This window comes from Leptonotus elevatus, chromosome 3 (assembly GCF_054856555.1).
Source record: "Leptonotus elevatus isolate MCC_2025b chromosome 3, RoL_Lele_1.0, whole genome shotgun sequence".
NCBI classification, from domain to species: Eukaryota; Metazoa; Chordata; class Actinopteri; order Syngnathiformes; family Syngnathidae; genus Leptonotus; species Leptonotus elevatus.
The window spans coordinates 14,513,515-14,657,693 of record NC_141241.1 but is presented as its reverse complement, the minus strand read 5'-3'; the positions used below and the strand labels follow the sequence as shown (position 1 = coordinate 14,657,693).

The window sequence follows — 144,179 nt, the reverse complement described above, 5'->3', positions numbered from 1 at the left end:
TCAGAAGTATCTTGCTATAATACCATTAATAATTATTGGCATTTAAGAGGATGAGCAAGGCTGGTAAGTGTACGCAGGGACATGCTTTTCACTGTACTATGCACTCAGTTTTACAAAGAGGCTCTGCCTCCCGCCCTGCAGTGGCTCACAGTGACAAATTTAGATGAGTTAAACAGAAGGAAAAAAATAACCCCTTAGGATACTTTTGTGATAGTGAATACATTGGCTGTGCGTAAGCTTCTGCTTTCTAATTTCCATCCCTATTTACAGTGTGAAAGCATGACAACACTGGATGTTCATAAAAGTACAGTCATTAGGTTGGATTCAATTAAAAAGGACTACTCTATGTTCATTTTCCCCCTTCATTGTCATTTCCCGGGAAATGATAAAGACTTAATCCAATTAGCCCAACACTGTTTCACCACAATGCAGAAGCAATATACGCTAATTGGACTTGAGACAATTAACTGAATTAATTCCATGACAAGTGGGAGAACATTGTCAGATTTTAACTATTTTCTCTTTTCCAATGTTGTCAAGATGTTACATTTTTAATTCAAATAAGATAGCACGTTAGGCAGAAACCTGACAGTGTTTCATCCTTTGTTGCTCTTCTACATAGACCGGTATATTTGTATTTAGGGCCTATTTGAATAATCCATTAATCTGTTGATGATCATTTCAATTCATCAATGGATTGGATAAATACTTCTTCTTCTTTTTACTTCCATCCCTTTGTGCAGAAAACATAATTTCAAACTGCATAAAATGTACAAACATAAATTGGTTATAAATCAGTCACTGGTTTGGTCCATAACATCTGTCAAAAAAATTGTCAAAAATGTTGATCGTTGTTTACCAAAGTAAAAGTAGATGTTTGCAAATGTCTTAGTTTAGTTAAACATAACGTGAATCACTCTGCTTTCATCGAGGACTACAGAGATCTGATCATATAATTAATGTTGAGAGGCTGAATTTCCAATGATTTGTACAGTTTTATAATTTAAAAAAATGTATATAAACTCTCAATTATCAAAATAGTTGTCGATTAATTTGATCATTGATTGATTGTCGAGCAATGGAGTAGGTGTTGCACCTCTATTTGTATACATGCATTTTCACATTCATGACACAGATTTGTTGGACTGTTAGAAGCGACTGGGATGTAATCACAAATTTCATGAAACATTTTGCTAATTTATTTTCAACTAAGTCTCTTCACACTCACACTGGTTTGATTCGGTTTTAAAGAGCTGGTGCGATTGCTATGATCGTGTGGTTTTTGGTTAAGTGTGTGAGTAATCGCCCAAACCCTTGTATGCATTGAACAGGTGAACCCGGGAGAGCTTAAAGTAAAGCAGTGGTCTGCTTCTCTTGCAAGTAAACTCTTGTGTCGTAATGTTAAACTGAAGGCAAAAGCGTGGTGAAATCCCCAAAATGCAATATACGCTGTAAAAAATCTGCATCATATTTGCACAAACTGCCTCTGTATGTATGTGTGTGTCTCTGTACAACAGCTGTTTTCAATATTCCATATTGAAGCCTTTTGACACACCTAATCTGATGCAAATAGCAAAATTAATAAATAATGAGCATTTAACAGCATTTTGCTGCAGTCCGTCGCATATACTGTCCAAATAGGTGGGAAAATTATGCATATGCTTTGAATGTGACCAGAAATTGACTGCAAATATGAAGTGAACTGGGCCAAGTGTCTTTTTAATGTACTTTGATCTTGACCAGAGTACCAAACTGCAAGTGTGAACAGTTGTACATAATTTTAATCATTAGGCTGAATTTCTGTACTATTTACGTCACTCCTAGTGATGTCCCAGGAATAAGGCAAATTTACCCTGGCGGTAGAAAAGAGTACTTTATTAGCCATTTTGTAGAACCTGACTTTTATTTTTGTAGAATGGATAGAAAATAGATAGTGGGAAGAATCAAGCTTGGCTCAAAGTTCAATCGACAGGGACAGGTGAATGGATTCCCCCAAGCAGTCAGGTATACCCCTGCATTTTCTCTTCTAAACAAATGGATTTCAAACCAACTCAGGGAGCACCCCGCTAACAATGACAAACGACGGCACGTGGAGTTTTCTCTCTCTCTATTAACATAAAGTAGTATAAACTGAAGGACACTAGTGTATAGAGAGAGTTGGGGGCTAATGTTCCATATCAGATATGGACAATGTCAGGACTGAATACAGATTAGGCTGTGTCCTTCTCTCCCCAGGGGAATTAAGGGGTTGACACCATCCTAGCTGCCAAGTGTATTATTATAACATGCTGGTGCCAGGTATGTCCTCTGTGGACTATTAACCCCACTGTCCCCAAGGCTCTTCCTTACTGGCCCCCAAAACCATAACGCCAGATCGCACTCCAGCTTCACCTTACTGTATTCTACCTCTCTGTAGTCTGCTGTAAAGTTACTGAGAAGACTCTCTCTGGGTCTTGGACCATTCAGTTTATTATATGGGGGCAAAGTGAACTGTGTTTATTTAATGTCACTCTCACAAAGATGAAATGCCACTTTTCCGTCAATAGGGCCGAGAGCTTGAAGTTAACACACCGACATTACAGTAGGTGTGTAGTGCTTTCAACTTGATCTGTTTGCTGATGACAGATTGCTGTTCATTTTCAGTATTGGTAATGCTCATTGTTCAGGAGGTGGCAAGTGGGCGCTTGATTATCGGAATGGCAACACTTTGAAGGAAGAGAAAGTTGAATGTGCTCGGTTGCAGGTTTGTGGGAGGGTGCTTTATGAAATCTTGACAGACTCAAATGATTCTGTTGTTGTTATTAGGAATGACTCCAGTACATGATTATTTTGATGAATATTCATGAAGTCAGTATAGATTAAACAAAAGTAGGTGAGACAAAGGGAAACCAAATTCAATGCAGACGCTTGCTTGACGCTAAACAGAGGTGGGTGCTTAAAAAAACAAACAAAAAACACGTTTTACGCGACTAAGAAGAAAAACACCTTTTACTCAGTTACATTGAGAAAAATTCTGCATCTTTTTATTATTCAAGATGTATTTTTGTTTGTGTAAGAAACTTGGGTCGCATAACTCCGTTTCACCAAAGCAATGTAACTTTTGACTCCATTCCCCCATTAAAACTGAGGCAAGCAGTCATATGACAGACAGGACACAGCCTCCTTGAGATCACACCATCACCTGTGATGCCGGACCTCTTCCTTTTACCTGATCACTCCTACAAGGCTAAAGGAAGGGACTGAGAACACATCCCCGAGGTGTCCCATTTTTTAGGTTGAGAGTGGAGGAGTTGTTTAGAAACTTGACATTTTGGGGTCTGTTGCTGAGGAAAAGCAAGAATCCAGGTGCATAATGAGCTGCCAATGTCCATGTTGTAACCAGCTCATTGGGTGACGTACAAAGATTAAATCCACAAACAGCATCCTCACATACGGTAGGTCTTAGCATTATCTACAGACATGGATAAAATTGATTCCTCGTGTTAATGGTAAAGTATACTATAGTTAGGCTACATAACTTGAATCTAACAAAAGTAATACATAATAATAATGCGCTTTTCTAGACACTCTACAATGGAATGAATACATTATTCATGCACTCACACATTCACACTGTAGTGGCGGTAAGCTACTTAAGTAGCCACAGCTGCCCTGGGGCAGGGAGACAGAAGCGTGGCTGCCTGTGTGCGCCTACAGCCCCTCCGACCACCACCAAATATTTGCACCTTCAATACACCACTGTGATTAGCACTGGAGGCAATATGTATGAAGTGCCTTGCCCAAGGGCACAACAACACATGACTTGGGGAGAGCGGGGATCAAACAGCCGACCTTCTGGTTACTGAACGACTGTCTCTATATCCTGAGCCACGGCCACCACAAAGTAATCGCAGTTTAATGCAAATTAACTGATGAAAATCAGACAATGCTTTTTAATTCTGGTTTAACAGAGTTTAAAATAAAAATCAGGATGAAGGCCTGGACAAAAATGATGGTACACCTAGAAAAGATTGGAAATAACTTGACCATAGGGACATGTTCAGCCAAGTTATCCTCTAATTAGTATCAAGGGTGTCATCAAACTTGTTATCAGTCAGTCGGCCTATTTAAAGGGTGACAAGTAACCAAAGTGGTGTTTAGTGACATGGTGTGTACTTCATTAAACTTGGACCAGAGGAAAGGAAGTAAAGAGTTTAGAAAACAAACAATAGACAAGCAGAAGTCCATTTCCAATTCTAACAATACCACTCGGTTCTAATATCTTCCTGTTTCCCGTCCATTAGCTGACTCTGACACATCTTTAAAAGGTGATTAGTTGTATTTATTATTTTACTAGAATTGTATTTAAAAATAAATAAATAAAGAAACTTGAGCGAGAGTTAGTACAAAATAACATTAATGAACAGTTCATATTTTCTGATGACAACACTTTGACTCCGGAACAAATCAATGAACTTTTCATTATTCATTTTTGAAAACTGGTTTTGTTTTAACTTGGATTTAAACCACTGACTCAGACCAGATTGTGTTCGACTTTGGGGGTTTCCATGTCACATTTTTCCTCCAACTCTGTTAGTAGGGTTGTGAAGTCTTCAACTTGGAGAGACGTGGTGGCCTCTGCACACAGGAGCAAGTGGAGCTTCTGTTACTTTTTCTTGGGTTAGGGCGCTTTAATTGCCACCACACATGGAAACATGCAGTATTATGTTGGGTGATGAGATGCTGGTGCTGGAAAATTCCATGCAATAATGCCTGCGGGTGTCTGTGCCATGTAAGCGATAATGTGTGGGCAGAGGCTTATTTTCACTTTAATATGGGCATGCCCACACTGGCACACGCGGAGCCACCCCCCTACCCCCCTTTTGAGCTCTGTAATGAAAGGAACACGCCGTCATGGAGGCTGGGGTTTGAGGTGTTGTTAAAGTCTTTGAGGTTTTCTCCCCGTGGGCTTCTGTCTGCTGTCCTGAATAAGAGGAGCTTTGTTCGAGAGGCGACAGAGGCTTTGGTGAGGCGTGTTGGCCCGATCTTTCTCTGCTAGATTCTACATAGATCTCAATCCAGCCTTTAACAAGCCCACTTCACCTCTTGACTGACACTGACAGAAACAGACAGTGAGGTCTCTTTGTGATGTTATCACGTTAATGTTACCGTGATTAACAGCAGTGGTGTCACAGGTCATGGGGTTGGTGCACAAAACAAAAGGGTTTTCTGTCACACGCTTGTTCAGTCTGAAAGTCAAAATGTTGCTTAAAATTGGGTCTGCGCTGATGATAAAGATTTTTACTCAAAAAGGAGCTCAGAAGAAATAAGAGACATGCAATACAAGCCTGCAGCTGGACACGCTGCAGCACGGGACATCCGTTTTGTAGAGCATGATTCGTAGTCATTGATAGATTAGTTAGTGATATGATCCTGTAACCCGTGACCGTAATAAGGACAAGCGGTTTTGAAAATGAATGGATGGATAGATGGAGCTATAGAAATGGTCTTGGGTATGTTTTCTGTACAATAATGAGAAGGAAAAAAATCATTGCTCGCTGATTTCTGTATTCCCTCCCCACCAATCAAATGTGCTGGTGAGCAGCAAACAGGAAGACATCAGCATTCCTTTCCTCTCCTGGCAGGAAGTCTCCTTAATGGCCTGCTGGGAAACGTTTTCCTTCTTTCCATCTTTTTTTTTTTGTCTTCTCTCAGACAAATGATCATAATAAACTGTCATTAATATGGCCGCCGTTCTGCCAAATAAAACTGTCTTTGTTATCCGAGTCCCCCGTGGAAGCGAGCTCATCCAGGACATGTCATTCTTCACACCTTCCCCTGTCTGAAGCTTCCCATCCTGACCTTTCAGTGACGATGCCCATTCAGCCATATGTCTCATTCTGTATTTTCACCCACACTCTTGAGTTAATTCCTATTTATTTAGGCGGGTAAAATCATTCTCAATCTAAAATAATTAGAAAATAACCAAGCCTTTTTCCAAGATGAATCAACTATTTCAATGGTTGAAGCAAAGCTAATGAAGGATCTGTAACAATGTAGTGTTATTTTTAAAGGGGAGGTCAATCCCCCCTCACACCCACCCAAATTGTGACAATAATGTGTTCTATGCAGTCTCAATAGTCTAAACACGGTATTCTGGTTAATATTGTGCACAGGTGTCTGAATTCGGTCCTCAAGGGCCCGAGTCGTGCATGTTTTCGAGGTTTCTCTACTCCAACACACCCGATTCAATGATCAGGATTATTATCAGGCTCCTGCAGAGCTTGCTGATTATCTTAAATATGAATCAGCTCTAAAACATGCAGGACTTAGGCCCTTGAGTGCCGGACTTTGATACCACTGTGTGTGGAATATGAGTTAAGCAGCAAAATCCAGCTTTTTTTTTTATCAGTATTAGAAGGCTGCCATTTTGCCATTTGCTGTCATCTTCAGTTGACAGCAAGTGGCAGATTGGATGAAAACTGTTGGATTTTGCTGCATAACTCATACTCCACAAATGTAATATTAATCAGAATGTTATAGACTAGTGAGGTCACGTATAACATATTATTGTCAAGAAATGTATAAGGTTGACTTCCCCTTTAAAACGGTTATAGTCAGTGTAGTTTAAATTTCTTAAACATAATACGGTGTCACTTCCGACTGGTTAAAGTCAACAGAAGGATTAAAGTGACTCCAACCTTAAAGAGTAAAATTACAGTGTTGCTCAGCAGTTCTGAGCAGTGAATGGTGCTGGTTGAAAGACGATGCTTTATGAGAAGCAGTGGGGATTGCTAAGCATTGAATTTGATGGTCAGCTATAAATGTTGATTGGGTGCCCGTGGAGGTATTTAAGTCTGAGTGTGTGTGATTGCTTAGTGGGCAATAGAGGGGCTTGGGGGCAGTGCCATGCCCCCTGCAGTAGTTTATCTTAGGCTTGTACATGCCCCCCTTGGCAGGGTCAATTCTCAGGGTGCCCTGCCCCAGCACGGCTCCATTAACGTGTGTGCTAACCTTGCAACAATGCTGTGACACCCTCGTTTTTCATCTGGCCTTGCCTTCAGCCCTTTTACTCCACTCAGCCTAACCTCGGGGCTTCTCAGTTGAGACAAAGGTGAGATGGACTTGCTATTCGGACCGCGAGAGACTTTATGCTGCCTTGCCAATCAAAAAATCATCAGCTGAGTATTTTTGGCAAATGGTTTCATCAATCGGATACAGCAAGCATTTAGTTGTTTAAGTGAAACGGCAGAAATAATAAAACCTTAACCCTTTTGACTAATGTGTGTTGCCCTGAAAATAAATAAATAAATGAAAATGTCACGTGATAATACAAACCCTGGTCTGCATCAAACAAAGACAACTTAAAGCTGCAGTTGTTTTAGGTCTGCTTGCAAAAACAAAATTTGCGTGGAATTGACTTCCATTGCCATGCTTTGGGGGAAAATAACAACAATTGAACCTTTAAAAAATCTTCCAAAAACACTGATTAACATTCAATCTACAGAATATTTTTTTTATTTACCATCATCTGGATGTGACTTCAGCCTTTGAGTCATTTAGCAAGTGTAGCGCCTCACTCTATAAATGAAGCGCTGATACCATGTCCTGTAAAATCGATTTAAGATCTCAAATCATCATCAATCACATCATGTGACATCTACAGCAACGGTGTCGTGCTGCTAGTTAGTAATTCATGAATATATTTTAACAGGATGACCTTAATGAAAATGTTTCACTTCACATGGATGTAAAAAAAAAGAGCTGTTGAGTTTTTGCATTCGGAAGTTCAATTAGACTTAATAATGAGATGTGAAATCGAGTGAAAACCTTATCGGCTTTTCATGTTTTGTTATGCCTTCCTGATGACCTCCTTCCTCTTAGGTAGTAACTAACTCAGCTGTGAAAACTGTGATATCCTGTGACACATCACCTTAATTCTCTGACAGACCTTTGCTTCCAGTGTCTCCTCAAAAGCAATCCAATTGTCAAGGCTGCACTTATTTTTAATCGACCAAACATCAACAAGTGGCAGGTACACAAATGTGACTTTTGTACCGCTGTGCTGGGAAGTCAGATTTGCATCTGCATACTCCAAGCTATTTATCTACTACTTCAACCGCACTCATCCATTCTGCCTTTTCTCATTGTCTCCTTGCACGCTTTTTGTGTATGAATGAAAAAGCTTTGGGTCTCCTCTTCTTGGCAGGTGCTTTACAGCTATGCTCAGTGTGTCTTTGTACATAATCAATCTGTGCAAAGCTTTTGAAGGCAGCAGGAATATAGAAAAGCTCGGCCTGCCCGCCCCCCTAACATGTGCGGATGATTAAATGGCTGTAATGTATATTCCTGCCTGATTTGGTCACTGTATTTTGTGTTGCGTGTCTATTCATGCCCAACACCACCGCGATCCATCATATGCGCTGCTGATGGATATCCGTGCCCTTCCGAAGCTGCTCCGGACACATACTTATTGTATCCTTTTACTGAGGTGGAGCGATGAACCCAGACGGCCCTGCGACGGCACAGGCAGATACTCAATAGCTGAATGAGCATAAGGTGAAATAACCACCACACTGTGAAGCCAACAGCCAGAAGAAGAGCCAGGGTTGAAAGGCATGAATAACATGACAAATCAAAGTGCTCTGAAATGGCGTATTCCCAGAGGAATGACATGGTTGTTACTGTTCTTTACTTGAGCAGGAGAAATGAATTAGTTTCTTTTTTTACACCACTCAGGATTGTCTGTGATAAAACATTCAATCAGAGGGAGCCCTGGGTGATACTATTTTAGTGTCCTCCTACATTCTTCTTTCTAGGGAATTTAGCGTGATTTATGGTGAAGTCCAAGCAGCGAGATGAGGCTTTTCCTGCTGATATGATATGTGCACGTGCGGCTATAAACAAATTCGTTGGCACACCATTCAGAATTGGTCACTGACATGATAAAGGAACTAATTAGAGCTACGCACATATGGAGTTTTGTGATTTGTAAAAATGCACCTCTGTCCATTAGTCTTCATCATGGTATAATATATTAAGCACCTTTATAGGAGAAATACAAAAGTGTTTAGTTGTTCTTCATGCTGAAGATAAATGTAAAAACTTGAAATGACCCACGCTGAGAGGAAAGATTTGCTCAAGGGGGATGAATCACAGCTAAGCCCCTTATCCGATAGACCTGCCATCCAACTCGCTGTCATCAATAAAATAATCAGATGGAGATGAAACACTCTGATCCCTCTACGTTTCACATATAGACCATTTAAATCTTTTAGGAGTTGGATTAAGTGTGTGTGGCTCTATTTTCCTCAACTATTATAAATAGTTGAAATGTGGTGGTCAAATCTTGCCGTCTTTATCTGGTTTGCACTGTTTGAGTTTGAGTGGAGAAGCTTCCTCATCAGCTGAAAATGTAGATGTAAGCCCGCCTAATAAGGGGGCTTAGCAGGCAATGAAAGAGAGCCACACAACGAATTAGCTCCTGATTATATGCTATCATGGTAGCCTAATCTTTTGTAAGCCGCCTTTTTGCCTCACCGGTTGCCGAACCTTTGCTTTACTAGCACTGATGGGATGACCTGAGTCACTACTCTCTTTCTTTGACGCACCGGCTGAACTGATAAGAACAACGTACATGAAAGCAGTTCAAAGTAAAAAATAAAAAATTTTTATAATAATAAAAAATCAAACTTCCCTGATGACTTTGTGTGTGTATTGTAATTTCTTCAATCAGTTGCCCTTGACAGACCGCCTATTCACAGCAGATATACTGAGTGATGCTCCATCTGGGGTCTTTGCACAAGGACTTGAGGAGGGGGAGGGACAGGTTTGCCCGGCGTGGTTCTCAGGTGACCTCGGCGTGCCCTGGAGAGTGTGAAACCCACGCGGGCACAGGTGTGGTTGGCACCGAGTTGCTGTGTAACAGCGTGTCCCATGCAGTCTTACCAGCCGGTGCGCCCTGGCATGGAGCCGCGTCCTTCGCCTCTCCTGCCTGCCTTTGTGGCCACATAAAGTGTGATGACTTAATTCTTGCCGTCTGTGTGTAATTAAATATGATCTCATAATGTTATTGATCTGGGTAGGGGGGTGGGGGGGACGGTCTTGAAAAGTGTACCACATATTGATAAGTGGTGTGAGTGTTAAAGTGAAGAATGTGAAGCCGTGTGACGATGTTAAAGAAGCAGTTAACAGTTCAATTCAAGGTGGCACATTACAGTAGGATTCATAATAATCAATTAAGTGATTTTGCAGGGTTTGGACGATCATGTAAACGTGAGCGCCAGTTGAAGCACTGTTAATTCAGCAATTACAGTAACAGGGAGATTGTGAATGTGGCATGAATGTGGGAATTGATCACAGCAAAATATTTAAATTTAAACCACTGGGTAATTCCACCTCTAATCACCCAGAAAAATGGCATTTTGAAACCTCACCCCTTCCAATTTTAGAGAAATTTGATGTAGGAGTAAGATATAGCATTGAAAGCCAAAATTTCAAATCTCACCTTGATCAGATAAACGTTGGCTGAGATATTGAAGTTTGATTTATTTATTTGTTTTTAAAGAAGAAAATAAATCATAAGGAACACCTCCACTTTTTGTTTAACTGCTTTAATATATGGTGTAGTTTATGGCTGCATTTTTGTATTTGTACGGTTGAGTTTGTGTGTTTCCCTTATTGCAAATTTTAAGATCAAAGTATAGGTCAAAAGATAATTTGGGTAAAAAGTACTCAGATGCAAAAACAAATGCCAGATTTTTATTCCTTATGATTTCTTCTTTCCAGAGATACTCTGCTATGCCATTTGAAATTTGGTGGCCATGGCCATTCTTGCCAAAAAGTGAAAGCATCTAACTGCAATATCTCAGAAACCGTTTATCCGATCAAGTTGAAATTTGGAAATTTGGCTTTCCATGCTATTGTATACCGACGCAGCCAAATCTGAAAAAGTAGGGTTTCCGCCATTAGATGAAAACTGAGATTGAATTATCCCCACTGTCTAGCAGTAACCATTTTTTCTACATTACTTAATTTTTGCCCATTTATGAATGACAGTATCACAGTGGAAAGCCATTATTTAATGGCCGTTCATTATTGTACATCAGCCATCTAAAATGTTAACGGGATTGATCCCACGGCAGTTGTATGAAACTCAAATATTTAAGCTATTAACCCCTTTTTTTGCATGTTACTTAATTTTCCCCAACTTACGAATGACAATATGACGGTAGAAAGTCATACAATGACCATTGATGCATCATAAATCAGCCATCTAAAAAGTCAACAGGGGATTGTGTCTTACTAAAAAGATGCCTTGCATCTAAAATTTAAAGGGTGCCCTTTAATTTAAAGATCTAATATGAATGATTAATTAACCTCTGATTGAATATTTAATGTTGAATGATCACATATGTGAGCACTACCAGTATCTGCATGCGCGTGATCATTTGCGCACATGCGTCTTCCCTTTGGGTGTGTGTGGACACCTCATGTTGTGTGTGGGTGTGCATTTGCACCATGGGAATTGTCTTGCTCCACTTGTATTTTGACATTTGATTTATGTTTGTGTGAAACCATTTTCATGCAAGCCGTTATGCAATCTATAAAAGCGAGCATGTGGTTTTCAGTGAGCGCTGGGACCGGCTGCGGCGTCGCTAGCATACCAAGTGGCCCGTCTTTGTAAATTTCATTACTATATAGACACTCCTGCAGCTCTGACCACAAGCTAAAGGTGCCATTGGCTAATGAAGGAGAAGGCGTCGTGTAGATGGATGCTGGCATCACCGGTGCAGCATGCTATAAATATGTGAGCATATTTTGAAGACACATGCGAAAAGAGTGACACTCACTTTTTCTGCAAGATGGGCTGCACTTTACTGATTTGTACATAAAACAGTTTCTTTCTGAATAAATACAATGGGAATAAAATCAATATGTAAAATAGAGGAATACTTTATGGATAATCTTTAGTCTGGTTTAAGAGGAAGTAAAAATGTAAGCGCTTTTCAAACGTGAAAGCCAGTATAGTGCGGTAGTACTACTACGGGAGGTACTAAACACCACCAGTTTCCTATGCACATTCACTGAACCCTTCTTTATTGTAAAATAAAATAGGATTCAAGACAGTTATAGGGTTTACTGGCGAACAAAATGAACAGGGGGAGGGCCTTTTCATCGAATCTGGCTCTCTTCACCTTGAATTCAGAAAGTGTTCTTTTTTTGTTCTCTCCATCTCCACGCAGCTTAAAGGGATACTTGACTCTTTGAGCCATTTTCAGAAGTAAACAGTTAATATTTTGTTCAGAATAAATTTGATAACTTCGTTTTTTTCATATACAATTAATACCTTTAAAAACACATTTTCCACTTGCTGCCGACTGACGATGACATCACCTGTGCTGAGGAAATAGGTAACGACCAATCACGGCTCACCTGTTTTTTGGGTTTGGTCAGAAAACTATGCTATGATTGGTTGTCACCTGTTTCCTTGACACAGATGATGTCATCTTAAGTCATCATCAAGTGACAAAATTAGTTTTATAGGTATTAATTGTACATGAAAAATAACAAAGTTATCACATTAATTATGGACAAAATATATTTTTACTGTTGAAAATGCCTAAATGAATCAAGTATCTCTTTTTAAGAAAGTATTTTGTTACTTTTGCTAGATAGCTAGTTGTGCTGGATTGCTCAACTTCGACACTCAACTGTTTAGAACACTTTAAAACAACCACTGTTGTTTCCTGAAGGTGCAGCAAATACAATGAAAACAGCAGAGCCCCCAGAACGGAACTCTGTGGAACACCATACGGTCAAACGTATTTTCAAGTGTGTTTGAATATATTAGCAAGTAGGCCTACGTTTATGCATTTGCAAATACATTTGAACATATTTGATTGCCAAAAAATGCTTATTCCAAATTGGCAGTTCCACACTTTCTGCACATATATGATGGTGATTGAAAGCTATCATAGCCTGAACACATAGCCTGCAGTGCAGACTGCAGACCCATTATTGAGGCGTGCAAAGAGAAAGTGCTACTGCATTTTTTTAAATCAAATAAAATTACCGGTATGAGCATTTTATGAAATACGTTTTGCCAAATAAAAACATCCCTTGCTGTAATGCCTTAATACCCATTACCATCTGCGATTTAGGAAATACAGTAAACATCTCTGAAAATTATACATGCATTTAAATTAAACTGCCAGTAGAGTGTAAAAAGACTGTCCGGCCTTAGTTATGTGCATTGACAAATGGATAATTGGAAACATTTTAAAGATGGAAATAAAATGGACCCGTCTTTCCCTCCAAATGTCATTGAATCATGACTTAGTGTTCCAAATTGTAGTTCATTGAACATATCCTAATTTGGTCTTCTTCCTCCCTTCTTCTCACAGCTTTCACATTAATTGCATTGCCCCCTTCCTCCTCCTTTAATAGCGTCTACTTTTCTTTAGTATACACGTTGTATTTTAAAAGGATCTATTTATACTTCTCATCATATTCTTCGCACCATATTAGCTTGATTCCATTGTATTGGAATTAGATGATGCTAGACTTTGATCACTGTGGTGCGTCATAACAGCATTCTATTGTGAAGCCTGAATAACACCACTACTCCAAAGTGCGTCTTAATACTATCCAAGACTGCTTTAAATCAGTTTAGAGTTGCCTACACAAGCCCCAGACCTATTCATCTACACTCCACTCCTTTCACAATACTGAAAAGAGATGCCTTTTACATTGCAAGGCAATCCAATGACAATTAGATTACGCTGACTGCACTTTGGTCATCCATGCGACTCTTGTGACCCAAATGATTGGTTAAGATCTGGCAGCGCGGCTCAGCTGGGAGACAGAGGTGGTGCTCATGGCAGCCTCATTGTTCAGCGGAGAACTTGATGTGCAGCTGGTGTTGCCTCTGATGTGATTTGGCCTTTCTCCCATCCTCACTTTGGCTGATAAAAAGGTTTCCGTGCGGGGCGGCAGCAAGTGGCTCATAAGTCCGTTGAGAGATTTAGGGCAAAGATTGCGGTCAGAAGACTTGGGGTGGTTGCTCAAGTCGACGCATATTGTGGAGTCTGATGCAATGTTGTTTACGGCAACTGTGATCTCGACTGATGCAAAACTTGTCATGTTGGTTTGTGCTTTCAGTTGACAGAACAGATGTCATGCCTGACTTTACTTTTGTTTTGTCTCTTCTGGGTCTAATCTAGAGTTGTTCCGGCTGTGTGGTGTAGAGTTTGAAATGGGTTGGGCCGATAATGCTAAATATTAAATGTCCTTCCTACATATAAAGCAAAAGTGTAAGAGAGCACACTTGAAACTACCGCCTTCAGTTTGGTTAACATTTCTCTGTGACTTACTATGTCACTGTTTTTGGGAAGCCAGAAAAAGACCTGTAACCACACCACATATAACCAACCGTCCCTCATCAGTTGGAAAATTCAGTTTCTTGCTCAACCCATGAGGCTTTGGCTCAGCATCTGCCCGTAGTGCTGTTTTTTTGTATCCGCCGCAGTCTGTTCTTCCTCTCCTGTCAAACATACAGCAGAACACATCGGCCTGCTGTCAGACAGCATTTTCCCCACAGCCTGAAGGTTTTTACGGAAGAGAGACAGAAGCCTCCCAGCGTTCAGCCCGTTCATTCCTCACCTCTCGGAGTGCCGCGGTTATGTGGGAGAAGAGCTGTCTGACGAGACCACCTCTCCTGCCAGACTTGGAGTAGAAGGTGGGAGAGGATGAAAGCTTCAGAGAAAGAGAGAGCGAGAGGGAGAGGAGCCTGGAGACTATTTCCCTAATCTTTATGTATTAACAAAAACAACATATTCTCTCAAGCTTGCCAACGCTTTCACAACCTCCTGAAGGAGGAGAGTTTTGGACAGGATTTGTTTATCTATCCACTTGTGCGTGTCCTCTGTGTGCGTGCGCGGGGGTTTGGGTGTGGGTTTGAGAATTCACCACAGCCTTTATTAGTGTGTCTGGAGTTCATATTGATCTGAATGCATGTATGTATTTTAACCACACAGTCGATGTAAACTTTGACCCCACAGTAATAGGTTTATGTTTGTTTTTCAACAATCTGAATGGTGTGTAGGTAACAGTGTATGAATTTTTAATCGCAGGGAGCAGCTCTGGCTTCGCTCGAGCTTCGCTCTACTTTCTGGGCAGATTTGTGTTTGTCTAAACTTAACTTGAGATGACATGGCATCTGCGTCTGAGTGTCAACATGTGTGTGAATGTTTGGAGGTTCATTACCACCCAAACTCTCATCCTGACTGCATCAACTTTGGATACTTGATGCAGCCCGAGTTTGTATAAACAGAAGCTCAGACCTTGCTGTTACTCTAAATAGCTGGTGTTCTTTCCCCAATGAGAACATTTTACTCATATGAAAAAAGTACAGTGAAACCTCAAAAGTCTGTTGCCCCTCGGCTTGGACAATTTTGATGAATACGCTTTTAAAGTCACACAAATCTTTGAGGTTCAAACTGTCATTATGTGTGGCGATAACAGTTCTGTTAGCAACAAATGATTAACACTTGCTGTGTTGTATTAGAGATTTAGAGTAATTACAATTTATTGTAGCTGATGGACTAGCCCCAACAATGGCTGTTACGTTAAGAAGAATATTAGAATAGAAGAACAATTTATAGAATTTGTGATGCTGAAGATGCATTAAAATTATTTCAGATAGTCAGTGAGTGAGTAGTCACCGATACCAATTACCAATACCACCAGTGCATTTGTTACATACACAAATTCCATGAAACCAATGACAGATCATTTTAAGGAAAGACCTATAAATCCCAATGTAGTATTTTCCCTTAAAATTGCATTAAATGAATGGCTATTCCTTCTTTTATTAGCTTGTTTTGTACAGAACAGTACAGTACAATAAATAAATAAATAAATTATATGAAACAAACAATCCAGTGGCCAGAGAACATCCCAATCAAAATGTGGTTGTATATTCTTTTTTCAACCGATACTGTTATTGCGCACCATTGCAAGTAGGTTGAAAATATGTTAAATACATTGAAATTAGACTTCACACAATCAGGATTTTTCAGCCAATCCCAGATTAGAGGTCAACGAGTTTCGGGGGGAAAAACGATAGCCATTCATCGATTTGTTCAGAAGTTGGAGCAATATATCAATTGAAACGGCTTTTATATTTATCCTACAGTCCACCGCTGCTATTACTGGCCACAAATAGCAAAAACCCACACATAATTAACACCAATTGAAATGCATGGGAAAAAAAACCTGCAGAAAATTCTTCAAAAAAACCCTCTAAGAACAATTAAATCTAACATGTAATGTCTCCTTTTGCCGAGCCGATTGATGACATCATTGATTATGCGGGCAAGTAAAAAAAAGTACGACGTTGCAGCCGATCACCGATTTTGCATAAAATGCTAAATATCGTTTGATCCCTACCTAGCCAATCAGATCGGTGTAAGGTCTCGTATTACCCTAATACAGTACCTGGTATTGGTACTCGCCCATCCCTAGTTTCTTATCAATTAACTTAAAAATGTGAAAAAGATGAACAAACCTGGTCAACCCTGGAACTACAGTACCAAGAAGATATAAATAGTATTTTGGCATGTTCTCTACATCTTTAGTTTGATTTGCTCAAATCTCCAAATAGAAATACAGCACCTATTTTGTCCTACTCTGCCTTTAAAGGTTATCCTGGTCCCTTCAAAATGTTTGTCTGTGTGTATACCTCTTGTGATTGAATCATCAAACAAAAAGAAAGAGGCCCCAGATGTGCCCCCGGCCCGACACCAGCTCCAAGCCACCGGGTTTTGTCATACACTGCGCCTAACTCCCACACGCATCACGTATGCTTCACACCACCTACGTATATTAATCAAAGACAATATGATTACCTCCTGAATGGCTGCATGCATTATTTAAAGCAACGTCCCTTGGCTTACTTTGTGTCAACCTTTATTTCAAACTCTGAGTCAATAATTAATGTTGAGATTAACTGCGCACACCTTCTGAGGGCAGTGTCGAGAGCACATGTATGTGATACGAGGAGAGCTTTTGACACAGCCATGTGAATATATTACTGATATGGAAGCAGTCATGTGGAGTGGAGTGATGGAGTGGAGTAATCTTGGCAATGCCTCCTGAATGATGGTCTTGGAGCCACCGGCTGAAATTGTAAACTTCTCCCACTTGAGTACCTCGATGTTTAGAAAGGCACTCCTCTCGCCCCCTCCTCTCTCTCCCAGACTTTTTGGATGATACCAACAGAAGCCGCGAAGATGTTGAGTTTTTGTTTTTCTCACGGTGACATGGGCTGAAGAGTTATTTCCTTCTCTCTGAGGCGAGGGGGTCATACAGTCTGAGCGAGAGCCTGCGCTTTCTCACACGTGGTTGGACTCTCTGCATCCTTCAAGGCCCCCTGAAATCTGTCTGGGTGATAAGCTGCCAGCGCAGATGGGAACAACAGCAGATAGGGCTTTTAAAGCAGTTCAGCGTGACTGGAAGGCTTCTGTCTGCCTGCCAACAGTCTGATTACTCAATCCAGCTTTTCGGCTGCTCACAATCTGCCCTAACAGCTCCCAGGACTGGGCCTCATGGATACCTGTCAATACTTGATACTACGGCATTAGTACTGCCTCACCACAAAGAAGGTGAATGGCATATTTTGGGGAGGACACATTTGTAGCACAAGTTCAGTTTAGTAGAAATGGTGACTTTTTTTTTTTTTACCTCAGTCAAATTCCAGGATTACAATTTAGATCTTTTACACTGCCTGTAAAACACAAAATGTTAAGTTAGTTTGACTTCAGAGGTAGTGGGTCATTCCACTTTCAGTTTACTAAATGAGTGAAACCCTACTTTTTCAGGTTTTGCAGGAAATTTGTGTGTAATTTTATCATAGCATGGAAACTGGAAAGACAAATTCCCGAATTTCATCTTGATCAGATTATTGGTTTCCGAAATATTGCAGTTTGATTATTTTTTTCCACTTCACAAAAATGGCTATGGCCGCCGAATTTCAAATGGCATTTTCTCCAAAAACTGGAAGAATGTTCTTTTTCATTTGTAAGGAAAATTGAATATCTCAAAATCCCTCGTCAATTCTGTATAGGAGAAAAAGTGCAGGTTGGTTTAAAAACAAACATTTCCACTAACAACATGGCTTAGAACAGAGATGAGCTAGTTTTCAAAAAGTAGTGAGTGTTGCCAAGTTAGCAACTTTTCTGACCCTTGTAGGGAAATTTTTTTTTTTTTCAAAAAGCAACTCACATTTGGTTCCTGCTAAGAAACAGAAAACATGAGCAAACCATTTTCACATTGTTTTCAGTATAACAAAAAAGGCCACTGGAAGGCAATCACAGTATGATTTGCACTGAGCATTTCCAAAGAGATGCTGCCCATTGTAGCAAAAGTAGTGATTTGTCAACATGTTTGCAAACCTTTGACCTGAGGGTTATGCTTCCAAACTGCAAATATTTTGCCACAAGGTTGCTTTACTTCATCAGTGCAACACAATATGGGCAAATACCATAAAGAGTGCATGAGAATTGATTTTGACAACTGTATATTCGACTGTGCTTCTGATACAGTTTTGTTTGCAGGATTTGTGTGTAAAAGAGGCTACATATATATTTCTAGACCTCCACTGATTGCAGACAGGACAACAAATGTTATGACCATAATATGACCATGTTTGGATTTTGCCTTCATAACTTTAAAAAAAGAATGCATGTGATATTATTATCATTATTAATCACTATTTGTTCTGAAATCGTTTGTCTTACATTCATGCTCATTTGCAACATCAGCTCAATATACAAAGCAGGATTCCATGAAATTGATTGTCCGTCAACTTTGAGATGCGAGGTTTCATTTATGAGAAGAGATATGAAAGAGCCTCAAGAATAGAAGCTCTTTTATAGTAGTTAGATATATCATGTCCCACGATTGCATTGCATGTCATCCTTAGCAACTGCATACAATTTTTGGAGCATAGGGGAGGTATGAACATACTAGCAAAAAGTAGAATACAACCGCAATGAAAATTAGATAAAAGGCCTAACATTCACAAACGGTTTCTAAACAGTTTTTGCGAATAAACAATGATAGGTCCAGATACCATGACACTCGTTTTGACCAGTTATTACGGCACACGTACATATTGTAGACAAAAAAATGGCGGTGGATGATAAAGTATGGTATGTTTGAGGGGTGGAAAAAAATTGAAATATTTCTAGAATTAATAAAAGAAGCGAACATTAATGCCATTCTCAATGGAAAACAGCAAAGACATCCGTAGTTGGGCATCTTCAAGAAGACTATGCATGAGGGTAATACTCAGTGAGAAAGCGAACATCAAAATAAACCATAGCGTTCTAAAAAATACCTGAACATCAAAACCTTGGTTCACTTTTATTTTGAAGTTGAAGTAGTTGGGGACAGTTTATATCGTCGTCACAAACTGTTGCCACCAATATCAACACAACGCCATCCCCAAATCATGTTCAATTGCTAATTCAGGATGCTAAAAAGAAACAAATAACTAATTAATTATGCTGATAGTCAGTGTGGAGAGATGCTCTCATACAAGTGCTCGTCAAAACTTAAGTCTCACAACTTAAGTGATTTCAAGTATTAATTTGTTTATTTTTACATTATTTGGTCTTCCAGCTCATAAAACCCATGAAAACAGGATGTCAAAAAAAATTAGTAATGTGAAAAAATCACTATGCATACTTCTCAGTGTTTTGCATGGGGGAGAAAAAGATGGATGGAGGGTATTTTCAAAATGATATGTCAATCTTCAATAGTTGGTTGGATTCCCTTTGCCTTAACTACTGCCTCGATGAGCCGTGGCATGGCGTGGGGGTCCTGGAAGGCCAGGCTTTCTTCATGCTTGCTGTCAGCTCTTTGTTTTGGGGTCTGGTGGCCCTCATTTTCCTCTTGATAGTACTGTATTACGAGAGGAAAACAAGGGCCACAATACAGTACTATCAAAAAGAAATGAGGGCCACCAGACCCCAAAACAAAGAGCTAACAGCAAGCATCAATAAAGCCTGGCCTTCCAGGACCCCCAGGCAATGCCACGGCGCATCGAGGAATCAGTGATAAACTGTTTAACAAAGGGTTACTTATTCATGTATTTCATCAGAAACATTATAGTCTCTCGTAGATGTGAAGTAGATCAATGGAAATATAATTCATCTAGCGCTCGCACACTTGCAGTGGTTATAAGACCTAGCGGAAATCCTTAGTGGTTGAAAATTGTGTACAGAAGCACTGTACGCAATATGCACATTCCAACGTGTGTCCTGTTAACCTATTTCGCAGATTGCAGGTACACTTGTGGTTGCCCAACAGACAAACTGCACGTCAACTTTTGACTAATACGGTAACAACCGGCCCATTTATTAGTGGTTGTGAAACATTTTTCAGCTGCGAAACAATACCAGGCACCAACTGCTTAATAATACTTTTCCGCTATTTATTTTAGTTTCGACGTTCACGCTGTAGTCACTGACTGCAATCAATACAATTAAGAGGCATTAAAACAACTTCGAAACTCACTTGTTAAGTCATCTCTGGCATTGCGACAGGGTTTTATTGCCATGCATCAACATTGAGACCGGGCTGATCCCAGGGCATTGCAGACCCTTCCCCTGTAATTACCCTCCCCTCACATTGTTCTGGAGGAGTTGAGGTGAACCTCCTCCTGCTCCTCCTGCACACTTTGGGGCATTATCATAAATACAGCACATTAACACTTGTTCCTGCCTTGTCAGGATATAAATTAAGTCTGCAGGTGTCCCACCGAGGTTTACCCCTGATGCTAATTAAAGCACGATAATTAGGTTTGTTAAATTCGGTCCTTTCAGCCCCAGTGCCCCCCTCGGAATACAACAATCGCAGATTGCAGACAAGAGAAGGGCTTAGAGGAGGCTTCTCTCGCTAACACATAAGAAGCGACCATCGGGTGGATAAAGTAATTCCACAGTACTGGAGGGAATATTTGTGCTTGTAATTATGATTTTACGTGTGACAATTCTCATTCTTCTAACTTGGGCTGCTTTTCTTTTGTGAAGGGAAGAGACAACATTTTGATGAGCTTCTTCCTCATCATCAGAGAGCGTACTATTCATTTACACCTGAGAAAAACCCCGACCCCCCCTTTCTTCTCCTCTCCCCATGTCTCTATGACCTTGGCGTCTGGCATGCCTTATCAAGCAAAAGACAAGAACAAAGAACGGGGAGAATAACAGAAGGTTATGGCAGCTCTTTAAAGCATTTCACAGGCTCAAGCATAAGTTCTGTCTTCTTATAAGAGTGAATACAAAGTCAGTGTATCCAGTGATGCTGAGCTCATTAGGTGATGCCAAGATGTAGGCTGAGGATTGTGCACCTTTATAGAGAGGTCACTAAAGGACACAGATCTGAATATCATTAATCACTCCCGTGCTCCCTCAGAAGGTCTCCGTGCTTTAATGTAGCTCTCGAGTTCAGCTGGGGGAGTGTGCTCATTTTCATATGAGACGGGACTGCTCGCAGCAGAAGGGGTGAATGAAAACACTATTTTTGAAGGGAATGGCTGATGCTTTTATTATGTCATCCAGCTATTTAGTTTTCTTTACATACCGCTTAACCTGTTCAGGGTCACAGGAGGGGCTGAAGCGTTTACCAGATGACCTGAGGCGAAAATAGAAGTACTGCACAGCCTGTCAGTCACACTAGGATTTTTAAATAGACGTTGAGAGGTTCAGCTGCACAGAAAATCAGCTATGAATCGAATTGGCTGCTTTTATTGTGTCCTCTTTGGGTTTACACCCAAAAACTTGGTAAGCTTGGGGTTTAGGGACAAACTGGGTACAAAATTTGGCCTGGGAAAATGTTTGTCAATGTAGGGGGATTCGATGTTTGGGGGGTTTACGAGATTACTGTTTGTTGTTCGTCGACTGAGGAAGGGAGTGCGCGCGGCGGCCGGCGACATGCGGCGATAGGCCTGTCACGATAACAAATTTTTACGGATGATACATTTTCCCAGAAGTACCCTTTTAAGTGCATTTCCATCCATTCTCAATGATATTGAACATTTGTATTGGAATGTAGAATAAAATCGATTAGATTAAAAAAATCGAAATTACTCAGGCTTTTTTTTATTTAGATAAATGCACTTTTCAACAAACAACCACATTACTATAAATGTAAAATGAGATGTCTTATCGACTATGTCCTCTTTCACCTGGTTGTACAAGGCTGGAATGGCTGTTTGGGAAATCCACATTTTTAAGGCAAGTGTAATGTTTATCTAATCTGCAGTTAGATTAAAAGAAAAATAATGAAATATGTTAATATGTAAGTAAATATGTTTACAGCATTACCATCATCATCCTTAATATTATTGTTGACTGTATTCCTAAAATAAAATAGTCATCAGAAATACTTGTATCTCTTAATATAGGGAGAAAAATCATGTCCCCCTGCAAATATATCAGCTTTGTATTAAATTCAACAAATTCAGATTTCACAGCAAGTACATTTTGGAACTAGATTGGACAGGATCATTGTTTTGGTATTCATACTTTTTTCTTCTTTTTTTTTTAAGTGTGACACTTAGCTTGGCTGGGGAACACGAAAAGCATGGCGGACTGCCAGGCCTATAAAGCACTGGAGGAAACCCTGCAATTACTTCAAAAACCTAGAACAGGTTCGGACTAGGCTATGAGGATGTGTCACTCTACCTCATTTGGTGGCCCTGCCAATCCACAAACGTTGAAAAATTAAGTGTGGAGGAAAAAAACAGCCAAGGCGAATAAAAACGGGGACTGGAGGGAGCAAGGGGACAGTCCTATTGCTAAAGAGTCATCTGGCTTAGTCGTCAAGCCGTTCATCATCCTCTCCCATGTGACTGCAACTTTTAGACTCTTCAGCGGAGTAAAAAAGAGAGGGAAACCTAGACAGAGATAGAGTGAGAATTATTATTTTTTTTAATCATAATGGGACTGATCCCTCTCGCCCGTGCAGTCCAGATGTCAGACTGCGTGCAGGCCTCCCAGTCCAGGCCTCTGGGACCAGCCTAGCCTGGTGAAGCCTACTGACAGCACAGGGAGAACAGCTGTGCACAGGTCCTCTGCTCTCCTGCTCACAGCTCGAATTTGGGACAAACACATACCGCTCTTTGTTTACACATTGTTTTTGTGTATGTGCTGCACTTGTTTACAACCTCTTTTGTTGTCCCTTTTTTTTGTGTGCCATTGTTCTGCATCATCATCACTTTTTGAAGTTTTAGTGTCGAGCAGCTGATGGCTCTCCAGAGGTGTCACGGATGTATGCCACAATAAAAAATAAAAAACATTTTAAGAGAAAGTTCCATTTTAGGTCTTCTGTTGAGCAGGAACACACCTGATGTCTGGGTAATCTCACATTGGATCACGTATGAGATGATGATGGGTCACTGAGTTGCTCGGGCTTCTTTGTCAGCACTTTCCGGGTTCTTCAAACGTTCAGAGAATATTTTCAGTCAAAACAAAATGCACCATGATGCATTGTCTTCCAACAACTGTACACAATTTCAACTTTTGTGCTTTCAACTTTCATGGGGTCGAGTGGGTAATCTGAAGTTGACCGACCCCAAGGGGTCAGTGATTGATCTTTAGTTTAATTAAATAACACTTGCATGTAAAATAAAATATGAGTTTTTTGCCCACAATATTTAACTGATATTTGTAACAATTTCATTGACATGTTGCTGCTGTATCCACACCTAATTTCCCGGCTCAGGTTACACTTTTAAAGCTCTGCTATACTTTTAAAAAGTTGATTAGACATCGGTGAAGGCCTCACTCTGGTCTCTCTCTCTCTCTCTCTCTCTCTCTCGCCCTCAAGTCCACTGTCCTTTTCAGCGGCTGATTTATGGCCCAGCCCCATACAAGTGTTGCGATTCCAGAGGAAGTCATAAATAGAACAAAACCTACGAAGACAGGAGGGAAGAGGAAACAGACTGAAAGGGTGGTGGGGAAATGCAAAGTGAGAGTGTGAGAGAGGTAGAGAGAGAGAGAGAGAGCATTCTTTTGACTGATTATTTAAAAGTCATTTTTTTCTATAGGGGGAAGGCCTTCTGCTGCACTTCTAGTGTACTTGCTTCCTCTTTATCTTCCTTCCTGTCAGCTGACCTTTGAACTGCTGATAGTGGTTATGCCTCCCCGTGGTTTGTTCTCCTAATTGGAGTCAGTGTGCAGATGCCCCTGTAGCTTGAGGGTCCACGTATTGTATGCACACTTTGTTGTTGAACTGGTAACAACACGGTGAGGAACTAAGGGAGGTCAGTTGAAGTAAAAGAAAAAGTCAACGAAAAATTAAGTACAATAATCAACTGAATGGAAAGGTGTTTATCGCTCATATTTCTAATCCAGGGGTGTCAAACTCATTTTAGTTCAGGGTCCACATTCCCCCGAATTTGAAGTCAAGTGGACCAGACTAGTATATTAATGCCAGTACTGTACTATACCAGGGAGTTGTTCAGGAGGCATTCGAACCAGATGCCCGAGCCACCTCAACTGGCTCCTCTCCACGCAGAGCTCTTCAATCCTAATTTGGATCAACTCAAAATTCTCCACATTTATTCCTTAATCCGCAGAGTGCCTTAAATCTTTCAGCAGAATTTATGTTATTCCCTGTGAAATGCACCAAAATATGAGGGGTTCTTGTGTAACTCCTCCACAAAAGCTAGTGGAATGTGTTTAAGTAGTTTTTGCGTAATCTTTCCCTCAAACTGTCCTGAGGGAAGAGGCAATTTTGTATCTCAGAAAAAAATGGTAAAATGAGTGCATTGCTAGAAGAGCAAATAAGTTGTTGCATGAGATACAAATTATTTTGTTTATCACCGTTTTGGTGTGTGTGTGTTTTTAATGCACAGGCGGTCCATCCATCACGTCCTCTTTACAGTGTTTCCATGAGTCATTTGCATGTCATTACAGCTTTGTTTTATAAGTGAGTGGCTATTAAGGAAGCTGCTCCATAAAATGCTTGTTAAAATGGAGGAAGGCAGCAATACGGATCTTAAAAATCCAAGAGCACCTAGCGTGGTGATGAAAAAGTATGTGTAACCCAGATGTTTTTCCTCTGGGATTCACACATCTGTTGAGTTTTTAATAGCAGCAAAATTCATGCTCTCGCATCCCTCTCTTTCTCTACGCTCCCTCTGTTCTTTGGAACATCACACATCTGGAACTGACTCGGGGAGCCCTGGTGTTGTCCCCATCTGTGGGGGACACAAATGTTGGCACAATTCATTCCAGCCCTGTGAAAGCACATATGCACAGTGTTCCTTCTTGACTGTTGTGTGTCAATACAGCATGTAACTGTACATGTACAGAACTCCAGCTATGTAAAGTTGTGTAATGATAACATAGTTGCTTCGTTTTTATTCCCTGTGAAAATTGAAACCACCTCAATAACGATGCACCACTGACTAGAGTGCGTGACCTGATTCCACCAGTTAAGAACGGGGTGTTTTGGGGTGTTGTATGCAGGAACACGACCTGAAATTAGTAGCATGTAGCTCCACATCTGGTTCTGCTTACAATGTCAAGGCGGGTGCGTTCGTGACAGCCAGGCACGTGGCAACAACAAAAAACCTGCAGAGAAAATATCTTTTGTAACTCAATCGTGAAAGAAATGTTAGTCTGGAAAGTAATTTTGACAAGCACATAATTGTATAGAAAGCATAAAAGTGAAAGAGAGGTTGTGCAAGGTTCAACTATGATACAAAGGCAACATGAATCAAACTTGAATATAAAAATGTTTTTAAATACCTACCTGACAGCAGTAAAATGAAAATTTCACCATTTCATCAGTTAAGCTCGAATGCTTTATTGTAATGATGCTTTACTTTTAACAGTACAGTAACTATTAAGTTCTTCTGTCACCTGTGATGAAAAATAATCTTAGCTTTTTTGTTTTTATTATAAACCGTGTTGAACTTTGGCATGTTCTTCATGACCCTTAGTAATGTTAAAATATGACTTGAAACATTGCATGTCCAGTTAATGTTTGTTTCGGGCCATATTTTGCACTTTCTTGGCTTTGCGGATTTACCTGTCCACTTAAGTCTGTCATTTACGCAACTTCATGCCAGATACGCACTCTTGGCGGAACAACCCTATAATGTGGACAGCACAAATCTGGCCTTGTGCACATTCTGTTGTCAACTTAAACACATTTGCTCTAAAGCGCTCCAGAGGTTGCAGAAAGTCTAGTGTACCAGGAAGTCGATTCATCATGTTTTACGGAAGTGTGGAGCTCCCAATGTTGAGTAAACATTTTTGACTGCCATGCAAACATACTTGCAAATACATTTTTCCCATAACACCATGGGGTATTGACTTGCTATTTTTTATTTTTTTATTTTTTTATTTTGCATTTGGCCTTCACATTACACCAGTATGTTCGAAAATTAAGTGAACATTGTGAAGTTTTACAATATAGCCACTGCACAATATAAGACACTTCTACTGTAAGACATATTTGTAGAGAGACTAAAAACAATATTCTTAACCTTATTCACTTTTTTTTATTATTATTTTTCTTTTCTTTTTTTTATTATTTTGTTATTTTTTTTAATTAATCTTTTATTATATTATATTTTATTTTTTCCCCAACTTTTTTCTTAACGCTTTTAAAAGGCCCCATGAGTTGGCTGTTACAGCATATTTGCAGTAATACTGTTTATTGGTGGAGAATATCTCTGATATATTTTTCACCTACAATTGCGAGAAGTAATTCTGATTGAACTACATTTTGATTGAATTTCTTTTATTGGATTTATCTCATATAGAATTTAAAACAAAATGCTCTCATTCAATGTGTGCGTAGCTTACACTGCATCTGCTGCAAAAGGCAGTTTCAAATTTAAAGTTTGCTCAATCATTTCCTGAATTGAAATTACATTCACATGTCAAAAAAAAAAAAAACTCCATGCTCCATGATTTACAGCCAGCAACAGAATTCAATGAATCGTGTCTCTTTTTTGTTTGTGCGCGGGTTTGTCAGAAGTCTGGATGGGAGAATACACATAGATGAAACGTGCGCAAACCCAGGCAAGTAAAAAATTAATTTAAAAAATACTGTAGTTACACACAAATGGGTGAATATAGTCCTTAATGTGTGTTTTACTTTAAAAGAGGTTATTTGATATGAATTTATTAATATTTTTATTATTATTATTACTATTATTATCTGTATTATTATTAATTTTGAAGTGAAATCAAGAAGGTAATTGTGAAGCTCTGGAAAAACATTTTTTTAAAGTGATGTGTGCAACCAACCTTTGTATCAACAGTATTTCACTTTCAACATTGTTTTTGACTGGAATGGTTAACTTTTACTTTTACTTTCCCCACCCCTTAATTCCTGTCTTGTCAAACATTAAGTGGGTGCACTGTGGTCAGAAACAACTGTTTCTCATTTGTAGCACAATGACTGCTCTGTTTTCAAGGGATACATTTTGTGTGATTACATTCCTTTCCATCTTTGCGTACAGTGAATTGAATGACTGTTTTTAGGGTTTAAAAAAACAAACAAGAAACAAACAATGGCCGCCATTTGTTCAGTCTGTTATAGTGGTACACGACTGTGTGTACGACATCATACATGCTTTTCATGTCTACTTTGGACTGCATCCACTCACAACTGTTCTCCACCAGCACATTCTGTTTCTACATGACCTCCCACAAAGTCCTCTTGCCTTCTCACCGTCCAGTCTCTCCAAACACTGTTTCTCACAGCTATTTCTTTCCCTCCCCCTCTAGTCCGCTCGCTCTCATGGACATGACAGTGCGGGGGGATAAGGGAAGAGTAATTATGGTTCAGTGAGGCTGCCAGGTGTGATAAATGACTAATAAGGGGAGCAGAGCCCTGGGTCCTCTAAGGAGGACTATTACAGTCTTATCAGCACAAGGCTGCAGCTCACAGCCTGGCCCGGGACAGAGGCCCTTGTTGCTCTGCTCGTTCCCCTCCTAACCCTTTCACCTCAACCAACATCGCTCCAGCCCACCCCAGAGACGAGCTCTACCTTTTAACATCTTAGCGTCTGGCACCGAAAATGCTTCTTAAATTGGACATTAATGTGTTGGCACCATGGCTTTTAAAATCATGACATTTAAAATAACTACTGGGATATTTGTATTGCTGTTGAACATACAGTACATCCAATAATATTTACATTTCCTGCCAAGGTCAGCAAAAATTTGCAATGATTTGTAAAGCACATTGTTCAAATACAAACTGTTTGATATTTGGCTTGTTTATATTTCAAATCGATTTTTTTCCTCCATGAAAAAATATTGTAAATTGAGGGTCCAGGGTCAAATTGTCATTATTGAGTTTGTTGTATTCACAAGGTAATGCATTCAAGCAGATGATACATACATAAACATTGGAGTTCCTCCAGACATCCATCCAAGTGAGTCACATTTTTTTGTCAGCAGCAGAACAAGATATGTTTTCTCGAAGTCTCCAATGCAAGATGTTTATGACGCGACCACTGCTCAGGACACACAATGAGTTCATTCTTAAGCAGCTGAATGATATCACGTCTGGTCCAAATTGCCAAATCTGATGCTGGGATCATTTTTCTCAATGCACGTCTGTATAAAATGGTGTGGCAACATAGACATCCTACTGCTGTATGTTGTCTGTGCATCTTTCTCGTGTCACTGAATCTTCAATATTTTCACCAAAGCATATTTAATAAAATGCAATAATGTTTTAAGAATGTGAGAGGTTAAAATTGATATTAACTGTTTACTTCAAACAACTTGCACTGAACGCCATTCTTAAATCAAATAACAAGCCCTGGCAAGTACTGTCTTCTATAGTGCAAGGGGATTTACAATTTAAAACTTTCAACTGGTTTGTTTGACAATGTTTGTAAATGATGCAGTCTTGGATAACAGATGGTGACAGTGTTCCTGAATTTATAGGTTAAGTCTTTCCAAACATTGAATTATTATACATTATAATAAAGTACAAATTGACCAGCATCTGCTGGCCTTTTTAACAACTGTCTCACCAGGTTGGGTAGGATTTAAAAATAGAAATGTACTTTCCTCTGGTTTCCAACATAGTAACAAATCAAAGGGGCGTAACAATGACTGGTGGGAAACCCCCCTTTACTCATCTTTGAGCTAAAAAAAAAAAAAAAAAAAAAAAAAAACTGAACTCAAAGTATGATCCAGTCAAAATCGCAGGTCAAATCCCATTTTCTGAGCTATCCTAAATTCTGTGCTCAAACCCTTCTCGACACTGAGGAGCCATGTCAACCGCAACGGGTAGACTAGATCCAAGGCCTGTTGTATCTTCAGAGGAATAATATGGTCTTCTGCTTTTTGAAGTTCCTCAGTGACCAAAAGAGAGTCTACAACTACGTTGCCAGAAAGTGAAAAGTAATTCTCAACAGAAATTGAAAGCTGAGAACCACTTTAAACAAGTTTTACTGGATCCATCAAGCAGATCTATCTACCATCTGTTTTTTTTTTTATTCCAAATTGAGTTTAGCTAAGCTTCAAACATTCAAAATCTGTTTCAGAGTCATGCCGTAGTACCCCTTGTTTGTATTGTCTCTACGTTTAATTTGAAGATAATCATTTAGAGATACCAACCACTTCACATTTTCTGGAATCACTGGAGGGGGTCGGAAGGGTTGGCATCGCTGGTTAGACTGTGCTTTGATGACCAAAGGACAAGGTTAAAGTTCAGGATTTCGAGGAACCTGCACCTTCTATAATTAATGTATCTAAACCATCCACTACATATTAGGTTGGCTGAAAGGGCAATTTGATGCTTCAAGTGTATGAGCTTGTTCTTAGTGTCTTAACTGGACTGATTGGACCGACTGAAAAAAAAATTAACCACAAATGTGTTAAACATGCACGCCGTCCTTTAAACTATACCCCCCTCTTTAAAACTCAGGGCTAATTCATAGCCCCGTTGATTACCCAGGGGAATTCTTTTATCTCCCCCATTTCATTCCTGAAGCGCTCTGTGGACGTTTTAATGGCTGCACTTTCATCGTCTGTCAGATATTTAAATGGGCAAGTGCGTGCGTGTGGTAAGGACTGAGGCAGTGGAGGAGCCCTCTCAGATTCACCATGTCAATCTTTAATGCCGAGAGATATGGACGGGAGCTGACCTCTCACTCTGTCATCCTGCCTCTCCCTCGCATAAATTGACCCCCTGATAATCATTTCCTGCTCCTATATTCCATAACGAGTGTTCCAGAGTACTTGGCAGTCACATGACCCGAAGAGAGCACTTAGGGTTGTATTTACCAATGGCGTGGCAATACAGTGGAGTCTTTCTCTGACATATGGAATTCAGTTGGACAGTCATGACAAGTGAATATCACGCTGCATGCTATAGCCATGAACGTTACTGATCGACATGTAATAGAAAAGGAAGTCATTGGTCTAATGGTGCCACAGAACAAGCCATTTGCCATCATTGCTGTATGTTGCTAGTTTGCACTGGAGTAATGTGTGGCTGAGAATATTTCATTCTCAGTCACTCTGTTGGACATTTTCCTGCTGTTTGTACATTGGAACAGCCATCTTCAAAAGTCTGGCTGCCACATTGCTAGTACATTTGTGGTTGGACCTATTGAGCACTGCTGTTTACCTTGTTTAGCGCCAATTCAATCAGAACCAATTTTCCTGTCCTTCGCCTTCCCGGGCCACACTGCTACTACCATGTGCATATGGTGTCACACCTGCTCCACAGCAGTGGTTGTTCACAGGTGAGCAGACAATTTAATGGTGGACAAGGCCAACACAGCCACTTTCGACATTGCGCTCCGAAAACTTTCCTTCCCTGACAAGATATTCAATTTCACCCTTTTAAAGATGTCATCAAATATTCTCCGTTAAATGACGAGTTTATATACTGTATAAGCTACTTTTGTGTCTATGTAAAATAAGCATTGGATCTTGAATTCTTTTATAATAGCTGGCACTCCAATTAACATTTAATCCCTTTTGGGGGAACCTCTAATCTTTTCATATTAAAATGGTAAAGTGTGGGTATTGATCTAATTACACATGTATTGCTCTAGAGAGCCCTGAAATTAAATGTATTCTGTATGTAGCACCCAGACGATGTTGTCTTTATGTATGACCATCAGCCTGAGGGCCAATAGACTAATGTTAAATGTTAACGAAAACTAAACAAAAATTATTTCGTCAACAAACATTTTTCACCGTACTAAAACTAAACTAGACTAAAACCCTCATTAATAAACATTTTCGTTGACTAAAGAGGATGAGACGAAAATTAATAAAAACTGGACTAAAATCTATGGACATTTTAGAACATGAACAAAAATGAGACACAAATTATATGATTTTGTAAAATCTTGTCTCTGCTAATCTGTCACTGTGTCACACAGTGAAACACCCAAATTCAAATCTACAGCTAGCGAGTACAACACGCACAAACACATGGGAAGACATAAACAAGTAAATTATAGTTATAACATAACATTAATCCAATGGCTATAGCGTTCCTCAATAATGTTAATCCGACCGCTAACCAATGCTGGCTAACTTAATAGCTCAAAGTGTGGAGCCATAGTAGCCACTTGTTGATATACTGTAATTGTGTGTTAAGTCGTTTTTCATCAAAACTATGAGAGAAAATTTTATGTGAAATAGTTTTAGATCCGAAATGTTCAACTTGATCTGGTCACACACACACACACACACACACAGACACAAAATACAGGGGTTAAATGATTGTCCTGACTAAAAATAGACTAACATGTTGACAGTTTTTGTTGACTAAAACTAGCCGAATAAAATTATGTTTTCTTGGACTAAAATAAACACTAAAATGTTAAATACATAGTCGACTAAAAATTGACTAAATACAAATGGAATGCGGTTGACTATGACAAAAACTAACAAGCGTGATTGAAACTGGTCTAAAACTGAGACTAAATTTGAAAATGGTGGATACAATTAACACTACCATAGACATATTGTATTTGGTACTATGCTCTGTGATTGTTTTCCAGTGTTTACCCCTTTCTCAAATTATTATTATTATTGAAGTTCAAATTTTATCGCAAGTGCTATTTACATAGCTTCACCAATATAGGATAGATATTTGACATATATTGGTTCTTTAACAAGAAAAAAACCCACTTTTCTGTCCAAATCAGATGTCTGAGGACATAGAAATGACACTTAAAGTCTTCCTCATGTGAAGCATGTCACACATTGCGTAATTGCAAGATACATTTTCTGCCCTTGGTAGTAGACTGTGCACTGGGCTGAAAATGACATTGGCTTTGTTTTGGGAGGAAATTTTATGCTTATGCATGGAACTCCTGTCCTAACATCATGTACCCCAACCTGCTTGGCTCATACAAAAAAGCACAGCTGCTGTGATGGAAAAAAAAAGAAAAAAGAAGCTGAGTAAGAATACTGCAGTCAATGTAAGCATATTAACATAAGAAGTTTTCTTATCGTTTTTTGCCAATATCAGATGTTTTGGAAGCATACCTAACTTCCTGACCTTTTTTCGCTTAACTCGATTATAGACATTGCTGTCTTCAAATATGGGTCACATGTCTTTGTAATTCAAATAAATGTACGTCATTAGAAATTTTGAGTCTATGAGATAAGGTCTCTTTTCTTCACTCCAATCACTATCAGAGTTAAAAAGTGTTTGCACAAATTTGCCATGGAAAATGGAGGGTCTTTAATGTTAGAAAAGTTGGCTTAAGACAGTTGTGGCACAAGATATACCTGTAGTAGAAAAATAGATCATGTCATTGTTTTCAAATAACTCAAAGCTTAAATTTGAAGATTAGAATATTTTAGATAATCTTTTTTATACTGGGAATACAAAGTTCAGATGTTAATACTAGATAATCCAAAATCTGAACTAGCGTCCCAGAAGGAATTTGATTCTACCTAAACTGTTTGTTTTTGTGTTCCATGTGGTAAAGGGCTCACTAATTTGCAAATATGAGATGGATGTACAAAAACAGAATGAGACAACACAAAGCTATTTGTTACAGATGGTGGCCGCCCTTTGCTTTTTTTTCTTGGGCGTCCACAAATCTATATTTATCATCTACGACTTATTGACCGTATTTGTAACATTCTGAAACTTCTTTATACTGGCAATATTTCAACTTCCTTTATGGCCATTCCATGAAAACTCCGTTGGAAAAATAGTTTCACTGTAGACCAGAGTAAGAGCAGGTGGGTGAAACGCCACGGTTGATGAACATGCACATGAGCAAACAATGAAGAGATATTTGCTATAGTTGATGGTTGAAACAAATATCTATAGATATTCATAAAGTTATAGGAAAAAGAAAATGGTCAGTATGTGTAAAAGGGGAGGGGCGAGATGCTGCAAACAAATGAGATATAGTTGCTTGGTGAGATGGAGTTTCGAGACAGGCAGTGTTCTAATGACTTCACACCCCATTAGCCACTTAGTCTGATGCGTCACACCCCATTATGCTGCTAGAGCAGCAGTGCATGAACGCGTGAAACCGTACGCTCAGCCAGACCTGTCCACCCGCTCCTAGCGCTCGCTCACTTACAGCAATTAGTGTGTGTACACGCTTGCGTTTCACTGTTGCTTGCATGCGTGTGTAAAGTCCAAGAAGCTGCTTGTTTCTAAAAACAACAATAGTCACAATCATCTGTCCAAGGGGACGTGCACACACCCACTCTGTGGCATTTCAGCACATGCTTTCCATGGCTACCTCACAGCTCTCGCTGCAAATGCTGAGAATAGGCCAAAGCACGACTTTCTTTGTCAGTCTACAGAAGGGAGGCAGACGGGCATGCTCCAGAGGACTTCCCTTAATCGCCCTCAAACATCCAAACACAGACATATAAGGAGATTGAAAGAACCCACCCCCCGCCACTACTCAATGCCATTCCCTGCATGGGCAGCCCCAGTTGGCAGAGTGTGAAGTGTTCCTCTCCAGGACCAAGGCCCGCTAACTCAAATCCCTGGCTTGAAGCCACACTCCTCTCCATTACAAACACTGGGCCCATTTATTCCAGTGCTCCCCCCTACTTCAGTCGCACAGTTCCCCTCAGGGAGAAAGTCACAAAATAGGTCTGTAGCAACTGTATGGACATACTGGTTCCAATAAAATTGGTTGCTGTCTTTATTCTGCTTGGCTTATTAATAAAGAATATCAAACTACTGCACATGAATCAATGCCTAAAAAAAGATGTATAATTAGACACATTCTTTGTTGTGACGCAAATAGACGTAATTTCCGCTTTCCGTCATTATTTTCATGTCACTTACCACCAGTGGTGTAGTCCAGGGTATAGGCGGGCATATGGCGTACACCCACTTTTTTTTTTTTCACTCAGCATTGCGTCTACCCTCTTCGAAATCCCCGCTGATGCACCGTTCAGTAATATCTGCGAGTCAAACTACCAAATTATTCTTTCCGCAGGGAAGCGAAGCCTCCTGTCTCTAATTCACTGATTTGATTGGTTAACTTTAGGCATGAGTCAATCAAAGACAGAGTAGGGCGGGTCAAACCGAGGAAAATATTGCAAATACGTCAGGTGCCAGAGCCACACTTGAATGGCAGGTCATTCTCCGTCTAATTGAAAGAAGCACGGTTTTAAGAGAAAAGCAGAATTAAGGTCTTTCAAATGAGTGGCACGTATGTAGAGAATATACATTCAGTGAAGACATATTTCTCAGATACATTTTAAGTTGTTTTACATATGTGTCATTGTTTTAATCTACTGGCAATTTTCCAACGCGCAACTGGTCTGGTAGACTGCAGAAACTTTTTTTTCTCAAAGAAAAAAAGGTTTTACATAAAACCCAACTTCCACTGATCCTGCAATTAAGGTACTGGACTGTGTTGGTGGCTCGGAATTTTAGCTCACAGGAAGCACTTTCTACTCCCAAACCGAAGACGTCGCAGCATGGGTTCGATTCCTGACGTGGGTGGACGCGGTCTCGCTTAATTTTATAGTAGATAGGCCGTTGATTTTAGAGTAGGCTAAGTTAAAACACAACAAAAATAGTTTACAATTAAACATTATTGAGGTCTAACCAGACTGTTTTTCACTATTTTTGTTTAATTGTTCACCAAATATTGTTTTATAACATACTATTTATATATGAGTCTCATAATTAAATATTTTTTTCACATTTACATGTTACTGACTACTGTACATATAAATGTAGTCAATGTGTTATGCAATTTACTTCTGACTTGTTTAAACATTAACTGCTAGGCTTTTTTAAATTTCAATATCCAACACTATTAATGCACTATATTTAGAGAATCCACGATTGAAACAATAGAATTGGGAATAATCAGTTCAAAAGTATAACTTTAAACATTACACCTTTTCATGTTTTGTAAGTATATTGTTAATATTGTTATCAGTCATAATGTACAAAGTAATTAGTGTACCTAAACACATCAATTAATCCTCAGTATAGTTTTTGTACTCCTGTCTCGACCACAGCGAGTGACCTTCAAGAGCAGATAATGTAATCAAGGTTGGAGAGTTGGTGCTGTCAAGCAAGTCTCCCAGCGATGAATGCGCACAGTGCGAGCATGTCAAACATGACACACCTGAACACCTGTCTGGTTACCTCGCCCCATCTTACAGGACACCGGCGGGGGAGGGCATTATTGCAATTTGCAACAGGGAACAAGAATCCTCCTGTGCCCGCATAGAGCATAAGCGCCGCATTTGGGTCTTAGCATGCCGTAGATTATACCTCGCAGTAATTGCATTGTTAATTTGCCAGAATTGAAGTTTAATTAAAACGTCTTTATCAGCAAGGGGTTCACATGGGAGGCTACATTAGTAACATTTGACAGTTGAAGTATCAATCAGATGTGGCTGACTGGCAGCTGTGACAAAGGGCACAGCTTGCAGTTCGGTGTTTGTGCTTCACGCTGCTGCTGCTGCCCTCTGTGTACCCCAAGCCTCCTTTGCCTGACATCCTGGTATCAACCTCTGTTTCAATACCTTCCCATTCTCACTACCTTGTGGAGGATTTGCAAAAAAAAAGTTCACTTTTAATTATAAAGTGTATAGGTTTAACTGACCTTTTGACAAATGCGCATTCATGTGTCAACAGATGTGATGGATGTGTCTTCTTTTGGCACGTCCAAAATGTCGGACTTAATTTTGAAAACATGAGAGGAAGGGCGTTGATGTGATGATGGTCAAATCTCCTCATTATCCCTCACTGTTGTTTCTTCCGTTCAGTGGCTTCATTCATCGGCCCCTCTTCTCTCAATCCGCACGCTCTGGCTCGCTTTTACTCCCTGTTCTGTTTTGGACAGAGGCTTGGCTGAGATCATAATTATGTTTTGACACATGGCGTTAGCCCCTTGAGCACTCCGATTTTAACTCAAAGTGGGAATTGTCACAGCAACGGAGCTCGCTACTCTTAATTGGAGGGGAGGGCCAGGAGGCCCGCCCACTAACCAGCGGTGGCAGTTTTAATGAGGTTATGTTTGTGCAGGAAGTCAAAGTTGTGACAGGAGGAAGCAGTCATTGGCCTGTTAAAGAGAGCAGATGACATCTCAAAGCCTGCTGCGCTTGCCGGCGAGAGGGGGGCCTCCCTGCTCCTCTTTCTACAGGTGGAAGCAGGCAATTAAAACGTGACTGAGTAACTAAAAACACCCAGGGCAACCATGCCAACTACAGTAGAGCACATTGCCAATAAACAGCACACATTCGAGGAAAAGCTGCTGATAGAATAATAATTGCTAAATGAAATGCATATTAACCCCTTGGCATCACTACAACAAACGCAATTATTACTCCAAGCTAAATAGTAATTAACAGAGGTTGTGTAGCTCTTTGTGAGTTCATGTTTGCACGCACATCTCTTTTGTGTACTTTTTCAGTGACTTTCAGCTTTTTCGGTAGTCATGAGTGGGCACAAAGGTGTTGAAAGGGACACTACATACTTCTTTAGTTTAAGCACTGGCCCCAATGTTGTCGAGGTGCACCCTGTCGGAGAAGGCTTTTCCTTAGCTTTTGGACAGGTTTGAATTTCATCAATGCTTCAGGCGTCCGAACCAAATACTCATCAGTCATTTGACATTCTTTGCGTTTCGGTAGACTTCAGCTTAAGCCTATTTTGACAACCAGCCAATCTTCAATTTAAGGATTTTTGTTATTCCTCAGTGCATCGAGCAGGAACATAGTTTCTTATATTCTTACCAAGATATTGCTATATTACTGCTTTAGATCAACCAGAGGTTATGAGGGGGCAAATTTGACTCACCATTTGTTAAAAAGACAAATGAGAAGACATAATAGGGTGGCGGTGAGGGAGGGGGCGGATGTTGGATACACAACAAATTTTTCCCTTGGCGCATGTCACATTTGTCTATATAGGTCTGTTGAAATGAAGACATGCTTTAGTTATGGTGGTATACTAAATTCTATAGCCCAGAATGGAACCTGTTTGACCATTGTTTTTGGATTTAAGATAAAATGCTCTTATACTATATAATGTAATGGAAATCAGGGTAAAACTGGAGTCAACATAAAACAGTATAAACATTACATAACTTAACAGGCATTTGTAAGTAGCGACATTACATTCATGACTGCCATACAAAATTGTTGCATTATTAGATTAAGCCTCTTAATGATTAGATAGGTGACTTGGGCTAGGCCGTTGTGTTGCTGTGGCCTGTCCAGGCTTGGCCTCTTCCTATCTATCTGCACTCTGGTGCACTTATCCAGTTGAAACCAGTTAAGACCATCAGGTCACACATTTTCATATGGGCTAGGCTGAGCTGCCAAGACGTGTAAGAGCAGAGACCATTCTGAATAGATTAGACCTTCTTCAGCATTCAGCAGATAAGGCTCCATATGTGTGTATTCTATCTTTCTGGCATTGAGTAAATAGTTCAACTGAGAATATGCTCCTGGTTGTTATTATTAGTATAGTAAGCATTAAAGATAAAATAACCAGTAAAAGTTCCCATCTGAACTTGACAGCATCAAATCTTGAGTAACAGAAAAATTTCAGAATGTCATTTAAGTGGTTGTCAGTGTGCCACCCAGTGGACAAAATTAGCAACAACAGTTCATTTGATCGAAAAACTGTGTTCTGTCCTCACGGCCAGATTGGACCCCCTGATGTACCGGTTCTGGCCCGCGGGCCTTATGTTTGTCACCCATGGATTCGACCGATCAAGTTTTGATCATCTTTAGAGATACATAGTTCCTGAAAATGATGATTGAACTTTGAAAAGTATGACTCGTCTTAAAGGTTCGACTGTAACACGAACTGAGGTAAAAACTAAAAACATTACCTTATCCATTTGGATGATTTCAAAAAACAAAGAATAAAAGACGCACAAATTGGTTCATTGTTTTGCCCATGCACTTGTAAATGTGGTGGAAGTGGAAATCTATGAAGTCTTCTTTGGCAAATATGTGATGCACACACTCAGCTGATGCCAGCTCCTCTTTGGCTTACGTGTCGCCACCTCTCTCATATCACAAACTTAATAGAGCCTCTTTGTCCTCCGTAACAATACGTGGCTTCACACAATTAGAGAGGACTCCTTCCTGCCATAGCGCAGATAAGCATCAGCTGCTGGCTGTATAGATTGGAACAGGCCCTCGAAGGTTGTCTGGAGGTCTTTCTGTGTTTAGCTCTGGTCTTTCAAACAAACACCACAGAGCTCGCTTGGAAACCAATGTGCTCGGATCTGGTGTGACCTTGTGTGACATGGGGTCACCATGCGTGGGCATTGGGCGGAAAGCAACAAGGTCACTGTGTGTTTTAGATATTCTGAAGGAGGTCATCAGGTCAGCTTTTGTTGCATGACATCATGGCCATGATGCAATTGATTCGAATCACATAGAGTATATAAATTAGGGGCGTCAGGTGATTAAATATTTTTTTAATCATAATTAATCGCATAACTTCAATAGTTAGCTCATGATTAATCTGTTCTAAATGTACAATAAAATATACAATATGTTTTCATACTCTTGTTAATATAAAAGTGGAAAAAATGTTAAATAGAAATATGGCTGTGTCTTTTAGTCATTGATACAGTAATTTCATAATAAATCATAAAAATGTAGTTAAAAGTAAAAAACGAGTGTGATATTGATTTGTGTTGAAGTAAATTTTCTGCCACTAGATGGCATAATTGCATTTGTAAGACGTTAGCAATGGTGACAGCTCGGTGCATTTTTGTTTTCATATTAAGAGCTATCTAATCTTTAACATGGAGGAACTTGTGAAATTCTGCTAATTTTTAAAATTGTAAAAAATACAACTTGAGCCCAATCTCCACAAATGTATGCATTATTATTAAATGTATTACTGCTAAATTTTGACGTGTACAAGCTTTCCAAGTAAGGGGCGGTCATTAATCACGCGTTAAAAAAACGAGTGGTGTTTAAGGAACTTTAAATTAACTCAAAATTAACACACTAATTTTGACACCCCTAATATAAATACTAATATACTACTCATATTCTCTCTCAATACTCATATACTTCACTAATATTGTTGATGAGTCATTGATGCTTCATTTCTAAAGATTCCTGTATTTCCGTGAGTGAGACGTCTGTGGAAATGTTGTACAACACAGACTTTGAGGCTCTACACTGATCACCTCTGGTTAAACCAAGAATCCTTAATGTGCCAAGGTCCCCTCAGCCCAGCTTTTCTAACATTAATAATGCAGAACATTTTCCTAATGAAGGAACATATTTTTTCTTTTCCATTTCTCTTTCAACATGTTGGATCACTGTGTTAATCAAGGCTTTTACTTCCACCCCCCCCCCCCCCCCCTTCTAATGGCATATGCAATGGAGAGAAAAGGTCACGGTGGTAATAGACTGATCTGTAGTCCTCAGGGAGATTCTCTCTCTCCTTCCTTTTCTTTCTTTTTCAACGCCCTGACACATCCCAGTCAGACGGTCTTCATCCTCCTACGCCTCCCGCTGTGCTCTGCCCAGCGCACCAGGATTTCAATCACTGGGCTAAATGAAATTATTAAGAGGTGTAAAACATATTAATCATTAAATTATCTAAATGATCCTTCAAGTGCTAGCTCAGATGAATGACATGCCATCCTCTAATGCAATTTGTCTCTACAACAGGTGAAGGTCAGGAGGATGTGAGGGCTTTTCCTTCATTGCTTCATCAAATTCTCTGCATGTCACCTCTATGAAGTTTTTCTATGAGGGTTGAGAATGGCACTAGGCCAAACAAACCAAACAATCATCATTTGGTTGGGCACATTTATACACAGTATAGTGCTTTAAAATGTATAAGAGCACCTGTTACAAGGATTATTCAGCATCAAAAGTGCCTTGTGTTAAAGATTCTTTCAATTCCACTAAGTTCTAGTGTTTTACTATTTTGAACAGAAAGGAAGAACTTGAAAACAAATTCACTTTTATATACCCAAATTGAATCAGAATCGGAATTATCTGGACTCTGCAATCAATTGTATATGGTATTAATACAAATATGATTATATAATTAGTCTGTGATCAATATGGCATTGATTACTCTACAAACAAGGGATTAGAGCTTTGTCTGCCCTCTGGACAGTTCGGCATTCATGATCTGGACATGTTCGACAAGCTGAACAACTGACCTGTGCAACCTTGACCAAGTTTACATCAATATGTGATTGTCAAGAACGAAATGCCTGTGGGAAAATAAAGAGCTATAGAGGCGTAAAATACTGAAAAATTCTGCCTTTTTCTCATTACATATCCAATTCACATTTGTCAATAATTAATTCACAATGATCTAAACATAGATCCTCTAAGACAGGGGTCTCAAGTTCAACTTATGTGGCGGCCACTGGAGATAATCTTGGTGTGTTTGGTCCACATGAAGTATTCCACAACAAAACGGCTCAAGTATTTAAAAAAGTACAACGAATCAGTTCTTCTCAATCTTTATTAATAACAGTTCAGAACATAAGCAGTTCTAAACGTGCATAAGATTGGTAAACCGGTCCTCCCTCTCATCTCCTTGGTCTGTCTGCTTGAGTAATGACATGCATTCAAGACATTTCAGGGAGCACCTGTGCTAAGAACAAAAAAAAACAAAAACATTACATCTTTTGTTTTTCTTGAAATTGGCCAAACTTTCTCTTCATGGCAGATTTAAAAAAAATACATGATTGGCACTGGCTTATAGAGTAGGCCCTATCCTTCAATTTGGTGTCACTTCAGAATTATGTATAGCCCAGTGTATACTGAGCCAAATTGTTCAGAAATAGTTGATAAATACGTAGTAAAAATAAATAAATAGTTGTTCCAAATAAGTATGTGAGTTCCTTATTTGTTAAGTTTATGTACATTTTCTACTGTAATATTCACTCTTTGGCAACGAGTACAGCCGTTAACATATGCAAACTGTCATTCATCTTTATTCTGTATTGTCATTGGGTAAATGTCAAGTTCAGCCAATGTCATTTACGTTGAGATCGAAGGGGCGGGTCTTGACGCTACGTTGTGGCATTAGACGTGAGATTTGTACATACTGGATGACTAAGAGGTAATTACATCTGTCTGGTTATGTTTTTTGTGTGTGTGTTTTTTTTAAACTACTACTGTCCGTTTGGTTTGAATTAGCATTTGTCGCTAATCGCGATTAGCTATTAGCATTACCAGTACAATGATGTTAGTTAGCTGTCGCTGCTAATGATAATGTGAGTTGAGAGACAATTTCCTGCGAGTTCTACACGAAATAGTATATGGACTTGTAGCTCAGTCAGTACTGTCCTGTTAATTCAGGAGCAGTCGTGGTCAGTTGTGAGCAGTCTGGAAAACACTCTGCTGGACGTCTGCTTTTCTTTGCTATTCTTCTCATTTTCTTCCCCCTCCGTGGAGCACACCATCTCCATCTCTCACCAGAACTGTGAGTACTCCATCTTAACAATTTGTGCACGAAGAACCTCAGGCCTGCATCATTCTTTTTGGGGTGTTTGTTTGTTTTTTATGCCGGCTTAGATTGTAAAATAGGTTTGTGTTGGTCTAATTTTTTGCATACAAGTGAGTCAATTTATTTACTTATTCAAGTCTTCAAGTCTTAAGTCAACTTGAAGAGTTGTGTTTTTCTCAATCTGGTAATTGGGACACATTCACTTTAAAACTCAACCTAAAATAATTAAACTAATCTGGGGCCCTTCTCTTTATTAACATGGGGATCAGATGGGCTACATATGTTTCACCCAAAATTGTCATGATCATGAGCTTTGGTAGCCCAAAAGTGATCAAAAAACAAAACAAAATAGCAAAAAAGGTGGGTGCTGCGCTAACATTGAACTTTGTTGTCATGTAGGGCAGTGGTCCTCAAACCTGGTCCTCGGGGACCGGTATCCAACCTGTTTTCCATGTCTCCCGCAGCCAACACAGGTGATTCATATCATCAGCTAATTAGCAAGCTCTGAAGAAGCCTGATAACGATTCCCACCTGTGTTGGCTGTAGGAGACATGGAAAACAGGCTGGATACCGGTCCCCGAGGACCAGGGTTGAGGACCACTGATGTAGGGGACCGCATAATATCATCCTGTGGACTGCAAATGGCTACCAGGCTACACGTTTGAGACACTTGCTCTAAAAGCTAATAATGTTAATATGGCACATAGTGAACCATTAAAATTAAGATGATGTCATACAATGTTAAAATCAACCAAAATCCAAATGTGATTTTAGTTACAAACTTACAACGGTGCCTGATGATGACATGTGAAAACTCAGATTTCGGGAGTTTCCCGATTGGCTGGTCCATTTTTGAGCCAGTCATGCATACCAGGGTATGTGAACTCATGAGCACACTGTATCGTGATTAGAAGGCTTAATGCCCATAAAATCCCAAATACTGTGGCGATTCTTTTGATATTTTCAGAGGTTGAAGTTGACATGAGTAGAAATGTGCATGTCAATTTTAGTGACGATTCATAGCATTTTTGTGACATTAAGCGACATTTAGCTTTTATACATTTACAGTTGTGCTCCTAAGTTGACATAACCCAAGGGTATGTAACCTTTCAAGCATAACCCGCCGGTTGTTACTCGTACAATATGAACAACACCGGTAGCTACTCTTGTATCCTCTTATTTTCCTGATGTTACCGAGTGTAGAGCCCCAGAGAGTGATTGTTATATCCATGAACAGTGACTCCTTCATGCTCCGCTGACTCTCGATTGCCAAGTAAAGAACTCTGGAGAGACATCAACGATCAGAGTCAATGTTTGCACAACACAACATGACTCGGTGTCGTGTCTTGTGAAACAACGAGAGCTAATATCAACATCTGCATGCTTCATGCTATGGAGTGAAAACGGTTCATTTTAAATACAAGAATGACTTAAAATAGAAATAGTTTTAGAATTATAGTGTTATTAGTGGTTCAGTTTAAATGGTCTCCATTGGTATCTCCCCAACGTGTTTATAATTTGGGTTTATTAATCACTGATATTATGCAATTGATATTTAATTGTTTGAAAGTTCCCACCAAAGCTATACATACTGTATACGTGTTTATATACAAGTACTATACATACATTTTGTTCCATTTTTTTCCTCACTCTTGAATGAGTCAAAAGCAGCAACAACAAACATGCAAGCATATTGCCAGATTGAACACAATAGGCACCCATAAAACCTCTGCCTATTACAATTGCATGTTTTCCCTGTTGTGCCTTTGTTTTGTGAGGGCTCATTTGCGATGGTATTCATCTCGCTAAAGGATGCAAATACCTTGCTCTTGTCTGAAAGCAGAGTCATTTACAATCATCTACATTAACAAAACAGTATTTTACCATTACAATAAGCGCACACAATAGCATATATTTTCCTTGTTCAATTTTGTGCAGCAAATGAATGGAATGCACATGCCTCCGATGTTCTGAGAAAATGCGCCACATGCATCACAATCTCCCCTTGCTCTTTATGTAAGAGATAATGAGAAGATGCTGATAAATTTCACAATAAACTATTCTCTTCATTGCTAATCCTTTTTCTTCAGTATTATAATGATCACAATTGTGGGATATTATTTCTCATTCAGTGTACAACAGTACTTTAACCATTGACAATTCAGAAGAGAAAGCCCCTCAGATTACAGAGGTTAGACAGTGAGGAGGAGGATAGCTCTGTTCAGTGGCTGCCGTTTTATGTGACTAAAAATGGCTCAGACACTACTGGAACTTATCCATTTTTCTTCTTCTTCTTCAGAAATTGCACCTAAAAGACAGTTCCACAAGCCAATGGAGATGACAAATTGTATGTAAACATTACACACTTTTTAGTATAAAGGGAATCTAATTATGATAAGTAATCAAAGTTGTCAAAGTGCACATGCAAGGGTTTCACTAAACAGGGTATACAGATACAGTGCTTAAAGGGAGAGTTTGCAATTTTCCCTCAAATTATTTTTAGCATATTGGTTAAAGCTCTCAAGATATAAACCTGACAGCAGTACATTAGAATTGAACGTTACATGCGAAGGCGAGATTTCGCCACTCCTTGCCTGCAGCGGGTAGAGTATACGACTGGAACTTTGGATAGTTGAATCGATTGGATCTGCACTGTGTTCATGCACATGTTTATTAAAATAGGTTGCCTATCTTAGTAAAAATTATCTATCTCTGAAAAAAAAGACTCATCGTTAATTTTTAAGAAACCACACACTTTAGGAAAAGGAACCGATCAGAGGCAGAAATAACCGACACAAGGTGTCAATCATTTGCCGTAGACCCGCAAACGCACCCCACTTTCACGCGCTGACTTGGGCTTTTGGAGCTTTGCTGCAACTGCTGTGGAATGTCCACCTCCAGTTACCAACAAACGTTAAAAAGAAGGAACTAGATAGATAACAAGAATGAACATAAAAGTTGCCCCACAGAGCTGGAGAGGATTCAAAACTCGGGTTGTACTGATCCAATCGACACGAGGGCCTGATTTTCAGATAACTGGTATCGGCTGAGGTCAGATTTTTTTTTTTGATTGCACCTTCCAAACTTCAAACCAATAACATTGGGGTTATAGTAACACAATATTACAAAAAAGTCATGCTACCAGCGTAGCAGCCGTGGCTAACGTTGATTGTTCAGTGCGGGTCTTTGGTCAGAGACTCCAGTGTGGGGTTAGTTCTTCAAATCTTGCTAGCACTTATGAAACTTCACACTCTCTCTGAAAGGGAATAATTATGTACTCGGTATGAATGAAAAAAAAGAAAAGCATCATCTAATAAACATCCTATTCACTCTAATCTGTCACTCTTCTACCAGAGCATTGGAAGTTCTTTGGCCCATAATGAGAGGAAAAACGACATCTTCCCTACCTCTCTCTTTTTATATTACTTGCTTAATAAATTACTGTCTGATAAGAACTTTTATGATCCCAGCATATGTTGCCTTTAATAGGTGAAAATAATTGTGTTCTTGGATCCCCTACCCACAGTATTCTTAGCATGCGAATGAGACTAGCAGAGCTTACAAAATGGCATAGTTTCACAGTGTCTGCACAAGTACTTCTCATTTGCTTCGTTACGCCTCCCGCTTTCTTTCTTTCTCTGTTTCATGATACACCTTCATAAGCACCATCCCCCGTTCACCACTCTCCACTCCACTCTTGCCTGGAGAGGCCTGCACTTGCATGCCAAGAGGCACCCTCAAACCCACAGCATCCCCCACCCCCATCATCCACACACACAGTCTTGTTTTTGAGTTCCCATTGAACTGTGACACACACCACTTGACAGGTGACACAGTACACTTGATGTTATCGGGTCCAGCCCAGAGATTTATCCTCTTGAGTGATGAGAGACTGTCACTGCATTGTTTATCTATGCTGCCGGATGAAAGTGAGGAAAACGACATAGTGAGAGGGATGGTTCCTTTGTTGCTTTTTTAGGCACGATAGAGATCAAAAGCCCAAATTGGATGAAATTAACTGGTGGGATATTTGGCCACCATTTAACATCTGATCCAAAATAAAAATAAATAAAAATATCTCCTTTTAAAACAATGCAAAAGATTTGTCGTATGTTTTTTTTCTTTAGGAACACTCGCACAGTAAAAACATTTGACGTCTTTCGCAAAGGTAACGTAGTGTTGTGTATTCTGTTTTGTACTTAGAGACTTAACTATCTTATCCAAGTTAGATGACCAGGAAGCACTTGGAGGAAACATTGTTTGAATTCTAATTATGCATAGGAAAGTAAATAAAGGAACTAAACACAAAAAGAATCTTTGCAATAATATTTTTAAAATTTTCCCCCAAAAACACGGTACAGTATTATAAATACATAATGTTGCCTTTGTGGAATAATAATAATAATAAGGCATCAGATTTTATATCTATTTTCATCCATCTCAGGTGGCTGCCATTTTGATCATTCTCTATCGTTTACACTTTACAGAAATTGACATCACAATGCCTTCGGGCTCGTATTGCCAACGTCATGTGATCAAACCTAGAAAACGGGCAAGCCGTGACTTCTGCAATGTGAGCCAGAGGGTGGGTTAACGTTAATTTCAGTTGACAGCAGAGGGTGGTGGTATGATGCCAAAATGGCAGCCACCTGAAATGGATGAAAAATCAATAGATTCATCTGCTTAATTCATATTTCACAAACACAATATTAATCAGAATACAGTGTTCAGACTAGTGGGAGCAAATAATTACTGCAAATAATTTTTGGGTGTTTAGTTCCTCTTTATTCCACCTTCAGCATTAGGTTAGTCTATTTTATGAGGATGTTACTCATAATCATTTACGGCAAATTTTAAAGCAAAAGGCGACCGACGAAATGTATTAAGTCTACACAAAGACACCTAAGAGTATATAAACAAAAGAAGAAAAAAATCTCAATCATGATTAATTTATGCTGCAAAACAATAACTTACGATGATCATACTAGTTATTTTCAGAGCCCATAATTTCCACGAGAAACAAAAATGCCAGCTTCATATTTAAGAAAGACTACTTCCACATCAATATAGATTTATCCTTTTAAGTGATTCCCACTGTTGGCGACAGATGACGTCGGTGAAGAAAAGTGGAGTCTAATTTGAAACAGTGCTGTCTTTCCCTATGTTTGAAAAGATGCACCATTTCATCTCATTTAGACACGATGGCGTTTTACACAAAGGTGAAGGAAAGGTGAGGAGATTAAATTTTCCGACAAGGCCCTGTTCCCTCACATCTGTATAAGCGAAGTGCGCATTATGTTTGCGCATGCGTGAAAATCAAGTAAAAAACAAACAAACTTGCTACCAAACATAGCCGTCATTTGAATGGAGGCGAATGGAATGCTGATAGTGTTTGCGTAACTGCACACCTTAAAGCTTGCAAGCATTGTTTGAACGGCTTTCAGCCTTAAGTGACAAAACAAAAGATGCACTTGGTGCCATTTTTAACTGTCCCAAAGGAGTTTATCGGCAAAAAAATACACCATAGCAAAGCTCGAGAAGACAGAAGTGTATGCTTCGAAACCTCCGTTCACTCTTCCCAATTTCCAGACAGAAAATAAAGATCCAAATAGACGTAAAAGAGGCTAAAATGGAACATTTCTTTAACACATGTATTTTTTCAATATCCTAAAATCGAGGGAACAGATGGAAGCATCACAATGCTTGCTAGCGGACGTACGAGTAACCAAACTAATGGAGTGACGGTCATTTAAGAACCTGCTTCTAGCCCCAATTGACCCCCTCAGTGAAGAAAGATTCTACCCGGCTCCTGATCGCGTCCCAGTGTTGTGTCTTCGGTCCAAAGTAAAGTGCACAGTTGCAGATATTCAGCCAAATATTAAGCACTTAAATAAGCTTAACTGCAGTCTCCCGACAGAGGACATTCAGTAACAACATTCTATGCATGTTTAAAATAGAGTAAACAAAAAACCTAAACTTTCCAGCGGTTGAAATTGTCTAAATCAGCGCTTCCCCCGTTAGACTCCATTAGTTTTCAATGCAAAGTTGTTAGGCTACTTGCCGGCCTACCCATAATGCACCGCGTTGCCGAGATGCGCAATTCGCTTATTCCACACTCAAGTGACATTTGTGCAACCCGAAAGGATAAAGCAGACCATCAAGGCTTATTGTTACAATAATTATTTATTAAAGTTAAAATATCTTTAGCACTGGTTAAAAATTAGACACTTCCTTCTACCATGAGCGCCTTGAGATGTAATGTTTTAACATGGTTGAAAATAAACACTCTTTAAAATCAGACATTTTCACCCAACATCCGTCATTGCAATCATCATACAATTTCACATTCAAGTTACTAGGGCGGAGGCAATTTTGACAGACAGAATTAAAAAAATTTTTTTTTCAGAATATAAATTGAAATCATGAAATTTTGTTAAATCATTACTTGCGGCTTCAATTTTTTGGGGGGTAAGTATTGCATTTGTTTCAGAATATGCCTTTTCAAAATAGCAGCATACTTAACAGCTGGTGATAATTTTTGCCTGATCAAAGTAAGAGCTAAACTGTATTCCATGGCATTTGATCATTTGTACGACTCTAAGGACCCACAATTAAACATCAATTGTAAGCATGTGAAGATAAATGTGGGTCCCCCCTACACACACACACACACACACACACACACATTTTCAACCAAAATATGATTAATGGTCCTTTCTTGCCTCAGTCCTACTTTTACGAAATATACAAACATGGATTAATAATACAAGCAGAGGACTGTAAATGTCAGACCGATGCATCAGTAAGAAAACATTAACAGTAAATACATATCTTCTTGTTTGAATGATTTACAAACCATATGCTTTTTCATTTTTTTCCCCCCCTCCTTCCATGCCATATGAGAATTCTGGATTACAAAAGTACCTGAACAAATTGCTTGTTTATTAGCATGCATAGGTATTTGATATTTACATCTTATTTACATATGAGAACTATGAAGAGAGGGATTTGTTGTTAGTTTACCTTCCTATGTTTTAGTTATGGTTTTTAGATGGAGAACAAATGTGATTTGTCTCGTACACCGTACATGCACATTCAGTAAAATAGAATGCTTTGATGACCTAAGAACTTGTTTTAATCCTCTATTGATACAAAGGAATATCTTAATTCTGTTACAGGCTATGGGTTTGACCAACATTGCATAACATACTATTTTCTTTTCTTTTCTTTTTTTTTATTTGTCTCTATTACACGCCAGTCTCTGTGCGCAGGGTACTTGGAAAAGTTAATTTATTATGTTAACTGTGCCGTGAAGGGAAAAGCAAATAGGAAAGAGCATGCACAGCACCAGGGAAGGACATTAAGCTGAGGCCGTATCTTTCTCCCTCTGTCTGTCCAGTGAAAATATCATGTAAGAAGATGCATCACCATCCATCATTGCGGACAAACTGAGAGGGTCTTTAAGCGGTGATCCCATCGTTGGCAGGTATGCACCGAGGATAATGCAATGCAAGAAAAAAAAGGCATCATTTGGAAAGTTTTCTTTACAAAAGATATGAAAGAAAAAGGTTGGGAATTTAATCAACGATAACAGGAAACTATAATACAGTGTGTTATATTCATATGTACATTTAACCATTTTCTTGGTAAGAAAAGGAAGACATGGATATAGTTAGTCTGCAGACAGTGTTTATGATTCATGGCTAGGCAACCTCCTCACGGGTTATTGCAGTCAAAAAAGATATTGCTCAGTAAGTAAGAAACACATCAGCATCATATTCTCAGTTCTCCCCACAAGTACAGGTTCATTGTCCACACTCTGCCTCTCGTATAGGTAGCACTGTGTCCTCACTGGGGGTCCATAAACACTCGATTTCACATAACCGCCTTTGATAAAGGAGGCAAGTGACTCCAGGAGCATGTTAATGTGCTTTCCCATGAAGCTTATCTCAGACTGGGGTCACAGAGGCCAAGTGGCAAGGGGCTGATCGCCATTGCAATAAGACCCTAGAAGCTGTTAGCGCAGCTTACGACCCCTCTGACGATAACGCAGCCAGCCCAGGGCCTACTTTTTTGAATAATCAAAGTCTTCATTCAAGCCCGTGTGGGAAATAATATCCACCTTTACAACAGTATAGGGCGTACTCAAATTAACCTCTGCTAACTGAGATGGGGGCCCATTGTGATGTGATATGAGGAGACGTAATTGTCGACCAGCAGCAGTTTTTGCATTAAGTACAGTCCGCAATCTCTAAGAGCCCCTTCATGTGATTTAATGAAATTTAAACTAGAGGGAACACACAAAGGTGTTGCACAAAACAAACAAAAAAAGACATGTACACAAAAATTTTCTATCACACGTTTGAGAATTTCTTCAGGCATTCCGAAACACCTTTTTGTCAGGTCCATTGATGATGTGGTAATTAAGTGGACAACTTTGATAGCATATGGTTGGTTACCCCCTGCTGAACTACACTTTCTGCTGTATGGGAAAGGATGAAGTGATATTATAACTGTCTTGAATGCTACAAATGTCTCACTACTCTTAAACTGAAGGATTACGCCTTGTTCACAGCAGGGAGAATAGCATGCGGTCCCAGCCTATCCTCTTAAGCCACTTGACTACACTGTGAACCCTGAAGTCCAGCCAGCAGTTCTAACAGCCTCTCATACCTCAGCCTGAATAGGAGCAAATCGTCTTTGCGTGGTCTTAAATAAGCCTCAGTCTCAGCTACCAGGAAGTCCATTTGATGTTTTTTTTTTTTAAATACATTAGCTTCATCAATTGTGCTTTAAAGCATGCAAATAGCATAGTAAATCAAATCTGTCAGAAAGCAGACTGTACAGCTAAACATTGCAGAGTGGAACACCACCTGTCTACACCTTCTGGTCATGTATTTATTTCAACAGCAGAATTGTACATTATCATAAATCCCTCGCTTTCTTGTTTTGAACAAAGTCAGTATGTTTTTCCTTGATGATCTTTTATAGGGGTTCACAATTTTTTTTCGTTTGAAGCATCTGTTTCCACCCCATTACCTTATCAGAGACTAAATATTTGGTTTAGAGCATTTATCAATGACATTACTCTCAGGCATGTCTGTCCAGTGCCTTTTTTTTGTTTGTTTTTGTTTTGGTTAATCCGATTCTCTATATTCCTCCTTAAATCTTCTTGGGCCCTCACATCTCAGTGAGTGGCTTGATGGCACACTGTTCGTACAGAATAATGAGGGAGGGTGGAATTTAAAGGCTCTAATATTCATCCCTGCGTTATCCGTACATTATGACATAAGGAGGGCTGCTCAGTTTTAGCTGCTTCCTGGTCGCAAGAATAAAGATCATCTAGGGTCTCGCTATCTCTTGTCTGTTTATATCATGACATCATAACAAAGTGAGTATCTCTACCAACAACATACAGTGAAGTGTGTTTCAACACGTGTACTGTATGGCCTCCGCAGAGTATAGTTTTTATGCACAAGGTTGGGATTAAGAGCAGAGCAATTGCCACGAGTTGTCCCACTGTAATCCTTTCACCTTTGACCCCGCTGCCCAAAATATGTCTGGTTTGAGGGCACTGTTAATTGTGACGCCTCACCAGCCATCAGACACTTGGTGTCAACGTGGCAGCAAACACATTTTCGTTAAGATGCAAGGTTGATTTTATCATTATTCTTAATTGATAGTGAAAAAGAAATAATGTTGTCATAACTCCACCGAAGGCTTTCTTGTGATTTTAGCACTAAGCAGGTATTATGAATTTTATTCTTTTACTTATCCTCTACCATGAAAAATACATTTTAATGATTGCCCCGCTGGGAATCAGCTTCAGTGGTCCACAGAGCCAGTGTTGACATTGATGGGATGTTTAGTCAGATAAACACAGATTTTTCAACTAGTTGAAAGAATGGGTAAGATGGTGATCAATCCAATAAAGGCCACATAAGTTAATTAGCTGAAAGTGCACTGGAGTAGACAATATCTTCCATCCTGACTGACACTTATGTACTCCAAGCACAGAAAAGTGCAGATACAACATTTATCAGTTCTAAATATGATAACAGTTGGGTTGGGCTGTTGGGAAGATAATCGATGGGTTGATTTACTGATAGGTTAAAAAAATATATTTGAATGATAATGGTCCACAATAGGAGAAACCGCTCAAAGAGATGAAGAAGCTCATTCAATGGAGCACAGAGGAGAGAAACGTAGTCTAGTGGGTGACTCTACCTCCATAGAATTCCCTATCATTTGCATCCCAACAGCCCACCTTCCCACCCACATATCCATCATGTTAATATACCCACAACATGGCCAACTGGGTAATATATCTTTGACCTGTGATTACGCTAACAGCTTATTGTTTGCACACTGAACATTCCCATTATGTTGACGATCTGTTTACATACTGCCTTGCTCTTTACATTAGAATGTGAGCATGTGTGTGTCTGTGTGTGTTCAACAGCAACAATGATAGATTTTGCTGTGTTTATGTGCTTGCTTACATACATCTCGATCCTAGTAAGGGGCTTGGTTAGGAAATCCTGCCCAATAGTCATGTCAGAAACCCTCTACTGATATTTTAAAATACATTGTCTTAAATTAAACAGTAGTAGTAAAAATAGAACATTGTAGATAGGAATTATATAAATAACCTCAATTCCAAACCTCTGGTTGAGCTGACGGCAGTGCTCATTCGCACAAAGTAAACGTCAAGGACAGCCTCAAGAGTTAGTACCATAACATGCTAGCATTTAAGGTCAGTGGGGGGGTTGATCTCTTCAATGTTGCTGTTGATCACAAACAATTACTTTTAAGGGTAAACGGACCAAGAGTGCACTTGACCAAAAGTTGGATGCTGTTTACTTTCAGAGCTCTACTTTGGTTTTGGACTTCTCTGGCAGCGTGTCGACTTGCTGAGATGTACAAATCCCTTTGACGTGGGATGAATGGACAGCTGCTGGCAGGATGCCCTGTGCCACTTTGTAAGCTGCCATTTAATTGGCGCGCCCCAGTTTGCCTGCTTTCACTTCATCCCCCACCCGCGCTCACTGTGGCCAGGTTCTTTGGGACATCAAAGGTGAGGTTACGTGTCCTTTAAAAAAAAGTTTAAGACCTATCTACTCTGCTGCTGCCTATTTGGCAGAATAGCAATGTTCACTATTGGTATAGGTGAGCTAAAACTACATGGGTTGTGAGGAGAAGTAATGAGGTTTATGTAGTGATCAAGTTCCAACTCATCATGCAGCATCTCTGGCTATACACTGTGGAAATACTGTACATATATACAGTGATATATTTGAGCAGTGCTGTGTTTTGGTTGTCAACCTCTTAGCATGTGCTAGCTTATATCACTGAGCGTCAAAGTGAACAATTGTTTTATTCGCCTGTAGCATCCAACATTGACCATGGTCCTCCTCGTGCCATGCAGCAGGGAAGCAGATTGACGGAGTCGGAAATAAGTGACAGAAGCCTCTGTGCAGATCACTCGCTGAGAGGTAGGGGGTGTAAAATGGTGGACGTGCCGTGTTCAGTTCCCTGTTGACCATATAAGAAGTTGTCTTTCATTCCCACTGAGGGTGACTGTCCACCAGTTTGGCATTTTATCTTTCAGTCCATTTGGTTATCATAATTGTCCACAGAAGACAGAGGAGTCATTGTTTACATTGCAGTCGATGAGGTGTTCTCTGCCCCTTTTTATTAGGTCAGGATGAGAGCACCAGCAACCATGCAAAGAAATAAGGTGCCACCCAAATGAGGAGGTGGGCAGCGTCTACAGGAACAATTACATACGTCATGAATGGAGGAATAATATCAATATAAAGAAACTTTTTCCAAGACATGAAAGGGAGAACGTTTGTGATTTTACCTTGTAATGTCACAAGCTTGTCTACAAATAGTTTCACCTATCTAAGATGTTAATGCAGTCTAGCTAAAACACATAATTGTGTTTTAGAATGTTCATTTTATAAAATAAAGTTTTGTGGAAACCTTTTCTAAAATATCCACATATGGATGTTGAGATCTGCAATATAGCACTGAAGAGTTGCAGTGATACACTATGTAATGTATAGTGTTTCATACTTCTGTCTTCGTCCGTCTCTATTTACATGTACTAAAGTGGATACTGGAAGGGGAAGACCAGGCCAGTAATAATTGGAAGCAACTTTTCCTTTTTTCCTGTCCCAATAAGCTGACGAGAAATGATACTGGAAATGATAATTACATGGTGTCTGGAACAAGAAGGATAGTGGCTTCATGTGGAAAATGGTGGGCCATGAGGACTATACACATCGTGAAGGTTTATGGGATGGTGAGAATGACTTGGTATGTGGCCCGCATTAGGAGTGTGGGTTTTATTATGATCTATTTACAGAAGCATGCATTAGTGAAGTTCCTGCTGTAGGGAAAATAGTCCTTCCGTCGTCACTGTCTCTTGAATTAAGTCTTTTTCTTTTTTCGTCCTTTTTTTTTTTGTAGAAAAAGAAGCTGGAGGTAAAATATCAGGGAAGGAGTCAGAAGTAGCAATTTTGGAGGAAATTCAGCAGGTCTGTCTTTCGTCCCTTCGGTGAAGACATTTTTCAATGTTGTGCTTTGTAGGAGTCTTCATGCGATTGGCCAGCCGCTCTGTTGTCCTAACTGCTCAGTCAGTTGTGGAGTTGTCTGAGAAAAGAAAGAAGGGAGAGGGTGGGAACAGAGAAAAAGATGTAGTTATTTAAGTGTGATTCAGACAACCGCACTCACACATGTCGTGTTTCCATACAACGGCTATAATGTTGAGCATGAGAAACTGAAGACCACATTACGAGCTGTATGGTACTTTTGTCTCAGCATGCAGGGTTTATGGTGACACGCAGTGAGTCACGGTCACATTATATAAGGGGTGGGGAGGGCTTTGCTGTCACCGATGCCAGTGTAAAAACAAAGGCAGAGTGACCACCCTGTGAGTGTACACGGCGAGCCCACTTGGCAGAGATTCAGAGTGACAGTGTCGTCTGCGTGGGGGCTGACTCTTCAATCAGCTTCAATTAAGGCCAAAGGTAGACGAGCGACTTGAATGTTGGCACAACTCCAAGGTGTCCGTGCATCACGTGAAGTTTTTTTTTTTTACTTGGTCTTGCTGCACATATGTACTTGTTTGTTAAAAACTAGGGGTGTCAAAATTAACATGTTAATAGTGTGTTAACTTGAAGTTCCTTGAACATGTTTTTACGCCCTAATGCACACCCCTTATTTGGAAAGCCCTGGGAAATACTGGTCTTGACACAAGCAGACGCGTCCATGTATGAATGACCCTTTAGAAATGCACTGCAGCCAAGGTAGACAATGTGGAACAGAAAGTTGGATTGAAAGAGCCATTTGGACTGTGAAGCACCACCACCGCTTCCCTACTTTGAGAAGAGAATACACTAGGTACTACTGCCAGTTAGCAGGTAGCGCCGAGCTAGGTTGCTACAGCTCTCAAAAGGGTCTGCTCAGACCCTTTTAAGAGCCAAAAGCTAAGTGTATGCCTATTTTGTCTCTTGGAGTAGACTGGTGGCGTATTTTAATTCACAACTCCAGAAGATAACTTCCACAACACATTAATGTTATTTCTTGCTCGTTTGCAGGAAATATGCCCCACCATTGGCAATTCACATCCGTATACAGCTACTATAAAACTATAACCATAAACTATACAACAAAATAGAGGGATACCATGTGTACGTACAATAATATTGCAAATATTTCTGGAGACTGCGGTCGGGTTGTAATTTACAGTTTAAAAAATGCACACAAGTCCACAAGTTGCTTCAACAGCTCTTATTATGAAAAGAAAAATGGAATGTTGCTGTCAACAATCTCCAACATGAAAAGCTAATGTCAGCTAATGATGTCAATGCAAATCAATGTTTCACACTTCTTTTTAACGTATATACTAATAACTTTACAGTATTAATTATAATTATTAGGATTAATTAGTACCGTAAATATTAGCAAGACTGAAAAACTGATAAAATATTTTATCAAAACATTTAGAACAGAAGTAAAATGTGCAATGAATATGCGATTAATAACAATTATTGGTATCATGGGATTAATTACGATTGAACACAAATAAGTGTTTTTTGTATTCACAGGTTATTTGCAACACACCAACCATGTTTGTTTCAGTTTATGTAACACTTTGCACTGTTCCTTGCTATGAATCCTCTGTGTTCATATTCAGACGGTCTTTACACATTGACGCAGGTTTGATCATATCTAGTAGTTTTTTGTCATAGACACAGTCAGTCATATCCATTGTCTCTCTCCATATGACAATACCATTTGAGCCACAAATTGCTACAAGCACTACATCGCAGCATTGTCCACCTTTTGCTCCGCAGAGAGCCTAGTGAACCAATAACCTCACCACAGAGATCACAGCCATTGCCCCGGGCATGCTACATCCACTCTGAGAGAAACAGCAGCAGTCAGGACTCGGCAGCTCTTCAAGAGTCAATGTGGTCCCAGGGTGTGTGATAACAGAGTATGTGATGGGAATGCAGGGCCATTTGGACCTGCAAAGCCAGGTGTTAGCACTTCAGCTCACCGCCTCATCAATAATTGACAGAGGCAAACCAATCAGAACAATTTGCTCCCCACAGCGAAGTGCTAGAGCAGCCTAACACTGGTGAATCATTAATGAGGCAATTAGCAGAAATGGTTAGACAGTTCGCCTTCACTGGCAACGCTCTTGTGACGCAACTGCGACAAGTCTCCTCGTATTGGCGCTGCAGGTGATGGAGTGACGTGCAGGCCAACACAAGCTGAAGCAAAGATTGCTTCAAGGCTGAAGCAAGCCACTTTAGACTGCAGCGTAACTTGCGGTGGTGCCAGTTCTCCATCTGTTGACCACAGCTCAGAGCGCCAATAATGGGAACAAACCCAATTGGCTATTACCATGGGAGATTGACCTTTATTGGCGGTTGTTACCATTGCACAGACCAACAGATGCCGTCTCCTGGGTGATTCAAGTGTGGGAGAGCCTTTATGGACATGGATAAAATCGACCTCAGTGACATCACTCAAACATGGGGGGGAGAAACAACAACAATAACAGCAAAGATAGCGTTTGCCTTTGAAGAGCAGAGATCCCGGATTGTTGTTTGAGAGGAAAATCAAAGCCTCAAGGGACCTCCTCACAAAGCCTCATCGATCGGCCATATTGGAACCATTTTATGGTTTATCAATGCTCTTGCCTGCTTTCTCAGCCATGGTTCTAGTACAGGCTCAATTAAACCAGCAACCTTGATCTCAGGAACAAAACGTAAAAATGCTAATTGCAGCAAGGATATTAGCAAATCACAGGTGCTTAAAAAAATAAATATGGCTTCTTTTTTTGATACGGCGCATAGAAGAGTGTGATTGGCTGGTATAATCAGTCCAGGGTATACCCCAGCACTTGACCAAAGTCACCTGGAATAGGTCCCAGTTCACATTCCTAATGAGTACATAAATGCCCTATAAAAAAAAAGAAAAAAGAAGATGGATAGCTGCCTGTCTTTTGAGGATGGGATATTGTTGAATGATTATTTATTAATAATTCTAATAGTTGAGTCAACTTGATTTTGAATCATGCATCAAACATTATGACAATTAACATTAAGACTAACACTATATCAGCTCTGGGAAGTTCAGCAACAAAAACATCCACTGGGATATGCTGGCAGCGAAACAGGAGTTCAGAAAGAGATTATGCTTATACTGCAAAAAAAAGACAAAAAAAACTTTTCTGTTGTCTTTGCATTTTATGAATGCCTTTAAAAAACCTGCTGCACATCATTGATAAGAAGCTAGGTCAGGCTGTATTGCTGATATTGACACTTGTCTTTTTAATGTTTGCTTTCCACTTTTATAGCCCTCTCCGGATGCCGTTGGGGAAAACAGGAAATTTGGATGATGGCTTGAGAGAGTCATAACCCTGGAACCTTGGTGTTTTGAGATTAACGTGTAATTAAGATAGTAAATCAATATTTATTAAACAGTAGTATAAAACAAGAACTGAAGTATGCCATAATGCGTTTCGGTCTTTGTTGTAGGTGTCGGTGATTTATTTAATTAACTAGAGAAATCAGTCACACTGGAAGTGTGCAACATTAAACATAATAATAAATAAATGAATGAATAAATAAATAATACAGCTCCACCACTTTCGTTTACAATTTTTGGTAGGTCTAATCCAATTTTAAAATGCTTCGAAAAGCAAATAGACACCAGCATCCCCTCACACAAACAAAATTCACTCTCTGTATTTTCCAGCATTTAGAGAATGAAAATGAGTGGATGTAAAAAGTTTAATGACCTTGTTATTGTTTACATTTTACTCAACAAATACAGTAAATAACTGAATCGAACATCGGTTGACCTCGATCATGCATTGAAAATAAAGTTCTGTGCCAGTGGCTTAATTATTGATGCTGGGCACATGAGCATGTTGGCAAAAAGGTTTTTACTTTTTTGCTGATGCTTTATTTTGTATTGATAATTTTTCATCTAACAAGCCTGCAAAGTCTTGATCTGTGAAAGATGGAAAAACACGTCAGGGATATTGGAAATCTAATGTAATATTACAGGAAGTGGAAGCTCTATGGTTATATTGACAGCCATAATGGGAAGATGAAAACAAAGGAAACATGTTTGGCAAGATGATTGATGCACTCGTTGGTGTTTAAACAAAGTGAATAGCGATGATGGCATAAAGTACTAAGAACTTTTCCCCAAAAAATAGTATTACATTCCAAAAACTCATGATTTAAAACATACAGTATTTACTGATTTTTCAGGCCAGTGTCACTCCAGTAAGACCAATCTTTGTTTTAGCACAAAATCATATTTCTTTCCACAAGTGAATTAAAACAGGAAATAAAAGGAACAGAATAAAAATAAAATGGTGAAATAGTAAAAGTGAATCAACCTTTTTATTTATTTTTTTTAATTATTTTTTTTATAGACTACCACCTAATCGTTTATGTAGTAGTTGCCTAACACTGGTAATTACCAAATTTATTGTCTACCATTTGTGTGTGTAATAATGCTAAAATAATCCATAAATGTTCAAATGTAATTTTCTAACTGGGAAAAAAACCAAGTAAATTGCATTATAATATTTTAATGATGTCAAATTGTACTACCATAAAGTTTGAGTGGTTGAATGTTAATGTTTAATGTAAAACTTCTCAGTTTGAAGTTCCTTGTTCAAAAAGCTAAGATTCAAGAAGAAATTGAAAGTCTGCATTACAACATGATGGTGTATACTGTATTTGTTTAGTCCGCTCAATGTACAAACTTAAGTCTTTTTCTTCTTGAGAGACCTCAAAAATCATTGTGATCATTACATCAGATAAGCACAGTTTTACAGGCCACTGGGTCAAGTGGATTGTGACTCAGTGCAGCACTGCGGAAAGTAGTCATCATTTAACGCCGTCTTTCATCTATGAGGAAAAAGCACTGTGGTGGAAACTCTAATCATATACACTGCACACACATCATTATTTATCACTTATAGATAATAAAATGTGTACGTTATGATGGACTGCTGAGAAAATTCCAGATCAAGTCAAGGGCTTTTACTAGTTATGCTTGAGAGTTAGACAGTGGAGAGTCCCAGGATGGAGGCACCATCCCCATACTGGTATACTAGGTTGTGTGTTACTAGATTATCTCACAAATAAAAGCAGCATATTCCTCATTCAGCGCCTCCAGGTAATCGATACTTGTTTACAAAAGGGCTTCATGGGCATTTATTTTTGTACTTTTTAGTCATCCCTCGTTGTTTAAACTAGTCTGAAAATACCTTCAGTGGAGATGGCATGTCCATGTTGTGTCTCATATGTTTTCCAGTGCATGCGACCCACTAAAGACAAGAAAACACTCTCTGAAGAGTCTTCTTCCAACCCTTAGTGCTGCTTTTATTTATAACATTTTGATTTCTGTCAGGGAGAAAAGTGACAAATGTGACTGAAGGTGGAGAAGTGACATTTTGAGCAGGCATTTAAAAAGCTCAATGGATCATCTGTCAGCTTAAAACAAGAACAGTTTGAGCAAGGCGGACAAAGACGAGGCGTTCAAAGGGAAAAAAAATAGAAAGATGAAACTAGGGCTAAAACGAGCGTGTCTGTGATATACTGCATGCCGGGAAGCATTGTGACTGCTGTGAGCCTGCGGCTGGACACAAGTATTGAGAATATCTCCTTATCTGATGCACTGAACATCCATCCATCCATCCATAGTACATGCAATTTTTATGCTGTAGACTTTCTGGGGAATTTTGGACTCAAATAACTACATTTAATTTAGTTTATTCATTCACTCATCGGCACGTTGCATCCATCTTTTGAGCTATTGGCACTTTAAAAAAAACAAAAAAACAAGTGGCGGTCACAGACCACTGCAAACCTTCCCTCTCTTGTGCAGCGTGTGGGGTATACGCCGGTGGAGAAGGCCGCCTGTCCTCTCGTCTTCCAGGGTCCCATAATGTTCGCCTCTGGAGATCAATACCCATCAGGCTGCTAAAACAAATACATTTATCAAAGCCTGATAGGTGTGTGCTACACCTCGTTGCTACAGCGTGTTACATCTGATTGCAGGCCCAGATACTGAGGCGCATCCAGCAGCTGGAGATGCTCCTGCCAGACTGCGCTCGAGTCTTTCTGTTAAACTGGTCACATAACATGCAGCGTTGTTTTCGAGCAAGCTGATGACAGGCATTATGACTCTGGCTGGCAAAAAAAGGATGATTATTCTCTGTGTTCTCAATCAAGTAAGCTCTGTGGCATTTAAAATTTCATCAGAGGGAAATGTTCCTTATGTCCACCCTCTGCTGCAGATAAAGAACAGGCGTTTGAGTAATTATGGTGCATTATCGCCAAGGAACATTTCATTGCCGCGTTTTAAACTGTGTAGTGAGCGGTGACAAACGAACGACCATTTTAATTTCTATCAGGAGGGAAAACACATTGCCAGAGCCAATGAAGTCAACTCACACATTCTGCTCTGACTGAGACCATCTGGACCAAATAAAGTTTTCCCCCTTTGAATCAACATCTGTTGGAAATTACACAGTAACACTTAATCTCTATATATTCCTCCTTTTATTTTTGCACTTGCTCTAAAATCGACTGTGTTTGTCGTGCAGTTTAATTTTAATGCCAGATTTGATCACAGGGAAAAAATAGGGACACACCGTAGCGCGTAGACCTCCGCCAAGGAAAAAGAATATGAACCCAATTCTCCAGCACTTTAATTAATTTCATAACCTTTTCCACCATAATGTGACCTATAACCTGTACAACTCAACTGAAAATAAATAAATAAATAAATAAATAGAGAGGGCACGTAAAAATATAGCGATCAGGTGGTGTAAATTATGAACAGTTCAAAATAGCAGTGTGTGTCAACCCAAAACCTTTAGGCTTCTGTGGTATGGGAAGACCAAATGTCAGGAAAAGCCTATTAGAACATCTGGAATTTATTTGGGTTTATCAACACTTAAAATAGTGTCTGGTGTATAATGGCTTCCATTTCATGAGTTTGAATGTGATTGGTTAATTCTTAAACAGCCATATCCTTGTTATGAGGGTGTGCACATACAGTATATGCAACTAAACTACGTCAGTGGTTTATTTCTCTTTAGCCTCTTGAAAATAGTTTTTTTAATTTAAAAAGCTAAACGAGTTTTGGGTCACATTAATGGTGGAAAAAGTTTTGAAATGATCTTGGTCTTATTATTTTTTAGATTACAAATACCTAGCATTTCAACAGGGGTGTGTAGACTTTAAAATCCTCCATCTACATTTTCTGGGAAGGAATGTCTTCTCGTACACTTATGCCAGTTATTTCAACAATGTTAAATTATTCCTTCAATCATTGCATGGACAATCACTAAATGTTTTATTGGTGACAGTTTAGACTACGGAACAAATCCTTCAAAATATGACTTTCAATAGGAAACTTTAGTTTGGAAAGAAGTACTTCAACAAAGTCTAGCACGACTAACTGGGTTATGTTCCACTTTGCAGATTCCACTGTAAACCTTGATCACGATTAAAGTATGGGAAAATTCAATCTTAACAAAACTATAGGCCAAAAATATATTGGCTTTTCCTTGGCTCATTAACCAATTGAGCAGTTTTTGTGTAATGTTGCTTAAAAAAGAAGTTTGTTAGTGATAGCAATGCAATGCAAGCATTCTGTAGTTCTGTCTATCTTCCCTCCTCCTTCTTATCCTCTCTCTCTCTTGCTCGAAGTGATCGACGGCTTGACCGTGTCTGTCAATCTGTCAGCAGCTGACAGTTTTACAACATATGCACTATGCTGATGGTACCATCACTCAGTAACGATTGAGCTCTGCACTAAAATCTAGATACGACTGAGCGAAACAGATGTAAAGGACCAAATAAACGAAAGAGAAAAATATGGTTTGTGTCAACAAAAGCCACACAGGCGAGACTGAAAAGGTCAGGAAGTGCATCTTGGTTTTACGTGTGAATGTATCATTTCAGTTTTTCAACATTGTCAGAATGTTTTGAATGTTCCGCATGTGGAGGCAGAATCACTAGTCTTGTGTCTTTCCACTGCCCGGTGAATAATTTGTTCCATTCCAGTGGTGGCACTTAACATAATCACGGATGACAATTACGGTGGAACAGAAATATGAGATCAGATCCAACCAATTGGAGCAAAACATCTTGTCGTGGCTTGCCTAATTTATTGCGCTGTTTTCTGCACTTTTGCTGTTATTTATTACAAGGGAAACCGCACAATGGAAGGAATATGTCATTATTGACTGGACACTTTTTTTTTTCCACCTGCAAGTTTGAGCATGCACCAATCCTAACGTCACATGTTCCCTGTGTTCTTATTAGAATTACTGTAAGTAGGGTGTCCAAAATTTTCCTCAGAGGGTTGCATATAGAAAAAATAGAAGGATGTAAGGACCCTTTTGTAATTCTTTATTTTTAATTTCTTAGAAGTGGAAAAAAACAATCATCTAAGCAATTTCATATTGTTTATGAATAAATAAATAAATAAATAAATACAAATTACATCTACAACAGTTTTCTATTAAGAGGTGAGAAGCAAATTTTGTGTAGGTCTGTGTACATAAAAAAATATGTAGTAAATTGAGTTTTTTAAGGATCATTAATTATATATTGACAAGGGGCAGAAAATGGAGGAAAACATTTTAGTTTTATTCACCATAATGAAGAGAAGGTTTGTTACTATTTTAGTCAGTATTTAGTTGTGAATTTCTTTGTGTCTTTTCTAGGGATGTTCGATAGCAGTTTTTTTTCAGACAGTAAAAGTAATCATTGATACCAAATACCAATACCACCACTAAATGCCCCCCCCCCCCCCAACACACACACAAAATGACAGATAATTTTAAAGAAAGACCTATATATTCCAATATAGTATTTTTTCTTAAAAATATAAGAAATTAATGGCAATTTTGTATTCCTCTAATTTCTCATTTCTAGTTCCTAATCATAAAATAGCCACAAGAGGCCGTCACGAGTACCGATACCTTAAAAGGAACACCGACTGTCATGACAAGTTTGCTCTATATTGTTTATTTGGTTGTTACCAACATAACTAGTAGATTCATTTTTCAAAAATCATTTCCAGTGTAATACATTTTGTAGAAACTTTATTTGGACGTACACCGCCATTGTTATTTACGTCGCAACGCATTCAGTAGAACGGTGGCAGGCTCTCTGCCGAGCAATGTGAAACGCCCATAAAGAAAGCAAGGTAAGCCTCCGTAGCATTCCTAAAGGGACGATCAAAACTCATGAATGTGTCTGGTGAATGACGAGAGCGCAGCGTTGCTTTTGAAACGCTACGAGGCTTAACTTGCTTGCTTTTTAGGCGTTTCACATTGCTGCCGGCATTCTACGTCGCTACGCACTGGATGCGTTGCGATGTAAATAACAATGTACGTCCAAATAAAGTTTCTACAAAATGTATTAAACTGGAAATTATTTTGGGAAAATGAATTTCTGAATAGTTATCTCAGTAACAACCAAATAAATAATATACAGCAAACTTGTCATGACAGTCGGGGTTCCTTTTAAAATAAAGCTGATATCAACACCGATACCGATACATGGTATCGGTATGCGCCCATCCTTGGTGTTTTCTTTCATATTGTTAGCACAGCAACCCCAACTTTTTCAACAATCACACTTTTCAAACGAATGAAAAAAAAAATTGTGATGCAGGACATGCCAACTGTTATTTTGAGTATATGTTGTGGGCCGCTAAAAAATGGAAAGCGGGCCGCAATTGGCCCCTGGGCCCTAGTTTGGACTACTGGTGGACTGGTAATTGTGGGATTACTAACATTTAATTGTGTTTATCGGGCTACCAATCCATTTTGTGCTATGTTAGCCTGAATGTGTGCAATTTTTACCCATGTTAGTTACTGCTTTTCAAAATTAATTGAAACCATTTAAATAAAAAATTGTCATAGGTTAATTAATTTAAATATGTCAAATAAATCATAAACAGAAGTCTCCCTGAGAAGCAGGAGGCAAAAGCTGTGCCGAGGAGAGCGGAAAAGCTGCTGCTCTGTTTGCAGTGAACAGAAACAGAAGCATCCTGCCACCCCGCACTGTCATATGGAAGCGGGGCTCCCGCAAACACATGCTTAATGACTCGATTTATTCACTCTGTCACCATTTCTTCATTTTTTCTACTCCTCTTTTGCCAACTGGTTAACCCGGACGCACTTTGGAGGTCTTGTTTTCTGTACTCAACAAAATATGCAAACTTTTATTTGAATCCGGAAATGTGTCCTGACCCAGACTTGTGATGGTCTAAAATAGTCCTCCATGATGAGGACTTTTTTTTTTTTTGGTGCCGTCCATGACACACGTTTGAATGTTGTTCAAGCATCGATCATACATTTGCACTGGAAGGTTTCTCAAAAGCTATATTCTTAAATCAATGCTGACAGGTGATGACATGATGGAGACAGGACTGCACAATTGATTGCGTCTCCTCCCTTTTACTTCCCTTTCACTTCTCCCTCCTCTCTTTGTCCAATCACTCTCTGCCGAATACGTTTTGCTCCCCCATCTCTTTCTCCACTCATCGCTGCGAAGTGTTGAGCGCAAGATGTCAGATTATTTCCCAGCAGACACTGCACAGCGTGACAGAGGACTGGAGCATTATATCACTAGATGACACCTCCTCTGCCTCTAAAACCCCCTGCCTCCCACCACCACCACCACCATCGTCCCGCAAACAACATCAAATATTGCTGGGCGCTTTTGATCACTTAAAAGGCTTGTATTAGGAGAAGAGCCGCTGCTTAAACAAAAGCAAACGCAGTGTTTCATCTGTCACGTTTGTCAGTGGGCCATATGTGCAGTGTAAAAGCTTTTCTGTCAGAAAGGCCCTAAACTAAACCACATGATATCACGTGTGGGACTCCCAAGGCTCTCTATCAGAACTGGCAGTATGTTAAGCCTCGACATTAGATACACTTGTACAATCTAATGAGAGCTAATGTAAGAGCTGTACTAATATTTCTGTCTTAAATGTGAAAATACCTACCAGCACTTCACCCTTCTCCTCCCCCGGGTTTTATATTCACCTCTTGCACAGCCCAACGCTTGTACTTTTGGATTGTGAAACATCAAGTCCACTGTAGAGTTCAACTGCTCATCTTATTGTATCGATGTCCACTGTCCCCTCTGACTAATAACTCCAAGGTCTCGGCTTCCTAAGTGTACATGGCCACTTTCCACAAAATACAATATTGAGTCTGCACCAGGGATTTATACGGCAGCCTCTCGCAGGATTTATGGCATATTAAGAAAGAAAGAAAAAGCAGAGAGAAAGAGGAAGACAAACAAATAATGCTCACCAAAGTGATTAGCTCAATAAAAGAAATCATGCATTAGTCGTCCGGCAATTATTATTGTGTTTCTCATCACATAATGACTTGGAACAATGCTGTTAATGGTATTATTGGCTGAGCCCCAGAAAAGGGTGTATAAGCTTGATGAAGCTTTGTTGTTGTTTTTTTAAATCCATAAATCATTTCAGTGCATACTTATTTTGATATATGTGTTGTAACAACACAATAAGTTTCTTGTTGCTTTTTTTTTTTTTTTTTAATGATTGCTTCCATCACAAACATACTGATGTATGTGAAGGACATCGAGTAGCTGGATTTATGATTCTTATTTTTTCTTCTTCCTTTTTTCATTTCCTACCCTACCCCCGTCAATTAATATGATGTCCGTCGTCTCGTCCACACGTAACCCCTATCCTCACCCGCCATTGATGTCCCACCGTCCCTTTCTTTTTTTTTAATCTATGACATTTTGAAATTTTGAACTGTATAATTGAGAAAAATGTGAGAACATTTTAATGCATGTCTGAGAAAACTAAGGTGGATTTTAGCTTAGTTTTAAAACATAATGCAATGCGAGGATTTCACCTATTGCGCAGGTATTTTGTTATGACTAAAACTGCTTATGCATTTGAGAGTTGATGTTCTTCTTAGTATTTGTGTGCAGCTTTACTATTGCCTCAAAATAGCAAGTGAATGTACACATAACTGTGTATATAAAGAAAAAAAAATCTTACATAAGGCTGTGCAATTAATCGAAATTCAATTACAATTTCATTTAACCTCCACAATTACAAATTCATCATAATCGTAAAAAAAGATCATTAATACTAATGTTTTTAGTTGTTTGTTGTTTAAATTTATGCATTTGTACATTTTTTTTTTCTTTTTAAATAACTCATCTAATACATTTTGTTTCATCCAAAAATAACTTATAGTGTTTCAAAGAATTGTATTTGTCTTAATATTTTTTTTAATGTTTAAACATTTTCTTGTTTTGTACCAAAAAATAAATGATCGTCCTAATCGTGATTTAAATGACCGGTACTACAAAGATAATTGTGATTATTATTTTCTTCAGAATCGAGCAGCCCTACCTTTACATCAGTCAAAAACAGACTAGAAAAAAACTGTACATAACAAAGCAAACAATGTGACTATTTGAGTAAATAATACAACTTAAATTCACTTGTGGTGTTTCTTAAATGACCACAATTTAGGTACGCACGTGTTGTGTTTCTTAAGTAGCCTGTGGTGAATCCAATTATAATCAGGTGGTTCATTCAGATGCTGGATGAATGCTCACATTACAACATACAGGAGCAATGTTGAGCTTGCACACAAAAGTATACAGCCGTCGTTTTATTGTCTTCTCCGAATTAAAAGTTAGCTTCACTTTGTTTTGTGCATCCGCACCGACCTCCGCTAATGTTCTTCTTCCTCCTCCTCCAAGCCTCTTCCTCCTCCTCCTCCTCCTCTCTCTTTGACGGCTCAATAACAGGTGCCATGCTAAGAGAGCTGTTACAGCCGTCCCTGAGTGGTTGTGTCAGCAGCAATGTTGGACTTGAGCTTTCCAACCTGCTAACCATGCAGGAAAAAGGAAAGGGAGAAGGAGGGGAAAAAACTCTCCCTGGTCCCCAAATGATGCCCGCTGGGAGCCATCGTGTGCTAAATTTCGCCGGGTGGTTCTCCGCTCTTTTCTGTCTTTTGGCTTCCGGACTCTGATTAACAGACGCAGCCATATTGGGCCTTTCTGCATGGCAGAACCCCAGCAGCTGCGTTCAGCAGAGAAAAAAAAAAAGGCAGCACATAATAAAGAAACATAAACATCCCAACTCAAAGCGGACAGAGTTTTCAAAGAACCAAACTGTACGAACTTTCGCATTTCAACCTCATTATTCCCAAAAATGTTTTGAGATGATCCTGCAAAATGATTGATAGCTTCAAAAAGCAACTTAACTTAAAGAGCTTATTTGGTGCAAGCTGATAGGCATATCGTCGACCTTTAACGCAAACAAGAAGATCCGTCGTCGTGATTGCTTTTTAAACTCCTTCAAGTACACTCCTTGAGATTTGAGAGCTACTTGGGCAAATCTATGCAAATGAAGCCGCTTTGTGAAAAGACACATCAGTGCGCATGAAGCCAGAAGCGGCAAATAATCACCGACGGATTGTGTGCAAACAAGAGCTCCTAAGCACCTCTCAAAGCAACAAAAAGGCACCGCAGCCGCACGGAAAATAATTCTGGCAGGTGATTTTATTTTTTATTTTTTTGCCGATTAGCCACTTAACATTTCACTTCATACCAACTCTTTAAAAACGTATGTATGTGCATTACTCTTACATACAAATAAGTCTTGGACTCCTAGCTATGTTTTAATTTAATATTATCGTTTCAGCATCCTGGATCCATTAGGAAAATCCTTTCTATAAACAGAAACAGAAGTATGGTGCTCAACTTGCATCTAAAGACCCAGAAACCTGCATTTGTGTGTGTCTTCAAGGACTCAGTGTCTCAGCACCTTTGAGGAACCTTGTTTTTGTAGAAGGCAGGAAGGGTAGAGGATGTCGGCATATAGGTAATCTAAATTTAGCGGCCATACCATCACGGGGGCGTTTCATTTTACACGCACACAAAAAATGATAAATTTCAAAGGTGACCTGATGGCTTCACTTACAGCTGATTGATCGGCTTATGTTGGTGAGGGTGGCACAAAATGGACAGGGCAGACACAGAACACCTTTGAGCTCCTCGGAAGGACGTATAGGCCGTCTGGCCACAGCATATACTTTTTAGATCGGACATTTGGGATTTATGACTGATAAAAAAATATATATATATTTTACTTTATAGCATGTTTCCTTTAAATTACATGAACTTAATGGCAATTTTCTATTCTTGTCATTTCAAATTTCTAGAATCCTGATCATAAAACGGCCTCAAGAGTGTGTCACAAGTACCGATGCCTTGAAATAATCAGTACTTGTCCATCCTTAATTAAAAAATAAATAAATAAAAAATACAAGGTGAAGGAATGGTGGAGTATATTGCCATGCAGTAATAATTACTACAATATGTAAGAAAAACATTACAATATATGATAGCTCTGTAACTAAAGAGAAAAACAAATCAAGTATACAGTTGTATGCAATTAAAATTGATTACACTTATTACAAAAATATACTTTTCTGTCACAAAACTATTTGTTTTGTTGATAATCTTGTGAAATAATTCACAATATAAAAAAAATAAGCAATATAATTGATCTCTTATTAGTAGCGAGTACCGATACCAGGTATCACTATTGGGCGATACCCGGCCTTAAATCAAGGTATTGATACTCGCGACGGTTGACGATCATGTGGCTGTTTTACGATCAGAAATTAAACATTAGAAATTGGAAGAATAGAAAATTTACATTAATTTCGATTTCTTTTTTAAGGAAAAATGCTATATTGGGATATGAAGGCCTTTCTTTAAAACTATCCATTTTATGTATCAAAAGTACAAGTGGTATCGATACTTGGTATAGGTGACTATTCAAGAATTGAGTACTCGTACTGGTATCGATAGTATTGAACATCCCTAATTATTGGTGCTTTAGTGCTTAGAGTAAATTTAAAGTTCACAACAAACCGAAGAAAACTGTAATGCACTAAAATATTTTTTTACATGCAACTAAATCATTCCACGCAGTGGTTATTTTTATGGCTGTCGTGTGTTATATTTGAGTGTTTGGGAACAAAGCAGGGATATATGAATCTTCCCTGAAAACGTAAATAACACAGGCAATTCATCTTAAGAACGCAAAGGAAATGTCAAGGGCACAGGAGTTCCTTTTTTTCCCTTCTCATGTCGAGGTCACACAAAAAACAACCAGCAACACACGTGCACAAACATACACAACATTTGCATGCTGCTTTGTGTCCTGCCGCGCTACAAATAAGTTACGGCATTGACAAATCACTGAGACCTGGAAGTGGGGCCGAGGTGGGACTAATTGAAATGAACTTTAGTGAAGTGTGTGCGTGTGTGTATGTGGGGGGTGCACCTAATTAAACATGAACTTCCGATGCAGTGTTTGTGTTGACATCCAACAGACTAAATTTAAGCTCATCATGTTTAGCCAAATTTGGCGATGTAGGCAAAATGCTGCTTTACATGAAGATGGAATAAGGTCACCACGTCTCTGGTGGAAAACATTTTTTGCCTCGTCTCAAGTCACTTGCGACACTTTTTTGGGGAAAACATAAGCGAACCCGTTCTTATACACTGTTGGCTGTTTTTTATTAGCGAAATTGTCACGTGTATGGTAACTTTTGTGTGTACGTGACAGCGATATGTTCTTACTAGCATACAAACAGCCACATATGCGTGTAGCGGGTACATATATGGATGTCTAGTTTGGAAGAGATGTAGTTTCCCAGTAAGAGCCCAATTCCTCAGTGGCTGTTTAGAGTGTCTCTAGCAGTGCTAAGTGTTCTCCCTGAGCCCGATCGGTTTGTTTAAGCTCCCCTGAGAAGGCTTTCACATCCTAACTCTACTCGCTCTACTCTTTTGTTTTCCTTCTCGCTCGTGCCATGTGCAACGGACTGGACATTTCAAATGCATTCAAATTACACTCACGATTCCTCAGCATGTGGACTTTCTATCATCATTTTGCGTCAGACTAAGTAATAAATGCTTATTTGTATTCCTTATAAATCTTCCATAACATCATCATCATCATACTCTACTTTCCGACTCTTTGTAATTTTGGTGCCGAGCCAAACAATAAGTCAATTTGTCCATCTTCAGTATTCAACGAGACCGATGTTGTAATATATGCGGGGAGTAATTGTGTTTGTGGCGTACTGTCAATTGAATATATATTACCTCATAAAACAATGCATCAATCAATCTTTTAGCAAGTAAGTTATGTTCTGTGTGTTCTTTCGCTATTAACTGACTAAAGGTGGTGCATTTTGTTCTCACAAGGCATTTGCAGCACGCTATACGGTAACTTAATGTTATGTTCCTGTTTTTTCTGTCTGGCAGTTTTCTTGTTAATCACTGGTGGGTTAGGAATAGTTCTTACTTAATTATAAGTTAGAATAATTATGATTTCTTGTTTTAATAATACAAATTATAAGCAGCCATTAAAATGACATCTCTACACTTTTAAAATCCTCGCAATTTTGTCCACCAACTCACATCAGGTATTCCTAGTAAGGACTCCCAAATATATAGATAAGTAGGAAGTATAATATTATTGACAGTGATGTATAATGATACAGTGATGACTTAAAATACACCCCCTTGTGTACCCTCTTCGACATATGCCTCTTGGCCCTCTTTGCTCCACTGTGCAGGGAATACAAATGTTGCTAACATTAGGACCACTTTTGTCATTTATTTTGTAGTTTATTTTTGGTAAAAAATTGTTGCTCACTAACTGTAGTGAAAACATCGCTAAGTTGGCAACACCACAGACAAGTCGTAGCGCTTGCTCGCTACCTTGCTTATACGACCGTCCACATGTGCGCACTTAAAATAAAAGCACAACTTTCAAAATAAAAAACACCACATATTTTACATTTTGACCGTTTTGATACTGTGAGGGCCAGGCAGAGACTGTTGGCCTGCCGGATGTGGCATTTGGCCCGTACTTTGCCCACTTGTGATCTATACCTTTATTCCCCAGTCTGGGAACACGATTTCAATGATATTCAAATGAGTGCTGGTCCCCAATCTACCAAGTTTTGGAACAAGAAAACTCCCCTCCCCAGCAAAGGCAAAGTAGTGTAGTATATCAGAACAAATTACAATACTACCATACATACGTCCTAGGACATTCTTTAATGAATGACTATTAACTAGAGGTGTCAGGCGATTAACATTTTTAATTGTAATTAATTACATGACATATATATATATATATATATATATATATATATATATATATATATATATAGTATAGAATAGTAAACTCACGATTAATCGCAAATTGTATCTGTTCTGAATGTACTATAAAATGTACAATCAAGTTTTCATACTCTTGTTAACATAAACGTGGAAAAAATGTTTAATAGAAATATGGCTGCATCTTGATAGTCATAGATACAACCCACCTAGTCATTGATACAGGAATTTAATAATAATTCATAAAATTTAGTTAAAATTAAAAAGATGTACTGTTTTGTAAAAAAACGAGTGTGATATTGATTTGTCTTGAGGTCATTTTTCTGCCACTAGATGGCATAATTGCATTTGTAAGACATTGGTTACAGCTCAGTGCATTTTTCTTTTCATATTACGAGCTACCTAATCTTCAAGTAACAAAGTAACTTCTGCACATTTTTAAAATAGTAAATTCCAACCTGACCCCAGTCTCCAGAAATAATTATTATTAGATTTATTACTGCTAAATTTAGATTGTTGGTCATTAATAGTGCAGTAGAAAAAAAGTGGCGTAAAAGGAACTTTAAATTAACTCAAAATAATGCACTAATTTAGACACCCCTACTATTAACTAAAAAAAAAATTGTGCCACTCGACACAGCTGGCTCAATTATAAGTATGGACCCTCCGTCCCTTCCCCTTGACATAGTGAAACTGACAAGCTCTTAATTATTAGACGTTAATTGTGATATACACTTATTTAAGAGAAAACATCCTTCGGCCCATTTCATGTATATTTGTTGATAAATGTGGTGTCCTTTTGTACTACAAATAAGTTGCAAATCAAAACAAAACTTGTCAGTTTTTTGTCCTCCTCCCGGGATGCGGGACTTGCGTGAAGGTTATCCAGCTGACTATGTGGCTAAAGAAACTGCGATGTTGTGCGATCACAGTCTTTGTCTTTGAAGGCTGCACGCTGTGTCTGTATCGCTGTTGCAGCGTAATTGATACAGTCTCATGCTGTTGAGCTTACCCGGAGCCTCGCTGCGGCCTAACGCTCAGATCTCGCACAGCTGTAGGGCTCGGAGCCGTCGTAAAATCGCGCGAGCGTGTGTAGACGCGCACACGCATCCACCCAGTCGGCTTGTGGTGAGATCACAGCCAAGGAGATCCAGAGTGGGGCTGGTTAGGCGGACTCTAATGGAGATGAGCTGCCTGGTTAGCTCAATGGAAAATTGAGCAGAGTTGATGCTCATTTCATCCCAGCAGCAGTGCGCTCCCCCGGGAATACAACTGATTTTAAAGCTCTTGAAAGGAAGAGGAAAAGGAAAAAATTGCTGCGTGTGTGGAGGCTAGCTGGTGCACTAGAGAGAAAGCTTTATCATGTAAGGTTTTATATGAAACTGCATGTGATAGATGATTGTCTCATAAGAAACAAGCTCAAAGCACACATTTGTAAGACCATGCTGTGTTCAATCAGTGCTCCTTCACTGACAAGAAGCTCTTATCGTCTGCCTGCTTAGTAGCAAGTGCTTTAAATCATGTCACTAGTGAGAAAAATGTGTGCCACACCTGAGTGCATGTGTCCTGGCCAGCAGCACTATAGCGTAGTAAAAACTGCACAGGTTCAGCGGCAAGCAAGAGGTGGTCCTCTGCTTTTATTCCGCCGCCTGACATTCTGTGACATTTAAGAAGTCGTTAAAGGTGTCAGCATGTGGAAGAGAGTTCCTCAGGCAGAGAAAGACCCTCGGAGCAGTCACCAAATAAAACCTTGTTGGATGAACTGATTACGGTGTTAGAAAAAAAAAATCTATTACACCATTGTCAGTCTGTGTTTACTATGTTTACACATCATGTTTGCTATTATGATCACTAGACGCTACTGGAGGTGTAAGAAATGGAAATCAGCCATGTGGCATACATAAAAAAAAGGCTGCACTACCATTAGTACATGGCCTGCATGCGGTCCATCTCTGGCTACGGCTGGTCCATGGCGGTTCACCATGATCAAAATGGACTATAAGACAAACACGCGGGGTCTACAAAAGATAAGAGTCTCCACTTTTATGAGCCTCTTCCTCTGCACCAACAAACAGCTATTAAAGTGCGTCCAGATCTGGCTCCTGCTGATGCTGCTGACCGCTAATGTCCTGCTATTTGTCCATCCCTGGCCTCTTCATAAAGGGCCTTGCTGTAAAAAGCCCCGCTGACCTACATCGTTAGGGCCCGACCCTGTCTTTACTGCAGTAAATGTTTGTTTAGGGGAAGCCCCCCCTGATCTGAAGTGGTTCTTAGCCTCTGAAGGAGAGGGTAGCCCTCAGGTTCAAAGCTCTTCCGCTACCGAGAGGCCGTCACCTCCAATGCCAACAGACGTCACACATACAGGAGGAGACAGAGGCAGAGTTTTATGAATCTCAAAACAACTGTGACCGTAAAAAGAATGCTACTCTTTAGATATCGTTGTCTATATGAACAACAATAGCGTCCAAAAAAGCTATTTTTCCATTGTTGTGGAAAGACTTTCTACAAACTTTTGGATTCTGCCTTTTAAATTATTTCAATAATTCAAACTAAACTGCATTTATTTAACATATCACCACTTCAGCATGATATTCTTACATTGTGTAAATTATAAAGAATGTATTAATATGGAGGCTGTGTGTTGAATTTAGTGGTGAACAAATCTAGTGGTGAACTAATACAATTCAACGACCTAAGGTCAAAGTGCGAGCATTTTGAAGCGTGTGCACTACGGTGCCTCAGAGTGATCACACTTCGCAAGCCTACCACCAATTACTATGTTTGCAAAGTCCTCCTCTTTCGGATATCCGTAGCAGAAAGATGGGGGCAAAATAAAGAAAATCAATCAATCAATTAATTAATCAATCAATCTTTATTTGTAAAGCACTGTTCATACAAAAAAATGCAACTCAAAGTACTTTACATAACAAATCCCCAAAACAGATGATCTAAGGCTCAACATGACAGCCTCCTGTAAGGAATGACACAACCTATGTAATATAATTAGCGATTGTTAGATCTATGATTATATATATAAAGAAAAATGTACATTGATGTGATATAAAAAAAAATTGCGTAGTTTTTAAATTTGTATATATTTTTAATGAATAAATGTTGAAAAACTTTAAATTTCTAGCTACACACTGTTTAATCCAGATCAAATATATAATGTAATAAAAAAAATACATGGGCTCCAATTCTCCTAAGAACATAACATTTTCAATTAAGCCTACATTTTTGGGGGACAAAATGAAGTATAAAGAATCGTTTTTTGGTGGTTTTTTTGTGTGTGTCATGTACACAAAATTTGATCTATCACAGTTGGAACACACTTTTAGTGACACCCACTGGATCAGTGGGCTGCTTAAGTGCCCATTGAATAAGTCGGTGTATCGGTGTCTTGCTAAAGGACAGCACTGCCATGTGTTGGGATCTTGAACCTTGGCCCCCATAGTGGCAGGTGCCAATCTTAACCACTTGGCCACAGCCTTCCTAAATAATTTTGTGCTATTTAATACTGAACTGTATTGTTTCCGTTAATAGTCTCAGGATGTGTGTTAATTGACATTCTAAGTTAGTAATTACAGTTTAAACTGTCAATCAGATGGGATCGGAATCGGTGCCAATTTTTTGGGTTTTGTTACGGGATTGGTAATTCCTTTAAATAAAACCGATCTTTCCACTGATCTCATCTCCCTTCGCAGAGGTCTGAAAAAGTCAAGTTAGACTTTCTAAAGATTGGGGATTTGTGATCGGCTAGAAAATTGTGATCGGTGCACCCCCAGTTCAAACTGCTATTCATCTAGAAATCTTTTAAATGATTCATCTCAACCGCCTTCAGTTACAACATAAACTCAGGCAGACTTGACACAATGCAGTGTGTGCCCCCCATTTAAATATGTCCATATGACAAGATTGAAAGTCAGCCAGGTCGCACTCAGACCTTTATCTATCAATCTGATGTGACAGCTGAAGTTCTGAGGTAATGGATTCCCACATGTGCTTAAGGGCACAAACTGAGCACTAATAGTGTGTACTAGAGCCGGTTGACTCCTGGCCCAGGTATATGAGTTCCTGCCTCAAATCCTTGCTAATATCCAGCTGCGGGTCAGGTCCGCTCCTAGCCACATCACATGAGGGGACCAGGTGGCTTTTTTGATGGATGTTAAAAGCTGATGTCTTGAGGTTTGGGAGTTCTCTGTGGGACCACTTCTGTGTTGTCTTTTTGTGGTACCCCAGCTGCTATTACGCTCATAAGAAATGCTTCTCCGAATCATCTGTGACTCTAGAGAATGACGACCACTGGCTTGCATTATTTGTGAACAGCTACAGATTAAACTCTATGAGATAATAGAAGAAATGGCAGAAGATGATCTTCCGTAGCTCAGCATTCTTGTATACTGTACACCCATTTGGAAATATTATGTTATAACAAACCAATACAACAGTGTCCTTTTCAATAAACACTTGAGTATATTGGATTAAAAAATAAATAAATAAAACAAATAAATAGGGAGAGCTAACAAAGCTTCATAGCTACTTACACTAAGATCTGCTACTTAATACTTTAATGAGCAGTTGGGTTACAACTGTGAGGTTGACTCTACAGTATATGAAATTCAGCCTTGTTTTTCCCTGAATGAAGTACAGAAATGTACACTATTTAAAGGCCCGTTGGACCTGAACCTGTCTGAGCTAAAACCCAAACTAAACACTCAGACATCTGGTCGCTCTAATCCTCTTACAACTGCCCACACACATTGTTGTTAATGGTAAGTCGTTGGTGACTCTGACATTGTGCTATGGAAATTAACTTTAACTTCTGTCCATTGACTACCCAAAAGCAGCTTACACCAGCAAGGGTCAAGGAACAGACTTAAGTTTAAGCATTGAAAAAGACTGGGAAAGACAGGTCAAGGGGCAATCACGTCCATATGACAATGTGGTGCAAAATATTACAGCTTCCGACAAATTGTGTGATACTGTGTGAACGCATACCATGATAATTCAAAAGCACTGTAACACTCATAGTTGGCAAGGCCAGCTTACAGTATGTTTTGACTTTGAACATCACGGTCATTGTCTTTAGATTTGTAGGTTAATTAGTCATACTCCTTGCATGCAAATTAAACTAGGTGACCTTTGCCTCTGCAGCACGGTCATAAAGCTTTGCATTTTGATTTAAGTTGCTCACTTACCCCCCAAAAAGAAATAAGAATAACATTTTTGCAAGCTGCTAATGTACTATATATGTTATCATAGAGAGATTGTTTGTGTGTGTTACTGATCAAAGTTATGGTTGACCACACTTATTGATTTTAACTCTTGATAATATATAATTGCGTAAATGTTGTGTATGTTGTTTTTGTTTGTATTTTTATTATGTGATAAGTAAATATGCCAAATCATTATCTCTACAGAAAAATTCAACCATCAAGTTACTTGTGAACCACAACACTTGGACACTTGTTGTCTCTAAAAATAGCGGAGTCAGTCACAAGCATTTAGTAAAGGGTGCTTTTAGAATCAGAAAAGGTGAGAGGGGTTATGCTTTGGATTGACTGGAAACATTTCTGAGAAAACCGAAAAGCGAAGCTGCAGTGTCCCCGAAGTTACCTGTCCTGACTAGACTTTGTGACGCTCATGTCATCACTCATAGTGATGTCTTCCATCACCCTTTCTTGCCTCACTTAGTTTGTAAATTATTCCATGTGTTAAGTGTGCAAACCTCATGGGTGCAATTTTAACTGAACCAAATGATCAACAAATCTTTGTTTCTGCCTTGGCAGAGCGCTTAAGACTCGCCATAAATGCTTTTTGAAAGAAACAGACTGGAACAATGGTTGAGCTTGCGTGCTAAATGGCTTCCTGTTGTGCTAAGAGTAAGAAGTTCAAACGAACCTAATGTGAGAAGTGAACTTCAAAACTTGGGGAAATAACTTTTGACCCAGGCAATGTACGTACTTTAGTATTTGTACAGACATGTAATAATGATAATATTTAATGGGTCTAAGACATCTGGGAGGTCTCATAAGAATCCAGATTTGTTTTAAAATTGTAATAAGATGCAAACAAACTGTACAATTATCTGATCTTGCCTGAGATGTTTGAAAACTTGCTTCACATTTGTATTGGTATAAAACTTTAGATATGTCTGCAGAATACTGCAAAGATTTGTTGCCAGAGACATGATCCAGGCAGAACGTATGTTCCAAATATTTGCCACATATGGTATCAAGATTCAAGGCTTAGCTGTGACTGCTTTAGCAATCCCTACTCGTGTACCTACTTAGCCCACAACCCTATTTTAGGAACCAACACTGAATGAAGCAGCAATATATTCAAACTCTTCCATCTGTCATCCCAAAGGTAGAGTGTCCCCGGGCAAGCACACACAGTTTTGGAGCAGATTTTTGACAGTGCCTCTCCAAGTTTAAAAAAAGCCGTGCTCCTCATTAGCACTATCCCCAAGAAATAAAAGCTGGATTGACAAAAGTCCCTCAGGGGAAATGCAAGGACGCTTTGGTGTTGACTCAGACCTATTTGGACTTTGTTGCATTTTGTCATTCTCGAGACCTGAAGACATTGAGAGAGGAGGAAAAAAAACAGCTTGTATGGAGGCAATGCACCACACATCTGGTTAAGGGTGTTTAAATATGTGTAATCAGATACAAAATAAGACAGATGTTGACATCTAAACCATGGCCACGCCTGCAAAATGACACACAAAAAAACAAATTGAAATATATCAATGTTAATCTGAACCAGTGTCATCCCAACAGGAGCTATTCAACTTGCTATTTTTCATCAAAATGCTTGCCACCACTTCTATCTCTGTGCACCCCTAAATAGTTAATAGACCGGCCATCCACTCAGCTACTGTATGTTGAGCGACCGAATGAGGAAGCCTCGACCACTTCAAAACGTTTCTGCCATAGATCAGAAAGTGTAACTTTACAGTTTTGTAATATGCATGGTGAGTTTAGAAACGTTATACCCTTCTCTCACTTTGCAGTTCAAGTAATACCAGATTTATCTGTCTCTCAAAAATTCAGCCTCATTGATGGTAACTAGGCACTGATTATGAATACATACATATACTGTATATGTTCTTTCTCTCTTTCAACTTATGTATACACATGAAAATGTGACATGTTAATGTCAAACAGCTTGGTTCAGTCTGCAAAGTCAACCCTTAGGATTTGCTTCTCAGTGTGATCATCATGCACATTTACAGTAGCCATGGCTCCCCACACACTGAGCGCCCCGGCCGCACAGAACTTCAATGGACAATTGTGAAAAATTTACATTTGGTGACTCTTCAGCACAACCCAAACGATTGAGCTCTGTATATCTACTGGCTTGCTGCAACAGAAAAACTGTGACCCTGTATTGGATTTTGAAGCTCCATATTCAATATACTTAACCATATTATTTTATAGAACCACAAAAAGATAGCATAATTGTCAAGGAAGAAGCTGATGTCCATAACTCATTCACTCCAAGATTTTTTCACTGAAGCAATCACCTTCGCTCCCGGCTGTTTTACTGTTTTACTGGATTTTGACTGATTTTGCAAGGCCCACAGAATATTGTGTTCTATTGCTATAAAAACATGAAATCTACCAAAAGAAAGATTAGAGTCTCTTATTTCATCAGGAAACAAAAAGTGTATTTCTGTCTGTTTCCGTTTTGCAGCAATTAGCATTAGAATACAGCTAAATGTCATCATTATTAACAAATCTGTTTAGAACTTTGGGGAAATCAGCTTGTTTTCAACATGGCCTTGGTTGATCTCTTATACTCTACTGCCACCTGCTGGCCGTTTTTGTAATTACAACGATTGCTTCACCGTTCTCTGCAGTTCAGAGGCTGCATCAAAGCCGTCTGTATTCTCCAGCTTAACAAAAAAACATTAAAAAAAATGTATAAATACATTTTGGGAGCAAATGAGATAGAGTCAATGGACGACATAAGGTAGAGAGTGTGGTTTGAGAGACTGTTGGCAGTGGTCTTTCGCTCCAAATTTGTAACCATAGCATAGCATGTAATTTGTGATTTTACATGCAAATGTGATGATTATTTTGTAGTCTACACTTTGACTTTAATGCTAAATGTAGTTGTTGTCAAATATAATTTGCAGCATATAATGTTTTAAGGAGATTAGATGAGAATATACTGTGTTCAACTTGAAGGGCATTGATAAAAAAAAAAAAAGGTTATCAATAAACTACACATCTTCTAACCAAGCTAAAAATATGTTTGGGAGTTTGATACACCGCCTTGCCTTATGTGTCCTAGTTCATTGTGTAGTCACTGTTCCAGGGAGATAAACTGTGAGAGGAAGTAGATCAGTGAAGCATACCACTGGACAGGTCCAAGATACCAGTTAGGAAGTCGAAATCTTAAACCCACACTGAGACTTGAGTATGTGCTGCAGGACCTCTTTGAAGAAAACTATCAAATATTAAGGGGAAGTGGAAACCTCACCTGGCTCAACGTCGAGATGAGTCAAGCCACACACGGAGCTTCTAAGATAAACCCACTTTTTCTCTCGTTATCGCTCCCTGCCTTGGATTTTTACCACAGTTTTTTTTTTTTACTAAGAGGCATCCGAAAGATTTCAAGAATGTCCAATATACCACGTTGAAAGTAGTCCCTCATTAATCTGACATGTTTTTATTTGACACTTGTCAATGATATTAGCCATTTTGTGGGGAATGCACGTTCAAGTGTTTTGAATTGTTTGGGGTTATTGAAATTGTGCTACATTATTGATCATTATTGATAGCAATTGAACATTGCCAACACTCAATGGAAACATGGAACTAATTTGAAAACGTGTACACCAGTGTGTTGACGCATAAGTCCTACAGAAAGGTTTTCCTTTTTTAGTTTAAAAAAGCTATACACTGGCCAATGGCAGAACATTTGGTGTTTTATTGGTTTTCGTCTTATAAAGCCGTCCACGTTGTGTTGTTCTTGCTTCATCCTAGCTAACTAAGCTCTCTGGGGAGTTTGACTCTTGGGTCCAGCATTCAAGTTTGCAAACTCGCTTTGTATCTTGCTAGAACAGCATGGAAGCCAACAGCCAAGTAACGCCATACTGTAAGTGTATATACACTGCCGAGATGGGCTTTATTTACTGACCGCTTTCAGTTGAATTGAATGCTAACTAGGTGGCTTAATGTTGCCATACACACGCAAACACTTCAGGTACATTGCTTGAAGGAACCCTCCTGCTTGTCTCCAACACAATGCCTGTGCATTCCCAACATTCGTTCGTCACACATAGTGAGACACGAGTGTTGCCATTTAAACATTACGCTGTGACAATAGACGTGTCAATAAGCTATACAATAAAATGTGATATGTGCAACAACAACAAAATTCCACTGCCTGGTGCTCAAGACCTCTCTCTGCAAGTTAATATGTCAGTTTTACGAGGTAGTCAGCTCGACTGTTGAAGCATGTACCACTTAGGTTAAACACTGACCAAATCCCTACTATTAAACTTGACTGTAAACCCAACAACAACGGGTGGGCTATTTTAAGTGCCGTTTCAATCAAGTAAAGTTATCATACGGCATGAAAAGAGTTGTTTCAGCACCGACGTTGCTGATGAAAGGTGACACACGGTTCAAACTAAAGATGGTATTTGATGAACTTGAATTGATTATTGATCAGGAAAATTTACCTTCAATCATTTAGTCTAGGCTTCATGTGGACTTACCAGTGGCCCTGAACAGGATAAGGGGTATATAATGGATGGTTGCTTGGACTATTTCACCACTGTTTTTCTTTTATATTTTAAGATAAAGATTCACTGATTGTCACACCCACCTAAGTGGGGCGGAATTCATTCTCCGCATTTGATCCATCCCCTGAGGGAGCGGTGAGCAGCAGCAGCGGCCACACTCAGGAATCATTGGTGATCTAACCCCCCAATTCCAACCCTTAATGCTGAGTGTCAAGCAGGGAGGCAAATATGTCAGAGTCTTTGGTATGACCAGGGATTGAACCCACGACCTCCCAGTCTAAGGGCGGACACTCTACCAGTCGGCTACTGAGCTGGTTTAACAGATCATACACAATTGATGAATTTATTGATCATGCCATCCAAGTTCAAACTAACTCAGGTAGTGGCTGTGACAAGGACGCCCCAGAAGTCAGGGCTGTCAAGTCCCTGTGATGACATGAGTCACTCCGTGGCTCCACCTGAGCACTGGGGTGTGGCTGGAATGATCGCTCTGTGTAAATGATCCACCCTGAATCGATCCAGACTGTCAGCATAGACCAGACATTCACCTCTGCCTGTTATCAGTAATGAAGCCCCCCACAGTCACGGCGGCGACCGCAGCGTTCCCGAGCTCGTCATCTCTAGTCACAACCTACTGTTGCCGAGATGAATCAGCGTTGACTCCCAGCCAAGTTCTTGTTTAAAGTCAGGTGTAACTTTGGTGAAAATTAGCAAAGGGATGTCGGTTGGCTTATATTGTATTAATAGGTTAAATCTATAGTGACCTTATTTTTGGTGAAGCGGTGTGATAATTGGAAGTCCTGCACCGCATTGGGGATTACCATGTTTATCCTCCTATAATCCCCATAAACATTAAGACACAGCGAGCTACATGCTGATTAGCTTCAGGCAAAAGCAGTCAATCAGAGAGTGATAAATAGCCCCCCGGCTTTCCATGCTCATGAACAAATACCAACCTTTTACTTTGGATTTTTCATTACCACCTTTGGCACTTTGTGAAATACATTACTATCTCTTTTAATGAGGGCCGGATCACATGTGTGGTCATAACTCCAAATGCATTTAAAATGCACGCGTTTCCGTCCATATTTGGGATGAAATTTGTAACTTTAAATTGAAGTGAATTTTCTGTGAAAGTTATTCAAATAAGCATCCAGCTCTTTCCGTAACTCCCAAGTTGACAATCAAAAGTGTAAACATTTATCACAGGCCTCAGGCCTGTAGTTGGGATTGCTCCTTTGGCACAGAGGAGTCCATTCTGCCATGCTGCATATTTGCCCATTCAGACAGGGGAATGGCCCAAATTCCTCAAGCAGAACACATTTAGGGAGGCCCGTTGTGAGGACTTCATGTTTGCAAATGACTTGCAACTACGCACATAAAACCTGCTACATGCTTCTGATAAAGTGACTTGTTGAAACCCAGACAAGCACCGCTGCTCGGACTCCTCCTGCCAGAAGCAGGATGGAGAGACGAGGAAGATGGAGGGGGTGCGGGAGGTTGAGGACTTGTGCATTTTCCACGTCCATGCGACGCCATGATAAGGAGACACTAGAGCTTGTTTACTTGTAGCAATGGGAAAACAAATTGAAAATTCCTGCCGGGCCGCAGATGCATATCAAAGCAGGATTATTTTAGAAATAATCATCCATGCCACAAACTGTCACCCGCTAATCTCCACTTTGTTAGAATTCAAATTACTTTCCCATGTTTACATTGCCATTACTGCAAGGGCAGGGGCTAGACGCTCTATTGGGGCCTTATTTGCACAAGAGTAGCAATAAAATACTGATAAAAATAAACTTTCAATAAATATTCCAGAACGTAAAGAATGCTAAGGTTCTTTTGGCCCAACAGGAATTTTGAATAGCAGTAGCTTTGGGAATAATAGAAACTGAAAGCAGCTATCAAGGAGAGGCGGCAAACAGATTGCAGATTTAATTTGTGATGGAAGTGTGATTGACAGCAAAGCAAACGTCAATCATCAAGTCATCAAAAGCCACGCTTTGAGCAAGCGGTTCAGTTTGTCTCCATTAGACAGTAGTATTATACTATAGAATCTACAAATGTATCAAAACTGACCACAACTTGGAGCTCGAGCATATCAAGACTTTTCCATGAAAAATAGAAAAGCATTGAGTTTGAACGCCATCAGAGTTAGAGATGTCACTGGTCTCTGGATCAGGTTTCTGCCATTCATCACCTCCAGCCGTGCTTGACAGACTATCCCTTATCCAGCACTGTCAGTCACTGAATAATGCTCTAAACATAGGTGCATACTTAAGCTTAAGCTATTAGTACAAACTCGGGGCTCGATTCGCTCCTAAAATCTCGATTAACTAATCGTGCTTACATCAGCGAAGAAATTCTGGTTGGATTTGCAAATTATTGTGACGTATTTCCGAGGAAAAACATAGGTATATCCTGGAAAATAAATTGGATTTTACCAAATTAGTAAATTATGGAGAAGACTTAACAGCGCTTTATCTACAATATATGGTGTCCAAACCGTTTTACAAAGATTGACATTCAATTATTTGGAAACATTACAATTATCAGGATACGCATTGCTGCCGCATTGTTCTAATAACAGAATACTTGTTCTTTTAAGTTTGAAATAGCTTACCTTAAATAGAATTTTGCGTTGCGTTGTAACCAATGGTAGAATCTAGGTCGGTTATTGCAAACTTTGGTGTTGTAAAAGTGTAGTAAATAGTGCTCACTGCAAACATCCTGAATGCTGCATGCGTTAGCTTGTATGCTACTAGCTAGTTTTGGAGACTATAGATATATTAGCTATAGAGCAAGCCATGTTTGGTTCCAATAAGTTCTTTACAACTCATTGAATTCTTTAGCCATTTTGATGCTTTCCTTTTTATAATTGGGGCTGTAATGGAATTGAAAATACTGTAGTTCCCTTCTGGACCATCTTACATTCACACTGACAGTCAAATATGTGAGTGTAGCTATTGCATGGAAGTAGTCTTTCATGAAATTGCGCCTGTGATACCATCAGTGTGTAGGTTTTTCCCCAAACTCCTTAGTCGCGGTCAGAGTCTATTTGTTGCTTGGCCGTACAGCCATGGAGGCTGTCCTTATAGTTCCCCGAAGAATAGAGGATGTGTCTTGTGGTGAAAACCACACTGTGGACAGACACAGCGGAGACACAATGAAGGCCGCTCTCATCCATGTTCATTCCAACATCGGTCCCCTCAAACTGCTTTCTTTTCACGATTTGACTATAGTCTTTTTCTTAAATTCCAAGAAAAGTAGTTCAACTGATGGGTGACCAAGCACTAATGGAAGAAGTTATTCAGGTCACATTGAGGGACCCTCCGTGTGATGCAAATAGTGTAGCCTGCATGGAAACAATGGTGGTGTCTCCGGCTCTGCTGTGACTTTGCTCTTATGTTCCCCAGCCCTTGCCTGAGGCTGTAAACGGCTTTGCTCACTTGGGGAGGGAGGAGGGGGGCCCATGGTGGCATGGGAGGTAGCAGCAGAGGTAGGTTAGATTAGCTTTGACAAGGTAAGGCTTTGAACAGGAACAGGTTAGATGATTTATTCTCCAAACACCTCACCTTAATGGACGTAGCAGTGCTTCTATTAATTCAGATGACAATGGTGCTTAGACACTGGTCTGCTTTTTGTATCTCCTTCACATCCTTAAACTCTACCTCTTTCATATAAACCTTTGACTAATATACACCCCCGTGGAGTGCAGCAAATATATCGCCGTCATGCATTGTTTATTTCTAGTGGCCCAGTATCACAATTTGGGCTGGCTTGCTGTGTCTCCCTGTAACTAAACCAAAGGAGATCACTGAGGCGGTGGCAGCGGTCACACAAACTAAACAGGAAGCTTCACACATGCGAGGCTGACAGGTATACTAGTCTTGATAACTATGATGGGGTTATGGTGAGATATAGATGCAATTGCAGCAAGGAGCAGAAACAGATACCATCCTTTTTGCAATGCTCGGAAGGTGCAGCTTATATCGTGTAATCACTTGAAAATGGAAAACAATTACAATTGTAAGATACAACCCAAGTGGAAGGCACACTACATGCTCTCCCTGAGTCACCCAAATAATTCTTAAGCAAAAACAAATAAATTAGCGTTTTCTTTTGATCTCAGTTTCGTTTCCCCTGCATCCTCTAACAGCTCAACACCACAAGCTGCACACATTATTGACCATCTGTTGTAATGTGAAACACTTCGACAGAGGAGGGAAAGTTTTGAGTCAGATTTATTTTAGTCGTAACTTTTCTCAGGGTTTTATATTGCTGCTACTTTGTCCATACAGACATTGTTCTTAAGGTGGATCTAACTGCACTGCAAGTGTAGCATGACAGTGTTGGCGTGGATGCTTCTCATCTAACACATTTCTTTATGGGCTCAAGTACAGCATATTAAGGGCAGTTCAATACACACTTAGTTATAGCAATGTTTAGGCAAACAGAGGTTGGATGAGTCAGTCTCAGTTATTCGGCGGAGGTCAAGAAGCAGAGACTCTTAAGGCATTTAGCTTATTTTGCATGAAAATTAACACATTTTAGGATTTACAAACTAAGTAAGAAATAAAAGACAAATAATCTTAAAAAAAAAATAAGAATCTTAAAAATTGTGCTCTTACATAGTATATAATTCTCAGAACAAGATCAATAAGACTTTATGTCTTGATATAAGAGTTTACATCTAGGTTAGAGGCTGCAGGCGATCACGCTACATTGCTTGGCCTAACTGTGCTACAGACTTGTGGCTGTTGTGATGCTTATTGTAATCCCTTCATACGAACAATGTCCAGCAAAAAAAGAAAGTGGTCAGGCAGATATGTGCAATATGAATTCACGTGTATAATGTAAGATATGGTGTTCCACAGGGTATGATTCTGGGGCCTCTGCTGTTTCCATTGTACCTGCTGCCCCTGGGTTTCACATTTGTTGAATGTGGATAGGAGTCTGGTGGGGTTCAACACCTCCAACAAGGTTAAGAACCGCTTGGCTGACAAAATAATTATGAAAATCTCTTCTGACTGACCATTAAAGATCCTTCTTCTTCTACACACACACATTTGCACAATTACACTAGTAAAAAGAATCCCACTTAATTATTTTCTGGACAGTTTTCTGAGTTGCTGTTTCCTTCAGTTTCACTTTCTGGTGATCATAAAAGTAGTGACATTGTTTGTGGTGACAGAAACTTCACATAGGACCAACCATATTATCTTCTGTCCTCGCTAAAAGTTGCACAAGATGTGACCAAACACGCTAAACACATTCTAGCATACACTCACACACAATTGTGAACCTCAGTGCGACTACCTAAACCACAGGTTTTCGTTGGAACACAGTGGTTAAAGTAGTTGTGCTTTTGCCTTTTCTTGTACTTTTGACACAGTTGCAAAATCTTATTTAGATGAAACCAAGCAAAAGTAGCTTAAGTTTCTTAAGCCGTCATGTTTATGTATGTATTTTTACTTTGCAATGTTTAGCAGCTGCAGATGCAAAGAGGGTGGTGATTTACGATAACGAGGTGAAATAACAAATTGCTCACACCTTACTAGAAAACAGGGCCGTAGCGGTCACAGCCCCCATGCTGTGTTCTTGAGGGAGGCAGAGTGTGATGATGATGAAATGCCGGATGATTCACATTTTACTGTCAGAGGTTGTAAAGGGAACACTTGCTCATGCCTCGGAGAAAACGGCGCACAGCTCGAACACTGAGGCTTCTATTGACTCACGTCTTCTCCTTTGTCGCTTTGTCAGTTGGCTTTTAGTCATAACAGCAGGGAAACACACCATGTTATTATTCTTATAGCCATGAGTTTCAGACCTTGACAATGTTGTTTCGAAAGTTATATTTTGCTGGTGTACTTTCAGTCTTTGCCAAGCTTGCATGTGGATTACTATAGTCATGTTTCCATTAAACAGCATTTTGGCAATTTTGTTAAATGTTGATTTTGAGTGGAGACTTTACTTGAGCGTATATTTATGAGTTTATCGGTGCCACCGTCGCAGGTGGTGAAGTCGAGGCCCTCGATCCTCATCTGTGTCATCTCAATAAAAACAGGTTTGCAAGTGTTCCCATTGTGTCTAAACCTTTATGTGCTGCTCATCTAGTCCCAGTCTTCTACACCTGATCTTATTAACTCCTTAATGTGATGGGGTACAGTATCTCTTTGAATCTTTCTTAAACTTCTTGCCAAGTGGGACACTATACTCACAATGAAAACAAGGTCATGCGGAGAGAAAAAATACACGCATAAGAAAAAAACAACAGGCATTTAATGAAAGCCTGTTAATATAACATTTATTGATGATGTATTCATTTCCTCTTTTTTTCTGATTCCTAGAAAGTGTCTTTGGCCTTTTCTCTGTATTTGCCCTGGGTAATATCCGTGTCCTTTTGACTTGGCAAAAAGCATGTGTATCTTTTAGGCCAAACAGTAACTGTCTAAACACTGATATAGTGATTACAGAGTTTCCTTCTGGAAAGACTTCACTGCTAAAACAAACAATGACCCATCCATCTGTCAGTGACATGCCACAGGTACGTGCACAGCAGGAAGTAATCTGTTCGTCAAGTGTACCTCTACTTCTACATAGCTGTTTATGTTTAAAATATTCCTTTTTATTTGTCTTTTACTGTTTAGGTATTGCATGTCATTTTATATCGTTATAGAGTGGTTACATTTCATTATGCCTTTAGTAGTTGGATGACCCACTTGTTGTTGCATGGGTAGGCACATCCTAGATAAGAATGAGGTCCAAACAAACAGGCATCCTGTCACTGGTCCCTCATGCTTTTCTAACCCCAACTCTGGGAGCAGCTGAGGGCCTGGAAGCCAGTATCTTAATGGTCCCCCAGGGCACATAAAGCTGCCAAGCCCATGATGCAGGACACGCTTACCCCACTGACCATGTCACCGGGGGCTTTTCCCCACCCTCCTTTTGAGGTTTCTTGTGTGAAGTGAGGATGCTGCATGGTTGATGCTTGTCTCATACGGCTGCGTGTCAAGATAACATAAAAAAGGATAAGGATACCTCCTCACTTTGTCAAGTGATTTACTCAAAGTTTTAGCAACGGAGGAAAATGAATGAAGCGGAAAGAATGTGAGTGAACAGGACAATAAAATGTTGCAATAGTGGGCAAACAACGAAAAGAGCGTTTCTTGGAGTGCTTGATCAGGTCTTGCGGTGACTTATTTCTTATTCACATAAATGGAGACCTGGAACTTTAACTTAGGGCATCATAATGGCCAATACACAACATGATCCCATATGTCCTGTCTAATTAGTCTATGATAGGCTTTACACAAGCAGGATTTTTCGGCCGATCACCGATCTAATTAATTCATTGAGAATAAACTCCAGGCCCCACATGCAATGTATAGTTAGATCATTAGTTTTCAGGTAAAATTGTCACTGTCATATAACTAGGCTTTACACAATTAGTTTTTTTGTGGCTCTGCAAGAAATGTTAATAGCAACACTAGCTGCCAGAGTAACATTGTACAGTATATGAATGTCAACAAAATGTGTTTGGATGGCAACAAAATGACCCTAAAGACATTTTTTTTAATCTATCAGAATTTAAACAAATTGGAGTTCAACCAACGTCCCGGATCAAATTGTTTTTTAACCTCATTCTGATTTGATAAATATAAGCCAATTGTTTTATAAGCAAAAAGAATAGCTGGTCTTCTTTGAAAGTGAACATAAAAAGGGGGGGTGGGGGAATCCATGTTGCAGTAGCTTTCCTGATCAATACAAACAAAGAGAATTGATCTAATGATCCTACCACATAAATCTACAAAATATAGGCTTCAATTTGTATGCAAAAGCAGAGCAGAAGTGAAGTAAAACTACCCAACGTGTAGTAAATCTTTTAACTGACACACACACGACTAATTGCTGATTGGCTGGAAATTCTGAAATATCAACACTAATACAAGTGTAGAAACAGTTGTTTGATGCTTGATACATGCACGCACGCACGCACGCACGCACGCACGCACACACACACACACACACACACACACACACACACACACACACACACACTGCTGTTTAGCTGACCTACAACAGTAGTTTAAGTAATGCAAACAAACATGTTTATTGCTTTGTTTGGGAAATGTTAGGATTTATGTGAAATGTGCAAATCAGCCTTTTTTCAGGTGCCCTCAACATGGGAACAGAGAGAGTACTCGCTGCAGAGAGACACAACAGAGCGCCTGCACACACTGCCCCTAGTGGTCAAAGGGAGCACATTTACCCTGAAAAACCTATAAAACAAAATTGGCATTTCTTATGCCTTGTTTTGTTTTGAATTTAATTGTCTTTTCTTCCCCACCCGTTTAAGCCCATTCATTCATCCCAAGTAAGTCAAAAGACAGAGATCCAGTGATTATGAAGACTTATTGTATCAACCCCAGCAAAGATTAAAGGAGGAAAATGTGAGAAAAGAAAAGTGCTGTGCTTGTAGTTTCTAAACACAAAGACATGCACCGCACCATCAAATGGGTGCACCTTGAGCGAATATTCCTAAATATCTTTCCAACTAACTTTTAAGTTTGAAAAAACAAGGTGGAGGGGGTGAGAAATGAGTACTGAATATGTATCCATGTTATGGATACATGTACGTTGAATATCACACAGACTGGCTAATGAGCATTAACATTACAGCTAAGAGATGCACAGGTGAAAAGACAGAAGAAGGAACCTCCTGAGGATATTTTTCCCAAATGCCTCCCTTTTTTCTTGCTCTCCTTTATTTCCTCCCCTACAGACTATTAGCCAGTAGATAGCCTACCTCCCACCTCTCCTCCTTTCTTTTCTGTCTGTGAGGTGCAATTAGTGCTCTCAATGAATATTGAAGGTATAAAGAAGAATGAGGCTTTTGAGCTGTTTTTCTTCCGCTAAGACTACGGCTCCACTGAGGGATGGCTGAAGGCTTCGACTAAATCAGGATGTTGCGCTACAGCAACGCCACTTAGAGCCGAACAATCACTGATCATTTATTTAAACAGACTTATTTATTCATCGCCGTTTGCTGTTGCTTAGAGCTGTGATTTTCTCACCGAGGATTATTCTCAAGTGATTTTTCTACCTTGATCAGAAAAACTGCTCTGAGCTCCTCAAATTAATACAAATCCTTAAGCTTAGTTTGCCAATATAGATGATTTTGTCAATTGGAGTCTTGCAGGTTGAAAAAAAAAATCAATTTATCACAAATTACACTTCATTTAAAATGCTCCTTAAGTTGGAAAATTTGGAATTTGACCACATGTGTCTGTTAAAAAAACACTGTACCGCTTGTCTTTTTGTAGTATTTATCAGTGAAGATTTCATGACAGTGACCTTATAAGGTAAAGTGTTTTTTTTTAAACACTGTCTGATTTAAATGGAGGTCAATATTTGTTCAATTGACAGAGTTGATTTGTTCAGTGTTAAACCAACTCTGCAAAGAGTTAATCAAAGTAGGCTCAGCCAACTTGACGAGAACTGATCTTATGCAAACACTTCTGGAGTGCTAAGCGTTACAGTTAAATGTACCCGTATTTATTTATTTTTTTTATTGAAATTTTTTATTGTTAAACAATCAAAGAGGTGTTAAGTTCACTAATATATCAGTGTTTTAGTGTTGTTGTAGTGAGGGGGCAACGTGTTTCAAACTTGGGTAAAGTTGGTATAATCACTTATTAATTTTTCAGATGAGACAGTCTTTTTTTTTGTTAAATGAAAAAAGCTAATCTAAAGGTAATTAAACCAAATGTTTGTAATGGGTGTTATTGCTATTAAACAATAACAACTATAATCAATTGAATTATTGTAATACATATGGGAGTGAAACTAACTCTAACCAAGTTGTTAAATATATCTCAGCAGTGTTACCATTCTACTCCCACGGTGTTAAGTAACATGGCACAGTGTAAATTGGTTAACTATTTAAAAAGTGTCGATTCAACTCTCTAGAGTGTTGCACAATTAAAACCCAGAATAAAAGTGTTGAAATTGACACTCGGCAGTCATTTTAACACTCCACTTTTTGCTGTATTTTATCACAGTGTCGTGGTAGTGTTGCAACAGAATATGAACAGGCATCTTTGCCCTGTGTGCTTGCATGGTGCAATATTTCTATGTCAATAATAAAAGAAAAACCAAATAAACAGCCAATTCGGCTATGTTTTGTCTTTCAGTTTCCCCTTCTAGCCACTGACCTTCAGAATTCTCTTCCCTCCCCTTGTGTATACATCGCCAAAGGGTAATTTCATTTAATTTTAATGTATACAGCATTTACATTGTTTTCATCATCAACAATCACTCAGCTTCCCTGATTACTAATGTTCCCTTATTAAATGAGTAGTAGTTCTGCAATTAAAAAAAACATAGATGATTAGAGTTCCGGAAATGATTGTTTTCGTCCTGGGAGGTTACAAGTTTGTTAAGGAGTGCACTGTATATATATTTTTAAATCCGCTCCATTCTAAGCACAGGTTTGACCTACTGTACATAAATTAGCAAACCCAGGCATACTAACAATTTGATGTTTGACATTTTCACACACACTCACATGTAATATTATAAGACCCTTGATTCACACACGTGCCTGATCCCACACAGCTCATATTTCCCTCTATGAATACACACACATTGCTCTGACATGTACAGCCGTAACAGGACGCTGCACATCCAGGCTGCTGCTCAGCCTCAACTCGATAACAAAAGTCGACAAAAGCAATGCAAAAAATATCTCTCAATCTTTTAATGTTCACATCACAATAATTTAGTTGCAACTTGGATGCCTCCACAAATACGTTGGTTTTATTTAATATGGATTTTTTAAGTACTTATAGAAAAAAGAAAACATTCTTCCTTGGAAACATCTCATATCTGTTCTCCACTGTGAATCACACATTGAGGTGTGTTTTGCGATTTCAAAGCAAGAGGCCTAGCATGTTTTTTTTTTGCTCATGCTCGGATGTTATGCAGCGATACTGGAACATACGTACACACCCTCACACAGGCATACACACCGATAAAGGAAGGAAAGTATTGGTGTCTCCTACCACTTCCTTTCATACAGCCGAGCCGTGTGGTAAGATTCATAACGCAGAACATAAATGCACCTCACATCGACAGTAATGCAAATACAGGAATCGAACACATACAGTCATTTCCAGGAAGCCACGTCTAACTGCTGTGAAACGGGCCACAGGCAGCAGCAGCAGTCTGTTATCTCTCCCGTTTTTTGTAGATTTGATGTGTCTCAATGAACACTGACAACACATGCAGCTGCAGGCAGCTCCTTATGGCCAAGTGTAAATAATTGCTACTCTAGGACAAGGAAAAATCAACTCGACAAAGGAATTCAATTTTTAACAAAGAGATCACTTGCAACCAGAGATGAGACTTGGCTACTGCGGGCTATAACCAGACCACAGTGTGAGACAGGCTCCAGCCTTCGCTTTAAGGTTCATCAATGTTTAATGTATCGTGGGGCCCAGCCTGAGCTGTCATCCTCATAGAGGAGGTCAACAGTGGATTTGTCAGGTTGGCGTGTGCGCGCAAGTCTTGTTAAGGGTTGACAGCAGGCACATGAAGCTCCCAGTGCAAACGCATTTGAGGTGAATTTGTCAAACCTTTACGGGCTAAATTAAGATTCTTAATACGCATACAAAACCCTGTTCATAGTAAAAAATTAATAAATATAAATGTAAAAAATTGCCCACCCCCCAAAAAAAATCCTAAATCGATAATCTATATTATACATTGGTCTTAATAAGAAATATAAAAAAACAACAACACACACATACATTGTTTAGACATTTACTATGCATTGTGGGAAAATAAATAAAAGTGCAACATTTAAAAGCAGTTGCAAACACTGAGAGATTTAAAAGCAAATTAAATAAATGCAAAAAATAGCTTTCTAAAGTCATTAATAGAATGTATAGTGCAACCACACAATTTTTGAAAACATGATTTGAAAAAATCTGGAAGAAAAAAAAGCAGTTTTTATCCAGGATTTAAAAGCATTGACACTTCATTGGTGTGTTTTGAATCTTCATTCATATTATTCACTCTGATAATAAAGGTACCAGCAAATTGGGAAATTGTGTTACTGTATATACAAATACAGGGAAAAGAAAAACAACTTTTAAGGGTGATTTTTGGGGGACGTGTTATACACGGGTGTGTGTTATTCACACTATTTTACGGTACATTACAGATGGATCTTGAGAATCCCGTTTTTTTATATTGTCACGGGAAGTCTAAAATGAGTTGATGATGATATAAAAATGTTTATGGTCATTTGTGTTTGTATTTTACTGTTTATTTTTTTGTAACACTCTTGAGTATGTTCCTGATTACACATAATGGGTATGTCAGAAGTCTGAATGGGAGCCTCGTCGCACCTTGAAAGTGGACGAGCCAGGCGTGCAAAAAAACAAAGACCCTAAGACATGTTTGTGTTAATGTAGAATTTTACAACCTATGGGTATGCATTGTCTAAAACAGTGGTTCTCAACCCCGGTCCTCGGGTATTCCTATCCAGCCTGTTTTCCATGTCTCCAACAGCCAACACAGGTGTTTCAAACGATCGGCTAATCAGCAAGCTTTGCATGAAGCTTAATAACGATCCTCAGCTGTGTTGGCTGAAGGAGAAGGAGACATGGAAAACAGGCTGGATCGGGGTACTTGAGGACCGGGGTTGAGAACCACTGGTCTAAAACACGGAAACGTAATCGACAAACAATAATGTGCTTACTGCTCCAAAATCACTTTACTGAATTGAAAAATATTTTGCAGAAATATAGCAATGGCCAATGTGACCCTCCTTCAAGCCTCTTTAAACATCGTATGAGGCAAAATAGTGATGCCGCACTGATCCTTGACCACAATAAACTATGCTGAATCAAATGTTCATTCAGATTGTTCACAAATCACCCCAGCATCCTAAACTGTCAAGAAAATACAGCCCAGCCATGTGTCTTCTGTCAAAGCCAAGAGAGTGTTGATAAAGTTTATGGGGGAGCTCAAGCCTCATAAATTTGAGGCTGTTTGTGAAAGGACATCCTGCCATGATAAACACGCAACAGCAGCCTGCGGCCTGACAGACGTCTGCTTTGTGATCAGAGCAGGAAAAGTCTGCTCTCGTCAGGTCCACTCTCGTCACAGTGGGATACACTTCACATTCTTTTGTTCCACAGTTGGAAAAGACATAAACTCTTAAGAATAGTAGAGTAGAGCACAGTCGGCTGCACACGTATTACCCCCCACAACCTGTGATTACCAGCAATGGTCTACCTTCACTGTCATTGTGGTCATCAGGTGGTGTGTCTTTGAAAGGGGAGGGTCAATTTAAGCACACTTACATCGTGACCTTCATCTGCAGTAGCAGTGCTGTAAGCTTTTGTTTGAGGGTTCAGATGGTCTAAAAGACAGTGTGTCACTGTGATAGTGGTAACATGGGGGAAAAGTAGTGTAACCTCTAAAGTAGAATACCCCTGTGGTTGTTCGATTCAGACTTTATGAAAAGTATTTAAGAAAAACATGTCACTAAAGTCAAACAAAAAATTTAACTGCCATCAGAAGTTTCAAAATCGGCTTATGATCGACCTTTGAGGTAACTGCTCTTTATCAACACATCCAGTTGCAACTATGAGCATATGAGCTTGGGTCGTTATTAACAGACATCAGACCTAAAGCATCTGTGGTTGGCAGAAGAGGTGGGAAGACTGTGAGGGAAAAGGAAAGAGAGGGAAAGTGCTGACTCTGACACCATCCCTGTGTTGCTAACACAGGAACCAATTAGCTGGAAGCCAGCTTCCGTTGCCTGTGTGCTGTTACAGGACCTCATCTGGGAGTCCCCAGGCCTTGACTGCAACTTTGCTGGCACATATAGCAAAGATATTCTGCATATGGGCCATGAAATTAGGAGGGCATGTTCAATTGATACGTCAAGTGATACATTCTTCATATCTTGTTCAATATAACATTGATATCAATGTAGCCGTAGTCTTGAAGCAATTGTGGCATCTACTAGCTGTGTGTGTGCAATCAATTCAATAATTTACCTGTCTGAATAAAGCAGGAATGTAATTGTTTTGGCTATTTTGAAGCAAAAGTTTGTTTTTAGTGTGACTATACTATATATAGCTCTGTACTTTTTACTGGCAGGTAGAAAGTGAATGGTTGTGGTTTCTGAGGTTAAATAAATAAGCGCATATGATAGCTTCTGGATAATTTTGTTCATGCTAATTAACCCTCAGTACTTACTATATATTGATATTAAAGCAACACTATGGATCTTTCAGTTTATGTCGATTATGGTGGCTCCATATGGACAAAGCGGTAATGTTATGCCTAAAGGAAGACCACATTTCCCATGTGGACAAGCGTATTGCGCCGTTTTTGAGCTCACGGCAGTCAAATTGACTTCGGTCTTTGTCACGAATGGGTAAAGTGGGAAATAATGTATCCCATAAAGCAGTAAACATAGTTGTAGTTTCTTGTGTGGCAGTGTTCCTACCATCCTCCTCAAAGTTGTTTAGTGCCAGTAAAAAGGAAACAGACCACCGTCAGGCCATGGCAAAGGTATCATTCAACTAGTTTTACGTCGATGTTTCATCACAAGAGTTCTGAAAATATTTTTTTAAGTTTGAAAAGTTCCTTAGTGCTAAGACCCTGTAAAATGAATTGTTGAGAGTTGTTTCTAACTACATTATACTTATTTGAGGATAATTGCTGAAAACATCTAAAGATTTTGAACAATGTTTTACTCAATTGTGGAGATATAGCGTTAAACTTTCACTATTTCGGTTTCCCTAATTTTGGCTGAAAGAGGGCCCTGTCATGAGTTGCCACTCCCCTACCATATAAAAACTTGAGCACGTTAGTTTACAACAGCAGCTATCTGGCGCAGATGTGACGGCCACTGAAAATTCATCTTCAATTCGCATAGCTCACTGGTGTGGTCACTTTAGAGTGTCTCATTGTTGGCTGTGAGTGTGCACATACCATTCAGAGAAAGGGGTTAGACTGAGGAGGAGGGTAATGTGTGTGTGTTTTTTATTTTTATTTTTTTTTTTAACTCTGACTTGACAGCTTAGCTTGCCTTTGTGCTGGCAAAGCCCCTTTAGAGTGCCTTGTTGTCACAGAAGCAACCATGACCCCGTGGGAAATATTCAGGTCAATAGAGGCTGCAGGTGGATATACTGTATTTTGCAGTGTCGGCATAAAAAGATACTAGACAAAGTAGCATCCATTTTCCAGGTCGTAATAGTGGTAGCTGTTTGACAGTTTATAGCGGGGTTTGATTTTCACAATTTTATAGCTTATAAGTCCCGATTTTTTTAATCATTCAAATTTATCAGTGTTGCCAACAACACTCTTCTCTGCGGCGCATCAAATTTAGCAGTAAATGTATTTTCCCTTTAGAGGAACTTTACCACTTTAAAATGAGAAGACCTGTCGAGAGCATATACCCCTAGCCTAGTAAGCCACACCCACTTTCTTGAAAAAGGAAGTGGGTCTGGACAGGCATCCATAGACAGCAATTCGGCACCGGCAGAAAACAGGCTGGCCAATCAAATGTGTCTATTTGCGTGACGTCGTCTTCGTGAGCAACGTCACACTCCGCAAGTCGTTTCAAAGCCACGAGTGAGTCTAAATTTCCAGACTAAATTAGTATACTAGAAGATGAAAAAAATCAATGCAAACATTCCAATCTGCCCCAAACCTTAATACACACCTCCTCTGGCCTGTATGAAATGATAATGTGTATTTTGTGGCATCTCATCGACAAATACATCTTAATCAAGAGACCATCAGATTAATAACTGTTTGGTTTTGATCATGAACGGAGTAACAGTAAATGACCTATGTCATGTGACCCTTCGTGGGAACCTTTTTAACACCTCAAATCTCAAACTCTGTGACTAATTTCCTTGCATGTAAAAGACCTTTCATAGATTCCTTAGAATCAAGCCCATGCTCACACGTCCCCAGCCTATCTATAATGTTAACATAGCTGTACATGCACTGTCAGTATTTACACAAAGGTCCCTGCTCTCACATGGCTGTGTACACTTATTTATGCATGCACACAGAAATGTACACACGCGTGCACCTCCTTAACCTACACACATACACACACGCACACCCTTGCTGTCCTGCATAAAGAGGGCAACGGGTGACGCAGTCTTTTTATGACACGTATTGATCCTCTGGAGCGCTGTAAAAACTATCCCCAGACAGACAACAAAAATAACTGTAACCATATAACAGCTTCCTGCCAGGGGAACAGATCCCACTGAGCAGCCACGTGACTCAACTATTTCTGGACCTGCAGCACCATAGCCGGTCCAAGACACTCACCGGGCATATACTCCTATATGGGATGAGAGAAAAGAGGGTCATTGAGCCGTATCGTCGTGAGCCTCATTTCAATTATCCAGAGCGCGCTATGCAGTGAAATGTAAATGACGCATAAAATGGGGCGCAAAGGTATTTGGGCGGGGGGCTTTGGAAACATCTCAATCATCTCTTTTAAAGCAATGTTCCAGAGGATAAACACTTCACTCTTGGTCCTCCCAGAGAGTCCTTTTCAAAGTTGATAGCAAAGCATTGAGATCCTAATCAATCCCGTCAAGAGTGTTGTGACATTAAAATAAGCAATGGAGTTGACAGCTTTTGGAGTGAAGATTCAAACCTGAACACATGCAAGAGGGCTTTTTGAAGTGACACAGACATGGTACGTTGAATTATAATCATTAACATCAGTAGCAGTATGCATTCAGTCACACGAGATTGTGCGGCTGCAGGATTTCTTCAAATGTAATTGTTACATTTTTTAAACAATGTACATACATGATTAATGTTGTTTTGCCATTGCAACATTAATAGTTAAATATATCAAGTAAAATAAAGACTGCCTTTATTTTAGAAATTATTTACAAATGTATCATTAAGTGAAATCCAGAAATACTATTTTTTAATTAAAAACAAGTAGCTAATTTGTGAGTAGATCCTGAAAATATACATTTTTTTAATAAAAATAATTACAAGTAAAAAAAATATATATATTATTAAAGGCTGTCTTTATTGTGATTTTAATAAAAAACAAATGTTGTTCTTAAATGCTACTGTTAAAAACAGCCATACAGACATCCAAATACCAGTAAGTGGCAACAATATTTTTTATGTTAAACAGTTGTCGATATCTGCTAAATGAAACGACTAAAGTAACTTGTAATTAAACTTAGTAACGTTTTAATCATAAAAGTAAGTAAGGTACTTTTTAAAGCAAGTAATCAGTAAAGTAACTAAGGCACTTTTTAAAGCAAGTAATCAGTAAAGTAACGAAGGTAACTGTGGCATCACTGCTAGCCTCACAGCACGTTTCAGTTCCATCAAGCTCAGAGAGCACCAGTAAATCATCACGCCATAACATTAAATAAGAACACGCGCATGGGCGCTCGTGCATTTGCTATCCAAACAAGCGACCACCCCACAATGACACCTGTGCTGCGCTTCTTCAAGGCGTATCATCACACCCTCACACTTGTCGCGGTTGAAAAATGAGGGTTTCATGTACTTGCGTTCACTGAGAGGCTTTCAGTTTGATTGTTTATGAGCGCTTCCTCTCCCTCGCCATATGGTGCTGTTCACTTTTAATTATGATAATATCAACGTCTTTGTCTTGTATAGTCCATTTATGTAATACAATTTTCTCAGTGCAACACTCAAGCGCACTCACTCCCTCAAGCACACTCAGTTGAAACATATCTTATCAAACCAGATAGGTTTGGAATGTCACATTTAACAAGTTGAATGGGGATTTTTTTTTTTTTTTTAATGTTTAGATATGTGCCGTTACATGAATTGTAACAGCGAGTTCCCATTGCTCTTTGAGAACAATTGGGGTGCCTGTAAGAAAGGGTTGCTTCCGGAAAGCTGCCTGTCATTAATAGGGTCAGCTAAAACACGGCTCCACAATGGAGGCTGAGTACCTGAGATGGATTAGACAATGACATAGCGAGACTCACGTGGGAATAGCCGCGATATGAGGTGAATGTAAGGGAGCGGGAACGAGGTATAGCATGTGCGTTTAAAAGCCAAATGAGACAACCTAATGGAGATTGTGACCCCTAGTTGACAGAAAACTTTTCAGTACGATTCCTCAGTTCTCCACTGAGTCCGCAGAACTATGATGTGAGCTCAATACCATAGTGCGTCTATACATACTGTCTTTTTTATCAGAAATATGTATTCTAGTGATGTGATATTAAAAAACTCTGGTTTCACAAGCTAGGCGTTTCTGAATGAATTGTGGTTGTTTGATTGAAACACACTCTTTATTGTGTGATTTTTATGTGGTCTTCAACAACCATCACTCTGGTTTTGTGGCCATGGTACCATTCAACACATTCACACACACGCACACGAACACCCCCACACACACACACATACACATGAACGTGTTACATTTACGGATCAGTTGTAATAATTTGTTAGGGACTCACAAAAAAATGAATGCACTGTACTTAGAAGATATCAACATAATGGCATTACTGTAAATACCCAGAATATATTCCCACCATTGATGAAAAGGACAAACAAAAAGCCTTAAATAATTCACAAACATAAGCAACCGTAGATACATCCCCTTCCTAAATTTTTCCCCCCCAAATATCTTAGTGCCAAGAGAGATGCAGCTGACCCTGAGTCCCGTACTGCCCCCACTGTCGTATGGTGTTCCACAGGGTTCAATTCTGGGGCCTCTGTGAGATATATATATATATATATATATATATATATATATATATATATATATATATATATACATACAGGCAGAGTAAAATTGAAAACACATCAGTTCCTTGTTCTATATCCTATTTCTGTACGCCAAGCCTTGTGCAACTGTATGTGAAATAGATTCCTTTGCCATTCACAGTCCTTCACGCTGTTTGGTAGCGACGTCCCCAAATATAAGGATGAAGCACGGAAGAATTCATGCAGATTAGGTCGAGCGCACAGGGGATGCACCTCCTCCTCCGCAGTTGTTTTACTGGAGGAAAGTATTTTAGTAGTTGCAAGTGAAGCGCTGCAGGGTAATGCTATTCTGCACTGTGTGCAAAAAAATAGTGTTAATTTCTGGAGGAGATTCCTTTGCTTTATTTTTTTTCTTTCCTTTTTGTTGTTTTTGAAAGACTGGAGGCAAAACGAGGTGCTGATTTAGGGGATGCTCGGGGCATCTCGTAGCGGATTATCTGTTTCAATAAAGCCCTGCAAAGCTGTGTGATTGTTGAAGGAAAACAAACATGCAATTGAGATTTAGGAAAAGTTCAATTTTAAAGGGGTTGGAATGGAACAACGGGCCTTCGAGTGGAAAATGGGCTTTCACTTAAAAAGCACTTTTGTACCTTTAAGCTACTCGGAACTCTTTAAGCTTAATTTTTGCAGCAATGATCCCCGGAATGAAGTGTTAATTTAATCAAGCATGAGCTTGTTTCCATAATAAAAAAATATCTTTCACAAAAAAATGTAAAGCATTATAAATTAATAAGTAATCATTTTGCAGTAATCAACACAAAAGCACTCATTGTCAGTGGGTGACCACTTATATTATAAAATAGGAAAGTATAATTCATGAATGGACTGTGTGGACAAAATTTTTGGCCTTCATAGATTCAGCCATGATGCCTGATCCTCCCAAAACAATAGGTGCTATTCTGCAAAAGTGCCGGCTCATCACAATGTGTGTAACAAAAGGTATCAGCCGTGACAAACTATGTCACTGAACACTAACAGACCTAAAGGTCTCTTTTTGTTTCCTTTTATAGACTTCCCTATTAGAAAGAAAAAAACACCAACAATGTTATGTTTATTTATAAGCAATTGTGCACTATGTACTTTCACATTTTACTCTTTTTACAGAGATAGTTGACTAAAAGTTGGAGCTCCTCAGTTACAATAATGTAAACATTCATAAAGTTCTGTCATATTATCTGGTCAGTGTGCCATCTGTCTACTCCTTGCAAGGTTCCATTGTTAGCTGTCAGAATCATACGAGGTACAGTAGCTCAGACTCACAATACAGTTGATTAAATATTTCAACTGGAGCCAATTTCCCGTTAAGTGTCATTACAGTGTTTCTGCACACTGGTGTGCCTGCAAAGTGTCACAATTAATTGGAGTTCATTTCCAGGAGATCATTTCCGACTGTTAGGCAGGCTGTAAAAGCACATCACCACGCACATAATTACACAGGGAAGCAGAAGAAACCAGCAACATTTATCTTCCAGCTCAAATATGAGAGGCTGCTGAGGAGGTGTTTGAAGCAGTGTTTATGTCTTTATGCTTAAATGAGCATGCTCGCGCAGCATCGCTTAATTTGACCAAAATGTTTAGCAGGTTAATGAATAATCGACTCGCGCCAAAAATACAGACCGGTAAAGAAACAATAATTCAATTAGATCCAAATTAACTGTCCATTCAGCACGAGCCCTGCAGCTGTCCCGAGCAGCTAAAAGCAGAAATCAGTGTTGTGAGTAATTGAGCTCTCTGCTCAAGTGAACCTTTGCTTACCTTTTGCTTACTATGCAGATGCTTTAGACACAAATAGTATGCTTCTTTTTAGCTGTCTCGGATGTAAAATCACGCAAGTTTTTTTATTTTTTTTTATGAAGAAGACAAGATGGGGGATGTGTGGTGGACAGCGAGTGACACTGCGGGGCGCTTGTCTTTCCAGTGAATGTTTGCGGAATAACGAAGTAGAACTGTGAAACGAGAGGAGATGCACCAAAATAAACGATCCGAGGAGGTCTGCTCGTCGGATGATGCGCCGGAAAGCTAATAAATGGCGTGATATATGAAAAATAGCAGCCGTTTGTGTGAGTATGTGTACATATGCGCGCGTGACAGAAGGTTCTGGGGCTGCTGTGTGCAGAACCGGTTGGCAGGGTGACTGTCAGGATGGCCGTGTTTCCTGTGTCAGCTCCAAAATAGGTCCAAACGCAGCAGAGATGCTCGACGCACTCTGGCTATTTACAGCACACGCAGCGCAAGTGCAAGATGCTGCCAAGGTGTGTAGCTCAGAGAGGCTTCATGATTGCTATAGCATAAACTGACTTGGAAATTTTGAATTTGGAAAAGTAAAGGACAGATTGTCATTTTTTCCCAAATACAAGCAATAGTGATTTATTTTAATTAAAAATACAAGCAATAGTGATTTGTGATAATATCTAGTATATTTTCTGCCAATAAATGTGTGTGTCTGTGCGTGACCTTGTCCACTCCATATGTGCCAGTGTCTATGGTAAAGTCAGTGTGTCCTTCTCGTGCCATGACGTCGGCCTTCTGCTTACTGGAAAGTTGCCCTCGCTCTCTGGTGTCGGTTGCAAGTAGCAAACCTCACAATTGATGCATACAGTATAACATGCCGTAATTGCTTGTCTTGCACCAGGCATGACCATCATACTTAGCATATATTAGTGACATATCAGCTCATAAACTCAAAAGACTGCAAGTGTAATTTTGGATGAGAAATTTATGTTTATCCAGAAGATTCCATTTTGTTAAATATGCTTATTATATTGCATTGTGTTGGGCCCAAAAATGCATGTGCACTCAAATATATAGTTGTAATATAGAATACAGCAGTTGTCCCTTTACAGTACTCCCATTTTATCCTAGGCTAAAAATTATTGTTATTATTTTAATCATTTTATTTTGAAAAGTGACCGGATTCTCTCTGTTTCAACTGTCTATGACAGACTCTTGATGCATGTCAAGATGCTAATTATCTCGGTCGCTCAAGCTAATATTAAATCCACAAGCTAGCAAAATGAGTTAAACGCTGCTAATATAATGACATAAAAATGTGGCTATGTGTTTCGTGTTGTCCTGAAAAGACCCTTTGTATGGTATCAATCGTGATAAGCAATACTATACTGACCGTATAAGCGATGGTGTTACCTTTGTTGGTGTTTGTGCTGCTAATAGCATTTAATAAAAATAGGCCTACACATAAAAACAAAAAAATATATATATTTTTATTTTATTTTTATTTTTTTATTTTTTTGGGGGGCATATTTATTACCTTCCTATAACATATCACTACATCTCAATACACCACTGTATATGATGTAATCTTAAACAACAACCCCTAGGTCCCTACCACACTGCTAAGGATTAAGGATTGCACGGGTGCTGAAGCCTATCCCAGCTGACTTTGGGCCAAAGATGGACTACACCCTGAAAAGGCTGCCAGTCAGTCACGGGGCACATATAGAGACAAACAACCATTTATTTCATTTATACACTACCATTTTCGTTGTTTAGACCAGGGGTGTCAAACTCATTTTATTTCAGGGGCCACTCTCAATTAAATTAGAACTCAAATGGGCCAGACCAACATGTCCGTGAGTAAGCTATAAATACAGGTAGTCCTCTAGTTTCGAACATCCGAGTTACGAACATTCGCAGATACGAACAAAGGCTAACTGATGTCTATAAAATCTGTGTTTTGCGTGCAAGGTAATATTTAATTGCGTGCCACATCATACATGATGGTACAGTATTGTACTGTAGTTCCCCTCTCTGCCACAACCCCGCCAAGCAGCACCGCGCCATTTGTGCATTTCAACTACCTGTCTGTCCGGCACAGCCTGGAGCAACGGCCAGTAGCCCCGGCTCACACACTCTTCATGCACTCGATATTGGCGCCACACTGCAAGTACATTTTAGAGGCTCTCCTGGAGGATATTCATGAAAAGCATGCCCTCACTCGTCTTCTTTAGCGGCGTAGCAGCAAAACGTACAATATCTCTTCAGCTTCAAAGTCAATTGAATCTGACTCGGCGGTCGCCATGTTGACTCGTCATACGCGCCAATCACATTCATGTCCACTTTATGGACAGTCGGAAAACATAGTTTCCTGAGACCGTTAAAGTACCACTGATTGTCACACCCAAAATTCTTTCTCTGCGTTTGACCCATCCCCTGAGGGAGCGGTGAGCAGCAGGAGGGGTCGCTCTTGGGAATCATTTGGTGATCTAACCCCCAATTCCAACCCTTAATGCTGAGTGTCAAGGAGGGAGGCAAATAGGTCCCATTTTTATCATCTTTGGTATGACCCGGCCGGGGATTGAACCCATGACATTCAAGTCTCAGGGTGAACACTCTACCACTGGGCCACTGAACTGGTAGCTGTGAGCTGTTTTTATTGCATTGTACTGTTTAAAAATGTATTGTACTGAGGAAAAGTGGTTCAGATAATGGATGATGGATGGATAGATGATGTAATTGTTTTAAACAATATTTATGTACTGTATAGAAAGTATATATAAGGTATGTAGTTTGATTTGTATTTAAAAAAAAGTTTTTAAAAAATATGTTTTTTTTTGTTGATAAAAATTTAATTTTGAAAAAAATTAATGTGATTCAATTTACAAACAAATTCGACTTACAAACAACTTCTCGGAACCCATTGTGTTCATAATTTGAGGATGACCTGTAACAACAGGTGAAATTGTATTTATTTATTTATTCATTCATTAATTTATTTATTTATTGGTACAAATGATTACAAATGCATTCTGAAAATATTCCCATTTATTATTTTCTGAGTAATCTGCAGAGTAATTATCAGATTAATCAGAACTTTCAAAATTAAAAAAATTAATTTGTGCCAAATTTTTGCAGCAAATCCTGAGTAACAGCCACATTTCAGAATGTAATTTAAGTGGTGTTCAGTGAGTCTTCCAATGGACAAAATGTGCTTTAACAGTCAATTATTGTGAAAAACTGCACTTCCTGTTCTGTCCTCAAGGGCCAGATTGGACCCTCTGATGGCCCGCGGGCCTCATGTTTGAATACCTTGGTTAGGGCTGTGCAATTAATTGAAATTCAATTACAGTTTCAATTATTACACTCCACAATTAAAAAATCGAAATAAACAAATAAATGTAAAAGATTATTAATACCAATTTTGAGTTGTTTAATTTTATATATTTGCATATTTTAAAATTACTAATTTAATAAATCCTGTTTGGTCCAAAAGGAACATGCATAATTATAGTGTTTCAATTTTTTTTATTTGTCTTAATATTTTTTACATGTTTAAATTATTTCTTGTTTTGTACCAAAACAACAAATGAATGTCCTAATCGTGATTTAAATTATTACCAAATTAATCATGATTAATATTTTCTTCATAATGGAGCAGCCCTACGCCTGGTTTAGACAAAAGTGTTGATGGCATTTACACTACTTCAAATAAATCCCATTTTCTGTTCCTACTTATGTTGTGTAAACAGCACATCAGCGTTAAACACCAAAGCTTTACTGTAAATGACAAGGCAGCGAACCAGAAAGTTATCTTAGCTACGTTACCGTGTGTCTGTGTGTGTGTGTGCACTTGCTCCATGAACTGTAGCGCTCAGGTCAGTTCCATCTAATGTTGGGTTTAAAGCTGCTTTGAATAGGCCAGAATGTGCTCATCTTGTGTGTAATCCTTCTTCTCGGTGAGAACAGGGAGAAGAAGAGGTTAAAAAAGAAATCTATAGTCTTTTCATCCTCCTGTGGCCACTGTGCCTGTGAGACAGCAGCCGTGGGAATGGAGAAGGATCCAGGCAGCCTTTCCTCTGACCTCCCTCTACTCCGACACAAGGGTGGAGATAAACAGGGCCATGAGGATCGCTAACATCTTTCTCAGGCAGGCATACAGTCGCACACACTGCACAGACATCTCATTAAAGCCATCGAAGGTGAGTGTTTGCAAGTGCAGCGTGCCACTGGGAAGGAGGTCTATTAGGGTTACTATCAAGAGACATGGAAGGGAAATGAGAGTTTGTATGTGTGCATCAAATCTTGGAATTGCATTTGTTTGATAGCTATCTCATGATCACCCATGGGATCACGTCATGGCAGTATGAGTACTTATTGGCTAACGCATATTGTAGGGACCAAGTCATTCATTAATTCCCTGGTTGCATCTGCCATGGAGGTAACATTTTGTTTTGTTTTTATTATCCCTCTTTGGTGTGGTTTTGTTGTGCACATATTTGATCCTTGTTTACACTTTTTTTTGCTAACGTGCAGTATGTTTGGTCATAATAAATTTTGCATTGTACATTCAAATAGAAAACATTCTCAGGCTTAGACCTTTCTATTTAAAAATCAAGCAAACAAACTGTTTTATTATTCTTTGTTTTGTCCAATGTCATTGACGTAATGCATGTAGCAGGGTGTCTATATTGAGGGAAATATGTATACTCTTTTTTTTTTCTTTTTTTTTTTCTATTTGGTATCAATGTGCAGTTACTTCCGATAATGTCATCCTACACTGCTGTCCGCTGCTCGCAACCAGAGCCCATCAGCTGGGAACTCATCGCTCCAGCCACCCTCCTCATATCATAACCACACTATTTTAAAAAAGTACAACTCACATTTCTGCAGATATGTAATGATGTAGTTTCATGTATGATGACACTAAAGAAATGACAATTTGACACAATGAAAAGCAGTCCTTGTGCAGCTTATATAACAGTATAAATATATTGCTCCCTCAACTTAACTCAAAATACAGCCATTAATATCTCAAACTTGGGCAACAAAAATGAGTACACCCCTAGGTGAAAATGTACAAATTGAGCATAGTCATTTCCCCTCCCAGTCTCATGTGACTCGTTAGTGTTGCAAGATCGCAGGTGTGAAGATAGTGAGCTACCGTATGCACTGACATGAAGAAATAAAGACTGATGCAGAGAGGATTGTTTGTAACGTACAAATGGAAGAGAGCAAAGCAAAGCTGTCTCCAAATAAATATCAATGGCACCCAAAAGACATCCAAGTGACCCAGTGTAGTGTCACTTTCCCGTGTAAATCTCGCTGCGTGATTCCCTTACATCGTCCTAGCTTGTCCGCCTCCTCATTAGGCTTGTAAAGACATATTCTCTTCCGGCTGACACTGTCCAGACTGTACTGATAAAACCAAAACATGAACATTCCCTGCCTGGTTAACCAGAAGTATGAGAGAAATTGAGCGATACAAATATTTGCTCCCCCCCCCCAGGCCTCCCTTGATTTGAACGCCTCCGACGCAGCGCCAGCATTACAAGTTAACAATAAGAGCAAGCGGGCCTTTCTGTTGACACTCGCGAGCCTTGCAGCAGACTCGCAGGCTCCGCTGCACTACAAGCTCGCCTCCACTCCCTTTTTTCATTTCCTCATTCCCGTCCATCTACTCCACTTTTCTCTCCTCTCTGTTGCTTTTTTCCCTTTCCACATCTTTTCTTCTTGCATCTTTTCTTTCCTTTCTACGCTTCCTTCCATTTTCTTTTCTATCCATTCTGCCTTCCTTGTTGGCTCACTCTCATTTAATATTTATGTTATGTTCCTCTCTTCCAAAGAATTCTCTGTTTATTATTATGATTGTTTCATCTTGCCTAGGGAATAATAAACCATGATAATATGTATTAATATGAGTTCAAGACTCTGTATATTAACTGGGCACTCAACACACCAGTTTATCTTTTCTCTTTTCAAATATTTGAGGTTTCAGTACCTGGCTGGGCCAACTCGGCTTATTGAAATACGCTTCAAGGTTTTAATTAAATACATTCAAGTTATTTGGCTGCTGTTTTCTCTTTTTTTCCCATTTATTCTCTTTTTTTTTTTTTTTTTTTTTTTTTTTTTCAGTCTGACTCTCATGGTGGTTTTATTTTTGTGTTGTTTGCTCCAGAAACAAGTGAAAGCATGCAGCAGCAGCAGCAGCAGCAGCAGCAAAATACTTTTGAATGTTGTTTTTAAAAATACATAAAAATATTGAATCCTGTAGTGATTCAAGCGTAGATCTGAACCATCTAAATGCGAGCCTGGCATCTGCTGAGGGTGACTGACTGCGAATGCTACGGCATGGCAGGATGAAGTGTGTTCATTTCCTTATTTATCGACTCGCTTGCTTTTCTCTGAGTGTTTGAAATTAATAACAGCCAGCAGAAATCAGACAGAGGGATGAAAATCAGCACTTTCCCTGCAGTGAAGCCATTCATCAAGCTAACGAGGGGGAGAATGGAAGTGGAGAAGGTGTGTGTGTGTGTGTGGGGGGGGGGGGGGTTATGTGTGCAATGGGAGAGGGAGCTTAGGCAAGCAGGTGCAATGTGGTGAGGAGGGGTCAGAAGGGAGGCAAACTTAATTTTGGGATGGAAGGAATAAGTAGGAAGTTTGTTTAGAAGGAGGAACAAGACATGGTTAGACCGAGTATGGTTGATATGGAGACATTTGCATAAAGCAGGTTGAGAGGCCTTACAGTCATTTTCATAGTCAAATCATGTATTTTCTCATTTGATACTTTGCTTATGTATTCATTTATTTACCAGAATGTGTGATTTTATTGACCTGGGTTCACTTATTTTGCACTGGGTTTGTTTGTTATTCCTTTACAATGCTGCCTTGAGATATTGTCACTTCACTCGTAAACACACCGTTGAAATGAACGGAAATCGTATCAGTTATCAATTTTATCAGTTCACCTGCCCAAGAATATAATTTGTCAATAGGCTGTCAAGCGATTCATATTTTTTAACTAATTAATCACAATCATTTTTTATTGGGATAATCAAATTTTTCAACTATTTTATACAAAGCTTGCAAGAATTATTGTCTTGAGTAACATTTTGGAATTAATGAAAAGTTGTCATGTTCCTTGGCCTGCTTGTTGTTTTCTTTTTCTTTTCCGTTATCAGGGGCTGGCCAATGGGTGGAGCTTTCTGGCCCACACCTGTTGGTCATTGTGATCAGCAGGATATTTAAGCACACTGCAACTGAGGGCCAGTGTTGGGTTATTGTAAGTCAATTGCTCACTGCCATAGCCAGACTTCATTTCCTTGTGTCACCAGTCCTGGGTCCTTTTTTCTTTTCTTTTCTTTTGCGTAAGTACCTTCTGTCATCGTTGCTCTAGTTGACCTTTTTTCTGTTCTGGTTTTGGTTACTTTAGATCTCAGTTGGAGGCTTTGTTTTTTTATTTTTGTATATAGCGAATTCTCGAGTGTCACATGTTCTTTTGTTTGTACTTTGTACTACTATTCTTGCTACATCGCCTTTTGGTGCTTTTTGTTGTAAATAAACTGGTTAAACGCTTGTTGTGCTTTGTCTGCTTCTTGGGGTCCTTTACTCATTTGTCAATTTGTGACAAAAAGTAATCAAATACTAAATAAATTTCAATTCAAAGACTGTTCTAATTGCTTTCTTTGATCCTTGAATATTTTAGTTATCTCTTATAAAATAACTGTTAAACAAAATTATCCAAATTGAGTCATCTTTACTTTTTATTCTTCTCAGAAACAATTCTCAAAACGTTCCGCTTATAGGTTTAGTTTTGCCCATCAGGACCAAGCACCAACAGCGTTGACTTGAATAGGGTGTGATTTATTTATTTTCCCTCCAAATATTTATTTTATTTATCTAATGATCTGTGGAGCAACTTTTAAAAGTAAAACTACGTAAAGGTCTGTCTTTGCGCCAGATTCTCCTCCAAGTTTGGCCCCAAAGTGAGTGGTGTATAATAACACACAGATGAAGAAAAAGTTCCCCAGCTACTTGTGACTCAGAAAGCTGCAGTATAATAATAATGATGATTATTATTATCATTATTTATTGTATTCATTTATTTATTTACAGAGGATAAACATACGCTTGGAACACTAGCTACATTATACAAATATTCAAGCTGTTAAAGCACCACCACAAATATGCTATTTGTTAACCTGTTTGTGGCTTTCATATGCGTTAGTGTTAACCTAGTGGGCTTTAAGGCAAACTTGTGTGGTGGTTTTAAATATGCGATGTATATTTATTTTCTGTTTAGTTAAATAGTAAACTTGAACTGGGAGTGGAATTAAAACAAATTTTAAGAATTGCTCGCTAGCTGCATAACTGCTGCTTGTTGTAAAATGAGTTGGGTTTAGTTCACTGTCATCATACAGTGCTCATATATCAAATTATTTCTTGCAAGCTCAGGTAAAAAAATATATATATATATATACATAAAAAGCAGCCAGACAATCATACCTCTTGGAATGATCTCAAGGAACCACTATTTTTATGAATTCAAGCTTTTTCAAAAGTGATAGTGCTGCTTTTTTTTTTTTTTTCTTCGTGCACTGAGAACAATGAGTTCTTCGGAACTTCTCCAACAGTAACCGACCAAATCAGGCCACTACAGACAAAAAGGTCCCCAACTGCAGCATTTTACTCCCCTCCCCTGCACTGATGGGTGATGATGCCCTCTCCCCGATGTCCCACGCTGCTCCGCCTACCTGACAGTCCACCAGAGACCCAACAGTATCTCAAACGCGGAGTCAGCTGACTAAGCACTTACTGCCAAACCTCCCTTGTCTGAGCGAGAGCGTTGCTCCTCACTGAAAACTCTGAAAAATAATTAGCAGAGTGGAGCGCTGCCCAAGCACGCTACACTAAATCTAGCACCACTTCACATACAAATGAAGCCCCACGTCCCCCCTTTCGACTCCTTCAAAGCTCAAACTGATATGTGGTCGTGACGCAAACTGCTCACATCTCACTGTACACGTTGTCTTTATTTTTAACTTTTAAGTGTCTTTTGGCCATCAGGCTTAAAAATAGTGAACTCTTGATAAGTGTCCAGGTTCTCCCTCCCACCTGGAGAAAGAGTTGGAAAGGGGTCACACCCAGACTTGGATGAATCATCCAGAAGGTTGTTAATGTTTATCCGCGCGCCCCCTTTCTGTCTCTCTCAGGCATCTGCACCTTCGTCTGTCTCATTAATTTTCCCCTCCACGCGAGAGGTCAACCTGGATCGATGTCACCTGCCCTCCATTGCAGAGAGCAACATCCTGGGACCCAGAAATAGACCTCGCTCTGATAGAAGAGCTTGTCTGTAACTACATGCGGCTCTGAGCATGTGTGACTGACGTGAACCAACTGCTACGATGGGCAAAACACTGACGTAAGGATACAAATGATAGTTTTGAAAAGGGAAACTGGATCATTTTGTTGAAATGTGACAAAAGTAAGAGCCAGCCTTTTTGCAGTCAGGTGGATTTGAGTGAAACCTGGGCAAGTCGTGCACATAATGGGCAGAGGGTCGGCCGCTGCTCATCGATTTGTGGTCTGAGTGGTGTGCTTTTCCAGCCTATTGGGCCTGTTGATTTGGCAGCAGGGGTCTAATTGCCTGGTCAGCTTCAATAAATCAGTTTGCGAGAAAGTGAAAATGGTGGCAAACAAATTTTGGTCGGCGAAAAAGATTGATAGACATTTGCTCCATTAGACTGTCTGCCTTTCTGTCAGAATTTTACATATAATATTAAGTAAGGTGTTGCTGTCTGTGTCTGTACCAGAATTTCGTGATTGGTCAGTGTTGTAATTGCAAACAACCCCTTTTGTATTTGTCTTTATCTTTCACGTTTTCCAACCTATTTTTTTCAGTTCAGCTATTCTATGAATGACGTAAATAAATTCTTCTTCTTTGAGTACGTCATTATGTAGCTGCCATCTAGTGGTCAGGCTGAGATGCCACAGTTAAATCAAACAGTGACAAACTTGAGTTGCTACACTTCTGGTAAATGGTAGATATTCCTAAATGTTATTTGAAGCACTATTGTATTAAATTTAATGCTATGCACTTCACCGTAATTCCACATATTTTGATTGGGATTTTTCTGGCCACTGGATTATTTGTTTCATTTTTTTTTTTTTTTGTATTCATTTTATTGTGTGTTCTATAGCTACAAAATGTATTTTTTTGAAGAAATGGATGAAGATAATATATGAGATAATACCATACATTTTATGCAATTTTAAGGAAATGTGCTATATTGGTATATATAGTTTTTTTCTTTACAATTATGTCATTGTTTCTTTGGAACTTTTATTTATTTTAGTGGTGTCGGTACTTGGCATTTCTGTCGGTGAGTACTGATGAGTTGAATACTTAAAAAAGTGGTATCGAACATCCGTGTTTTTTAAGTTTTAGCATTAAGTATTTTTTTCTCCTACTTATTTTTATTTACTCATGTATGATAGTGAAGATTGCTAAAAAGCATGAATCATTATTTCAACTCGCCTTCCACTTCCTAAGCATTTGTTGCATCATCTAATATTGAGCAGTTTTGTTTTAGTTTAAATTTGCTTTGCTTTCTTAGACAATGATTTATCTAATTTTACAATTATATGCCAGTTAAAAGGGGTAAAATGTTACAGTACTAAAAATCCTACACAGAACACATATTGGTCTTTATATATATACATAACAGTTTTACCTAGTACAATTGTATTGATTAAGGCAAACAATATTTTTGAAAACTTCTGTTGATTAGCGTCCAACAGATTGTGTTCAACAACTTCCACTCTTCTGAGAAGACTTTCAACAATTAAGCTTTTTTACCCCCTCCATTTATTCAGACCATTTTTCAGGAGATGAGACGGGGCCTGCTTCACAATCTTGGTTCTACTTTGTTCAAACATAGTCTGAAGGGGACCTCTGCCTTTTCCACACCAAAGTCATCCAAATATACCTTAAAAATGCTGAATGGCCTTCACTGGACGGTTGGAAACACAGAATTGTCCAAAATATCTTAGTAGGCTTTCGAAGCAAGTAAGATATATGCTGATTGAATATTTGCATACAGTAAGTGGTACGAATGAATGTGTGCTGGCGTTTGTGACGTGTTGAAGTGCGACACAGATGCAGTGAGGCGAAGCAGCAATCGGACCCCTGCAGCTATTTGGCTGACGTCAGTTGGGCTTGGGTTTGCCCCTTACAGAATGCTTATGAGATCACACAGCAGCCGGCTGCCATCTATATTTGCACACATTCATCTCACCTTTTTTTTCACACACTGATACATATATACACACGCACACCTGGTGTTTTATCTGTGTCAGCATATCGTGGCTCTCTCGCTCTCTTGGGACTCTGGACTCTAGCATTTCTTTGTCTACCGTGTCTACTTTCATAACACACACAGGCCAGTTGGCGTGGCTATCTGAGATGATCCCCTCAAAATCGAGCTCACTCACAGTTCTGCGTAGCTTAGGTAGAGTCACAGCGATTTCGGTGACACCTCTTCGATCCTGGCCGGAGTCAGACACACTTTCCGCAGGCAAGGACACCAAGACCTGGCTCTCCATCTCCATCACTCAGCTTGTCCCTCTGGAGCTACGTGGTCGGACTGCTCATAGGCCCTCCCCACTTCTCATACGCTCGGATTTGCATAAAACAAAGACGCACCTCCCGTATGGGTTTAGACCGCTGACAAGAGACCACACTGTACGGGGCCCCTCTGCGCTCCGCTGGCAGGCTGTAAGAGCGCCGCATCGCCAAACGATGCGGCCAGGGAGCAGAGATTTACGAGGCCGCCTGAGATAGACATCCTCATAGTTTTCCACTTTAATTTGTTTAACATCCGTTCCTCTGGCATTGTTTATACTCCCCAGCCCTCAGCCGCAAGCAGAGGGCGCCTAATTCACAGTGATGACGTGTGGAAGCGGGGATCACTTAAAACACTTCATCTTTTCAAGATTTGTCCTTGTCTCTTCTGATGGCTTTTGTCCTCCCTCCCTTCTGAAGTAAAGTAGAGCTGGAGAAAGGCCAGCTACTATCATACACCGCGCAGCCCACATAGACACAATGAAGTCAATATAAAAACATTCAACACATCCATACGTGAATTCAGTATGAACATTGAAACACAAAGCTTCTTCCGCACTTCACATCTTGAAGGTTTGCTTTTAAGCAATCCTACAACTTCACTTCAGTGAGAGCCATTTGGTTTATGAGTTCTTATGCTTCTGTGAATGGATCTCAGCAATCACACCACCCTCATGTCCAGCAGTGGCTGCTATTGTGTGTGCTGTGGGACATTGACATTAACATAAAATTGTAGAGAATGTTAAGCATTGCAGCAGACCATTTACTGGGATATATTATGGGACGTGGGATGCTTACATCCAAATTGTTGAGTCTCAAGAGTGCCTCGACGCTCATTTAGTGTGAAATTACACAACCGATATTTAACATTTTACTACAAAAAAACGTGCTTCCGTTTACCTAGAGTGCTTTTAAATCTTCCTAAATTCTCATGACTCTGTCTTTACATACGGATGGAATTTACAATAAATAGGAAGACACTGTGTCCTTTAGGCTTAAAATATTCTAGCAACAGTTTAGTACATGCAAGAGTTAAATGTTACTGACGATGAATTGTGAATGAATTGTCATGGCACTTATTCTTATAAAAAGAAAAATAATGGGGGAAAAAAAGCTGACTGATAGAAGTTTTTTTTTTTTTTTACCTCAGGGTACCAAGGGCGCGGAGGAATGGGGCTTGAAATCACAGATGGAGGAATTTTCTGGATGACCTAGAGAAGCAGATAAGATTGGAGAAAAACACAGGAGAGGATAAATGACTATCAAGGTAAATACACACGGTGCCATTTGCTCTCATTCCTCTGTTTTCTCCAGCATGTGTCATTCTCTGCCACCCTGTCAAACACACACAAATAAATGCACCACACATTTCACAAAGAAACAAATAGTTCCACTCTGAGCAAGATTCTCCCTCGCCTTGTCTGTCTGGTTGAATACAGTACATGGATCACAGTGAGTGTTTGATGCAGAGGGAAATGTAAAAATTTGCATGCAAATAGACTTTACAGGCAGAGCCCCATGCATCAAAACACTGTAACCACCAGAGACGAAATATCTAAGCGTGCGGCGTGTCGCTGCGTAGAGAAGACAAAATACTTTTTACCTGCTCAGCTCATTAAATGATACAATTAACTGTTCAAAAAGGGACTACATTCATCACGCAGAGAAATGAACTGCGACGCTTGGCATTTGTGGCCTTCGTCGTCGACACTTCATGAGAGACACTTTCATTTTCAAGTCGTAGCACAGGTGTGTGCAGTTACTCAGTGGCTCAATAAATGTTATGTGGAAATGTTAGCTCGGATGGCGGCTCCCTGTGCTGGGATGCCGAACAAGCCCGGTGAGGAAGAATGACTAAAAGAAAACGAAAATCTTGTATTTTCAAATAAATTACGCACAGATCACTTTTAATAATTGTGTACAAACAAATTACTGGTAAGTATCTTCATTTTGTTTTTAGTTTGAAAAATTCTCAATAGATCTTTCCATTACAATCTCAGTATGTGCTATGGGATTGTTACAATGTGTGATTTCTTCCCCCCCCATATTTTTGAACAAGTCACCATTATGTGCAAAGGGGTTGCTGAGGGATGATGTTGCATTTATTTAAAAGTCACCGTCTCTTGGTCTGGGTCCATTTACAGACATATAAAATTACGGCAGCAGGTCCCGAGCACCTCATTACCAACATAACCTGCAGCCAGTCTTTCAAGGACAACTCTCTAATGACACCACACATATCCGCTTAATGTCTATTTGAAGCACACAGTCACTTCCCTCTTAAAAAAAATAAAAAATGGTGGGTGGGTGGGGGTAATTTATAGAAATAGCAAAAGCATTCTCGGATTGAATAAGCACCTTAATGGCTCCCTGATGTCAGTTTAATTCTGAAGGAGTTTAGTGTTTCCACACTCTATCTCGCTCATATAGAATGACAGGAGACCGGATTTTCATTATCTTCTTCATCTGCTGCAAATCTGTAAATACCATCCTCAGATGTGAAAGCCATTCGAGACACTGTAAAAAAAAAAAAAAAAAATACAAACAAATTGAAACAAATTTATGTCATTCTGTGACGGGAAATAAATTGAATTGGAGTTAAATTGATCTCTGGAAAAATATGTGTTCTTTAGGAATGACAATAATAATTATTCAAGTGGTTATAAAAAGTCTACACACCCTTGTTCAGATGCCAGATTTTTGTGATATAAAATAATGAGACCAAGATAAATCATTTCAAAACATTTTCATACCATTAATAAGACCTGTACAACATGATTGAAACAAAATCAATATTTTTGAGAGGTGAAGTAAAGAGAACGCGTGCACACACTCTTTTAACTAAGCACACAGCTGCAACTATTTATAGTACCTCTGATTAAGCTGATTAACAGGTGGCAGTAGTGATTCAAAATTGAATTTTCAGCGTTCAGTAGCTTTAAATATATCATGGAACACAATGTCATCAAGTTCATAAAATGTTGAACAGTGACATTACCAAGACCTGGATGGTCCTCTCAAATGGATGAAAAGACAAAAAGAAAACTGGTCAGGTAGGCTGCTAAGAGACAACATTGAAGAAGCTGCAGGAATTTCTGGCAAGCACTTGCCATTTCTGACATGTGACAACAATCTCCTGTTTTATTTATATGTCTGGTCTATGGCTATAGGGTGGCAAGATGAAAGTCTTACCTATTGAATTATTATCTATAATTCCAAAAAGTAGGTTTCACCAAAATGACACCGTACCAGCAGGGAAACATTTGAGGATGTTTTATTTCAGCTGGAACTGGGGCTGTAGACAAGGTGACGTGATTGTGAAGAGTTAAAAATAGCGGTCAGTGTTAGCACAAAACACCCAGGCTTCTGTTGGAAAGCAAAAACTGTCAGGAAAAGCCTACTAGAACATTGTCACTTATTTGGGGTCACTCAGAGGTATTAAAATAGTTGCAGGTGCATGCTGACTCCCATTTAACATGCATTTGCACGTGATTGGTGAGTTCTAAATACAGACACGGTCTTCGTTATAAGTAGGTGTGCAAACTTATTATTAAGTCACTTATTTTTTACTCCTCTGCTTGAAAATTAATTTTTGTAATTGAGTTATACACGAGGTCACATTAACGTTAAGGTCCCAAAAAGTTTTTTTTTTTTTAATAGCATAAAATGGTGGTATTTGAACAAGGGTGTGCAGACTTATTATATCCACTATATAGCTAATGATGATGACATTTTTCCTCAGAAACAATAGAGAAGGTTTTTACTTTAAATAATTTGGCAATGGCCAAACAGAAAATGGGTATAAATAAATAAATGAATGAATACATAAATAAATAAATAAATGATTGGAACTGACTGAGTTGTGTTGTATCTCGGATGTGCTTGTCCATCTCATTTGTTAGGTTCTGGGCAGAGGAAATGAGTGTGGGCTCCCCGGGGTAGAGATTACTCTAATGACTTTGAAATCAGCCTTGTGCGCCGTCCCTTTTGACCTCTACTCATCGTCGGCTCCAGAAGATGACAAGGTGATAACTGTACATGCGCACATACAAACGCTCATGTGTTCACACCTACTGTACACACATGCACGTTGAACAAAAAACATGAACACACACAAGCAGATCCAGATAGTTGCTTGTGAATCTTTGAAAGGATTTTTATCCAGGATTTGTACGCACGTTGTCTGCAAATGCCACCATGACTCATGTCATGGAATATCGGGCAGAACAATGCACGTCGACTTTGTTTGTTTGAGTGTGTTTTCAGTTGTAAAAAGTATGCAAGTGTGTTGTTAGTTTCGCTCAAATCGATCTGTGCCAATGAGAAAACAATCAAAACGAGCACGCAAAAAGAGTTGAAAGGGGGACATCTTAACCAGAAACCATGTTGTCATTTTTTTACATGCCAATAAGAACCCACAACACTTGGCGGTAAAATAAATGAAAGAAAGTCCAACTGTCCCTTTAAGTTTGCAAAGACGCTCTCTGAATTGGAAGAAAAGCAAACAAGTGTCCGTCGACTCTAAGGGCCTACCAATGCGTTGTTATAACAAAATATGAAAATAGCACTGCCGCATCTCTGATCAAATAGATGTAATTAGATACATTGAGGAAGACGGCGAGCGGCTTGGCTGTGACTCGCGTAGCATGTGCACGCATGCAAAAAGCCGAGAACGGCACAGCTGCACGGAGCTACGCTCTCGATTTATCATCCCTACATCGCAGGAGCTAGCGGGCCGCACCGCTATTAATCATCAGCAAAAGCATTTAATTCAGCACAAGCCCAACTATTGTCTCAGTCTCTGCAGTCTGTCGGCTGGGCAAAACAGCAGACACCTCTGAGGAAATCACTGGAATAAAAGCAGACATGCAAATGTTGCTTAGCAAAAATGACCCAATGGGTTGCACATTACTACGGGTAAGATGCATTTTTATTATAAAACTATACTATGGGGACTAACAGAGCCTCGTTTGTAGCTTTGTACAGGCACATGTTAGTTTTCATTAAAAAAATGTTTTTAAAAAAGAGCCTTTAAGTGGCTGCTGGTTTATGCAACTGATTGTCCTGAAACAATGGAGAAACAAATGTCCATTACACTTTCTTTGGCTCAAAACTTAGACAAGTTTCTTGTATTTAAGAAAAAGACACTGTTATGAAAAGTTAAGTGACTTCTATTAGGCAAAATATATTTTTAAAAAATCTTAAAGAAATATCCCAAAAACACCCAAATGACATGATTGGGTTTCTTCTACCTTTAGCAGCGCCCCCTCACATGACATGACTGACCCCCCCCCCCTCCCCTTTCTGCTCGGACTAAGCTCCGAGCCAACATCCATGAGGCCCTCTGACAAACAGGATGAGGTGGAGTGGAATTGAAAGATCCACAAATAACAAAGTGTGAGCACACACGCGTTGTCCAAAAAATAAATAAAAAATCTGATCAACATGACATGAGGGGGAATAAAATACATGCACATATCACATGTACTTACATGCTTGCTGAAATACACACGCACACACTTATTGACGGGAACATGCAATTAAAAAAATTTAAACATCTAATATGAGGGGGGGGGGGGGGTTCTAATGATATAAAATACATCCAATTGTTTTTTCTTAGTTATGTTTTGATTCATGGGCCCTTTCCATTGCTGTGAATCAAATTGCAAATTGACTTGCTCTTATAGAAAGTGTTTTCAGACTTAATGTAGAATAGGCAACATCTATCAAACTGCCAACTGTAATTAAAGTAAACAACAATAAAAACCACTGCATGAATTAATTATTGTGTTATGTGTTCATGTTGCATGTGTATTGACATGTTTACATGCCTCTAATAATTTCAACATGGACTGTGTTCCCATTTTTGGCATATTAATTTGGGGGTAAATACCAGCTGCTAAAACCAAATTCTTGGGTGGTCTGTGGGAAAACAATACATGAAGAAAATAATAGTTTTTGTGCTGCAGAACTTTTTATGATGGATTTCTCTGTAAGTTTTTTTTTTTTTGTTTTTTTGGATCACAGTGAAAATTATGAGGAACAGTTAAAGAAAAGTGAGAAACTTATTGAAGGCAATTATACATTTATTGCATATCATTTAATTGTATGAAATGACAAAAACGAGCACATATGAACATCACATATGGTTAGTGAGTGAAATCATTTTGCACAGCAAAATATATATATTTTTATATTTATATGTATGTATGATGTAAGATTAATTCACATATTTTCAAAAGGAGGCTCCCTCTTCTTTTTTTCTTTAAATTTATACATGCAGGGTATCAATCCCTGACCATCTAACAATGTCCAGACATTATCAATTATATCAATTATTGCTTTGCAAATATTGACTTTGTTGAATTCAACACAACATCTTCTTTCCTGAAGTGATATTGAAAGTATTGCATGTTACAAATACCAACATGGGCCAAATAACTGTGGGAAACCTAACTCCCTCCATATCATGACGACAGGCCAGAGTGTTTAGTGCACTGCACTCACAATACTTCAGCTTCTTCACAAAACTCCTTTCACAGCATTACAAGCTGAACAAATTTGTTTTTTGAAAATAGTGGCAAAAAGGAGTTTTCGCTCGTATGCTGCAAATGTGCTATACAATCCTGCTCCCTGCATCCACTTGACCCGAGCCAGTCACATTAAACCGAATGCTTTTGCTTATCAGCTGCATTAGTCATCAAACTGATGCTTCAAACTGTGGCACTTTTCTCTACTTACATTTATAAAACTTTCTACTTATATTACACTTTCATCTTTTTTTTTGTCAAATGCAGAGGAATACTATTTAAATAACAGTTTTTAACAAATGATTTCCTTCACCCCCGAACCATGCAGGATCCCGGCTGATCCACTTCCGTCATATTAATTGCACCCTAAAGACGTTGGGTGCTGGTGCACTTCAACACAGCTGAAACGCCATCGCACTGTACACAGGTGGGAAATCCTGTCACTTTTTTGTGTAACTTGTCCCAAAAAAGTGAAGAGGCATAAATGAAATATGAATGCCATGCTGGAGTCACCTCATAAAATAATAATAATTAAAAAAAGACATAGCACAGAGAAATAAAACATAAAAAAAAAATAACATACATGTCCAGCATGCGGAATAGTTCAATAACTCTTTGAAAAAACAATGAATACATAAAAGTCTCTGAAGAAGAAGCAAATGCATGAAATGGCTGGCAATCCTCCAAGTTTGGCAAACAAAACAAAATTACATGAATGCACTTTAACAAGTATCTGCACACTGGTTTCAAACTTGGGGAAAGAAATGGCAAAGGGCAAGTTGCTGAACTAAGTTGGATCCAAATCAGACACTGCAAATCTAATGAGGGTTGAGCACTAGTGACAAATGGGTCATTTGTAGACTACATGAGAGTTTGTGAACTCAAACGCATCGCTCCATATAAACCTGTTTAAAATGTGTAAGATGAAAACAAAACAAAAAAAAAGACAAAATAGTTCTTAATAGGCATTTACGCCAAAATGGGGTAAGGGGAACAAAAAGTTCAAACAAACTTTTATAGCGGGGCAAAGTAACTCATCAATTCTTTTTCTTTTCTTTTCTGCGTGAATATGTTGAGACTCACATGAAAAACTCCGGAGATGAAGGGTTGTTGTCGCTGCTCGAGCCACTTTCTCTGAAGCCGTTGCCGATGAGCTTCTCATACTTTTCTTTGTACGCGTCCCTCTCCCGAACCAGCCTGGAGATCTCCTGCTTGAGGTGATCCACTTGCTGCACCAGTTGCGTCTTCTCGCCCTCCAGGACGTGCCGCTGCTGGACGCGCTTGAAGCGACACGACTGCGCGTAGCCTCGGTTCTTGAGGGTCCTCCTTTTCTGCTTGAGCCGTATCACTTCTTCCTTGCTGACCCCCCGCAGCTGCCGGTTGAGCTCCCGCACGGACATATTGACCAGCTGCTCGTCCGAGAAGCGGTCGTCCAGGCGCATGTGCGGGTGGTGATTTGTCCCGGAGACGCCGTTGGACTGGATGCCCGGCGACTGGTGATGGTGGTGGTGGTGGCCGGCACCTCCACCTCCGCCGCCCCCGGCCCCGCCGTGGTTGTGGTGGTGATGGTGGTGGTGGTGCTGAGCCCCGTTTTGCGCGGCGGCAGCAGCGATGACCGCCGAAACTACCGCCGCGGCGGAGCCCATCTCCTCCCCGGCCATGGCGCCCCCCGGGCCGGCTGCGCCTGCGAACTGCTGGCCCCTGGCGTAGCCATCGAACGACTGGAGCTGGTGGCTGCTGTTGATGAGCGCCTCGACCGCGTCCTCGGGGCTGAAGCCCAGCGCCTCTGGATTGAGCTGCTGTTGGTAACCGGACATCCAGTAGAAGTCCTCTATGTGTGTCTTCTGCTCGCTCCCCGATCCCGGACTGGGCGCCGAGAAGCTCGGGGAGGGGGGCACAGAGCTGCAGGGCGTGCTCATCGGCGTGGAAGACAAGGATCCCCCGGCGATGAGGCGGCTGCACTGGCTGATGGTGCGATCGGGCTCGACCGGCTCCTTTTTCACTTCAAACTTCATCAGATCGAAGTCATTAACATATTCCATGGCCAGGGGACTGGTGGGCAGGTCGGAGTTGCTCATTGCCAGCTCTGATGCCATCCTCTTGCTGCTGCTCACAGTCCTCCAGACGGGCTGAAGAGCAGCCGTCGCGCCCGGCTGGTTGGCGAGAACGTGAGCCACTTTGAGGAACTTTGTTAAAGAAGAAGAAGAAGAGTTTCTCTAGCGTCCTGGCTCGGACTACTTTGGCCGCCGCTCGGAGGCTGTTGCGCACACACACCGGCCGGGTGTCGCGCACACGAGGAGCGGAGTCCCTTCTCGGCGCGCGTGTTGTATTTCAAACATTTAACACAACTTTTTCACGCTTCTTTTCTCACGGAGACATCACGACCCGAAGCAGCCGGCTGCAAGCGAGCGAGCGAGCGAGCAAGCGAGCGTGGGCTGGACACGGGAGCGATTTTTTGAAGCAGGCATCACACAGCAGTTGAGTTTAAGAGCTTTGGAGCTCACATGACGTCAGGCTGCAAGTGGGAAATTGTCTCGGACGAGGAGCCAATGGGGTCGCACACTCCGATAGCTAATTAGCATATTAGTCGACTACAGGAGCCCAAAAATGTTCACCCCCTCCCGTGTCAACTGTCAAAGGCCGTCAGCTGACACTCAGCTGGGAAGCAGAATCTCCCTGCTCTACCTCTGTTTGCATGAATGACAGTTGTTTAATTATGTCAGTGGAAATGAGAAAAACAGGCACACTGTTGATTCATTCCCATTTTTTAGTCTTATTTCTGAAACGGTAGATCACTTTTAATCTATTTATATTTGAATATACAGTAAATCTTCTGTGCATTATTTTATTGTCAATTACTAACTTATAAACTGCAGTAAATGCATTTGTTTATGCATATATTTTATAATGTTGGCACTAATTACGCTTTTAAACATAAAACCCTACATGATCCAGTTGCATGTTGTATTGTTCATGTTGAAGAAAATGATTGAAAAATACAAATAAATTAAAGAACACGCTGCATGCACTAGTGCCAGTATTAAACTCAACACTGCCACCTTTTGGACATAGCAAATATTAAAATAATCAAATGCCCTCACATAATCAAATTGGGGGGAAAAGAAAATATAATAAAATGTTTATTTTACAATGTTTGACTTTCCTCAATGCAACAGCCATTATTATTAATACTAAGTTTTGGTATTATCAGGCAGTCAAAGCTGAAGATGTTGTTGTGCATAAACATGAACCCAATGTTCCATCCAAGCTGATATGTCCCATGGCCATAAAAATGACTTTATCTAAGCACTGGCTTGTCATGTTGCAGAGCGCTCGTATAATCTGCTCACTTTCATTGCACTTTATCTCAGTTCAGAGGTCTCCTACTTTGAATTGACTTGTGTACAACGCAGCCATATGACTTCTGCACAGTTTGTGACCCTGGTTACCTTCTCACCCCGATGTCCATTGCCAAAAAACTCACTATACACACATGGACAAAGTTGTTGGTAGTACGAAAGCATGAAAGAAAAAACACAATGATCACTAAAATATTGTGAAATTGTTGGACAACAAGCCAAACATGCTTCTAGGATAACACTCTTGTGACAATGTTAAATGTTTCCTTCTTTAACAAAAAGGCTACAAGGAAAATAACACTATTCTTACTGTGAAATGTGAAGGAAGCTTGGTTGTGTTCCTGTTCTACTTTGACAAATCAGGCACAGAATGTCTTGAGGCTGTGCTGGGTGCAAAGAAAGCTAAAGATATGAAGGCATTTAAGAAGCGAAATGTATAGGTGGTTCTTCCAAGTGAATGAAAACAAACACAGCTAATAAAACTAAAAAAGAAAAGCTAAAAACTAAACGTTAGGCTATTCTGAAGAGCCCTGATAAAAATACTATTGGACATATGTGACAGATGTTTTAAAAAAAAAAGAAGAAAAAAAGTAGTACAACTGATTTTATCTTTTTAATGTTGTGCACATATTTCAGTGGAGCAAACAAATAGCTGGCTGGTATTATATATTGTGGCGTGGTGCCAGGAATTTAAATCTAACTTCTGATAAAGTTCCTCCTCCATAATGCTCATTCTCACGCAGTACCAGGACCAGAAAGGCATTGCATTCATGTGGAATTTAAGGCCGTTTGCATGAGTTCCCCATTGTGTGCACCATAATGACAAAAATGCAATAAACGGCGGGCAGAAGGTGCATTCAGTAAGAATACGGCAAGAGAGGGGAACCGACTGACATAGTGCTTTCAAATTGCAATTTTTTTTTATGGAAGAGAAGCATTATTTGTTACTCTTTCACTATTGTAATTTGTCCCCATTCATATTTTAGCTTGTGCTTCATTGCATTTTGTTTCTTTAGTTTTATTGTGTGAACACATTTCTCAGATATTTTATTTTTCTGTGTGTAATACATGTTTCTCAATGTCAGGATCTAAATTAACAAGAGGTTGGTATTTATTTAAATAGACAGTTGGAGGTTAATCCCAGTTAAGATTGTTTGGTCTTAATTGGCCAAGGTCTGCACTCTACTAACTGCCAATTGAGTTTACTCTTGTCTCTTGTATATTAGGCTGGATCTGACGCGTCCTTGCAAGCCAATAACCGTGCAAGACGATACAAGTTTATTATTAAACATGGTACAGTCTTCTGTATTTGTGAGTTAAAGGGGAAGTCAGGTCACACATTTTCTTTTCAATAAAATGTTCTATGCACCCCCACCAGTCTAAACATGGTGAAATCCACCCGTTTTTATCCATCTGAGGGGGCGGGCATTTTGCCTTGTACTGCCACTTGATGTCAACTGAAAATGACATCACAGTTTCTCAGGGCTCAGGAAACGACTAATCACGGCTCACCTGTTTACTGAAGCTGAGCCGTGACTGGCCGTTACCTGAGCCCGAGCAACTGTAAGGTCATTTTCATTTGACAACAAGTGGCAAAATGGCCGCCTTCCGAGATAAAATGGGTGGATTTTGCTGCTATATACATGTTTTTAGACTAGTGGGCCTGCATAGAAAATATTATTGTTAAGAAAATATTTGGGTTGACTTATTTAATAGTACATTTTCCATTACTGTATACAATATACTTTTTTAATGTTTTTCACCAAATGTCAAAGAATTAATAATTTCATTGTCAATTTTCAATATACATAATATAAAGCTAACATAATTGTCATTTTGTATGGGCCAAAAATAAATGTTATATGTAATGTACCCAACCAGTAACTGTATGTGACACAATGCACAAAACCCAACAAGTTAATGATTAATACTAGCTCAATTTTAATGTATCGTTTATGCTGCATATTTCACACCCTTATCAACATGTGCTATGCATCATCTCAACAATGTCATATTGATTATGTTGAAAAGCAACATAGAAATATGGCATTATAATTATAGGGGAAAATACACTTGTGTTCCCATTTTTTTGTCATTTCCCTTTTCCCTCTCTTGATTTTATCTTTCATTTATTTTTTGTAAATGTGGCCCTAAGACCCTTTTAATTGTAATGTTTTACACACTCATTGAGTAGCAGGTCAGCACTGAAGTTAATCAACAATGGGTGCAGACGTAACCGGTGTTTGTGTGCTCGCTCGTCAATACGGCACTCGGAGTTTTGGATTAGAACACAATTTCCGATAGAAGCCTATTGTTTCTCTTTCCACTCGGTTGCCCTGTCATCTGTTTGGGCTTACCTGCGCAGCAGTGGCCCGTTCCCTGGGGTGCGACCACAGCAGAGCGAGACTAATACACAAACGAAGGGAGAGCTCATTAGTCATGACAGAAGAAAGTGGCGGACCTAAATTAGCTGCTTTTGTGTGGCTGAAGTTATTGATGATGCCGCGCAAGCGGAGATGTGCGTGGAGAAGAGGAGAGCGAAGGTATCAACCACCAAATTCATACAATGTGAAAGAAAAAGAGGTTTAACATTGTAATATTATGTACGGTATCAGCAATGTTTCATATTTTTTGCCATTTAAGATATTCAAGTACCTCAAATATCTCTTCTTTGCATCGAATATAAACGTAACTTGATCACTAAAACTGTGACGATTGTCGTTGAAATGCGAGTTTGAGGACTGCACTCCTGCAGAGTGTTCAGTGATAGCCGTGAGTGAGTGAATGAGTGAGTGGAGAGAGCATAGGTCACTGAATTGCTCGCTGTATGACTGCTAGTCTATATGCGTGCGTTTGTGTGTGTCCAGACAGCTATCTAATCAGCTCCTTTGCATTCCATCACTTTTGCATTCAGGCCTTAACACGAGCCCATTACACTATCAGTCCTGAAGACAACCTGCGAGCTGATAATACCGCTGCAAATATAAGCTTGAACGTCACACAACTTTTGAGAAGAGCACAAATCCCATTCATCGTGTCGTCGTGTACATCTCAAGAAAGACACGGCTTGCTTTTCTGCCTGTACAAAGCGTTGCTCTCCGCCTGTACAATTTCATCAGCAGTCAAGTGAGAACAACAAAGCTGCAATATTAATTTTCACCCAAGCAACAGAATGTGGGCACAGCCATGTCATAATGACCCTGATCCATTAGTTTGAGGCAGGGCGAGGCTGTGGAGAGTGCAACAAAGGATAGAGCGGACAGAAAAGGCCGCAAGGAGAACAGATCTTGGACTCTGAAGTGGATTTTTGGATGGCCTCTCTGACACCGGTGGCAACTATTTAGTCAGCGTGTGGCCTCTGTGTGATAGGAGGACTTTTGTCTTAAGATTTGCATGAGCAGACCTGCAGTAGTAAACTGTTTTGACATTTTTTGGTTAATACGTAGGCTATTAAATTGCTATTTTTTTCGGTTGACGACAAACGTGAGCTGCACGGTCCATGTTGAGCACCTTTGAGTCAATACTGCACAAATGATCCATAATTACATTCAAATACACATGAAACATTGGTTTACTGTCATGGCTAAGTTAATGTGTATAGAACTTGATGATATATGAACTGTTGGATAGATTTCTAAGGTTATCACCTCAGGTCCTATACATGCATTCACGTGATTTAGGCTTTATAACCAAGAAGAAGGCTTTGTATGTGTGTGTGTGTTGCTTGTCACATTTACCAACGTGTGTGCCTGTCTTTGTGTATCCGATTTATGTCTTAATGTTAAAACAAACACACAGATTGCTTGTCCCCTTAAGGTGGCAAATGCAATAAAATGATCGCTCACTTGTAAGAAGAGAAATACAAATTGATTTGACTTCCGTTGTAGTTGAAGGAAGTAACCAGCTGAAATATTTTTCAGAGGAAAGTGTTGGCTGAAATACCACAGAATCGGCACTCTAGAATTTGGCAGATTCAGTTTTAGAATACTTTATTAGGTCCAGAAGCGCAATTCAACACATACAGTACACCTACATACACACATTCACACAGTTAAGATAATGTGACGAGTAAATAACAGTTGAGTTAGATTTTTATGATGATTAAAACTAAAATCGGCATGCTGATTCCAAAATTGCAGTCCGTTTTTTTCTCCACAGCTTACCCTCCAGAAAAGCAAAATACCATTGATTAGCTGTAATTGACTCATCTACAGTTGTGTGCCAACTTGTTTGTTCAGCTCCCAATTGGTCAGTACCATCAGAATCTGCAAAAAGAAACCTAGCATAGTAGGAATTAAGATGATCAGTGCTGGCTTTCTCTTGACCTTGTAACTGTGGGCATACCTTTGTAAGTCCTATTTTGTTTTATGCAGATTTTTGTTGTTGTTTTCAAAGCTTGTAAATATTCAATGTTAGTGTTTTATTTACATTCACACTTATTTTGAATATTTTAGGAGAACGGGGATCCTACATCTCAAAAACTTGACATGATAGAGAAAAAAACTGATATCAGTTTTGGATTCTGCACCTAAAAATGTGTTTAAAACAGCCGTATGGCTTAATTTAATAAAAAAAAAGTGTTCCCCAGCTCAATACCTTATGATATCAAACAACCACAACCCAGACATACAATACTCGTCACTTCATTTGGTACACTTGGAAAATCTGATGGAAACCAATACAACAGCGACAAATATACAGAGATAATAATGTTGACTTTCCATTATGGGTTAAACTTACAAGTCGATGCATCAACTTCACTTCTTCACAGTGGCAATTATAGCTTGAGGTCGATTAGTTGTCGATCACATGTTTTGGAAACAATATGGACGCGTCACTAAAATCAACAAGGCCTGTACTACTATGGCTATTTGCAAGATATGCACGTTGATCGTCAAATGTAAGAAAAGCACAACTGCAATGGATACCCATCTGAAAATGCAACACTAGAAATGAAAAGAAACAAAGACAAGCATTTGTTGATCAGTGACCTCTTTATTGTAAACATGAATGAATGTCACCAAAGAAAATATCGAGCGTTCCTACCAATCGTCAATGCCCCACCCTGGCTCGCTCATCCTATCACAAATCACAGTTACCTTGGTCTCATTAGGAGTCGGATTCTATAAAATGCCTGCAGCAAGCCACATTACTCATTGCTGCAAGACATTATTGCGAAGCATTCCTACCTAGTGTAATTAAAAAAATATATATATATAGTTTTATTACTATTGAGTGGAGTGATTTTATGAAAATTCACTAGGCTGGAATGCATATTGCCCTTGTAGCAATTATATAAATAATCGTAATGACATTAGGACGAGTCTCCCTATACAGGTCTCTATTTATGCCAGCCTCGCCAGGGGTAGTTGTTATTATTTATGCTTTTTTTAATATTAGTTCTTATGTGCGAAATTGTTATATCTGAACAATTTGGAGGTCGATCACTGTCCCATTGTAATCACACGATTAACTCACAGGCATGATAGTATTTTTGGCTTTTATCCCCTAAATGAATTAAGTACCGTTTACATGAGTCCACCTCCTTATTGTGTACAACACGATGTGTAGATACCAATACAGGTGGTCAACTTGGGAAAGATATACAGAAATGTTACTGCCTTTTGCAGCTTAGCTGTAAAAAATCACCTCTGCTGATGATTAACGTCAAATGCTGATCTCAATTACGATTGGTCAGCTTTGGTGGAGGACTGCGATCTAATTCACAGCATCATGATTTTTTTTTTAATACTCTTATATCACATGATAAAAGTTGGATTCTTATTTGTGAATTGGTAACCTGCATGTCACCCACGGAGAGACGACAATCCCCACGCAAATGACGGCAATCTGCTGCCGACTGAATCCACGCTTGCGTAAATGCTCATGCTGAGACGCACATGCGCATGCCCATAGCCTAATGAGAGAGTTTCTGACCTTTCCGCGTGTACCCCTGGAGAATATTGATGAATCCCCTTTTAAAAATAACTCTCGCCTTGTAGGGTCATTAAATGATTTACAGTTATTTCACAAACGCATAATTATTGCATTTATTATGCTGGGAGTGTACAGGGTTAGGACTGGACCTAGTAGTGCGCAAAAGCGTGAATAAAAGTTGCACATGGCCACTATGAACCTAAAACGTATAGTATATTATGCAGTTACTGTTGCTTTAATAACAAAGAGGCCTTAGCATTCAGGGCTAATCAACCTCCTCGTAATATTTTGCAACTGTAAAAATGTTATCCATTTCTAATTGCAGTTCTTGCAGTGACATTTGAGAACTTATATTGTTGTAGATTTTATAGTTTTATGAGGTAAACCTTTGGCCTGCTGGAACGTGAGTAGATAGATTTTGTCTCTTCTCAGATCACCACTATTATCTTTGTCTAATCACCTTTAATCTAAAATAGTGATATAAGTAATTACAAGGAATGTCATATTTGGTCCAGCCGAATAAAGAGTAACAACCACGACGAAAATTAGCGTTATGGAATTATCTTATTCAGAGACATCTGACCCGCAAATGTGCATCACCTCCATCTCTGTGCTGCCACTTTAATTAGCATTATAAAGGCCTTTGTCTGTTTCAATCCTGCAAGTCTGTATCTATCCCTGGTAATGATGTCATCTCAATTGTTACATTGGCTTAGCTGGTGAAATGTCATCTGATTGTGAGCGTGAGCTTGGCCCTTTTAAACCTTCCCGTGGGTAAAACACTGAGCGCCACGTTGAGCATTAAAACCAGACTCAATTTACAAAGATGATTTTAATTAACTTGTTTGGAAAACATTTAATTACACCTTGAGCGTAATTAAAGACATTTCTGAAGTGTTGAGTGAGTCTTAATGGAATGTGAAGAGGTAGGGAGAGAATTCAACAGACAAGACACATTGCCAACCGCACTGAGTCGACTTCACTGAGCAATCAAGTATGTGCCGCTTATCAGAAGCTAACACTGTTAGCTAATATTTGCATTCATCCCAACGAAAAGCAGCTCTGTTTACTTTTTGACTTTGACCCAAAACGTGTTTCACATGGTATACTTAAGCCGTCACTTGAAAGTGGCAGATCTTTGCCTAGCCTAGATGCAAAGTCAGGCTCGCGCTGCCAATGACAAATATGTTATTCTTTGAACTACAAGGCTATGTAGTGTAATAGTATTTAATTGTTAACTAAATATATTTAAAAACATGGGCAATATACAATTGTCAAAGCAAACGTCTTCATGTTATGTACAGTTCAACCGGTGCATTAAGTGGTGATGACATGACTTGTCAGTCATAAAACGAGCGGGTTGAGGCAATAGTTGAAGTGCAGGTTTTCCTGCCAAGACCATAAAAAAACACCTTCCTTTGGAAAGTTGTTTAAGGTGGGCCAAATGTCTGTACGCACTCACACCTGCACCACTGGCAGTAATGGGAGGCCTGCATTCTCACCTTTGCACCCCAGCTGTGTGTTGGAGACAAAGTCAGACTGGAGGGTGAATCCATGTCAATATGAGTACAAGAGACAGCAGCTGTATCCCTGCAGTCATCTCAGTTCCTGGAAAACTATTGGCCTTGAGGCAGAACAGGATAGAATTGTACATGTTAGCGTGTTAGCTTGAGGCAAAAGTGTCAAAACAAAGATAGCTACAATGTTTCTTTTACTTTATAAAATCTCCAAAACTTATAGTCGCTTGCAGCGTCAGGCGAGTCGAGTCTCCTACAAACCTTGACCCGTTCTATTTTGTGTTGGTAAAGGCTTCAACGTAAAGCAAACGGATGTTGTATGGTAAAAGACTGCGACACCATTGGTTAAATCTAGAGTATACAAACCTACAGTTTGTATGTTGAGAGCATTTCCTGCTGAACAATGAGTCGCCAAGCTTTTCTGACACAGCCAGGGATACCGTGTGTGTGTTTTGTGTACGTGTGTTGACAGATTGCTACAGATTATGTATATTTGGAGACAAATTAAATTTTTACTAGTAATTGTGTCTGAATCTCATACGCAAGCTTTATCAGAATGTCATGTGTGCAAAGTGATTATTTTATTTAAAATAAATAAAATGTTCATAATTTGTTGACGCTTTTGGTATAGATGGAAATAATAATTTGATTGGTTTTTGAGTAGTCTGATGATTAAGTTGAAAGTATTGTTAATTAGGTTAATTGTGTCTTGTGTAGCCCACAAACGTCCCAAATGATGGAAAGTGAAAAGAGTGTAAAACCGGAAGGCAATTAGCACACAGGCTTGTTAAGTTAGCATTACTTCAGCTTTGTTCCTATTTGCTGAACTTATTGACTGCTTTGATGTTGACATGCTTATTTATATATATATATATATACATATATATATATATATATATATATATATATATATATATATATATATATATATATATATATATATATATATATATATATATATATATATATATTTATTTATTTATTTATTTATTAACAATAAACACTAAGGTTTTGTTAGCGGTGTAAAATCAATCATTTTTGGCACTGTAGTAAAACTTCCTTAATACCATATAGTCATGCATGTAAAATTGTGCTTTTGCTAAATAAGAAGCCAAACAACTAAATAACAAATGGATGTCACCTGCTGACAAGCCTTGAGAATCCCATTCTTTCTCCACACATCACATGTTTTGCAATGCGTTTACAATTCAATTGGCTAATAAATGCTCATCATCCAAATTATGATCTGTGACTCCAGAGCTGTGGCATCAGAGTTCACATGGACAATGATACCCAGTAGTCGGAGCACATCCTTGGGCACGTCTGACATTCCAGCCAGCAATTACAGCACTATGGGTCAATCCAGACCAATACACCTCCTCACCAGGACAATAAGCACCATTGTTTGCATACAAGAGAAACGCTCTACATTGTTGTTCTGCTCCAGTCTTGATAACAAACTTAACTGGATCATTAGAGCAATTGTCAGTCATTGCACACTCTCACGTTAGTGTAAAAGCATTGGCAATAGGTCAGGCAGTATGTTCGTTTTCCGGAATAAATGTGTTTTAAAGAAGTAATAAATACGTTTTGACATTTTCCACTACCCACCTTTCCTGACCTGATAACTTCCCGTCCCTTCATATTCTATTACTCAATTCCCATTTAAAAAACATTCCAACACTTGTAACCTGTACTATATATCATACAACTATTATTCACACTACATACAGTATGTGATAATGGCCCGAGAAGGAATTTTGTGAGCGAAATGGGGTTTGCAATTTGGTGTGAAATGAAATATTCAATATGTAATGCAAATCGCATCATTCCTTAAAAGTATCCTTCTATCCTATCTACTCTTGGAAAATGCTCTATCCAAAAGTTGATTTAAGTTTACTTAAGATGTTCTCATCCAGCCACAATAATATGGGGTGTATACATTCACAGACACTTCAATAAGTACACCTGCACAATGTAAAGTTATTTAATAATAATAATAATAAAGGAGGGACAATTTGGTCCAAGAAAGTCCATCCAAACCAGGGGTGTCAAACATATCGCCTGCGGGCAATTGGCCCGTTAGGAGTCCAATTTGGCCCGGGAGGACAGAACACAAACAGCAGTTTTTCACAAAAATGTACTGTTTTGTCCACTGGAGAGCGCACTGACAAACACTTAAATGATATTCTGAAATGTGGCTGTAACTCAGGATTTGAAATATTTTACGATAATTTTTGTTAACAAAATTTCAGATCACTCTGCATTTAATTAAAAAAATGCGACTATTTTATTTGGCAGGTGAATTGGACACGCCAAATTGTCCATAGGTGTGATTGTGAGTATGGTTGTTCGTCTCTGTGTGCCCTGCGATTGGCTGGCAACCAGTTCAGGGTGTACCCCGCCTACTGCCCGAAGCCAGCTGGGATAGGCTCCAGCAACCCCCGCGACCCTTGTGAGGACAAGCGGTACAGAAAATGGATGGATGGATGGATGGGACTATTTTAAAATGTGTAAATATTTGCACCCAAACATTTGATGTATTTTAACATTTCGTTATTTATGAGTTAGGCCATGGACATACTGGTCCAGCCCACTTTAGATCAAATTTGGGTGAAAGTGCCCCCTGAATTACATTGATTTTGACACCCCTGATTTAAATTGTTTGCCTTATGCCACGTTGGAATGATTGTATGTTAAGAACTTCCACTTGTCATTGACTGTAGTAAGTCAAATGTAGTAAAGATGGTAGGTAATGAACTCCTTCTTCTTAGGTTTTACAGTGACGAATGAACCCCCAAAAAAGTTGATCATATTTCAAAACTGAGGCTGAAAGTTTTAAAAACAATGTTTGGATCAACGTGAATGTCTGAAATATCTTTGGCAAGTGCTTGGCCACACATGTTAGAAATACAATAAACCAATCATGTCCCACCTTTTCAGTTGCATGACATGGCGTATTGTACTGCACCGATGGAATAATTTTTTGTGTTTTTTTCCCTCCCTTGTGTCGCTATTTGAGCCGTCTGCGGCAAAGGTTGCTCACCGCTGCTGCTGCTGTTCAGCAACCATGTCTTGTGCAATTTTCCCTCAAAAGAATATTTGTCCGCCATCTGTCTGCTGCTCCCACTCCATACCGATTTTAAGCCAAGACACAGGGCAACTCACTTTCTTATAATGCAGAATACCAGATGAACCAATATGAAATAAAAACTATAAATCTGAAAATAATTACAGCATACATTGAACTCTTTTGTCATCACCGAGAACTCTGGCTGGTAGAGTTTGGATGACAGCTATGTGTTTCCTGTTGCGTTCCTTTCAGGCTGCAACTGGCTGTTAGAAGCATTATCCCAGACTGGAATTATTACAAGGATGCCAGATAGTCACACAAGTCAGTGCATAAACCAATGCATCTTCTTTAATTGGGTTTCATGGTTAAAGGTTCTATATTACACCAGGCAGAAGGTGCAGTGCAAGTGTCTGCTAGTTATTTTCCCCAACAAGACAAAATGAGAAAAGTTGCCTGAATGCAGGGTTGTATTATGATAAAATGCTTGTGTAAATGCACTCAAGTACGCATGAGTGCAGCTCAGCGTGAGTATGGGTCAGCGGGGGACAGGGGAGGCCAAAGCGCAACACGATAGAACCGTCCCAGTGTTAGTAGGCCCTTAGTCTAAATTTTAAAAGGGTCCATTATTGATATACAAAAAAAACACACACATTTATTTATATAGGCCATGCACTTTAGCTAAATAGAGCCCTAAAAGTGGATTTATTTGTGATATTATCTTAACCTATAAGAGCAATAAATACAAAAGACATGGGAGCTTTTACCTCAATATGCATTTTATTCTCCAATATACAACCTGATGTAAAATGTTGCAGCAAATGCTAGCAATAAAAATAACATGCGCATTGTGCTACAGTGTTGCAGTCAGAGCAAGACATAAGTAAAAGAAAGTTGTTTTATTTTACGACTGTGATTAGCGATGTTGTTGTAGCATGAATACAAAGAGCTAACATGCTGCCCCCGTCTTTCAGCAGACTCGCACACGTCCCGTCGGCGCTATGTCATTGTCCCGTGCTGTGGGAGCTGTCATTTGGTCTGTGGCTTTACACTTTTGTTTGCTCAGGCAGGGGCCCACGTTTGGCTTTGTTCATGTGGTTGTAGTATTATTATTATATATTTTTTTAGAATTCTGACCAGTTTTACCAAATGACTGCTTCCAGTCCACCAATCAGAGGCTGTGACTTGTAAAGGGCTTGAATTTGCACGCGAGCAAGCACAACATGATAAGGGATCAATTGCCTGACGAGAAAACAGAGAAGAATCTATTTGTCTGGATTGTACAATGATTGATGTTTTCATTTCAAAAGTCATATCAGTGAGGTATGCTGATATGTGAATAAGTTAAGCAAACAGCCAAAGGTCAGTCATCCTCCGGTATATTGATTATTTGATTATGATGGTGAATTGTTTTCGTTTCATGAAAAAAAGGTTAAAATAAAATATTGTCACATTTGTTTTTCTTTCTGTTTATTCATGAAAGAATGGGAGGTGCCAATAATATTATTTGGTGTGGATGGTTTCTGTGATGCCGTTGTGAAATCAGCATTTTTTTCCCCTGATCCTCACCAATGTTTGATGGATTCTAACTTGGCCTATGCATTACTCCTTCACAACAATCAGTGGAAATAGTTTTTACATTTTTAGTACCATTGTGCTAACTGGATCTGTCCTAAGGTTTTTTTCTGTGTTGCTTTGTCAAAAGAGCAATGCAACTAATCTGTGGTGACTCGAGTCTTTTGCATAGTACTTTAAAAAGCTATGTCAAATGATATTGCCAAACGTGGATAGCCACTTCAGTTGAACCTTGATACACTGGTACCCTACCTGACCCAGTTAGCCTTTTTCAATTAGCAGTCTGAGCAGTTATATTTTATTTTAATTTTTATTAGCAGACGGTTTCATCAGTACAGGCAAAGTGGCGTTACCCCCAGTTGTTGGTGGGTGCAAGCAATGTCAATGAGCCCTACGACTTTTCCCCTTGTTGTAAAAACCGGCTCTTTAAGGAGTTTTTCGAGTAACCTGGCTTGGGAGAGGGAGATGCCAAACGTGCTTATGAAGAGTGGCTTCTCGAGGATGCAATACTTCCAACACAATATCACATTTACAAGAGCGCTTACCTATCACTCATCGACAAATTGATTATGTTAAAATAATGCTGAACATTTGCAACCAGCTATGAGACTTAGCAAGTTGATAGTTTGTGAAATAACTATTATAGACTTGCTTGATAGCCAACATAAGATGATTTCTCTGGCACATTTTCTTTTACTTACACTTTGTGGCACATTTTGACTTTATTTATTTCCTTAAAACCATACAGACTGTGTTAAATATAAATAATAATGTTACTTACTCTAACATTTCAAAAATAATAACTTTAAAACTGCAATTTCACTTCCACAAAACTGTGACACAATTATTGCAAATGTTATCATACCAGAATTTGATACTGGCTCATAGCTAGTTACAGTCAAAAGTAGCAAACTAATCATTTGTCTGACAGAGCAGCGTGGGCAGGAAAGGTACTTTAATGAGAGGTCAAAGGTCACGTCAGGTCAAGAACCTACGGTACCCTGCGGATGACATGTTAAACACGCTGCCCAGGGGCAAGATAGGACATTATGGTGTTTGACAAGATCAACAACAATGGCCTAATTAGAACAAGCAAGCCACAATAGTCCAACTAAATCTCTATCAAAGAAGGATGTATTTACTTCTTTGACATTAACTTATTTTCAATAACCATTCCTTTCCTTATTCCAGTTTGTGCAGTTCTCTTAACAGCCAACAAGGATTTACCGTCTGCGGTGTAATTTGGAGGAAACAGCCTTATCAGGGGGAAAGACAATTAGTCCTTCAGCAAACAGCACGGATCAGTTGCTTTAATTAAACACCCTCCCCCCTCATTGCCTCGTCCCTGTCGCTCCTTGCCCTCTCTTTCATCTGTTTTTCCATCTCGTTTCTTTATCACCGTTGAGTATGTTTTTTTGTTCGACGGACAGATGACACCCTAATAATTTGTTGCGGGGCTTGCTGAGCCTCTAACCAGTGGATTAGATGGATATCAGTCGGTGGGATAGTTTGTAGAGTTAGCGCTAACAGGATTTACCATCTACTGAGTATATCAAAGGCAGAGTCCTGTGCTAAGCACTAAGCACTTAACCAAATTAAAAAGTGACCCACAGGTGGGCTCGCTGCACTTTTTGTGCCGATGGGCCATGACGCTAATTGCTTTCTAACTCTGTTACCAGTGCCATCAAATTACACTTGTCAATTAGAGTGAAGAGGAGTGTATGGAGGGTCTGAGAGCTTATCCCACTGCTGTGCGTTTTACTTTTGTCTTTATTGCACACTGGGCACTGAGTCAGAGACTTGCAAAACCGGACTCTCTCTAAGGTTACCATTATCTTAAATTCCTTACTTAATTCAACAATATTAAATTAAGGCATGCAATTAGGGAGCAAACCAGAACAGCTCGCCACTGTGCATATTTCTATCAGATGAAATCTAAAACAGGTCATGGACAGTCAATGCAATAGGTCGCAAAACAAGATTTTTAAGGTATAGGGTAAATCTGCATTGGCTGTGGGCCTGTGCAAATCAATCTACACCCCACACATTTTTATACTGTAAAGTATTCCTGTGCCTTTTTTTTTTTTTTTTTTTGCTCAGTGTATGCCTAACCAAGCTCGGAGGAGTGTCATATAACCTGTGTAGATGGATTCATGATTCTTTACTGGAAGCATAGGGCGTACCTTTCCAGCAAGAGTCACCACATAATGGGAGATTGAGAAGAAAGAATAAAACTGACAGACAACACAGCTGTAGAAGAAAGAAGATGAACGAGGCAAGTGGCCCTGTCAGGGTAGTAATTCCACCTGTAAACTACCACCTGCAGGTAGTAGCAGGGAGAGGCGATGTGTTAGATGCTGAGTATATCATAGAAGGAGGGAGGAATCACATTGGCAACCAGTCAAACTTTTGTGGTGTTTTTGATTGCTTTGTTGGAAAGGGAGGTGCCTCTCATTTTTTGCTTCAGGGGACTGCAGTTTTGCTCTGTGGTGTGCCACACATCAGACATTGTTGAGCTCTTGTAAACAAAAGGATCCTCTCATATAGTTTACCATCTACCTCAAATGGAGGAGCCAAAACATATTGTTCTTTCTATAACTTTCCACTAGCCCTGGTAGCAGATTTTTAATGATTTTATTATTATTAATATTATTATATTTTTGATGATGATTATTATTATTATTATCATCGATCCATCCATTTTCTGAACCGCTTATTCCTCACAAGGGTGGCGTGTGTTATTTATTTATTTATTTAAAGAGGACAGTCAAGTAAATTATTTTCTTTACAGGGTGTTTTATGAATAATATTGTGTTAGTGTAATATTAATTAACATTCGCTGCCAGCCATTTTAGAACAACATTTCAAAATTTTCAATACCCACACAATATTATGTTCAGTAATTATGTATAAACCAAATCTGCCAAATGACAGAATAGACTCTCTCCTTTCTGTCCCGTTCTTTTATAATCGACAGTAGAAAAATGTAGGTTGCACCAAATGCTGCTATTACTCCCATGGATTCTTAAACTGTGTTAATGTTGTATAAAATGGGGCAATGATGTCATTTACTGTAGGCCGTGCATCAGTAAAGTTGTTTCCAAGTTTGACATTTACAGTGGAGCATTATCAGATTCTCCCCTATCTAGCCCCTTTGAAAAAAATGTAATTGACAAGTTTACTTGTCAAAGGCAGTGAATGAGTTACAGAAAAATCTACCTGCTTTTATCCATCTCAGTGGGCGGCCATTTTACCTTGTATTGTACTTGTATTGCACCTTGTAAAGTACCTGAGGGCTCAGCTTGGGACCGTCAGAAAACAGGTGGGCTGTGACGGTCGTTACCTGAGCTCTTAGGCGCTGTGATGTCATTTACCATTTCACTGGAAGTGGTAGTGCAAAACAAAATGGCCGCCTCCTGGGATAGATCAAACAGGGTGTATTTTTCTTCATTCAGATTCCACAAGTTTTTAAACCAGCGGTGTAGCACATAGAACAAATTATTGTAATAACTTGACTTCTCTTTTAAATATTACATGTTTAAAAGCTCTAATTAGGCTACAAAATTTAATATGAAGAATACATTGCATGTATTGTTGCATTTTACTTAACTGTACAGTGCTATGAAATGGGATAGCCGCTATCTTGCATGCATACAAATTGGATTGTATATAGTACCTATAATTAAGATTGAATAATTAAAATGAAATAATAATAAGAATTGAGTTATAGCTAATCAAAAAAGGGGGGTAATTAACATGATGGATGGACTTACATTGTACATACACTTTAAAGTACTTGTCGCCTGAAGATAACATTTTTGCCTCTTTTGACTTGACACGTCTAGCAACAAGGAGGGAAGGCAAAAACAATAAGGATTTATGTTGATGTTTTTGCTCATGATCCATTTTCACAGTTCATGTACAGATGCAGTATGTGTATGTACTCACTGTCTGCACTTCTTCTTGCAGAGGCATGTCCTAGTCTGGGACTGCTGCCAAGATGGGACCTTGTCACTTTAACCATTTGTGTTGTGAAGTGAAGAGAAGTCAATAACTCTTAAATTGCACACGGTCAGGAGAAACTGAGTAAGGGAAGGGTTGAGTTAATTGTGCATTAAATGATTGCTTCATTTTGAGAAAAAAAAGGACATTTTGCATTGCAAAAATACGGTACAGAAATCTACAGTAATTGTTTGTTGTTAGTTTTTATGTAAATGTTTATTTTACAGTCCGGGACTGACAAATGTTAATAATTTGGACACTAAAGAAAAATGTTTGTTTGTTTTTTACAAGGACATGAATACTGTTCTAATATGAAAAAACAAAAACTGAACTATTAAACATGAAGATGACTTAATACAGCATTTTGAACCATAGCTACTTCCACCCATTAACTCAATGTAAAAGCTACCAGACTTTAGACAATGACATGCCGATAAACGTTTGCAAAAGACAGATATCGTTACCCAGATATGAGTTAGCACCTTGTAGGCCTCCTGCTCGGTCGAGCATCACGTGTAACCCACCCAGAGAGGCGTGTGTCTAATTGAAGAAGACACGATGTTTGTCTTCACAATTTGGGCCCAAGCCAAATGCTTAGCATCAGGGGGCAGGGTCCCTCCAGGCCATGGAGGCTGTAAGATTACCTCCTCGTGCTATCTCGCATCTTCGCTCACTTTTCAGCCTACCCCCTACCTCCTCTCGTTTCTCTTTCTCCACATGAGGCCAATTTGTTGTGGCAGGCATGTGTCTCAGGGTCCAGATCTGGTTACGCAAATTTGGCTTTGCTTGAGGATTTTGAACCCGGTCCAGACCTGATAGACGAGTTGTTGGCGTCTCCGAGGAGTGCCAGACTGAGATGACATGATCTGGGCTGCTATATTTGATGAGATTGAATATGGTACAGTGTACACACAGTCTAATTTGTGGTCTAGAATGTAGCAAATTACTCGGTAGATACCATGTAAAGAACACTAGATCCTTCTTTATGACACAAATCTATATTTAAAAAAGCATGTTGATAGCTGTGCATACGATTCCATTTAACTTAGAATTACTTGTGATCCAAGCTGTCAGTACATCTTCCATTAATATTAGCTGTATATATGACAGTCTCATAGTGGTTTTAGCCACACAGTCAGACTAATCCCACCAAGACCACAGAAGTAGGATTAGCTAAGCGAATACTCATCCTTTCCTGGATGAAATCCTGTTGCCATCTCTGCAACGGGAAGTGGTGGCCAATGGTTTTTGTGCTTAGGAGGAAGAGGGGCTGTTGCGGTTTACACAGTTCTGTTTTTATCTCCCCTTCTGTTGTTTTAGGGATTGGTCGGCTGATGAGGCTGAGCTATAGGGTCCGAGTGATGAGCAGAGATGCCCGGTAGTGATAACCAGATCAAGTCTGAGGTCATTAGAGATGGGATCACAATTCTGTCATCATTCAGTAGCTGTTGCTGTGAACATTACTTTGGTTTGATTGGATCTTTCTAGCAATGGTGTACGCTAAATGTGTTAGCTTTTCACTTGGTATACAGTGCATAAGTCAATGATTGTGAAGTAGACATACACAGAAGCTTGTTACAAGACATTATACTACATTTTATTGTTGTTATACATTGTTCTGATGATGAACAGCTAAGACAATCAGTTTAATGGGCTGGTCCAAGTATTTCACACAGGAGTGTAGAGTTATCTGGAATGGTCCTGCAGTTGAACACATGCATCTTCAAAACTGCTCATTCTATTTTCGTCTTAGAATACCTTTGAAAGATTCCCATTACAGTTATTTAGGTTGAGTTGTGGTGGGCAACTCTGTTCATTTCATGGATTTGGGATACTCCGGGTCACTCACTAACGTATTAGCATGAGTCAATTGAGCCTGTGGCATTGCCCCCACTAATCTTACATTTGACACATGACTTTGATAGGAGCAAGTCCTAAAATGTACACTGTTCCCCACTTTTGGTACTGCATCATCATCAAGTCAATTTATAGTCCTGCATGACAGATGTGATTGTAAAAATTCATTTGCAGTTATTAAAGGTACTACTAGGGTAATAATTTGACCCTGAACCAGATTAATTTGATATATCGTGTTCTAGGGAATGCACAACACCGAAGATGCCCACTGTTCTGTTCATTGACAAAACAGCAATCCCTCACATTTAAGAATTAACGGCATAATGCATTTTCTCATCTGAAATTTCCCATAACCTTGATTGTAACACAGACTTTTTCACAAAATTTGACTTGCTATTGTCACTTCATCATATACTCCACCTCAACTGCGAACATTCACATATTTGTGGAACTAACACACTCTCAATTCCTCTCCTACAGAGCAGTGGGCAGTAAGGCTGAGAACAGAGGGCAGCAAAAATCTCTTTAGAAAGTAAACAGTCACAGAATTGAAGAAACAAGGAAAAGGGAGGCATCTGAAACATGTGGGAATGATGCAGACGTCACATTGAATGCACAAAGGGCAATTGTGATGGCTGCAAACTGAAATGGTCCCTCCTTGTTTGAGAAAGCTTACATGACTGACCCGAGCCATTTTCTCACACACTTTAGGTAAAGCATTGTGAGGCCATTTCCATGACAGCTGTCTCTGTCTACATGCGTAGTGGGAAGATATGTTGAAAAATGGGTGTGTAATGTTTATAACTTACGTCTGCATCATTATGAATTCTCAGTCATAAACGTTTTTATTTGATGGGCTTTGTGTCCCCCATTTTTTCACTACTTATGCCCATTTACTAATCTAACGTTATGCACCACTCCATGTATTAAAGTTGTGAAAGTCTCATGAAAATGTTACATACTGTATTGTATGCAGTATGCTCTTAACAATTTTATCACAGTAGACTGTAATGCTATTAAAACACTGTCTGCCAAGCAGAGGATTTAAAGAGAGCTGTATATATCTGCCAGATTCTTATACATCTCCTTTTCCATTAACACGAGACCGAGAGCAGCATGCGTCACGGACGGACATAAATCTTCTGTTTCTCTTCCCCCTCCTGGCCCCCTCACAGTAGCCTCTGAGGGAAGAGAACACACTGTAACAGAAGCCTTTACTTAACACCACACTATATTCAGACGTTATCCACAATAAACATCTTTGAATTTAGCCACATTCAATTTAGTTCACAGAATCATACATGAACAAATCTGTGGCTCACGAGAAAGTCGTCCTTCACCTCAGGGCTCTATCGCCAGATGAAGCAAAACAGTTATTAGCCTCTCATCCCCTCGTAGAAGGGTTTCAAAAAAGCAGTGATGGATGGCTTGGTTGTTTCTCTTTGTGGCATTGCGGATCCGGACGCCTGTTGTTTAATACACTACATGGATGACATAGGAAATGTGCTATTTAAAGGACTTTCCTATTTTTAAACAAGCAAGGAAGACTGACGAATGGTCATTTAAGGCATGTTCCGCTCTGTTGGGGGCACAAAAAGTAATGCAAGTGGATTCTGCAGGTTCTGCTACAGAGTGGCCAAACACTGAATTTTTATATGTTCATCTTAAACAGATCATAAGAGAACCTCCGAGAATGAGATAAAGATTGTACGAGGATACGGACATCAGCGAGAGATACCCATCAACTCTGTGCCCCCACCACTTCATCACTCAATTGTTTCCCAGGGCGACCGTGTGATGTAAAATGTAATAGAAAGATGTTGTTCAATGAGAAATGTTATGTTGACATAAGAACATGATCTGACATCATCAAATCATTTTCTGCATTTCCTAAAAACACATCAGTCACTGCCTATCAGTAGAATTTACTTTTTGGCATTAAACGTGCCTGTTTGAGGTTTGGATTTTTAAGTAAGGTATTCCATAAAGCATCCAAGTGCTTTAGTTAAGAGAATGTTTGGGTTGTATACACTTTACCCCAAGTAATTGAACATGCCATTACGAAAAACATGGTCACAAAACGAACAATGCATGTTTTATGATAACAGACGGCCTATAAATGTAAAACATAACCAATTAACCAGCCATGAAATTCTGCTGCTATGAAGAATCTGATGGCTGGATTATCAGACTACAATAGATATATCCAACTTTTTAATTCCATGTATAATTGTCCTCTGTCTTATATTGATGCATTGACCTACAAATCCAAACGTACATACGCATTACTTGACCATTAAGTGTATTCTCATTAGTGGTAAATAGGTCTTGATTACGGGTGAGTTCACACAATCCATCTGACGACTATCTACAGGGACCGGAGATGGACAAAAGCATGAGGGCACCAGCCAGTCAATTAGATAGCATTTACAGAGGCTTCTGCTGAGGGGGTCACATTTGGACACTTCTGCCTCCCATTGCAGATTTGTTACCTCCCACAGGCACAGATCCTTCACTCACAAACACCTCCACTTCAACAATAATCTGTACTGTGGCAAAAAACACTCTGCGTATGAGGTCAGAGAAGTACAGTAGGAGTCATTTGAAAACTTAAAATGG

General features: G+C 39.4%; 1 protein-coding gene and 1 long non-coding RNA gene across 3 annotated transcripts; one reads left to right on the top strand and one right to left on the bottom strand.

Moving 5' to 3' along the window:
• The first annotated feature begins 41,523 nt into the window (after positions 1–41,523).
• On the top strand, positions 41,524–53,900 carry LOC147177054 (uncharacterized). Of its 2 annotated transcripts, XR_015094388.1 has the most exons (6): positions 41,524–41,580; positions 41,820–41,943; positions 49,367–49,453; positions 52,837–53,044; positions 53,358–53,462; positions 53,669–53,900. It is a non-coding gene; the product is annotated as an uncharacterized LOC147177054 (long non-coding RNA). The 2 variants fall into 2 exon arrangements; XR_015094389.1 differs by lacking the exon at positions 49,367–49,453.
• mafa (MAF bZIP transcription factor a) lies at positions 48,132–122,717 on the bottom strand. The gene is made up of 3 exons (XM_086071611.1): positions 121,327–122,717; positions 114,859–114,924; positions 48,132–54,627 (listed from the first exon to the last, which is right to left on the bottom strand). Exons 1-2 carry the CDS (start codon positions 122,337–122,339, stop codon positions 114,897–114,899), a joined length of 1,041 nt encoding a protein of 346 aa, XP_085927737.1. The 5' UTR covers positions 122,340–122,717; the 3' UTR covers positions 48,132–54,627; positions 114,859–114,896.
• Between the last annotated feature and the right edge of the window lie 21,462 nt (positions 122,718–144,179).

Coding starts and splice junctions, on each gene's coding strand:
- mafa (XM_086071611.1), bottom strand. CDS start 122,339: ATGGCATCAGAGCTGGCAATGAGCAACTCCGACCTGCCCACCAGTCCC. Junction 114,925..121,326: donor TCATCTCCGGAGTTTTTCAT/GTGAGTCTCAAC, acceptor CTGCTTCTCTAG/GTCATCCAGAAAATTCCTCC.